This window comes from Dendropsophus ebraccatus, chromosome 14 (genome assembly GCF_027789765.1).
Source record: "Dendropsophus ebraccatus isolate aDenEbr1 chromosome 14, aDenEbr1.pat, whole genome shotgun sequence".
Taxonomy (NCBI): domain Eukaryota; kingdom Metazoa; phylum Chordata; class Amphibia; order Anura; family Hylidae; genus Dendropsophus; species Dendropsophus ebraccatus.
Window position 1 is genome coordinate 40,458,594 of NC_091467.1, and position 134,902 is coordinate 40,593,495.

The 134,902-nt window shown below is 44.5% G+C and overlaps 2 protein-coding genes across 2 annotated transcripts; both read right to left on the reverse strand.

The window, feature by feature from the left end:
• Positions 1–3,068: 3,068 nt before the first annotated feature.
• Positions 3,069–60,562, reverse strand: MYCBPAP (MYCBP associated protein). The gene is made up of 19 exons (XM_069951790.1): positions 60,404–60,562; positions 56,808–56,938; positions 50,308–50,467; positions 47,175–47,281; positions 46,657–46,831; positions 46,383–46,498; positions 46,157–46,307; positions 45,966–46,075; positions 44,954–45,072; positions 44,760–44,868; positions 35,990–36,182; positions 34,706–34,893; positions 29,519–29,662; positions 20,252–20,431; positions 16,665–16,786; positions 14,892–15,007; positions 12,565–12,704; positions 8,072–8,260; positions 3,069–3,356 (listed from the first exon to the last, which is right to left on the reverse strand). The coding sequence occupies exons 1-19, from the start codon at positions 60,447–60,449 to the stop codon at positions 3,225–3,227; spliced, it is 2,628 nt and encodes an 875-aa protein (XP_069807891.1). The 5' UTR covers positions 60,450–60,562; the 3' UTR covers positions 3,069–3,224.
• A 12,779-nt stretch (positions 60,563–73,341) lies between these two features.
• Positions 73,342–99,756, reverse strand: RSAD1 (radical S-adenosyl methionine domain containing 1). The gene is made up of 9 exons (XM_069951788.1): positions 99,564–99,756; positions 97,063–97,196; positions 96,486–96,690; positions 95,247–95,612; positions 84,315–84,378; positions 77,808–77,955; positions 76,479–76,533; positions 74,834–74,937; positions 73,342–73,556 (listed from the first exon to the last, which is right to left on the reverse strand). The coding sequence occupies exons 1-9, from the start codon at positions 99,717–99,719 to the stop codon at positions 73,427–73,429; spliced, it is 1,362 nt and encodes a 453-aa protein (XP_069807889.1). The 5' UTR covers positions 99,720–99,756; the 3' UTR covers positions 73,342–73,426.
• Between the last annotated feature and the right edge of the window lie 35,146 nt (positions 99,757–134,902).

Here is a 134,902-nt window from a genome sequence, read left to right on the forward strand (position 1 = left end):
GAGCACTGTGTCAGACTGAGAAGAAAACAACATTTCCTGCAGGACATACAGCAGCTGATAAGTATGAGAAGTCTTGAGATGTTTAAATAGAAGTAAATTACAAATCTAGAGAACTTTCTGAAACCAGTCGATTTGAAGTAGCTCGTCTCTCTCCCCTTATTGGCCAAGAATGGGTAAGTCCAACTAGATCCAGAACAAATGTCAGGCCAGTAAATGGACATAACTATGGGGCGCTATTCAGATGCCCATGCTGACGTATCAGTACATGTGTCTGGTCACTGATATGGTTGTGAAGTTAGCATTTTCTGTACATCATATTGTGATATAGTAAAAGCATGTCATTTCTGTTTTGAGAGTGAATGAGCCATCCTGTGCTTAGAAAGTCAGTTATTAAACTATAGAATAGACTAATATAAATGCCACAGTATGATGCAGCAGGAATTCACTGCCAACAATGTCATATGATTGTATATTGTGCCAAAACTTACAATGTCAAACAGATATTTCATTCAGGTATATTTCTTCTGTGGGCTTACATGCAAGATCAAAAACAAATTGAACGTGCTGTACTTGACTCTCTCCAGCGACTCCATAGAGAATAAATGGAGCTGCCAGAGGGAGCACTCAGCTCTTTCCCACGGCTCCATACGAATAAATAGTGCCGTACCTGCTGCATTTATAACAAAGGAGCCGTAGGCAGATCTGGAGATCATCGGGAGGTACAGAGGTCGGACCCCCTTGTGATCTCTAACTTGTCCCCTATCCTGTGGTTAGTGGATGTTAGCAGTGGCGTAGCTATAGGGGTCGCCATGGCGACCGGGCCCCTACGCTAGGGGGGCCCGCACGGCCCCCCTTGCCACTTCCTCCTGTGGTCCCCCATTCCGGGGGGCCCCGGCAGGGGCAGGCTGGGCCAGGGGGGCATATGCCCCCCGGTCCGGTCCCCCCCGTGCAGTTAAATGGCCGCGGCCGCCGGACCTCTTTAGGTTCAATGAGCTTCCAGGATGCCGGCCCTGGCCGGAAGCTCACTGATGCAGGACCGCGGCGCCCGGACTTCTCCTTGCTCCTCCTCGGCAGCTGACATGTGACGTCATCCCGGAAGCTCACTGGACTTGAGAAGCTGCCAGGCCTGAGGGAGATCAAGGATCCAGGTGAGGTGAGTTTATTTTATTTTTTTCATTTTTTACATAAATGTTGCGATGTGGGGGGCTGCACAAGGGGTCTATACTGGGGGGGGCTGCACAAGGGGTTTTTACTATGAGGGGGGCTGCACAGGGGGTCTATACAATGGGGGGGCTGCACAGGGGGTCTATACAATGGGGAGGGGGGGTCTGCAGAGGGGGTCTATACAATGGGGAGGGGGGGTCTGCACAGGGGGTCTATACTATGAGGGGGGTCTGCAGAGGGGGTCTCTACTATGAGGGGGGCTGCACAGGGGGTCTATACTATGAGGGGGCTGCACAGGGGGTCTATACTATGAGGGGGGACTGAACAGGGGGTCTATACTATGAGGAGGGGCTGCATAAGTGGTCTATACTATGGGAGGGGTTACACAGGGGGTCTGTACTGTGGGGGGGGGGGTTACACAGGGGGTCTGTACTGTGGGGGATCTCCACAGGGGGTCTATACTGTTGGGGGCTACACAGGGGGTCTATACTGTGGGGGGGCTACACAGGGGTTCTATACTGTGGGGGGCTACACAGGGGATCTATACTGTGGGGGGGCTACACAGGGGATCTATACTGTGGGGGGCTACACAGGGGATCTATACTGTGGGGGGCTACACAGGTGGTCTATACTGTGGGGGGGGGCTACACAGGGGGTCTATACTATGGGGGGCCTACACAGGGGTCTATATCTACATTATCTGTACTCAGAGATATCACTGTGTTATCTGTGGTGTTACAAAGGACTGCAGGTGACATCTACATTATCTGTACTCAGAGATATCACTGTTAACTGTGGTGTTACATAGGACTGCAGGTGACATCTACATTATCTGTACTCAGAGATATCACTGTTATCTGTGGTGTTACATAGGACTGCAGGTGACATCTACATTATCTGTACTCAGAGATATCACTGTGTTATCTGTGCTGTTACATAGGACTGCAGGTGACATATACTACATTATCTGTACTCAGAGATATTACTGTGTTATCTGTGCTGTTACATAGGACTGCAGGTTACTACTACATTATCTGTACTCAGAGGGATATCACTGTGTTATCTGTGGTGTTACATAGGACTGCAGGTGACATCAGTTGACTTCTCCAGGTTGCAGAAGTTCAAACTTCATCATGCCTGTTTATTATAGGAGTTTTGCAGCATGTGGCTCTTCAGGTTGCAGCACTACAACCCCCATCATATCCAACTGGCAGTTCATGATGAGAGTTGTAGTTTTTCAGCTGGACAGTCAAAGATTGGAATACAATGATTAGACAATGACACAGTACAGTCCATTAATTATAGGGGGCAGTAGTGCAGTACATGAGGTGGAGGCAGTGACAGGGCATTAGAACATGGTGGCACATTAGAGTAATTGGATATAACGTTAGATATGACTTTGCCTGATCGGGGGAGGGGGGGGGGCCCAAGCTAAAAATTTTGCACCAGGGCCCATCAGCGTTTAGCTACGCCCCTGGATGTTAGTTTAAAGTGGACTGCTGGACAACCTCTTTAAAGTATACCTGTCGTTTGTAAAAACTTTTGACATGTCATAGAGACATCTAAAAAGTTTTGATACGGGAGTGAGTATTCAGACCTGTACCAATCGGGAGAACGAGTGGGGAGTGTTCTCTTCCCTCTCTGTGTCGAGCTCCACAGACTTACATTGTGAGCCAGACACGATGCAGACACGATGCAGTGTGTCCTCTCCTGCTTGTTCTCCGAATCTGTATGGGTCTGAACACTCAGACCAAGGACCAATCAAAACTTTTGACGTGTCTCTATGACATATCAAATGTTTTTAGAAATGACAGGTACATTTTAGGCATTACATGTGCCCAATCAAGTCAATAGATTGTCTATATAAAGAAAAGTGGTGCAGGGAAAGCAGGTGGTGCGCTAACTTCTTTAATTGCAAAACAACTGAAAATGCTTGTGCGACTGGCCCGCACTTATATACACATGGTACATACAGCACAAAACTGCTATTTAATCTGATTCATTTATTATTAAGTACATATTAGTTCTTTATGTTAAGCATTGGCTGCAGAAATGAAAGGCTATGGATTCAGAATATACTCAAAGCCTTCTGAGGTGTCTTGGTTGATGGCTTCAGACACATATTTCCCCAACTTTAATTCTTCTGCAATAAGCACCATTTGTTCTACCATCTCTTCAAGTATTTCATTCATCTGGAACACAGAAAATGAATTATAAGGACAAACATTCTTAAAACATAAAGAAAATGGTGGTGTGATCCATGAGATTGCATGCTTTAGGCAGCACAGGAAAAAATACTTGTTTAGTGGTTTGTCATTATTTATTCATTATCAATGGAGCGGACGGGCCGGATGACACTGTGGGGGCGAGGCAGTGCTCCTTACAGTGCTCCTAGCCGAAGATTACCCCGAATAACAGTGCAGGACCGGTGCCGAGGAGTAAGATAAGACACATACCTTCCTCCTCAGCGTCCTGGGTGCTATCAGCAGATTAGATTCGTCTAACCTGCTGATTGTTATTAAAGGGGAGCTATGTGTAAAGGGCTAAACCTAATGATCCCCCTTTTTGCAAACTATTTGCTGCAGACATAGGGGGAGATTTATCAAGCTGTCCTATAGCAAATTGTGGTCGATAGCAACCAAGCACAGCTCAGCTTTCATTTCTCATACTGCTCTAGTTAAATAAAAGCAGAATGGTTGCTATAGGTTTGACAAATCTACCCCATAGCCGTATTATTGACTGCCTGTTACTGTTATATTAGTTAGCCGCACTAATGGTTCTTGCATCATATATACATAAGGTATATATGTGATTGTATATAGCTTGCCAAGAAGACAGGCCTCTGTGCTTTACAGTGTTGTTAGGATGTGCTGATGTGGCAGAAAATTTTCTTGGATGTCCGCTACAGCATGAAGTAAAGATAGTGATGCAGGCCTGAGCCACCATGCAGTGACAAGTAGTCACTGGGAAGAGCAGTTTAGAGGAAATAAATTGGGTCTGGAGGAGAAGGGTGCTGCCAAGAGAGAAGAGTATAGATGGTCCAGGTGTGGGCTCAAACATTGGTAGTGCTGGTGGACTGGAGGCTTGTAGAAGATTTGCTCATTGGAGAGTTGGAAAGATTGGTAGTAGGCAAGCAAGGTCCCCTGTGTTTTGGAGCGAGCAGGACCCGGGGAAGAAGAGGTTTGGCTGCTTTGCTGAATGGTGCCTTGTTGTCAGTGAACTGACAAGTAAATACTTGTGAGACAAGGCTAGGGAAGGTGGTCCTAGAGCAGTGTACCATTAGCCAAGGAGGGGGAGCTCTGTGTAAGTTCGCTGTGACAATATTATCAGCATGTTTAAAAACCTGATAAGTTACTTTATTTAGCTTCTTTGCAGCTGATAAAAAAATCTAATTATATATAAAAGAACCAATCTTATATTTGCTCCCATGTGTGGTAAAAAAAACATACTGCATGCTTTATGTATATTCATCCTCCATTCAGTCCTTCTGTTAAATCATATGACCCCTGATCCCGACCGTCCAAATCGTACAGTGGAAAGTGAGATAGAAAGGTCCTCATAGAAGATGCTGTGGATCTAATAAGAGTCAGTTGATATAAAACAAGGAGGTCAAAGAGGTTAATCAGCGCTACAAAAACATGGCCACTTTTGCATTACTCTTGTCTCCAGGTCAGGTGTGGTTTGCAAATAAGCTTCATTTACTTCAATGGAACTGAGTTTCAAGCCCTACCCAATCTGGAGACAAGAGTGGTGCAAAAGTGTCCATGTTTTTGTAGCGCTGGATCCCAAGTACAAATGGGGGAGGGGCAAAAATAGCTGCCCAGGGTGTGGTTTACTAATTTAGCGAAAGTGACTGCAGTTGGAAAACCAGAACAAAGGCAGGAAATTATTCCTAGGAAAATAGATAATCAGAAATTTTATTAATGTGAGAAATGGAGAAAGTCCTAAGGGTTTTTATGTGCACGTGAAAAGATCCAGAATAAGTTGATGATGTTATATTTGAATTAAAATTTCACTATTAAACTATGCAGTATAACTCCTGCAATTTTCACACTGGCCCTAGAGCATACACAAGAAGGTGACATTTCCTGTTTTCTGCAGTTACTTGTCATGTATGCTGCACAGACTGGAGCAGAGAGGACAGGGAAGTTAATAATAGCTCATTTGCATGGCTGGATATACTATGCATTACATATACACTCCCCCGCACTCTAAAGAAAAGGCTTTCAGAGGCTACTTTTGGGAATTGTACCTCTTGGTGAGAGAAATCAGTGAGTGACGGCTAGACATAACTCTGACATTTTTTTGTAGATGGGGCACGTCATTGGACAGAGACAAGCAGGCTGACATAAAGGCTATTCTGAACAAAATTTGTAGGAGGCATTGGGAGCAGTAGTTACCTGAGGGTGCACATACAGGGCAAACAGGCTCTGCATGGCCCAGAAAGAGAATTATTTGGCCTGCCAACAAGCAGGAGCAGCACCTACAGTTTCTTGTTCAGAAACAGAAGGCACCTTCATCACATGCCCCCATCTGTGACAATTTTCAGACACAGATATTTGGTGTTGCTGTGCCTATTAGGTGTCTTGCCATTGACACCATTGTCTTCATCTGCTAAGATGTCATAAACAAGAAGCCTGAACTTCTACTGACTGGAACTATTTTGTGTTAAACCCTTAAAGCAAATGTACCACTTTTTTTACTGAAAAAACATTTTTATACTACCTAGTCAGAACTGACAGCAGCACTTAAACAGTTAAAATAGCTTGAGAGGGCTTGAGCCCTCTCTATACCTCCTTAGCGACACCATGACAGGTATACTCGTCACGTGTTGTTAATAGATTAAGCAGCATATCCAGGTTTTGATGACAATTCGGTTTGAGTATGGAAGTGTGCAGTGAGCACTTCAATCCTGCCATTGCTGTGGCGTGACATACTGCCCCAGCCGATGACCTGAGAGGCAATTGTATATGAAAGTCATCACTGCTAGCAGGACTATAAGGGACACTAACAGTTCAAAGATGTGAGCAACGACTTCCTGTGGGCACATGTGTTTCTCTTGGCAGGGCTTCCAAGTGGAATTTTTCAATGGAATACCATGGGAATGCCATTGCCAGATTGCAACACTTTCTTGGCCTGCTCGGTTGACATATTTTTTGGGGGAATCTATCATTCATGTGACCAGATGGGATGCTAGCTTTGGCAACTTACGAGTGCACAGGATCTACAGGCCCAGGCCCTGCTGTAACAATTGTGAGCAAATGTGCTGGAAGTGCCATACAGAACCTTTATGCATTCACACAAAAAAGTTTCACTCGATTTTTAACAACTTCTTGCGTTGTGTTATTACATATCGGGGAAGATATACCAAAGGGTTTAAAATTTAAACTGGTGCAACTGCCCACAGCAACCAATCACAGCTCAGCTTTAAAGCGTAACTGTCATTTCAGGGCCATTTTTCTGAAAACATTAAATATCAACAGTACAAGCGATTTTAAGAAACTCTGTAATAGGTTTTATGTACTAAAAGAGTTTCCTTCTGTGCTGAAAAAGCAATCTCCCAGCCTCCCCCCTCACATCAGATGAAGCAGGATTTCTGTCTCCATTATATGGCTATGGAGAGGGGAGGGGCTGTTAGGAGTGACTGAGCATGGAGGATTTCTGCAAAGCACAACACCCTGCAATCTTCTCTCAGTAAGTTCATAGATAAGCACTGACCTTTCTGACACCTGAATTTAGCGTTTTAGGTGCCCAGAGAGTCTACAAACAGCTGACCTTCATGTCACCTCTTCCTGCTCCCTCATCTCCCTCAGCCCCTCCCCCCTTCATAGGCTTACAATGGAGAGAGCAGAAGCCGTCTTCACTGGCTTCTCTGTAATGAAGACGTATTTGCCTGATAATGCACAGATAAGAAGTCGGGGGGGAGGCTGGGAGATTGCTTCTTGAGTACAGAAGGAGGCTTTTTTGGCTGATTAAACCTATTACAGAGTTTCTTAAAATCGCTTATACTACTGATTTCTGCAATAAAAAAAAACATGACGGTTACGCTTTAAGTTCTGGTGAAAGGAAAGAGGAGCTGTGATTGGTTGCTGTGGCCAGTTTGCACCAGTCTAAATTTTACACCCTTTGATAAATCTCCTCCATCATGTTTATATGTTCTAGATCATGTTCTAGAGTAGATCAGGTTCTATATGCTCTTCCTTGTCACTCTCTGGTCCATAAAGATTGTAAAAATATATAATATAAGGCTGGGTTCACACTATGTATATTTCAGGCAGTATTTGGTCCTCATGTCAGGTCCTCATAGCAACCAAAACCAGGAGTGGATTGAAAACACAGAAAGGATCTGTTCACACAATGTTGAAATTGAGTGGATGGCCGCCATATAACAGTAAATAACGGCCATTATTTCAATACCACAGCCGTTGTTTTAAAATAACAGCAAATATTTGCCATTAAATGGCGGCCATCCACTCAATTACAACATTATGTGAACAGAGCCTTTCTGTGTTTTCAATCCACTCCTGGTTTTGGTTGCTATACAGCCTCACAAATACAGCCTCAAATATACATAGTGTGAACCCAGCCTAAGGCTGGGTTCACACTGCAGTTTTGCAGTCCATGGTTGACCACATTTTTGTGCATGTTAAAAGTAAATATTTTAAAAGGGACTGTTAAATGTTAAATGGACTGCAAAAACACAGTGTGAACCCAACCTTATTCTATGAACTCCCACTCTGAAGCCCACACACCATGCTGTACTTAAACTGGAAAGATGTCCATGCATCCAATATAGCCACCTGGAAGTTAAGAATTCTAAATTGAATAGCTTCAACCACATTCCAACAAGATTCAATCATAAACAGAATGACATTGATTGAGCAATTGTAATCTAATGAATACTCACCACAGTACACAGATTTTCCTTATATTTCTCTTGGATTATTGGATCCACCTGGCAGAGACGGGATTCTGGAGGTGTACAATCCAAACTTTCCCCAGAAGATACCAGCTCCTTGTTCTCTTTGGACATGATTGATGACTTCAATAGTTTTTTGTCATCCTTGCCTTTTAATTTCCTACTGTTTGGCCGTTCCTATAAAGGGAAAAAAGTAATTTCTGAGCAGATTACCATATTTATCGCTTTATAAGATTGGGGGGAAAACCCAGTGCGTCTTATTAAGTGAATGCGCTCCTGCAAAAAAGGCACTCACCCCACCATCGTCCCACCGTCACTGCCCTGGCCGCCAGCGCTCCTCCTGGTCTCCTAACTGTGCACAGCGTCCCTATCCTCTCACCAACAGGAAGCGCACCTACTAATTTCTTTACTACAAACATGTGCCCCTGGTGGCACAGCACTGTAAAGTTACTCCTCCCCTCCCACTTCCTCCTTCCAGCAAGCCAGTGGTCCTGTGTGTCAGGTTGTTCTGGGAGCAGTGGTGCCAGAAGGTCAACCGTCAATGATCTGTAGCCTCTGAAAGCTTATTGAGGGTTAACTCCCTGGCACCACTGCCCCCCAGAAAAACCTGATACATTTTCCCCATAGCAGAAGGGGGTGACTGTATTGTTTAAAGAGGCTTTCCAAGCAAAACTGACCAATGAGCTATTCACAAGCTATCTTCTATTTACCAAAAATAACTGCCTACATCTACAACAAAAAGTGCAAAAATTTCGAGCACTAGAGGTCTCACTTCCCCTCAATCTGTTGTTCACTACTGTTAGGGCCCTATTACACAGAGCGATAATTGGCCGAATTGCTCCGTGTAATAGAGAAAAAGATCAGCCGATGACAACGATCATTGGTTGATTGTGTCTTTTGTTCCTGACCTAAAATCATCGGCTGCTGACCGTGCATCACAATGTGTAATAGTGATGCGCGGCCAACGGCTGACGATTGTGATTGTGTAAGATAATAAACTGTATACATACCTCTCCATGATCCTGGAGTTCTGCTGCCCTCTGCTTGCTTCCCAGAGCCGCCACTGTAGCTTCAGAGTGGGTCTCTGAACTGACAGGCCACTCAGCCAATTACTGGCTGCAGCAGTCCTGGCCAGTGATTGGCTGAGCGGCCTGTCAGTTCAGGGACTACAGCCATGACTCCAGGAAGCGAGCAGAGGTCAGAAGACCGGGGACCGTGGAGAGGTATATATAAAGTTTAAGGCAAGGGCTGCATGGGCATCCCTAATGATGTCCGTACAGCCCTTGCTAAATGATTATTGAGCCATGTAATAGACCTTTAGGCTCAATACTTCTCTGCAAGACTAGGGTGAGAAAAGGGTGAGAATGCCTGGGCAGTGTACTTGTGCTCTGTGATTTAGTCTCTGTTCTCTAGAGAATCTACACTGTTCCTGAAAGGTAAATCAATGCTTTCTTATCTCTGACAACTTGAAGCGAATGTACCATCAGTACATTCGTGCATATGGATAGAACAGGCTTTAGTCATCTTCTGCTCCCCGGAAAACTTCTTTAACCCTTTCTCCCTTAGCATGCCATCCATAGTAGTGCACTGTGTAATTTATTCCTCTGCACAATGTCAGCCTGTTCAGTCTAATGCACTTTCACCAGCACTATGCTAAGGCATAGCATTAAAGATGCTAGGTGCCCTGCTTTGATTGGCCAGACAAGTAAGGGAAAGAAGTTATCTAGGTGTGTATTAGTTTTGAAAAGCCCAGCTCTTGTTCCACCCCCTGAAGTAGAGAGAATGAGAAATGAGCTGGGCACCATGGCAAGGACTCTTAGGGCCCTATTCCACCAGATGATTATCGTTCAGATTATCGTTAAATCGTTCGAATCTAAACGATAATCGTTCTGTTGAAATGCAGTTAACGATTAACGACCGAACGAGAAATTGTTGCTCGCTTTATAAGACCTGGACCTATTTTTTCGTTGCTCGTAAGCAAAACGTTCGCAAATCGTTCGCATTGAATAAGATGTCTTTCGGTCGTTCGCAGTAGATACGAATGCAATAGCAAAGAAATAGCGAAGAAAAAACGATCGCAAATACGATCATAAGTAACGATTATCATTCTATGAAAATGAGTGAACATTTTGAGGTCTTTCGCAATAGCAGTTATTTGAGATCGTTAATCGTTAACGATTATGCAAACGATAATCGTCCGGTGGAGTAGGGCCCTTAGGCTTTATTCACACGTTCAGTGATTTTCAAGGTCCATGGATGAAGTCCACTATGTACCTCAGTGTTCAGTGAAAAACCATCCGTGATGGCATCAGTTTTGTATCAGTGTCCGTGTTTTTCATGGATCTGTTTAAAGCTTCTTAAATTACATTTATTACATCACATCCATGTTTTTCATGGATTGCAGGGTTGTCAGAGCCATGCAATTCCTAAAAAACACAGATCTCATAGACTTCTATAGGGGAACATGGACAACTTCACGCAACATATGAATAAGGCCTTACAGTCTTAAAAAAAACAGCAGAACAGTTTTGCAGATTAAGAAAATAGAGGCAATTACTTATGCAAATATACCCTTAGAGATCCCTGTTTCTGATTCACTGAGGAACCCCCAGTGTCTGTTGTGCCATTAGGTCAGCTGTCACAGTCTGAATAAAAAGCCTCATAGTCGGAATAATAAGACCTCCACATATTATGCCACTAAACTCTATTTTAATCCTCTGTGTAATTCTGTCAATTATACGCTTGCAAATAGCACCTGAAGTGGGGACTTCTTAAATTAAAATTACACGCTGTCGAAAAGATTATACTCTGTAATTAAACAAAACCTAGAATGATGTAAAGATGATGTCAGGGAAGGGATTGATGTCTGTAATGTGCCTAGCAATTTATGTCAGTGAAGAACATACTGTTACACTTCATGACTTACTGATTTATTTATAAGGCACCTGATGAATTTTACAGACTCAATTTTCATATTAACCCCCTAAAAGAGTTTTATGGGCAAATGTCCTTCTGTCATTACATTATTCATTGGCCACAAAATAATAAAATAAAATATATGCATCTGTTAGGCCATTTCTAGTGGCCCTATGGGAAATGGCTGGGAGCCAAGCCCAGTGATATGAGCTATTTTACCTAAAAAAAAAAACTGTAATTCTATAAATTATTAATGTGTTATGCATCCTAATTTAACAACTTTGCTTAGTAGGAAAATGCCTTTAAGTTTTCCAGTAAGACCAAAGACAGACTAGCTTTTATGGATGATATGATGATACATCAAAGAAGAATAAATAGGTTACAGCCACTGTATCCATTCATTCACCCAGATGTGGAAAAATCCTACAAGAAGTATGTATAGGCAACCATAATTTTCTGTTTTCTGTTAGATATTGGCCATGTCAGGAATGCAGGACTTGAATTCATAGCAATTTCTGTGATATAGTCACCATAAGGAAAGGGGTTAGCATGTAGATTCTGTGGAAAAGTCACAGGTCAACCTTATGCTTATTAAATTGAAACCCATTATATAAAAGATTCTCATTCTTTAGTGTCAGGAAAAAAAGAATATGTATGTTTAGCATGAAATCTACAACACCATTTCAGGGGAATCCGTCAGCTGTATTTACTGCTAAGAGCTACAGACACCACAGGATAGCTGTTAGGTAAATGGTACCTTTCCTGAAGCTGTGTGTTTGAGCGTGTGTATAGAAATCGAAAAAAAAAGTGTGTAAAAATTAGGAAGTGTAAAAAAAATAGGTAGAAGAGAGTATGTGAGCTCTTTGCAGCATACTGTATAAATGACGCTAACAGAATCCTTTAAATAGTAGATCAGATTATATCTAATCCTCGGAAACATCTCCTTTATCTAATTGAGATGTACATGGGAAAGGAGTTTACAGAGCAGCTAAAGCTGGTGATACAAATGGGATACCATTCCTCTGAACCACAGCTGTTATTCCCAACTTGTCCATAAACATGGATGCTTGGCCAAATGTACATGCCTATTTAAAGGGACTCTGTCAGCAGGTTTATGCATTCCTATTTCAGGGTAGCTTAAACTAGTGACAGAGAAGCTGAAGAGAATGATGTATCACTAACAATGTTCTTTGCAGCAGGTTCAGAGATATCCTCCTGAATAACATGGACAATAAGGAATTCTTTCAATTTGTGCATGTGTTCAGTAGTCCGGGATATTCATGAGCACCAACAAACTCCAACCACCAGCTGCTGATTGGCAGCTGGAGGGCGGGGGAGGGCTGCAGCACAAATATTCTCCTGCATATTAGGAGAACATAATTATGTAAGGTTGAACATAATTATGTAAGTAATACATTGTTCTGTTAAGCATTTCTGACACTAGTTTATGTTGCTTAAATCTAGATTACCTTTAAACAAAAAGAATGAAAGAAATAAAGAGGTAACTAGATTACTGGACATGGGTCCTTGATTTATTGAATAGATATGTTTACCTAACAGCGTACCTCTTTCTCCGATTTGTCCCTTGCTGGCTTTCCAGCCTTTTTCTCATCTTTCTCCTTTCCACCAGGTGTCCTTTTATCCTCCTTCATGCCGCCTCCTCTCTTTTCTTCTTTGCCTCCTTTTACACGTTTTTGATCCAACGCTAGAAACAAGATGACCAGAAATGTTAGGTTTCTAAAACATATCTTGTTAATCATATCTAATAACATTGCAATGCTCTCTTTACTTTTTATAAGTGACCACCTTAAAAAAACAAAGCATCTACAATCACAGGACATATAACTCTTAAAAAAAAAAGAAAAAAAAAAGTTTTCAAAAGTCTAAAAACAAACAATAAAGATTTATATTACCTCCTTTCCCATTATACAAATATAAATATTTTAAAAATAAACATATTATATATTGTAGCGTGCGGAATTGTCAGATCTTTTACAATATAACAAAATTGTTCCTGCACAGTGAACAGCGTAAACAAAAGAGGGAAAAAAAACACCAGGATTGCTGATTTTTTAAAATTTTATATTGGAAAAAAAAAAGATTATAAAAAGCAAACAAATTTTTATTTTACACCAATATGATACCAATAAAAACTAGAGATACTGGCCCAAAAACTGACGCCCCAATCAGCCCTATAGGAGGAAAAATAAAAGCGTTATGGCTCTTAGAAGGCGTCAATGACCTTTGGCATGGAGGGGTTAAACATAAATTTCTTAAAAAAGACAAATCTGGTCAAATCCAAAAGTACATAGCACATAGGGCTTCAAAATGCAGTTTAGGAGAAGAAAAGGGATTACAATAGTGTGCTTTTTCAAGCACTATAATAATTCAGAGACCTTCTAAAAGTTATATGGTGTACTTCTAGAGACGTAAGTTTGCAAAGGAAACCATTTCTCTGAACTAAATGACGCTAATGGTAGGTGTCGATGTTTCCTTAAGCGTTATAGTTAATGATAATATCCACGTTGGCAGACATGACTACCCTGCCCATACCATGAGTCACAATTATCACGCTCAGCTTTAATGCTCACGTGAAGATTCTGGATGTAAATAAAGCGCAGGATTAATATCGCCTGATATAATGACAGGAAACCAGCTGATGTATGAATAATACCAGAATAGATATCTATTACACAGGCCACATGGTGATTGCATCAAGAAATACAGCGGGGACTGAGGGATACTTTTACATCTTCTCATCTATAAGACTTCTACCACTTTTAGTGTAAGAAACTCAAACTATAGCGGAATATAAACAGAAAGCTTTCTAGCACCTATATGTATAAATGTGGTCAGAAGAATAAACCACTGCTATACTAGGAGTAAATAGGAGTAAATAACAGTAAATAGATGCCAAGAGCGGTGCCAGGCTACTGTATACATAAACAGTATATGATAAATAATAAGTCATAAATGTGGAAAGAACGCTACGGACTGCTGGGAATCTATGGACTATGGTTAGGTGCTGTATTTTCCGGCGTATAAGACGACCCCTAAATTTAAAGAAGATTTTCAGGGGTTGACGTTATACGCCTGAAAATGTTAACCCCTGCCTGACCACGGCAGGGTTTACCGGCTGCAGCAAGCTGGAGTCCAGCTGCGGTCAGGCAGAGGTTAATTGAAGCAGGAGGCAGGAACCCACCACCCGATTCCCCCTGGTGCAGGGCCCCCATTGAAAAAAAACAAAAAAACAATCCAACTTACCTGTCACCCATTCCTGGCAACCGCCCGTCTCCTGGCACGTTCCTGGCGCAGGCAGCTTGATGCAGAGACACTGCATGCACCGGAAGTCCACGAAGCCTCTGCCATTCTCCTGAAGCATCTGAGCAACTGAGCATCTCCGAACTATTCCGATGAAATCCTCGGCTGCCGGGAGAGCTTCGGGAGAATGGCAGAGGCTTCAGGGACTTCCGACGTAGGCAGTGTCTCTGCATCACAATGCCTGCGCCAGGAACATGCCAGGAGACAGCAATTGCCCGGAACGGGTGACAGGTGAGTTAAATTGTTTGTTTATTTATAGTTGTCGTTGCATATAGGACTACAAAGTGGCAGTCAGTAAAGATTACCTCACCAGCACTGCCATTAGACCACAAGAGAAGTTTAGTTAACAAAAAAAATTTTTTTTTTCAGTTGCCTAAATCAGGGGTGCGTCCTATAGTGAGGTGTGTGTTATAGTCTGAAAACTATGGTATTTATAAAATAAAGAGGATCAAAAAACAAATGATAAATATAAGTAATAAAGGAATACTACAAATAATCATTATTTAAAGCAATATAAATAAATAACTTATTTAATCCGGACCTCAATAAAGAACCCAAATAAATCTCAAACCTGGATCTTCAATGATAAATTCTGCTGCCATATCCTTATCTGGCATTCCGAGTACAAATCGTAATTCCATGGATCGTTCTACAAGTTCATCTATAGCTGCACGCCAGAGCTGCAAACTAAGGACACATATTTAAATATATCAAGATACAATCCAATGAGATGCAAACAGAGACCTTACATTCTGATTTGTTTTCAAATACCCTTCCAAATCTGTTCTGATGGGGTACAAAGTCTGCGGAGCAGTGCTTGCTGCTTTTTTCTTGACACAAAGGAAATGATGCTTAGTGCTTTCTGCTTGTTATAACAAAAACATCAGACTAAAACGACACAGCTCTGCTGTGAAACAGTAGAAAAATCATTAAAGGGGTTGGCCACTTTATAGTAAAATTACTCTGTGTACAGTATTAGTGTACTCACTGCCCTTACTGACAGCAGCTCCCTAAGTACCCCATATAGAGCTAAAATCAGACTCCCCTCCTCCAGGCTGTGCTGTCCTGCTCTGTGGTGAGTCCGTCCATAAAATGGCCGACATAGAGGAGCATGTGACCATGCTCTGACCCCACTTTTCTCCATTGGCAAATACAGGCTCAGTGGTGGACACTGGGGGGTGGGGCATGGTCACATGCTCCTCCATGTGAGCCATCTTATGGACAGATTTACCACCACATAGCAGGGCAGCCCAGCCTGGAGGAGGGGAGTCTGAATTTAGCTCTATGAGGTAACTGCTGTCAGTATATACAGTGAGTATACTCACTTATACTGTACACTGAACTATTTTACTATAGAGTGGCCAACCCCTTTTAACAAAAAAAAAAAAAAAAGTCAAGCTGAAAAACATTTTTTATTTCAGACTGTTCAAAGCATGTGGTGACCGCAGTCTAGGAGCATAGCCATTCTCCAATAAACATTCTATAAGCCCCACTAGCTCTTATTACCCTTGCCATTTGACTACTCTCCCCTTACCAATCTCACACAGCATAGATTATTGCCTTAGGCTATGATCCCACTTCAGAACATATCATGCAAAGGCGGCCGTCTCATTATATAGACAGGCGATAAAGAACATTATCACTATCACTATTAATGGCCGACTATGTAACGAGACGACAACTATTGCCCGATATGTTCCCGAAGAGGGAACATAACCTAAATCGGTGTCAATGCTGCAGTAATTACAGGACTTTATTAACAAGCAAGTTCCCTTTACTTACACAAAAACAAGTTCTGAGTTCCTTGGGTAAGATATTGATATTATTTTAGCTATTTGTCTTTCACTCTTTCTAAAATCAGTAGTAAAGGGCAGCAGTAATCCATACTTAATCCTTCTCTGCCCCATGCTGTAATGAGGAGAATATGCAACTTGCAAATGTAACTGATAAACAGTATAGGGCACTTGTTTTCCAACTCTAGATTACACACTTGCATTTACACTTAAATGCCTATCCTGGTTGGATCCCTAAAGATACAGTTGAAGGTGATTTTACTCTTTTTTTTTTAATTCACTGGCCAGAGCAGACATGTGTATAGGAGCAGGCAGCACAAATAAAAGTATTGAACACACAATACTAGTGGCCACACTTTCCTTCAGATACATTAGTCCAAAATGGATGACGTGCACATTTTTTCAGGGAGGAAGAAATAGGAAGCTGGCAGATGGCCGATCCAATTTTGTTTCACTGAAAAGAGTCTCTCGCTCATTTCCATATTTATCTTCCCTGAAGTGAAATACATTTCTCAGGAAACCCAAGGAATTTACACACACAGAATACGTACCAAGCGTGATGTAACAGGTCTAGAGGAGCTTCCTGGACTGGCTCATTCAGTTCAGTGATATTTTTGTTCAGCTGCAATAGGAAAGTTTCCCTTGCTTCATCATCAGGTATAGCCATGGCTGCCTGAAACAAAGATGTAACAATCTAGGAAAGACATTCACATCCTTCAACACCTGGGAAGGCCTACAGGCTGAAACTTACAGCATCAGGGAGATTGTGACTGGGACAGACACTTGCAGGCTAAGTTCACACATAGTATTTTGGTCCGTGTTTCAGTCAATATTTTCAAGCAAAAATAAAAAGTGGAAAAACGATAATTTGCACTTTTTCGTTACAACCACACAAAGTCTTTTTTTTGGCCATGTGACAGACGTTTTTTTGGATGGCTGTCATTTTGTGTGAAATAAAAGCCGTTTTTTTAAACCAATGGCTGATGTTCCACAAATAGCAGCTGTTACTTGGAAGTGAGATAACAGCCGTCCGTCAGACAGCCAAAAAAAAGTTTTTGTGTGGGCAGGGCCTTCCTGTGTTTTCAACCTATTTCTGGTTTTGGTCCAAAATACCAAGATATTGACCGAAATACCATATGTGAACATAGCCACAAGCTGTATAAAACAGTCTTGTTCAGCAGGCTACAAGCGTTTTTAAGGCCTGTTCACACTATGGAATTGGCACCAAAATTCCGTGCGGAATCCCCCCACGCAGACTTGATACCAAATCGTGCCTTCTATCAGTCTGAATGGGAGGTCTCGCGGGCCTCCGCACTTCTCTGCTCAAAGAATTGACATGTCCAAGTCCACGCCGACGGGTTCCACACGGAATTTCAGTGCTATTTCCATAGTGTGAACGGGCCCTTACAGTGGCCTAATGCTGCCCTTTTTGGAATAGAAACTGTTCCAGTGATCATTGGCTGTAGAATAATAGCTATTCGCATCAATGGGAGATCAAGTATGGAATGCTCAGAAGAAGTCCGCCAAAACAACACACACAGTTACAAAATATAGGGCACATGGAAAAGGTTGTTGTTTAGAGATAACTTCTTGAAATTTGGATCAACCAGGAACCACAGGTATCTCACAATAATGCCAATGATCCTGGTGGATGCTTTAGACTAGAGCGCATACAACGAGCAGGTTCTTATTTGTACTGTGTGATACCTAAATGATTACAAAGAGAATATACTGCAAGAATCTTCCAAATACACCAAAGTAGTTACCTAACTTTTCTAGCTTTTTAGGTCATCGCCATAGGAAGTGAATGTGGAGACGATGGCTGTGTAAACTGCATGTTTATCAGCTAGATGTTAATAAGAAGTGGTATTAAGAGAGACGAACTAGAGGGACTACACAGTGTGACAGAGCCTGACCTGATAAGCTATGACTGATACTGCTAATGAGAAACTGAATACACTACTTTCTTCATAATGTGAGCAATTCATTGAGGCGCGATATTTAGTTCACATTTCCACATCGACATTTCACAGCTACACAAAGCAATCTTCCTAGACCAAAATAGCAGTCATTAAGATATCGAAGCATATGATTCAAAAGGTCTGAAGACTTGTGTGCCTTATTTACCTTACTACCTGAGAACAGTAGCGTAGCTATTATAGAGGCAGGACAGGCAGCTGCTATGGGACCTGAGCCCCAGGGGGGCCCAGGGATGCACAGGGAAGATAAAAGCCATCCTGTGTCCTTCTCTTAACCCCATATGTACTGCTGTGTGTAAGTAAACCAAAGCTCACTTAAATGCTGCAAAACAAAAAAAGGGTTAAAAAGCGAAGACTAGGAGCTCTATGCTTCACTGCTTTGATAACCCCTGACCTCTGTTCTCTGCAGTTCCTGCAGAGGTCATGGGTTATTAGTGCACAAACAGTGAAACAGAGAGCTCACTGTCTTTTTCTTTTTAACCCTTTTTTGTGTTGCAGCATGTAAGTGAACATTAGGTCACTTACACACTGCAGTACATAATGGGTTAAGCAGGAGGTAGTCTGCTCCTGCACCTATGTGTTTAACCATAATGGCTCCCAGTGGGCACTTATAGTTAAATACAGTAGACTGACAGAACAAGCAGCCATTGGCTCTCTGCTCTGCCAGTCACTCTTGTGGCTGCAGCCACGATTCTTGTGGCCTCTGGCCACAAGAGATGTTTTGGCCACCTCACAAAGCCTATATATACACACATACACACACAGTGCTTTATGTTGTGTGTAGGGGAGGGCATGAATCCTAGCTGAGCCCCTGCCTGAGAACATCCCCTCATCTGAACATGAATGAGGGCATTGTGCCAGGCACCACAGTTTGATATATAAGACAACTATTCTTTCCTCGGACAGACTGTCAGTGCCCTCCCTCTTGGAAAGTAAAAAAATAAATAAAAATTATATAGAGATGGACAAATAAATCAATGCCTAAAGGAATCAGGCAGCTGAACATGCGAGTAATAAGCACTTGCTGCATTAGGACTGGCTAATGGAGCTGGGAGGAATCGATGCGTTATGTACACTGCTTAGGACACAATGGGGTTAAGCATGATTAAGTATAACATGAAAAAAGCTGTAGGTCTTGTGGGCTCTGCTAAAAGTGTTTGCTAGGAATATATTCTTATCCAAACCTGGCATTTGCCATACATGTACATCAAATGTCAGCTGACTGTTTATGGAACAGGACCAGGAGCTGCTATCTGCAGCTGAAGCTCTCTGCCTGCAGCCAAGACTGGCGTTAACCCCCTGGATGCTGTAGTCAGTAGCGACTGCAACATCTAGGCAGTTAGATGCAAAGTGACGTTTCTGCTACGTTACCCCAAAATAATACCAATAAAAACTACAGCCTATAAAAAGCAAAACAACACCTTAAAATATAGCAATGCAAAGCAATGAAACAAAAAAGATCATTAAAATATACTAAAACCTATATATTATCATGCCAATTGAAATGACACAGAGAAAAAAGGTAACATGTGGAAAAAGAAAAGAACCCCCCCTTACATCAGTGCATGGTTGTGTGTGTGTGTGTGTGTGTGTGTGTGTGTGTGTGTGTTGTTTTCTCAATATCTTGCCATTAATAATAATTTGTGTTTCACAATACATTTTTTTAGTAAAATAAAAGCTGTAATTTAAAAATTCAACTTGTCTCACAAGTTGACTGCAGCCCTAGGGAGTCCTGGAAAACATGGATAGAGCCATAGAGCCATAGGCCATAAGCTGTACCCGTGTTTACCTGGCGGCCTTAAGGCTGCATCCAACCTCTTCAGTCGCTGGGAGTCCAATGCCGAGCGACCAGGTTTGGACTAACCCGAATGTTCAGCAAGTTTGCTTATTACTAGTTATGGATCTGGGAGTGTGAAGAGGGCAGGAACTGCTGTGATGGAAAGAAAAAAAGAACAAAATATAGTAGTAGTAATGATAATAAATGCAGTGGGCAAGCAATATTGTGTTGTAAAACTATGGCTCTCATCTCATCCTACAACTGCATAGGAGGCTGGAGGTTTTAGTTTTAACTACAGAAGAGCCACAGGTTGCAATCTCGGAGCCACGGCATCCCTGTCACTATCCCCCTGTACACCACCCTGTTCACACACTGATCTTACCTTTTTCATCTCCACAACTGATAAGTTCCACGTGTGCTCATCACTTTCTCCAATATTTGTGGCCTGCACAAAATGATCCAGAACCCCTTGGTCTAAGCTGATGCTGTTCTGGACATTGGTGGCACTGTAATCCATCCATAACTGATGCAGCTCCTGAACAGTTTCATGCTTGTAATGTAACTGGCAAAGAAATATCACAGAATATACTTTATGAGGGTAACAGTAACAAAAAAGAAAGTTTATCACCGAGTCAGAATCTCGGACACTTCTGTTTTCTTAATATTATATATATATATATATATATATATATATATATATATATATATATATATATATACATACACACAGTTAGGGCCAGAAATATTTGGGACAGTGGCACAAGTTTTGTTATTTTAGCTGTTTACAAAAACATGTTCAGAAATACAATTATATATATAATATGGGCTGAAAGTGCACACTCCTAGCTGCAATATGAAAGTTTCCACATCCAAATCAGAGAAAGGGTTTAGGAATCATAGCTCTGTAATGCATAGCCTCCTCTTTTTCAAGGGACCAAAAGTAATTGGACAATGGACTCTAAGGGCTGCAATGAACTCTGAAGGCGTCTCCCTCGTTAACCTGTAATCAATGAAGTAGTTAAAAGGTCTGGGGTCGATTCCAGGTGTGTGGTTTTGCATTTGGAAGCTGTTGCTGTGACCAGACAACATGCGGTCAAAGGAACTCTCAATTGAGGTGAAGCAGAACATCCTGAGGCTGAAAAAAAAGATAAAATCCATCAGAGAGATAGCAGACATGCTTGGAGTAGCAAAATCAACAGTCGGGTACATTCTGAGAAAAAAGGAATTGACTGGTGAGCTTGGGAACTCAAAAAGGCCTGGGCGTCCACGGAAGACAACAGTGGTGGATGATCGCCGCATACTTTCTTTGGTGAAAAAGAACCCGTTCACAACATCAACTGAAGTCCAGAACACTCTCAGGGAAGTAGGTGTATCTGTCTCTAAGTCAACAGTAAAGAGAAGACTCCATGAAAGTAAATACAAAGGGTTCACATCTAGATGCAGAAACCATTCATCAATTCCAAAAATAGACAGGCCAGAGTTAAATTTGCCGAAAAACACCTCAAGAAGCCAGCTCAGTTCTGGAAAAGTATTCTATGGACAGATGAGACAAAGATCAACCTGTACCAGAATGATGGGAAGAAAAAAGTTTAGAGAAGAAAGGGAACGGCACATGATCCAAGGCACACCACAACCTCTGTAAAACATGGTGGAGGCAACGTGATGGCATGGGCATGCATGGCTTTCAATGGCACTGGGTCACTTGTGTTTATTGATGACATAACAGCAGACAAGAGTAGCCGGATGAATTCTGAAGTGTACCAGGATATACTTTCAGCCCAGATTCAGCCAAATGCTGCAAAGTTGATCAGACGGCGCTTCATAGTACAGATGGACAATGACCGCAAGCATACAGCCAAAGCTACCCAGGAGTTCATGAGTGCAAAAAAGTGGAACATTCTGCAATGGCCAAGTCAATCACCAGATCTTAACCCAATTGAACATGCGTTTCACTTGCTCAAATCCAGACTTAAGACGGAAAGACCCACAAACAAGCAAGACCTGTAGGCTGAGGCTGTAAAGGCCTGGCAAAGCATTAAGAAGGAGGAAACCCAGCGTTTGGTGATGTCCATGGGTTCCAGACTTAAGGCAGTGATTGCCTCCAAAGGATTCGCAACAAAATATTGAAAAAAAATTCTAATTAAACATTACAATCTGCACTTGAATTCTGTTGTAGAGGTTTCATTTCAAATCCAATGCGGTGGCATGCAGAGCCCAACTCGCGAAAATTGTGTCACTGTCCAAATATTTCTGGCCCTAACTGTATATATATATATATATATATATATATATATAAAAACCAACAAAACACAACAAACACTGAACTCAGGGAGAACAGTGAAAAATTCCAATGGAGTACTCATTTACAAGTCTCCATTGATTGTCCCATACAAAATTTGAATATGCAAAAAAGGGGTCCGTGGAGCCTCAGTTACGAGTCTCAAAACACAGGAATAGCCAGATATCCCTCTCTCCAGAGAAGGAAGCCCATTGCCAAGGGGTGCCTCCTAGTGGGGAGTAAATGAGTACTCCATTGGAATTTTTCACTGTTCTCCCTGAGTTCAGTGATTGTTGTGTTTTGTTGGTCTATTTATCATTGCCCCAGTAGCCAGAATCCTGCTCCACACTGACGAGGGGCAAATACCCCGAAACTGCAGTCTGTGGATGGATGCCTAGCCTTGGTAACCCTTGTCTTATGTTGTTATACTCGCCACAGAGTTAGACTTTGACTTACAGGGGCCACCCTGGTGTTTCCCTATTTAGGTCCCAAAGCTCGCAACAGAGTGAGGACCTGGGGGACTACATGTCAGGGTGGTTTGGTGCTCTCCCCACTAGGAGGCACCCCTTGGCAATGGGCTTCCTTCTCTGGAGAGAGGGATATCTGGCTATTCCCGTGTTTTGAGACTCGTAACTGAGGCTCCATGGACCCCTTTTTTGCATGTATATATATATATATATACACACACACACACACACACACACACATATATATATATATATATATATATATATATATATATATACACATATATACACACTATATATATATATATATATATATATATATAGTATTAAGTATTATTATTAAGTAATATTAAGTATTACAGGCGTATTCCCAACTCTATAAGTTATCCCTAATGAAAAAGATAAGCAAAGCAAGGTGATTGGTGGGGGTCTGCTGAGCTCGGCATCATTCAAAAGCCCCATAAGGAATGAATGGAACATTAGAGGGTAACTTTTTAAAGTTAGGAAGGATGCCCCCTTAATAATAGCGAGGGCTGTAGGGTGTCCAAATTACCTGCTACTTACCTGTATGCCCACAAGCAGACTACTTGCTGGCTTTGTCTGCTGACATACAGGGAAGAGACAGAGAATTTCGTCATGCCTGCTTTATTAACAGATCATTCCAGCCGATGAAGTAATGTATTACCACTTTTTATGCAATTGCACTTCCTGACACCAAGACAATGTTACATAATCTATTGGCATCATGTTATAGAGCAGGAAGAACTGAGCAGAATGATATATAAGTTTGTGGGAAAAAAGTCAGTATAACTTGTAACATGTTGATTGAAATCCCTGCTCATTCTGTGATAAGGAGTCCAGTGGGTGGCCCCACTCAATGGACACTTTAGCATGGAAAGATCAGAGATTTTAATTAATAAATTACAAGTTATACTGAATCTTTTCTAATAAAGATATATATCAATCTGTATAGCTCTTTCTACTCTATAACATAGTGCCAATAGCTTAGGTAGAATTTTCATGGTGACAGGTTCCCTTTAGATACAACCTTATGTAGCCCACAAATTTCGTTTGTCATATGTGTGAGACATCTGCATTGTGATCTTGTACATTTTAAAAAGGAAGGTTGAATTTGACTGTTTGCTATGAACAACACTTCTGCTCTATTTACTGCATTGGCTCTATGCCCAAAGGCCATACTGTCATATTTGTTACGAGAGTTCATTACAATTATGTTAAAGCGACTCTGTACCCACAATCTGACCCCCCAAAGCACTTGTACCTTCAGATAGCTGTTTTTAATCCAAGATCTGTCCTGGGGTCCGTTCGGCAGGTGATGCAGTTATTGTCCAAAAAATTAATTTTAAAATTGCAGCTCCGTGCCCTACGGGTATCTGTGCCCTAACTTTGCACCACCCCTCTGTCCCTCCTCCCCACCCTCCTCATCATTAGGAATGCGTTACCATAGCACATGGGCTGGATCATTAAGACACCTGTGCAATGTTTAAACAGAAGTAAATGTTTCAGTGGCATTCCTAATGATGAAGAGGATGGGGAGGAGGGACGGAAGGGTGGTGCAAAGTTAGGGCACAGATACGCCCGTAGGGCAAGGAGCTGCAATTTTAAAATTAATTTTTTATGACAATAACTAGATACCCTGCCAAACGGACCGCAGGACAGATCTTGGATTTAAAGCAGCTATCCGAAGGTACAAGTGGTTTGGGGGGGTCAAATTGTGGGTACAGAGGCGCTTTAAAGTAGGACTGTCATTTATCTAGCCTTTTTACAAGGCTAGACTCATTCGCTCTATTATACATTATGTATTGAACTGCTTAGATCAGGCATGTCCAAACTTTTTTCGAAGAGTGCCAAATTTGATGAAGTGAACATGTGCGAGGGCCGACCATTTTACATGCTACATGCTATATGCTTTATAACACAGGCAGATAATAGCAAGCTGGATACCTGGGAGGCCGTAAAAGTTCGGAAGGCGGGCCGCAAATGGCCCTCCGGCCGGACTTTGGACATGCCTGGCTTAGATCATATAAGGAATGAAGCATGCTACCACATGCTTCAACTACTTATAACTAGAGATTAGGACTAAGACCCAGTGCAATATAAATTTTTGACATCTATACCACTTTAACATACCCCATATTGTTCCAATCCTTTGTTCCACTAAATGTAAGGTCTGGCACAGGGCTATCCCCCCTTGGATTATCGTAACATGGGTGTTTATAGAAGAATTGTGTTGTGGATAGATTCTGTATATTGCTAGCATAAGATTAAATGCAATTAACTATTTACACAAATACCTATATGATTGTCAGGCCTAACCTCTTGGACCCTGACTGATCCTATGAATGAAAGAGCCACAGCAATAATGTATTACTTTGGTCTGTTTAATGTTTTATTCTGCAATGAACTGCAGTCAACTTCATTCACTTAAAGACTGGACACCTTTAAAACCATTTTTGTTAATTTTGCTTTATATGTTTAACTTGCATCTGTCATCATAGAAAAACCTTTGACAAGTCATAGAGACTCTGCTCTCCATTTCCCACTCTGTGTCAGTGGAAAGAGTCAGGTTCCATAGACTTACATTAATGCAGTCCGCTCATTCTCACGATAAGTACAGGTCTGAACACGCCGACCCGGACCAATCAAACCTGTCATCATTTTTTATGATGTGAATCTAAATCTGCCGTGGCAGAAAAAAACCTTTTTTCCCCATAGGGATAAAACTTAACTTTTATTTATTATTGGGATTTAAACAATTGAGTGCAGATTATTATATACAGTGTTATGGTAAAAAATAGTTTCTTGATGACTGCAAGGTACTTATCTCACAAAGTGTTTGTAGACAGGTATGAAGTAATAACAGTAGTTTCAATGTCTCATTTATTAATTCAGATTAAGCTTTCACTGAGGAGTACTATGATGCAGGTGCCGGCAACGCTGCATCTGTCTCTCTCAGGTGTTAGTCTTCTAGGTATCAGTTATTGGCGATATATATTTCGCCTGTTGTTTTATGGCTAGTTTGCGGTGTATACACACGCTTCCTCTAGCCCTAGTTGCGGTAGCGCCAAATGATACGTGATTTATCGCTATTGTGTACTGTGCGTCGGTACACTGACTAATTGCGGTGGCGCCAGAGAGATATGTGATTTATCGCTGTTGTGTACTATACTCCGGTACACTGTATTATATTGCGATATTAACAATAGGTCCGTAGGGTGAATTGATGCGGTAATGAATACCGCTTTCACACCGGACTCAACGCTAATTTTTAGATTCTGTCGGAGCAAGTTGCTCCGTGATACCTTAAAGTGCTTGCTTAATCGCTGTAGGCAGGCTTGTATAATCAGACTTCTACCTGTCTACATATAGTATTTTTCATTGATCATTTCATTTTTATAGGTAAGCTGTCATCTTCGAAATCTATTGCTAAAAGTTGTGCCTTTAAGACCAACTAGTTTCGCCAGTGACCCTGGCTTTTTCAAGGAGGCATCCTTGAAAAAGCCAGGGTCACTGGCCAAACTAGTTGGTCTTAAAGGCACAATTTTTAACAATAGATTTCGAAGATGACAGCTTACCCATAAAAATGAAATGACCAATGAAAAATACTATATGTAGACAGGTAGAAGTTTGATTATACAAGCTGCCTACAGCTATTAGGCAAGCAGTTTAAGGTATCACGGAGCAACTTGCTCCGATAGAATCAAAAAAATAGCGCTGAGTCCGGTGTGAAAGCGGTATTCATTACCGCATCAATTCACCCTACGGACCTATTGTTAATATCGCAATATAATACAGTGTACCGGAGTATAGTACACAACAGCGATAAATCACATATCTCTCTGGCGCCACCGCAATTAGACAGTGTACCGACGCACAGTACACAATAGCGATAAATCACGTATCATTTGGCGCTACCGCAACTAGGGCTAGAGGAAGCGTGTGTATACACCGCAAACTAGCCATAAAACAACAGGCGAAATATATATCGCCAATAACTGATACCTAGAAGACTAACACCTGAGAGAGACAGATGCAGCGTTGCCGGCACCTGCATCATAGTACTCCTCAGTGAAAGCTTAATCTGAATTAATAAATGAGACATTGAAACTACTGTTATTACTTCATACCTGTCTACAAACACTTTGTGAGATAAGTACCTTGCAGTCATCAAGAAACTATTTTTTACCATAACACTGTATATAATAATCTGCACTCAATTGTTTAAATCCCAATAATAAATAAAAGTTAAGTTTTATCCCTATGGGGAAAAAAGGTTTTTTTCTGCCACGGCAGATTTAGATTCACAACTAATTATTACCTCCCAATAGGTGACGGATCAACTATCCTCATCATTTTTTATGATGACAGGTACACTTTAAAGGACAAGTGCCATGAAAAACTTTTTCCCAGTAATTGAAGCACATTACAAAGTTATATAACTCTGTAATGTGCTTCAATCACCTATCTGCCTCCCTTCCCTGTCTTTTCCCCCCTCCACCCCCCACCAGGAAGTGTCCTAACTCACACAGACCTAATTACTGTCGTCACCGTCACCAGGCAGCTCCTTCTTGTGAGGATGAGTCATCAGCAGGAGGGCTGCTCTAGGTCCTGTTACACCTGCCCCCCCCCCCCCCCCCCGTCCAAGTGATGGCTTGCAGTTGTTTAGCCAATGGGAGCTGAGCAAGCCTGTCACCTGACAAGGCAGGGGGGGGGAGGCTAGTGTAACAGGAGAAGGAGCTGAGAGAAGAGCTTGGTGACGGTGACGACAGTAATCAGGTCTGTGTGAGTTAGGACACTTCCTGGTGGGGGGTGGAGGGGGGAAAAGACAGGGAAGGAAGGCAGATAGGTGATTGAAGCATATTACAGAGTTATATAACTTTGTAATGTGCTTCAATTACTGGGAAAAAGCTTTTCATGGCACTTGTCCTTTAATGATACAAAAAAAGCCAAAATTATTTTCCCTTTGGTCATTAATAAATAATTAGCTTAGTTTCTCTTCTACAGCCTTGTTTCCCTAGATGGTGATGACCACTGTTCACAGTGAAATTTGAATGAAAAACTATTTGACAAGCTTAGGGCCGTAATAAACAGAAAGATTATTGTGCGAAAAGTCATTATATCGTTTGAATTTAAGTGATAATCTTTCGGTGTGATCGGCCACAATCGAAACAACTAAAGAAAATTTGTTCATGTGTCGTTGATTGCATCTTTTGAGCTGACCATAAAGTCATCACTAATCGTTCCCAAATCTTTCGGTGTAAGCGCGATCATTCGTAATTACAATAGTTCATATACTAGAGTATATGAACAATTGTAACTGCGGTTGTAATTGAAAACTTTTGTTCCATGTATTATGTTGAATAATTTCAGCTTGTTCTCAAAAGCGCTCGTTTGTAAATGAAAAACAAAACCGCTTAGTCTAATAGGAACCTTAGGGCCCTATTACACGGAACGATTATTGTGTGAAAAATCGTTAAATCGTTCGAATTTAAACGATAATCATTCTGTGTAATTGCAGGCAACGATCAAAAAATCGTTCGTATGTCATTGATCGCTGATATAGATCTGAACCTAAAATTATCGTTAATTGTTCGCCAATCGTTCACTGTAATTCCACATTCGTTCGCTCAAGCTCCGCATTTGTTCACTAATCGTTCAGTGTAATAGCACATTGTTCATTGTTTTTCTGAGATCAGAAGGAATAAACGATCATAGTAACGATCGCAATAACGATCATAGTAACAATCATAACTAACGATTATCGTTCTGTGTAATACGGTGAACGATTTCAGGTACACAATAAACAATCTCGTTTGCGATCGTTTATCGATAGTCGTTAAAAATCGCTCAGTGTAATAGGACCCTTAGCCTCCACCCCTTATCTCCCCTCTCCTGAACAAACAAAAGACATGCCTGTAATTTTAGGTGACTTTAAAGGATAATCAGTACTGTTGGCCTGTCATTCTTTGATTTAGGGAGGTTCTCAAAGGTTGGACCTCCTCTAATTTGTAGGTAATAGCAAATTATAGTGATACACCATCATTCTATAAGATGGGAATACCCCTTTAAAGTGAATGTACCATCAGGTACCTCGCTTTGGGCTTTTTACCTTAACATATCAGCGCCGGCACGGGAATACTGGTGGTGCAGTCCTTTATTTTGAACCACTGACTGCTCAGGAGCCGGCAGGTCTGCCCCCAGTGTGGTGATCTTCTGATGTGGCTTCATTATCATCAATGGAGCCACGTCACAGAGGGGAGAAGAGCTCATTACACTGGGGGCTGGAGGGTCTGCCCTCAGTACTCTGGGCAGGCCGGTGCTCGGGAATAGACCAGCGCCATAAGTGTTAACCAGGCAGCCGTTAAAAAAGGGCTGCGCCACCGGCATCCCCTCCATGGCGCCGAACCGTTAAAGGTAAAAAATCCGAAGCAATGGTACATTCGCTTTAAATAAAATTTGCTGCAATAAAGAAAAATTGGAGGTGCACAAAAACATTTAGAGGGTTTCAAATGCATTCAGATGGAAATAGCATATTCTAAATGCACTGCACAATACATTTTGTAAAAGGACAACTATGCAATCTAATTATTTCTCCTAAGTTCCTAGGGACCATAATGCATGTAATCTTGTTGTAATTATCAGGAAATAAAGAGTGTAGCTATTGTTGTAGGTAAAAGGGTCTTGTAAAATTAATCTCACTAGATTGCCTACCTTACATAGAAGCAGAAGGTAAGAGTGCCCTCTAGTGGCTGACAATGAATACAGCTCTACTCACGTGGCAAGAAATGTGAGCGGGGAGTGAACATGAACAGGTGAATTGAACAGCAAATACACCAATTATGAGCATATTGCAGCATCCTAAAGAACATTGTCACTTAACCACCTTTGGGTTTGCAATACAGAACATCTCTTCTTCGGTCAATTGTGTAACTGGTGATTGGGAGCGCTCAGGACTACGAACTCCAACCAGGATTTCTTCAACCATCTTCTGAGCAATAAACAAAGCCTCCCGTGACTCCAGCTCCCTCTATAACAATAGAACAATGTGCAGTGTAGGTTAGTGTAGTTGCTACTGTAAAAGCTGCAACCATTCAATCTAAAAAATAAAAAAAAACCTTAATGAGAGTCTCGGCTTTAGTGCAAGCAATATGGATTATACTGGGCTCCCAGGACTACTGCTAACATCTAATTCCAGAGATTTCTTTTAGCAGAAAAAGATATGGGATAGTGACTATACTTTCTGTATGGGTCGCTTCACATGGATCCGCAGCAGATTTGACTAAATGAATTAACATAGCATTAAATCCACAAATCTGCTGCAATCCGGTACGTGTGAAACTACCCTATCAATTCCACATTGTTTCCCAATCTCTGCTAGCTGTTATTCAATATAAAACATAGGGGATAAAAATATGTTCACAGGAGGGACCCAAAGGTGCACAGCTGATCACAAGACGTTGCTCTCATAACCACAATGTGTATCCATATTAAGCAGATTTTTATCCACTGTTTTATAGTTTGCATTGAATGACTGCAAGCAGAGGTGGTCTTGAAACCTGTAAAAAAATGAAACACAATGGTAGTTTAACCTGGTTTGGGAAATCATTAAGATGAACGTCCTTCCACACCTACCTTATCTATTCCAGCATACCCCTATTCCTGTCCTATTTCTGGTAACTCTTTTCTCCTCACAAAATTCATATGGGCTCAGAAATCAACCTGTCTAGCCGAAACCATTCTTTACCATCCAAAGACAAGGTCAGTCTTCCCAATAACTTGTAGCGGCCCACCTCTCCAGAGTGCTGGATTGGTATAGACTTTAAACTTTGATCCTCGCTTCTCCTTGGCTGCCCTCCTCAGGTCTCATAGCAAATTCTGATCCCACTATCAGCCATACCTTAAAGAGGACCTGTCACCCCCCGTGCCGGGGTGACAGGCTCCTGACCCCGTTATATCCCCCTATACTCACGTGATCCCGCCGGGTCCCGCTTCATGAGCCGGTCGGGTCACAGAGATAACAGCGCCCGGCGCGCGCGCTGAGAGATGAGTCCGATGCGCATAGAGAATGACGGAGCATCGAACTCCCCATTCATTCTCTATATGCATCTGACTCTGCTGTCAGCACGCGCCGGGCTTCGGGCGCTGAAATCTCCGTGACCCGACCGGCTCAGGAAGCGGGACCCTGCGGGATCACGTGAGTATAGGGGGATCTAACAGGGGGTCGGGAGCCTGTCAAATTTGCAGTAAACACCTCTCTTCCGGTTTCCTAGCACCACACCCCTCTCCTCTATTCCCTGCCCTGATCCCTGTTTCACGTCAGGCCTGGAAGATCTTACATTCCGCAGACGGTCTAAGGTGGGTGTTTTCAGAGCCAAGTCACTCCTCCATGCTAAGTCATGGCTCTCCCTTTCCACTCTTAAAGGGAACCATTCACCCCGTGGCCCCCGGCAGAAACTGACATACAGTGACATAAAGGTCAATATACTTACCACATCGCTCCCGGTCCCGTCCCGAAGCCCGTTGTTGACACGGAGAAATCGACGATTCTTCTTCTCGCGCCCATTATGGTAATGAGCGCCGCCGGGTCCGAAGTCCAGCCTTCTCCCCGCCTCCGACACTTGATTGACGCCAGGTCCTCTTCCTCCTCGTCTTCTTTCTTCTCGCCGGATCCCGCGCAGGCGCCGTGACAGTCGTTTTCAGCGCATGCGCAGTTCACAATTGAAGCCGCTCCGCAGCTTCACTGTTTACTGCGCGTGCGCCGATTTGCTCGAACACCGTATCCTGTTTACCGCGCAGGCGCAGAAGAGGTGACGAGACCATCACAGCGGCGCCTGCGCGGGAATTCGGCAGAAGACTGAAGACTGAAGACGTCAATCAAGTTCCAGGAGGCGTGGATGGGCGGCGACGAGAAGAGGACCTCATGAATAAGTTGGACTCGTCCGTCGTTTCCTATGGACGTTGGACTCATCTCAGCTCATTACCATAATGGGCGGGAGAAGAAGAATCGGCGATTTCTCCGTGTCAACAACGGGATCCGGGACGGGACCGGGAGCGATGTGGTAAGTATATTGACCTTTATGTCACTGTATGTCAGTTTCTGCCGGGGGGCCACGGGGTGAATGGTTCCCTTTAAAGAGCTCTCAGACACTTGCCCACTAGGATTATGGACAGCTCTACAGCTACATCATTTCCTCCTATTTTTACCCTCTCCCTTTGCACGTACTCGCACCCCCTTTGGAATACTTTGCTTGGTCTCTGGCCCCCTCCGTCACTCTCTTTCTCCTCTCTACACCATGTTGGGGTCCCTGCTGGAGCAATTTAGTCCCCCTTTCCTGACTGCATGGGAAGAAGATCTAGGCCTCTCCCTCTGCAGCACAGGACTCTTCGGTACTCCAGTTTACCCATTCCTCTTCGATCTCCTCCTGTACGCAGGAGGCTCGGTATAAGGTGCTATCTCGATGGTACCAGGCCCCTATGAGTCTCCACAGGATTCTCCGAGATGCCTTGCCAATGTGCTGGAGAAACTGTGGTGAAGAAGGCATCCTGCTGCACACATTCTGGAGCTGCCCCAAATCGTCTCACTTCTGGAAAGAGGTGTGGCGTTTTAGCATCCACCTTCACAGACTACCATATCCCATTCACTAAGGCATATTTCCTCCTGCACATCTCCGAGACCCCCTTAAAGTCTTATGGCCAGCTCTTTGGAGAAGTCCATTTCTAGCTGGCTGCGTAGAGTCGAGGACATCAGGCGAAAGGAAGACTTTACGGCTCAGCTTCATGACTGCCCCTCCTGCTTCTTCTGGACATGGTATTACTGGAATCTGCTCAATATAAAAACCCCTTTTCCTGCCTTCTTTCTTTTTCACATTGGCCTCCCATAGGCCAATAAGGCCACCTTATCGTTGGTGGGTTGGTTTACACTGTTTGCAAATGGTAACCAAGAGCCTCATTATTTTTGTAGAGATTTTTTTTTTTTTAGCAGTTGGAGGCTGCTTTTAATAAATTTTACTTCTGTAATGGGTCTGTATCTTGCCATTGCGGTGAGCTGTTGGATTTTTCAGTATTTTTGTAGGTCGGGACTTGGCCCCTGTTGACGAGCCTATGTTTGGTTCTTGGGTTGTTGAGGTTACTATGACCCGTTATTTTTGTCCTTTTGTGTTCTTCACTTTAGATGTTGTTCTTGACAATGTACCCCATTGCTCGCACCTTTTCAGGTGCGTATTGCATTTTGCTTGAAAGAAACAGGAATGCCCTATATACAGTGGGTAAGTATTTAATACACTACATTTTGCAAGTTTTCCCACCTATACAGTGGGAGAGGTCTGTAATTTTTTTCACAAGTACTCTTCAATTATAAGAGACAGATTCTATAAAAAGATATTCCAGTATATCTGTATGAATTTTAAATAATTAATTTGCATTTTATTGCATTAAATAAGTATTTGATCACCTACCAACCAGCAAGAATTCTGGCTCTCACAAACCTGTTAGTTCTCCTATTCTGCACTCATTACCTGTAGTAATTGAACCTGTTTTAACTTGTTACCTGTATGAAAAAAAAAAAAAACACACCTGCCCGCACACTCAATCAATCACACTCTAAGGACACCATTGTAGACAAAATTGTTGACCTGCACAAGGCTGGGAAGGGCTACGGGACAAAAGGCAAACAGCTTTGTGAGAATTGTCGGTAGAATTATTAGAAAATGGAAGAAATATAAGTTGACTGTCAATCTTCTTCGGTCTGGGGCTCCATGCAAGATGTAGGGTAAGGGTGATTATGAAAAATTTCAGGTATCAGCCCAGAACTAGACAGGAGGACCTCAAGAGACCTGGGACAAGTTTTAAAGATTACCATTAGTAACACACTACACAGTCATCAATTGAGATCCCGCAGGACATGCAAGGTCCCCCTGCTTACGCCAACACATATCCAGGCCCATCTGAAGATCGCCAATGACCATCTAGATGATCCAGAGGAGACATGGGAGAGGGTCAAATGGTCAGATGAGACCGAAATAGAACTTTTTGGTATCAACTCCACTCGCCATGTTTGGAGGAAGAAGGAGGATGAGTACAACCCAAGAACACAGTTCCAACCATGAAGCATGGTGGTGGAAACATCATACTTTGGATGGAGCTAAAACTCAATGTTGCCCAGTGACAGCCCTGAAAGCTGAAAGATCTGGAGAAGATCTGCATGGAGGAGTGCCTTGCTGCAGTGTGTAAAAGAACTACAGGAAACAGCTGACCTCTGTAATTGGAAACACATTTTTCTGTAGCAAATATTAAGTTCTGTTTTTCTATTGTATCAAATACTTATTTCATGCAATAGAATGCTAAATAATTCTTTAAAATCAAACAATGTGATTTTTCAGCATTTTTAATAGATTCTGTCTCTGACACTTGAAGTATTCCTAAAATAAAAAGTACAGACCTGCTTATTCTCTGCAGGTGGGAAAACTTGCAAAATTGGCAGTGTATCAAACACTGTCACCCCCTTTTGTGCATTCTGACATCTCTACACAGGTGTAAAGGGTAAATTTAGCGGTTTTCATACTTTATTTTGTATCATACGTCATGGTGCTTGTTCAAGTAAAAAGTGATCTTTTATAAACTGCAGATTATGATAAGTGGGCGGAGCCTCGCGGCATCAGCGCCGCTTAGCCCCGCCCACAACACCACCATTGGCCCCACCCCCTCACCAGCCATTGGAACAGGCTGGCCTAAAGGTCTAGGCCCCACCCCATCTAGGTCGGCCCACCAGTGGCCGCCAAGGGGGCAGGACCATCGGTGCCATTATGGGCGGGGCTAAGTGGTGCTAATCCCGCGAGGCCCCGCCCACTTAACACAATCTGCAGTTCATAAAAGATCACTTTTTACTTGAACAAGCACCATGACGTATGATGTAAAATAAGGTATGAAAACCGCTAAATTTACCCTTAACACCTGTGTAGAGATGTCAGAATGCACAAAAGAGGGTGACAGTGTCAGCACATCTAATATGTATGGGTCAACTGTGGATGGAGTACCCTATATACAACCTTACAGATATATCTATTCCACCAACCTGTAGAGCCTCTCTTTGTAAAGCAGTCTTGTCTTCATATAATGAAATTCCCCACAGGGACACCTGTATCAGTGCACCAGCCAGTAATACAGGGTGAGTACAGAACTCCCAGCTTTCGCTGAATATTCCTGCTGTTGGTGACTTGAAGTGGAAAGGAAATGTCTGTGTTTCCCCTGGCAAGATAACACCTGGAAATGCCACAGGTTAGTATAAAAAACAAAGCCCAAAAGACATGGATACAATGGTTACATGTGAATAAACCAAATGTTTTTTAATACTAGATTACGTAATACTTTAGATTACTAAACAATACTTATTTTAGTCCCCACTATGTGCTATATAAAGTAATTTCCGTTTGGGTATGTTCACACTGAGTAAATTTGGCAGAATTCCTCTAGAGCTCTAGCAGCTCTCCCCGCTGTTATCTAGATACTAGAATCATCAAATCTCAGTCCACTCCTACACGCTCCCTGCTCCTGGACCCCACCCTCCGCGATTCTAACCCGGCCCACTGAAGTGAGGGAGGACACCGAGACAGTGACAGCTGCTGCTGATCACTGTCTCCCTCCCGACACTGTATGGCCCCCCACACTGTGCCCCCCCCACCCGCAACACCAAGCCCCTACCACCCCCCCGGGGCACCCCACCCTATGCTCACTGCTGCTGCCCCCCCAAACACCGCATTCACCCCCGCCAGTGCTCATCCCCGGCAAATGCCTCCCCCCCCCCCCCGCGCTCACCCGAAGCACCACCGCATCCCGTGCTCACCAGCGGCAAAGACAGCGCCCACCCATCCCAGCCATGCTCACCCACGGTAACCCCCAGCTCACCCGCGGCACGTCAGCATCACACTACCTCAACTCTGCTATGCCGCTGCCTCAACTATGCTATGTGACTACCTGCAGTGGCATAGCAGAGTTGATGCAGTGGAATAGCAATGTCGCTGCCTCAACTCTGCTATGTCACTACCTCACCTCAACTCTGCTATATCTGGTGGATATCAGCTCTGCTACATCTTGGACCAATCAGGCATAAGCATTGCTTGATGGGAAATGTAGTTTTCTGGCCAGCGCCATGCTGGATATAGATCAGCTTTTTTTTAAAAAACTTGTAACTATTGAACGGAAGAAGCTAGAAAGACGGGAGACGGCTCAAAATACTCAGGGGGACTTGGTGAGTAAGACCAGCTAGGGAGCATTTTATTTTTTTAGCTCTTGGGGGGGATACCCCTTTAAGTTTCATTTATTATCTTTGCTAACACACTTATATTTAATGTGGTCTCACCAGCACTAGTGTTAAAATAGAAACGTTGTACTCGTGGCTCTTTGTGGCGATCTCCTAAACTGGTAGCATGTGGCAATCGTCTCCATTCATACCACACGGCTGCGCTTCCGTTGTTGACAACCTCTAGGACTGAAGAAGCTTTTTTCCCTGCAAGGGCTTCAAAAGTAATGCGAGTTGAGATGCCAACTTTTTCCTAAGTTAATAAAAAAATAAAAAAATAATGAACATGTTTTCAGTGTAGAAATTGCACTCCTATATTTCTGAGAGATACATATTTCATAGTATCTATTGGCATAACTCTCATAAAAGAAAGAAGCCTTGGGGAGCCCTGAAACACATTGCTGCCCACATGTTGAGCCACAAACATTCCAGGGGGAAGTGTTTTCTATCCAGGTAGAAGTATATTGGGTGGGGGGGGGTCCTACTATTCGCCAATAAAAGCTGTAATATAGGAACAGGTCCTGGTAAGCATCATAGATGGCAGCATAACAGATTACGAATCTGAATTAAAACAGACTATGTGAATAGCCCAATATACATCAATGTGCAGTTGAACTGTGATTCTAGATCCGCAATTACGGACAACTTTACAGAACGTGTAACAAGGCCATAGATGTGGCAAATGTAATATAGTGGTTGTGTCTCAGAGAAAACTATGTTTATACAGATGCAGTATGTTAAATGTAACATATATATTTCAAATGTACAAGCATTTCTTAAAATTTATCATTTGAAAGCTATAGACTTACTAATTCTTTGTTTTCATAACCTGTTGACCTTGGTTAAGAACCGCCAGGCATTCACTAGGTTTGATCACGCACATTCAGTTCAGTTGGAGTCGTCGGATCTGTCCCTATATAGCTTAAGCCCCTATTACACGGGGTGACAGAGAGAAGAAAAAAACCCAACCCCCTAACAGTGATTGCTTTCATTGGCTGGTCAATTTTAACCAACAAATGAGCAGGGGGATTCCAGGCTCTGGTGACAAAGTTGATTTGTGCCGTCTGAGAAGGAACCAATCACTATTGTGTGATGGTATGGGGTGGCGGAAGTGGTGCCACCTTCCCCACTGACCAATTGTGGCTGAAATGGGTAAAATTAATGCTTCGCGGAGCATTACATTACCACCTCATTAGCATAGCGATCCGTGCTGCAAATTGCAGTCCGCGTTACAGCAGGTCCTATTTTTTTGCAGCATGAATCGCGGCCTCGTACACATGAACAGACGCGTGAACGGGGCCATTGAATAACATTGGTCCTATGTTGTGCCCACAACTGCAGACAGAACAACAGACATGTGAATTTAGTCTACAAAGAAGATCTGTGCAGCTGCTAGTGTCAGATTTAGCTCAGACAACATTGACAGTATACAGCGGTTTGGAATGGAAACAACTGTGCTCTCATAGACTAGTATATTTATAATTGTGAGGAAACTGAGATATACGTATGTATATTAGAATGTTTTTACACTCTAATTAAAGGGGTATTCCCCACAAAATTATTTTTGCATTAATACGTTGCCCACCCGTAGCTTTCCATCTTTTCAATAAAAAGTTATTAAGTATTCTGCACAGTTTTGCTGTTATCTAGGTGCCCCCACCCCCACGGATTGCATAGAATCATCAGCTCTCAGTCCACTCCAACACGCTCCCTGCTCCTGGCCCGCACCCTCCGAGATGGCATCACGTGTCCTCCTTCTCTTCAATGGGCCGGGTTAGCGCTTCTATCCCAGCCAATCTGAAGTGAAGAAGGACACTGACGGCGGTGGCTGCTGTTAGAGAGGGAGACAGTGATCAATCAGTGCAGCTGTCACTGACTCCTTCTCTAACAGCAGTCACCGGCACCGTGTGCCCCCCACCCCAGCCCCAGAGCTCACCCCTCCCTCTCCCCCTCCGTCAATTGCTCCGAGCCGCTCGCCTGTGGCGCTTCCCCGCAGCACCCCCCCTCCCCCTGTCCTTCAATTGCTGAGAGCCGCGGGGCTCACTGTCCCCCGTCACTTGCGGCTGCTGGGCTTCCCGGCAGCACCCCAGCCCCCCCCCCCCCCCCCTCCGTCAATTGCTGAGAGCCAAGTAGCGGCAACCCCCCCGGTCCATCAATTGTTCTGCAACCCCACCGCCCCCCCCCCCCCCCCCCGGTCCGTCAATTGTTACTCCCCCCATCTCAGCTCTGCTACACCGTCTCACCATCTCAGCTCTGCTATGCCATCACCATCTCAGCTCTGCTACACTGTCCCCCCATCACACTGTCTCACCATCTCAGCTCTGCTCACTGTCACCCCGTCACATGCGGTCATGTGCAACGTCTCACCATCTCAGCTCTGCTACACTGCCTCACCATCTCAGCTCTGCTATAACATCACCATCTCAGCTCTGCCATGCCATCACCATCTCAGCTCTGCCATGCCATCACCATCTCAGCTCTGCTATGCCATCACCATCTCAGCTCTGCTACACTGTCTCACCATCTCAGCTCTGCTTTGCCATCACCATCTCAGCTCTGCTACACTGTCTCACCATCTCAGCTCTGCTACACTGTCTCACCATCTCAGGTCTGCTATGCCATCACCATCTCAGCTCTGCTACACTGTCTCACCATCTCAGCTCTTCTATGCCATCACCATCTCAGCTCTGCCATCACCATCTCAGCTCTGCTACACTGTCTCACCATCTCAGCTCTGCTATGCCATCACCATCTCAGCTCTGCTACACTGTCTCACCATCTCAGCTCTGCTATGCCATCACCATCTCAGCTCTGCTGCACCATCTTACCATCTCAGCTCTGCTACACCGTCTCACCATCTCAGCTCTGCCATCACCATCTCACCATCTCAGCTCTGCTATGCCATCACAGCTCTGCTACACCGTCTCACCATCTCAGCTCTGCTATGCCATCACAGCTCTGCTACACCGTCTCACCATCTCAGCTCTGCTACACTGTCTCACCATCTCAGCTCTGCTACACTGTCTCACCATCTCAGCTCTGCTATGCCATCACCATTTCAGCTCTGCTACGCAGCCATCATCATCTCAGTTCTGCTACGCCATCACCATCTCAGCTCTGCTACTTCATCATCAGACATAAGCATTGCATGATGGGAAATGTAGTTTCCTATCTTGATTATAGACCATGTTTTAGAAAAACTTGTAACTCAGGAACGGCAGCAGCTAGAAAGATTGGAAACGGCTCAAAATATTAGGGGGGACTTGGTGAGTAAGAATAGCTAGGTTTGGGGGCATTAAATTTTTTTTGCTTTTGGGGGGGAATACCCCTTTAAGCTGTATTAATATAAAACCTCGGGGGCGTGTCTAGCCATGCTGCTGTGAGGACGTGTTCTGCAGAGCTCCTCCAGACCCATTCACTATCCAAAGGCATCCTGCACCTCAATCATGGGGAAAACCTCCAGAAAGCTCAGGGGAGGCTCCTCCACCCGTGCCTGCTCACCCCAGGGGGAAATTGGCCATTATTTCCTCCGGCCAGAGGCATCATCCACACACCAGATGACGGAGCTGTAGGGGAAGGAAGATGGCCGCCGCCATGAGGACCCTGTGCCCGTCACCCCCTCAACGGCCCGCTTACGGTCAGCCACCCCATCCACTGCTGCCCGCGCTCCGGAGGATCCGGCAGCCTTCTCCCGGCCACAACATTGCCACGGGGATCCGGCACAGGCCTCCCGCCCTTCCCCCTCACCATCCCCTCCAGGCTCCGGCGGCCATATTACCCGGACACAAGGCGCGGGAGACGCGACACAGGAGCTACCTACACCGTCATCAGCCGTGGAAGAGCTGCACCCGGGGCCCCATCAGGTACCTCTAGACTGTGCCCAATGTCCGGCGCCCCTCTCCTCCTGCCCCTCTCCTCATAACAGCCCCCGGCAGGTTGAGGCCCAAATCCAAGATGGCGCCCCTCTCACTGCCCCAGAAGCGGCCGTCACTCCACCCCCTGCTGCAGCACTGAACCCAGCGGCGCCCTCATGGGTGCAATCAGCCCAGGACCTGGCATGGTTCTCCCCCCCCCCACTTCTTCCCCCCTCAGCCAGGGAGCCCCCGCACCCCCACTTGCCCTAGCTCCGGTGGGCACACAGGGTGGCCTATCCCCTGCATGGTCCTCAGGATCCTCGTGGGGGGGCTTCCCTGCACGTAACCAGGCCGCACTTGGTTACACAGTGGCCTTAGTACATGCCCCTGCAGGCTCCTCTCCACCCAAGGGACTGTTGCTGGACATTCATCCCTCAATTCCTCCTTCCCTGGTTGGCACCCCACCGATATTCAGACAAGCTACACAGCACCCTCCTCTCTGTACCCAGGAGCTACCATTGCATTTGTCCTCCTCCTGCACTTCTGGCCTTGAGGATAGTAGACCTGCATCTCTGGCGGATCTTAAGATCCTTACTCAATCCTTACCCACTAGGAGTGACATCTCAATTCTAGCTAAACAACTGGTGGACGAGTGCAAGCAAGAGTTTGCGCAGTTTTGTACTGAATTAACAGTGGTCTCCACCAGAGTGGATAACCTGGAGGTCGCTCAGGAGACCACATCCACCTCTCTGTCTGCCTTACAGTCCACTGTGAACTTGCATACTGACCAACTGTTTGCCCTCCAGCAACACATGGACGATATAGAAAACCGCAATCGGAGGAACAACTTGCGGATCCGGGGGCTTCCTGAGATTGCTTCATCGGACCTGTTTGCTGTTCTCTCCGGTATTTTTAACGATCTCCTGGAGCAGCCGCCTAACACACACATTGAACTGGATAGGGCGCATAGGGCGCTACGCCCACCCAGTCGAGATGACCAGAACCCCCCCAGGGATGTTATCTGTCGGGTTCATTTCTACTTCACTAATTCTCCTGAGGGCCCGCAAACGACGTGCTGTGGTGTATAGGGGGGCTCACCTCCTTATTCTGCCTGACCTTTCCCGACACACGCTGGCTCAGAGAGCGGCCCTGCGCCCCCTGTTGGACACTCTCAGAGACCGCAATATACCCTCTCGCTGGGGCTATCCTTTTGCGCTGACTGTCCGCCGGAATGGCCGCACCCTCACTCTACGGGCCCCCGCTGATGTTCCGGATTTCCTCAGGGACCTTGACATCACTGGCCTCACTCTCCCGGAATGGCCCTCCCTCCTCTCTTCGACCCGGGGTGCCAAGAGACCTCTCTCTCCAAGAGACCCAGCATCTATCACTCAAGGACTCCCTCCTAGATCGCCACGTCGCCACGGAGCCCGTAGATCCTCGCCCCCTGCGCCTCGGCCCTCAGAGTCATTGCGCAATTGAGATGGAGCCATCTGAAATGGAACACCGCAGATGCTTCCCGTGGAGGGGCCTTCGATGATCTCTTTTCTAACTCATTGATTGTTGCTGTTTGACACCTTGTTCATATTGCCCCCTACATCTGTCTATATTGCATCCTTTTTCTGTTCTGCCTCCCCTGGGCGGGTTCTGTTCTATATCTGGTACAACCCTCATAGTTCTATCCATGTTTAACCGTTAGTCATAGTTTTGCTTGTTTGCCTTAACATACTTTCCTCAAGGTCTGCGAGGAGCCCCCTGCACCGCGCATACGGTACTTGTCTGCCTCTCTCCCCCCATAGGTGGGACACCGGACCCGAGTTTTCTCTGGTTTGGTAGCCCTTTAGCTGTGCTTTTGTTGAGAATACGCTGCAGTTTTATTCCTTACTGCTTGTATATTTGTACTCGTGTTGTGTTCTCCTACCTTCCTACCCCACCCCCCTGTTTGTCCTTCACTAATTGTTTTTCCTTTTTTCCAGAGTCGGTTGTCCCTGACGGCCCTTCTTTAGGGTCTCCACGGCCCTCTCCGTAACGCCCCTTGCCCACACCCCATGGCGAACCTTCATGTTGCCTCTTTTAATGTGCAGGGACTAAACACACCCGGGAAGCGATCACAGATCCTACATCACTTCCACCGTAGAAAGGTACATGTCCTCTGTCTACAGGAAACACATTTCAAGGTCAACCACGCCCCCGCTATCCGTCATAGACATTACACTCAGTGGTTTTTCTCTAACAACCCCGAGGCTAGAACCAAGGGAGTGGCTATTGCCATACATAAGAATTTGCCCTGCCAGATCCTTCACTGCATTACAGACCCGGCGGCTAGGTACCTTATCCTCTCCTTATCTGTTAGTGGTCACGTTTTCACTATTATCAATGCCTATGCCCCGAATCATGACCAGGTTTCCTTTCTCACACATCTGATTGAGCTGTCACTACCTGTGATCAAGGGGACTGTAATCCTGTGCGGTGACCTTAACTTAACTTTGGACCCGTCTATGGATAACTCCTCGGGTCGATCGTCTATCTCCTACGCGGCCATAAACAGGGTTAAGCGAGCCTTTCTGTCGCTGCAACTTTATGATGCCTGGCGGCTGTCGCACTCAGCTGATCGGGACTATAGTTTCTATTCCAACCCCCATGGGACTTATAGTCGCATTGACCACATTCTCATACAGCATAGTGCCCTGCCATGGCTCTCCTACACCTCTATTGGCAACATTTTATGGTCAGACCATGCCCCTGTCTTCTGCTCCCTCACACTCCCTTTCCTGTCCAAGCCTCACTGGACCTGGCGTTTGAATGAGTCCCTCCTCTTGGACACCGTTTGTGTTGCTGACCTTAAACAATCGGTCACGCACTTTTGTTCCGATCATGCTGTGGATACTACTTCCCCTATTATTCAATGGGAAGCTCACAAGTGTGTCCTCCGAGGAGTCCTCATTAAACACGGTTCCAGACTTAAGAGGGAGAAGGCGGCTTCCCTGACAAAAGCGCTTGCTAAGGTTTCCTCCCTTGAGCTAGCCCACAAACATGCTCTGTCTCTCCCGATTCTGAGGGACTTACAAGCTGCACGCTCGGAGGTTAAACGCCTCTTAGAGGCATCGTGGGGCCGTCTATTGCAGTCCTGTCGTAGTAAATTTTATGAAAATGGCAATAAGTGTGGACGCATGTTGGCGAGGGCTTTAAGGGACAAACTGGCGCAATCGCATATCCCCTGTATCCGGACCACTGCGAATGTAACTACCCATATCACCCCGGAAATAGCATCCACATTCCATTCCTACTGCACTACCCTTTATAATCTTCCTAAACCCTCGGCCTCAGTGCCTGAGCCCTTCTCTCCCCCTCCTATTGCTACTCAGATCTCCAGCGATACGGCAGTAACCCTGGAGGAGCCGTTCGCGTTGCACGAACTCAATTGTGCTATTGCACAACTCCCGGGAGGGAAGAGCCCGGGCCCAGACGGCCTGACAGCCCAATTCTACAAAGTGCTTCAGGAATCCCTAGGCTCCACAATGCTCTCGGCCTTCAACTCCATATCCGACATCGTCCCCTTTCCGCAACACACTACTATGGCCCATGTCGCCCTTATTCCTAAACCGGGGAAGGACCCGCAGACCTGCGGGAGCTACAGGCCCATCTCCCTCCTTAATGTGGACCTGAAACTTTATGCCAAACTAATTGCCAACAGGCTGAACCCACACCTGCCGGCTCTCATCCATGCGGACCAAGTGGGTTTTGTACCTCAACAATGGTCAAAGGCTTTTTATCTATCTCACAAAGCTACTATGGCATGTAAGACACAGGAGACCAGTTATAAGATTTTGTCCCGTTGGTACCGGGTTCCAGCTGCCCTTCATTGCTGGTACCCCTTGGTCCCTGACATTTGTTGGCGTTGTGGGGGAGTGGGAGGCACCATGACACACATTTGGTGGGGATGCCCCAAATTGAGGTCATTTTGGCCCACGGTCTTGCGTCTCATTAAGGAAATTACCGGCATCACTATCCCTAATACCCCTGAAGCGACATTGCTTTTCATGTTCCCCACAGCCCAGTCGCGCTTCAAAAAATCTCTGGCACGCCATCTGCTCCAAGCTGCCAAGTCAGTCCTCTCTCGGAAATGGAAATCCGTCGACCCTCCGACTATTGACGAATGGTTTGCGGAAATAGCCCAGACACATCACATGGAGGACCTCATTGCTGTTACCCCGGCAGCAGTGAAGAGGTACACGGCCACTTGGGGCCAATGGCTCCTATTCCTAGATTCTGATTCTTATAGAACCGCCACAGCCTGAAACCGTCCTTCTGTCCCTAGTCGCCCGAAGGGTGCCCCCCCCTCTTTTGCCGCCAGGGACAGCCTCTCTTTTATGATCCTCTTGTTGTCTTGCCCTCTCCTGTCCGGTGTGTTTTGTTTGTCGTCTTCTTGCTTCTGTCTCTCCTATCTCTGCAGTACAGCTTGCATATGATAGTACATTGTTTTTGTAATGACTTATGCTGAGATCGACCGGAATACTGATCCCGTTTTTTCTGGTCATGTTACGGATGTTGACATTCCTACTGTTCTTTGTTACAGTTCACGATTACGACTGCATTCTGTGCATTTACATCATTCCTTGTATTTACCCCTTCCCCCCAGAGGGACTTGCCGTCCCGAGTTCCCATTTGTATTGTATACTCTCTTTTCTTGTCTTTGAAAATAAAAAACTTTAAATTTAAAACCTCCTTTAGACTATGTTCCCACTTTGGGAACATATTGGGTAAAGGTGACCTTCCTGTTAAACAGACAGTTGTTAATAAAGAACATAATTAGTGGTCGTCTATTTAATGAGATGGCCGGGGTCTCCCAATATGTTCGAAGTGGGAACATAGCCTTAATATAAATATAAGCAGTAATACTATGACTGTGATCTGAACTCATCTGTATTCTTGCCCGTGTTTCCAGCTTATAAAGGTTTCTCTGTTATATTCTACTTTACCCTGAAAGATGAAGGATTTTCAACCCAAACTGCTGGCTGACCACAGAAAAGCAGTGAGGGACCCAGGACAAAATCCGAAACGACATCTGGAAAATCACTGAGTGGATCCCTGTAAAAGACAAGTATGGCACATCTTTGTAATACATCACCAGTCACTGCTTGGCCATCACTCCTTGCTCCTCACTTATACTCACTGGTTTTCTTTATCTTCAGTTGAAGTTTCTTGAAGCTCATCATTAATCACAGCGACATGTTCAGCAGATACAGATGTAAATGGACGTCCCCTTCCAATGACTTCCAAACCATCTATATCCTATTAAAAAAGCGACAGAGCTGTCATAATAGTGTCATAATCCTATTTCCATCCCACGTCAAACTTCATTCCTAAACCTGAAAAGAACTCCCAGATTTGCAGTAGTTACAGACCAATCTCCCACCTCAAATTTGATTTAAAAATGTACTGTAAACTCTTGCAAACAGGCTCAACCCCCACTTACCCTTTCAGATCAAGTGGGTTTTGAGCCATTAGAGTAGCCAAAGACAATACCTTTAAAATTTCTGACAGTTTACATTATGCTTGTTGCACTATAAGCCTTTTAAAGGGGTACTCCACTTAAGAATTAACCCTGTTCAGTGCCTACCCATAATCTAGGCATGTTTGTAATAGGTTTCTGTTACATGAATTGGGCCGTCTGCAGCTCATCCTGACTCACACCCTGAAGCTACAGAAAATCCTTACTTCCTAGTCCACTTTGTCTCCACTCTTCTGTCCTCCCCCTCCCTTCTGAGACCAAAGTCACATGATCTCTGTTTCCTCTGTTGCCAGGCAAGCTCATCTACCACTGATATCACACCACTCAGTGAGTTCCTGGCTAAGGGGCAGGGAAACAACAGAACAGTGACAGCCTTCTGAGCAGTATAGGGGAAAGGAAACACAGTTTCATCTCTCTCTCCCGCTTTTTAATCTATGTAGACGAATAGCTAGATAGACAGATATTCTGTTTACAGTGTAAAGCAGAAGCAGATTGAGCCAGTGATGGGCAGATATAGTAGCAAGTATCCAGTCCATTTAACAAGTGTTCTAAGAACCTCATGCTCGGTTTGATAATTTTTGCTTAGAAGCAATAGATCAATATATAAATATATGGCTGTGCAGTTCATGTCTTTTTAATAAATTTGTGACATGGTGAAAGTATTTTCACTTACTGGTTGAGAGAAGGTTAGTTCCTCCATGACAGCTTTTAGTTTCTCCTTGCGGCACTGGAGATACAAACTTTTATCCCATGTGCAGTGAAATGGGGGCCTTTCTGCGGAACCTGAGGAAAGTAGAAACATGACAAGAATAAGCAATATTTTAGCCAGAACAAAGATAAAAAGACAACTTGGGCCTAATGTACCTGTCTCCTGCTGGATGTTACATGGTTTTCCTATGTGAGTGACAGGTGACGGGTAACCCCGCTCACACTGAGTAAGTGTTAATGTCAAGCCAGTCAGCTCATCTCCAATAAGTTCCGATGTGTTCCAAAATTCACTTCCAATACGCTGCCCCTATATAAAAAAAGGGGGGTTAAGCTACCTGATCTAAACCAAGTCCTTCATGCCTTTAATATGCCCCAAACCCACCTTGCCAGTCTCCAGAGCTGGGATACAGCAGTCTATCAACTGTCTCCCCTCCTGAATTTTGCGGAAATCTTCACACATACTCATTAGAAGCTGTTCCTTCGGTTTGCAAAGCTGACCTGCCTCAAGAAAACATAAAAAATAAGTCAAAGCTTCTTGCCGTACAAAACCACAGGTCTCTGGTATCAGAATTCTCTCTAAAGTAAAACTGTCTTTGCTACTCATGCTGATCAATCAAAATTCATTACGAGACAAAACAAAAAAATAAGAAACTAACGGGATAATGCATCCAGCTGCCTCTTCCTCAGATTCATGTGGTACTGCCAGTTATTCAGTGCATGGTCCTGCTTCTGTAGATGCATGAAAGCTTCCTTCTTCTGCTGGAGTTTCCCCTCTCCATCATATGTACCAAGAATGTCAAACTGAGGCACATCTGGTATAAGCTGTGCAACCTAAAAAGAGTACCCCAAATAATGTTCTATTAATTGTTACATCAAAGATGTTAATAATTGGTATTTGACGTTATCCCCTATGCTCAGAAATTTGAGAACAAGGACCCAAATCTCCCATCATAAAAGAGTGGCAGTGCATGTGCATGACCACCTCTCCACTTATTCTCTACAGGGGCTCAGCAGGGAATGAATAATGAATAGATTGGCAGAGCGCATAAGCAGCCGCCACTCCATTTTGATGGATCCCAGATCTTGAGATTGCACAGAGTCCCAGTAGGCTTTTGCATATAGAGATTAGGTATTGAGTGTAAACAATATGAAGTTACGGCTTCTTGACACTTGCCTGTAAGTCTCCTCTCGCAGTAGCTTCTCGACTCAGCTCCTGTAAAGTCCCTAGAATGTTGTGCGGCAGAAGCTGACCACGTGTGTCACACAAAGGGACTTCAACCCCTGAAAAAATACATGCGTTATTTCTAATAAAGGCATGTATAAAATATCTCTAGATGTTGTACTTCTATTGATGTTTTGGTTATAATGTGATGAATCCCTGCTTAACCCTTTGAGGACCAGGCCCAAAATGACCCAGTGGACCGCGCAAATTTTGATTTTAGTGTTTTCGTTTTTCCCTCCTCCCCTTCTAAAAGCTCTAGCACTCTCAGTTTTCTGTCTACAAGCCATGTAAGTGCTTGTTTTCTACAGGAATAGTTGTACTTTGTAATGGCGTCATTCATTTTACCATAACATGTAAGACGGAATCCCAAATATATTATTTATGAAGATATAAATAGGTGAAATCGTAAAAAAGAATGCAATATGGTAACGTTTGAGGGGTTTCTGTGTCTACGTAATGCACTATATGGTAAAAGCGACATGATACTATTACTCTATAGGTCAGTCTGAACACAACCATATGCAGGTTACACAGATTCTCTAATGTTATTTATTTTTTTTCTTATGAAATCCTTTTTTTTGGCAATTAAATATTAATAAAATGGGCCTATTGTGACACTTATAACAGTTTTATTTTTACACCTACAGGGCTGTATGGGGTGTCAATTTTTTCGCCATGATCTCTAGTTTTTATTAATACCATACTTGTTAAGATCGGACGTTTTGATCACTTTTTATAGATTTTTTTAAATATATGATGTAACATAAAATCGGTAATCCGTGCACTTTTTTCCCTCTTTTCGTGTACGCCGTTCACCAATCACAATGACGCTTGTTATATTTTAATAGATCGGACAATTACGCACGCTATGATATATTATATGTTTATCTATTTATTTATTTTTATATGTTTTATTTATATAATGGGATAGGGGGGTGATTTCAACTTTTATTGGGGGAGGGGTTTTGGGGTAGTGTAATAGTGCTTTGAACTTTTTTTTTTTTTTTTTTTTTTTTTTTACACATTTGAAGTCCCTTTGGGGGACTTTTACATACACTAGTTTGATTTCTACACTGATGAATGCTATGCCATAGGCATAGCATTGATCAGTGTTATCGGCGACCTGCTCATTGAGTCTGCCTGTGCAGGCTTAGTGCAGCAGATCGCCGATCGGACCGCACGGAGGCAGGTGAGAGACCTCCGGCGGTCTGTTTCAACGATCGGGACCCGCGCAGTCACACTGCGGGGGTCCCGATCGATAAGTGACAGGGGACTCCACCTGTCACTTACACTTAAACGCTGCGGTCGTGCCGCGATCGCGGAGTTTAAAGGGGTTAATGACACGCGGCAGCGCGATCGCTGCAGCGTGTCATTACCGGTGAGGTCCCGGCTGCTGATTGCAGCCGGCCCCCACCTGCTATGAAGCGCGCTCCGCTCCGGAGCGTGCTTCATAGCGGGAGAACCACCCAGGACGTACAGTTGTGTCCAGGGTCGTCTGGTGACAGACTTCCATGACAAAACTCTATGTCCTGGGTCATCTAGGGGTTAAATGAGCAGTTGATGCACAAACAAGTCTAACTTAAAGTGACTCTGTACCCACAACCCTCCAAACCGCTTGTACCTTCGGATAGCTGCTTTTAATCCAAGATCTGTCCTGCGGTCAGTTTGGCAGGTGATGCAGTTATTGTTCTAAAAAACAACTTTTAAACTGGCAGCCCGTGCCCTACAGGAGTGGCTTGTATTGTGTATGCATTAGGCTGGGACAACCTCTCTGTCCCTCCTCCCTGCCCTCCTCATCATTAGGAATGCTCCAGGCAGATTGCCCCCTATTCGTCAGCTGTGTCAGCACGGCACATGGGCTGGATCGTTAAGCATCTGTGCAAATGTTCAGCATGGAGAGAATGTTCCAGTGGCATTTCTAATGATGAAGAGAGTGGGAAGGAGGGATGGAGGGGTGGTGCAGAGTTAAGGCACAGACATTCTAAGCCACACCCGTAGGGCACGGGGCTGTAAGTTTAAAAGTTGTTTTTTAAGACAATAACTGCATCACCTGCCAAAAAGACCCCAGGACAGATCTTGGATTAAAAGCAGCTATCTGTATCTGTGGGTACAGAGTCGCTTTAAAGTGTGGCATTATTTATTTATTTATTTTTCTTGCAGAAATCAACAGTGCAAGTGATTAAAAAAAAACTCTGTCATAAGTTTTATTGTCTGCTTTCCATCACCCACCCACACACACCTTATCTGAGCATTATCAGGCGAAGCCATCTACATAACAGAGGAGCAAAATAAAGACGGGTTTGCTGAGTCCATTATAACCTTTGGAGGGACGAGTGAGCAGGGAGAGCAGAGAAGCAATTGTATAGTTAGAAAGTCAGTGCTTATCTGGGAGCTTGATGAGAAGATTGTAGGATGTAGTGTTTTGTACAGCCCTGCTTTTCTCCTCTCCATTCTCACTCACCCATTCGACCCCTCCCCTCTCCATAGAGCATAATGAAGGGAGGGGGGAGGTAGGAAAACATCTTTTTGAGCACAAAAGGAAACTCTCTTGCTTAATAAAAAAAATATTACAGAGCTAGTTGAAATCGCTTGTACTATTGGTATTTATTGATTTAAAAAAAAAATTACAGTTACGCTTTAAATGGGTAGTCCGTAAGCAGGGGATGGTGACAACATGAAATACAAGTTATACTTGTCCATCCTGTTTTCCCTGCAGGTGCAACACGGCAGCTTCCAATGCACCGCCTCAGTCACTGATTGGCTGAGTGGACAGGAATCAGGACATACAGGAGACCCTCCATAGACCAGAGGCATCGTCACTGCAGCTACAAAGACACCGGGATGGTAAGTATAACTTTTATTATGTTCTTACCAACCCCTGCTCATTGTTTTTTTGCCCCAGCTACACCATTAAGTCCTGCAAAGAACATCATAGATTACTGCAATTGCCAACTGCCATGATCGATTTGGATAACATATTCATTAAAAAAATCCAGTTTATTTACTTAGGTTTGTCTGATCTAATAAGAAGTGGGCAAATTTTCTCAGCCCTGTCCGCAGCATGTAGACTCTGACTGTGACATACCAGAAAAAGCCTGGTCTTTGTTTGCAGATCCTGGAGACACTGGACGAGCAACAAGCAGTCGCCTCTTTCTACTCTGCTCTGGATCATGGTGCTTCCGAATTAAGATGTGTTTTCGTACAGATGCCTTTTGTTCTTCTTTAGGCTGTCGTGGAGGGTGAAGCTATAAAATGAAAAAGGTAAAAAGGTCATAATAATACAAACCATATATGTCTTCTCAAGCTTCCTCAGATACATAAGGCTTATAAAAAAAAAAAAAAAAAAAAAAAAAAAGGAAAACACTGGCCAATAATACAATTTATTGCAAATGTATTTTAGAATGTGCTAAGGAAAACTGTAACCAATCTGATCCTTGCTTTAGTCATCCAACCTGCCTGTTATCCAACCATTGTGCAAAACCTAAGCATTAAAGAACCGTGATGGTAAAGTCCCTGCTGGTTTACAGCAGAAAAGGTAGCCATACACATAACAATAACAGGTATGCTCTTTAACCCCTAGACGACCCTGGACGTAGGGTTACGTCATGGAAGTCTGTCCCCAGACGACCCATGACGTAACCTTACGTCCTGGGTGTTTCTCCCGCTATGAAGCGTGCTCCGGAGCGGAGCGTGCTTCATAGCAGGTGGGGGCCGGCTGCAATCAGCAGCCGGGACCTCACCGGTAATGACACGCTGCAGCGATCGCGCTGCCACGTGTCATTAACCCCTTAAACGCCGCGATCACGGCGCGACCGCGGCGTTTAAGTGTAAGTGACAGGGGGAGTCCCCTGTCACTTACCGATCGGGACCCCCGCAGTGTGACTGCGGGGGTCCCAATCGATGAAACGGACTGCTGGAGGTCTCTTACCTGCCTCCGTGCGGTCCGATCGGCGATCTGCTACACTGAGCCTGCACAGGCAGGCTCAATGAGCAGATCGCCGATAACACTGATCAATGCTATGCCTATGGCATAGCAATGATCAGTGTATAAATCAAAGTAGTGAATGTAGAAGTCCCCCAAAGGGACTTCAAAAGTTAAAAAAAAAAAAAGTTTAAATCACTATTACACTACCCCAAAGCCTCTCCCCCAATAAAAGTCTAAATCACACCCTTTTCCCATTATATAAATAAAACATATAAAAATAAATAAATAGATAAACATATAATATACTGTAGCGTGCGTAATTGTCCGATCTATTAAAATATAACAAGCGTCATTGTGATCGGTTAGCGGCGTACACGAAAACAGGGAAAAAAGTGCGCAGATTACCGATTTTATGTTACATTATATATTAAAAAAAACAATAAAAAGTGATCAAAACGTCCGATCTTCACAAATATGGTATTAATAAAAACTAGAGATCATGGCAGAAAAAATGACACCCCATACAGCCCCGTAGGTGAAAAAATAAAACCGTTATAAGCGTCACAATAGGCCCATTTTATTAATATTTAATTGCCAAAAAAAAGGATTTCATTAAAAAATACATATATAACATTAGAGAATCTGTGTAACCTGCATATGGTTGTGTTCGGGCTGACCTATAGAATAATAGTGTCATGTCACTGTTACCATATAGTGCATTACGTAGACACAGGAACCCCCCAAACGTTACCATATTGCATTCTTATTTACGATTTCACCTATTTATATCTTCATAAATAATATATTTGGAATTCCATCATACATGTTATGGTAAAATCAATGACGCCATTACACAGTACAACTATTCCTGTAAAAAACAAGAACTTACATGGCTTGTAGATAGAAAACTGAGAGTGCTAGAGCTCTTAGAAGGGGAGGAGGGGAAAACGAAAACACTAAGATCAAAATTTGCGCGGTCCACTGGGTCATTTTGGGCCTGGTCCTCAAAGGGTTAAAGGGGAATGCCGTGACATTTTTTTCTTTCAAATCAACTGGTTTCTGAAAGTTTAGCAATTAAATTCAATTTATATATATATATATATATATATATATATATATATATATATTTATTTATTTATTTTTTTTTATTGGCTGGCTTTTAAAAAATTCAAACCATTGTTAACAGATATATGTTCCTTAAAATCGCTCTATTCCCATGTTTATAGCGCTTTTATCCTTTGGTCTATGGGGCTGTGTGAGGTGTCCCTTTTTGCGCCATGACATGTCCTTTCAATCGGTACCTTGATTGTGCATATTCGACTTTTTGATCACTTTTTATTACATTTTTTCTGGACTTGATGCAACCAAAAATGCGAAATTTTGCACTTTGGAATTTTTTTGCGCTGATGCTGTTTACCGTGCGAGATCAGGAATGTGATAATTTAATAGTTTGGGTGATTACGCATGCGGCAATACCAAACATGTTTGTTTATTTAATTATTTATAAAATGGGAAAAGGGGGGTGATTTGGACTTTTAATATGGGAGGGGGATTTTTATTAATAAAAACACTTTTTTACTTTTTTTTTACAATAACTATAAGTCCCCCTGGGGGACTTGTATATACACAGCACTGATCTCTCATAGAGATCAATGCTGTGTATATACACAGCAAAGATCCATTTGATCGGTGATAGATTGCTTTGGCCTGCTGCAGGCCATAGCAATCTATTGCCGAGCGTGGATTAGCGTCATTGCGACACTGAGGCCCGGCACGGGCAGAAGAACGGATCTCCCCCCGCGATCGCATCGGGGGGGATATCCGACCCACTAGACACCAGGGACGTGCGATACAAAGCATTTCAATGCAGCTGTCAGGTATGACAGCTGTATTTAAATGCTTAATTAGCCGGCGCGGCAACGGGACCCACGCCGGCTGATAGAGGCGCTCCCCAGCTACAGATACCAGCCGGGAGCGGTGCCCTTCAGAGTGGGTTCCCGACGGGACCCCTCTCTGAACTCCCCCTGCGCCACCATGACGTACCAGGTACGTCATGGGACGCTAAGGGGTTAAAGAGAGCCTATCACCTAAATGTAACTGTCCCTGTCATAAAAGTGCCTCTCTCCCTAAGTCTATTCATGAAGATACAGACTGCATATGCAATCTGTATCTTATACTTTACCTAATCTTTATTCCGATGCAGTAGGTAAAATATAAGATACTTACTGCAAAGGCAGTCTGTATGTTCATAGATAGACTTCATGAAGATACAGACTGCATTTGCAGTCTGTATCTTATACTTTACCTAATCCTCTTCTTCGGTGCATCAAGGCTTGGCACCGCCATCTTGATTACGTTACTTGCGTTCCACCGCTGGAACCTAAATGACGTAATCAAGATGGCGGCGCCCGGCCTTGCTGCACCGAAGAAGAGGATTAGGTAAAGTATAGGATACAGACTGCAGAGGCATGTGCTCTGCATGACAGGAGTTTACTATCTCGTGCCGACTCTTTTAAAAAGAGCCGGCGTGAGACAGGAAAGTAAAAAGTAAATAATTAAAAAACATGGCCATAAAAATAATTGATTATATTTACAAATGTCAATAAAATAATGAAATTAGGGAATTAAAAAATTTAAATTTTCGTCCATAATTGGTTCTCTTTAAGGAATTTACATTTAAAGAGCAAAAATTCCCCCATAGAAAAAAATGGCGGAATGTTCAGAAATTCAGATATCACACAGCGGTTGCCGAATCAGCACCCACTGATATAACAGCAGCTGTGTGATGTCTGAATTTCAGATGGTGGTGCGACCAGTACCAGCCTGGAGAGGAGCCCTACAGTCGTGGGCAGGCTGGTAGGTGTTTTCCCTGCATCAGGGAACAGCAGCCATAGCCTGCACAGCTCTGGGAGTCGGGTCGTGACATCACCATTTTATCCAGGAAGTGAAGCCTTGATGCAATAGTAAGTCCAGGGAAAAAAGCACTTGTGTATATTGGTGTATATTGGTGATTTGTGTAACTTTTGAGGGGCAATACAATGCTTTAATAAAAAGTTTTGCCGGACTTCTCCTTTGACTGTTTAAATGCCACCGTCAAAACTGACAGCAGCATTTAAATGGCCAGGATTATCTTTCATAGGTGGTCTTGTGGCCATATCAGAAAGATCTTGGGAAGCCGATGTGTTCTACAGACAGGCCTATAGGTATATAAACTGATAATTGTTATAACTATACTGACTTGAGTAACATAAATAACATAAACAAATAAATGCACTATTGCCTTAACACAAAGAGCAAAAACTAAAATTGGCTTTGCCACGAAAAGATGGCATGGATTAGGTGTAAGTAAAGGGTGCAGCTTGACACAAAAAGAAAATGCTACAGTTTAGCACATCCTTCTTTCCATTCACTAAAAGTGTGAAGGTATGGCTATGGCAGCGCTCTGACTGGCACTCTTACTGCAGAAATGAGTCATGGCTGGAAGAGCTTATACCAATTCCAACTACAGAAGAGATCAGAAGTAAGTCACTGGATGTTATTTCTATTGGTTTTGCCTGCAACTTGGTACCAAGTAAGTCTCAAGACTCTAACAGTAGATCTCCTCCTATAAAAGGTTGCCTAGCCTGGTTTAGAGGTTTAGATGAATGCAGTATCACATGCGATCAAAAACCATGTCTCCAGTGTGGTCGCCAATAGCCACAGGATTGATCAGCAACACTGCGCAGCTATTACACAAAACATGCCAACTCTGAAAGATTCTTTATTTACCTCGCAATAAAATATCAGCATATTTACAGAAGCGATAATGATACCATGCAGATATGTTATGGACAGTTACCTAAACCCTTTAAGATATCAAGAGAATCTACAGTAGGAGCTGAACCCCAACCAAGGCCAGGCAGGACTAGCTATGTTCAGGCTTCCTGGGCTTTGTACCTCAGAATCTCAGATGACAATACAAGGTACCAGGACACCTTCCCTTGTAGAACCAGGTCTAGGATTCCTCATAGAAGGAAGCTACTGGAATGCTATTTTTAAAAATGCTTATCTGTAATAAAGATTTAGGAAGTATTCTCCAGCTGTGGAGGAAGCAACACAGAGTAGGTTTCTAGTCCTTAAGGGGAACTTGTGGTGACATCTGATGTGCAGAATCTATGCTAAATGCTAAATCACATTTAGAAGAACATTTCTAGGAATTTTGAGAAATAAATTTACTTTCGTCTATTATAAAAATACCATCATACCAGATCATACCAACGTATCAGACTAGGATTTCACAATAAGATACATGCACAGTCAGAAAGTATCCTGTTAGAAGGGTAAATTAGTTGTTAGCCTCTGGGACCTGCTAAGTATGCACTGGCCTGAGCTCTTAAGCTTGCTCTATACTTCTCCACTAGGTACATGACCAATCTATACATTTTAGGTAGGAAAGAAATTAAAGAAGTACTCCATAGAAAAAAAAATATTTTAAATTCCACAGGTTTCAAAAAGTGACAGAGATTTGTAATTTACTTAATTAAAAAATCTCTAGTACTTATCAGCTGCTGTACACTCTGCAGGAAAGGGTGTATTCTTTCCAGTCTGACACAATGTTGCCACCTCTGTCTATGACAGGAACTGTCAAGAGCAATAGTAAATTCCCATAGAAAACCTCTCCTGCTCTACAGACTGGAAAGAATACACCACTTCCTGCAGGACATACAGCAACTGATAAGTACTGGAAGACTTGAGACAGGAAAAATAATGCAGCATAACCCAGAACTCAAACAGGCATCATAAGGCAGTTGGGTCCTTAATATGATGATGTTATGCTGCGTTTACATGAAATGATAATTGGCCCGATTGTACGATTAACGATGTCGGAGTAACAATTTTTTTTTCATAACGATCAGCGCTAAGAAGGTACGATATATTGTACAGAAATTCGTTTTGCGATCGCTTAAGCCTATCTCACACATTGGTTAAATCGGCGAACGACTGTTTACACGGAACGATCTGCGAATTTTTTGCGAACAACGATTTTAGAACATGTTGTAAGATCAAAATGAACGATTTCTCGTTCGTCGTTTGATCATTCGCAGTGTTTACACGTACGATTATCATTCAAATTCAATCGTTATCGTGCGAATTTGCACGATAATCGTTCCGTGTAAACGCATCATTAATGTCTGTCATCTGACAAATCCAGCAACACCATCATGGTAAAACAGGAACAATGATGGCAGCATGAAAAAGGCCTACAATATTGCCATGCTGTTGCCACCAGAAACTGTGGTCAATGATAACAGATGGACGGTCAGGAGGGTCAGAAAAGGGTTAATGGGGACAAATCCCTATAAAACAGTTTTTGAGTTAACTATTTCACTGCTCCTACAAGAAAAATGGAACCAGTGGAAAAAGAGGAACCAGTGAGAAACAACATGTCAGTCAGTGTTTGTGCAGGATCTAAAGCTGGGGGCCCACCGGAAGATCCTCTGTCTGTCACATGCACAAGACCGTGTGAACTGAACCTCAGACCTGAACTTCATATTCTAGATGAAGCTGCACTAATACTTAATCAATACTTAACATACAATACAAACGTATACATTTCATCAGTAAATGCAAACCACTATAAACTAAAAGACTATGTGAATGTGCCCATAAGAGAATGTTACCTTCTCCAGGTCCTCGAGTCTGATAGCCAGAGCCTGGATTTCATCATTTTTCAGCACTGTACTTGCAGCCGCCTCTGTCTGTTCTGGTACAGAGGAGGTCGACTGCTCAAATGGCTTCAACTTCTTCTTCTCTGCAACATAACAAATCTATATAAAACAGACCTTACAGCATGAAGTAGTAAGAATTAGAGACGCATCTACTGGGTTTCCCCCAATACATTTATACTATATTATGTATTTCTTTGATTTAAAAAAAAAAAAAGTATTTTCAGGAAAAATGCGAATATTGTCATATATTATTAAATCAGATGTCAGAGACACATCAATACATGTAACATTCTTGTATGTAATTGAAGAAAATCCAATATAATATCAAGTAAAAAAAAACAAAAAAAAAAACCAGCCATAGTCAAAGATGGATTATTATTATTATTATTATTATTATTATTATTATTATTATTATTATGTTACTGGCACAGGGGGCCATGGGGGCCAGAGGTATATGGTAAGTAAAGAGCCAATGATGTTTTCCCCCCAAGAACACAGCTGGCGGGAACACACAGCAGTGTGCTTCACTCTCCAGCTCCCAGAATTTCTAACTCACTCACTATATATCCAAGGGGAGAGGATTACATTGGTGCGATCATTGACTTTTGACATTTCTGATGACAGTATTTCTTTTAAAATTTGCTGCATTGTGGTGTGTACCACAATAAATGGAAACTGTCAGCTATAAGGGTATGTTCACACTGAGTAAATCAGGCGGAATCCTATGTCAAGTATTTAGGGTGCGTTCACACATACAGGATCTGCAGCAGATTTAATGGTGCAGAATAAAATCTGCAGCAGATCCACAGCAGATTTGATGGCCCACATTTGCTTTGAATATGCAATTTCAAATCTGCTGCAGATCCTGTACATGTGAACGCACCCTTAAGCGGAGAGCGGCGGCAGCGGAGGCGAGCGAGCCCTCCCACAAACAGGCTATGGGACACTTAAGCAGGCGGATTTACACAACGGAGAGTTCCGCCGCGGAATTCCACTTTATTTACTCAGTGTGAACATACCCTAAGGGTACAAACACACACACCATATACGCAGCAGATACGCAGCAGATCTGCAGCAGATTTGATGCTCTGTTCAGTTATATAGATCTAATCTGCTGCGTATCGCAGCAGTAAATACGCAGCGTATACGTTGTGTGTGTTTGTCCCCTAAAAGAACAAGAGGCTACAATCTAAGGTTAGTTGATGGAAAGATTGCGCCGAGCATCTCCTATTGTTTGTAAACTTCCAGCAGATATGATTGGTAAAACATATCTACCCTAAGATTAAAAAAAAGGTAATAATAAAAGCAAACTAGATGAAGAAGAAAAAAAACTCATTATATGGCTACATAGCTATATAAGGAGTAAAACTAGCCTGCGTGTCTGTGGCTGCAATCACCTAACAAAATGCTTTTTATTGCTGCACAGTGTCACTGAAATAAGGTCAGGCATGGCCCCACCTCTCCGACACTTCAGGGTTGCAATAAAGATAATTTTTTTTTACGGTAGGTGACTGCATTTAGTTGTTGACTGCACCCGATCAGCCCAGTATTGACCTGGCCAATGTATGGCGGTAATAACATTTAATAGCATGATGTATAGGTAGAGGTATAATATTTATTTACGATGTGGCTAACGTGGAATACTCATCTATAGGGGAGAAAGTAGGACAGTACTTAAAGGGTTTTTCACAATTTTTTTCTTCTTCAAATCAACTGAAAGTGCAAGAGATTTGTAATTTACTTCTATAATGCTGCGTTTTTTCATAACGGTCAGCGTTTAGACGGTACGATATATCGTACAAAAATTCCTTTGGAGATCGCTTAAGCCTATCTCACACATTGGTTAAATCGGCGAATGATCTGCAAATTTTTTGCGAATGACAAACGATGATTTTAGAACTTGTTGTAAGATTAAAATGAACGATTTCTCGTTTGTCGTTTGCAGCGCTTACACGTACGATTATCGCTCGAATTCGATCGTTATCGTGCGAATTCGAATGATAATCGTTCCGTGTAAACGCAGCATTAAAAAAATATATATAGTTGTCTAGTACTTATCAGCTGCTGTATGTCCTGCAGGAGGTGGTATATTCTTTTCAGTCTGATACAGTGCTCTCTGCTGCCACTTCTGTCCATGTCAGGAAATGTCCAAAACAAATGCCAATAGAAAACTTCTACTTGCAAAAATAATTGCCTGTACTGTTACAAAAAAAAAAAAAAAAAAAGAGAGAGAAAACTTTTCCTACTCTCCAGACTGGAAAGAATACCACTTCCTGCAGAACATCCAGCAGCTGATAAGTACTAGAAACTTTTTTTTTATATAAGTAAATTACAAATCTTTAGCATAACAGTCACTGGTAACACAACTTTTAAGTATTGGGTATTTCCATCAAATGATGATAAGTCACTGGGCTATACCAGAAGAAGCCATACTGCCAGTGATCATGAGTGTCAGCATGAAGGGGTTATAGTTTTGCCTGCAGAGCAGCGCTCCTGGTAACCTAGCTATGCAGAGAGCTGCAGTCCGGTGAATGGGACCATACTGACATTCCCTGCAACAGCAGCGGAGGGGTGCAGTGCAAAACCAGGATGAGTGGTGGTGGTCAATAATCTAGACAACCAGCTGTCAACAGTGCAGGAAAAGAACAGCACATCATGAAGAGGCAGCAAGTTTGCTAAATTAAAGGAGTTATCCAGCACTACAAAAACATGGCCACTTTTGCTCCACTCTTGTCTCCAGTTCAGGTGTGGTTTGCTATTAAAGGGGTTATCGAGCGCAACAAAAACATGGCCACTTTCCCCCCACTCTTGTCTCCAGATTGAGTGGGGTTTCAAACTCAGTTCCATTGTAGTAAATGGAGCTTAAAGGGAACCTGTCACCCCCCGTGCTGGGTCAGAGGCCCTTATACTCACCTCGTTCCTGGAACCAGTCCGGGGACGGAGATATCACTGTGGGAAGTCCGGCGCGCGTGCTGCTGAGATGAGTCTGACGCTCATAGAGAATGAATGGAGTCATCATTCTCTATGGGCATTGAACTCATCTCAGGAGCGTCGGACCTACCTCAGCAGCGCACGCGCCGGACTTCCTACGGTGATATCTCCGTCCCGGAAGCGGGACTTCGGGAACGAGGTGAGTATAAGGGGCTCTAGCGGGGGGGTCGGCCGGGCTCTGACGGGCAGCGGGAGTGACAGGTCCTCTTTAATTGCAAACCACACCTGAACTGGAGACAAACGAGGGGAAAAAGTGGCCATGTTTTTGATGCGCCAGATAACCCCTTTAAAGTGACAGCCCTACAAGATCTATGTTGTTGGGGATACCTATTCCTCTCCTAAGTGTTTGTAGTTTATCAAGCCCCCTGCATCCCCCGAATCACTGGAGGAGCCTCTGCTGTCCTCACAAGGAGATGGAGCCTGTGTAACAGGAGTGACCCCTTCCATAGTTACACATCCATTTATTAAGGCCGTGTATGTGCTGCCATAACTCCCACACATCCTATAGCAGCGTCCCAGACAAGCCGGGCGACCACTGGTCCCTACACATCGATTACCCGGAGTTCTGGTACGAGACTCTCTTTTCCCTGCTTTGTTCGCCATGCTGTCCTGGAAGATGCGTATCTATGGAAACGGTACACAAGCAAGCCATACGTACCCGCCCACCATTTTTTTTTTTAACATAAACTACAAGCCCCATAAGCGCGTGCGAACAGGAGCAGCACGACATACGGCATGCTTACATACGGCATGTACCAGCTCTCCAGCGGCTCTTACCGACGTCATACAGCGTGCGCGCACCCGAGAGGCACCGCCTTAGCAAAGAGCTGAGGCGTGTGCGCTCGTGGGCGGGCTGAGCGCTGGAGTAGACGACTTTCACGGGATTTGCTGTTTGTGGGCGGGGCTAGGTACGGGTATATGGACCATAGCTGTATTATTACATCTATAGCAGTAGTCTTGTATGTTACATACACAAGCGCATAGTTATAGTGGCGCCAGTCCACGGTAATAGCACATCACTAGGAGGCAGACAAGACCAATCCAGGAGGGCACCGGCTCATATGGCACTTGCCCAAAATGCCAGATGGCCAGTTCAGCCCTGTTTATAATGCATGAAAAGAATGTAATGGAATCTCTCAGCTGTAATATATGTTCCAAACTGATGAAACTGTTATATAGCTGTTGGGTCAAAGAGACACGTGTCCCTTTCATATATCCAGCTGTGCTTCCAGGATGTAGAAAAATGTTTTTATTCTCTGGTACAAGGAATCTTTCCCAAGCTGGAATGCTTCTTCCAGGAGGTGTACTTATAACAGCCTGGTGCACTTCAGGAGCTTGGGAAAACCTCTTTGACTCTTCTTACTATGTAATAAAAGATCTTTCTACATTCTGGAATCACAGAACGATATATGAGGGGTTCGTATGGTTAACGATTATGCGAACGATAATCGTCCGCTGGAATAGGGTCCTAAGGGTGTCAGCAGTTAGGAAGATTTACAGCAGTTAACATAAGGCAATATACATAAGCAAACTGTCCTTCCCATGGATGCTGTTGCTATTATGATGGCTACGGTATACCTGGCCCTATTGAGGGAGCTGAAGCCGTTTATAGACCCTGCTAAGTCAGCTGTTCGGCCCTGTTCCCACTGAGGAATGGGAGTCTGTGGGAGGCGCGCGCTCCTGCTCTGTACGCGCTGAAGAATGAACATGTTCATTCTTCAGCGCGGACAGGGCAGGAGCGCGCGCCTCCCATAGACTCCCATTATGAGCGGGAGGCTAACGCATTCCGCGGCGGACAATTCCGTCGCGGAATTCCGCTACCTTTCCTCAGTGGGAAAGGGGCCTTAAAGGGGTTATCCAGCGCTACGAAAACATGGCCACTTTCTTTCAGAGACAACTCAACTCTTGTCACCAGTTCAGGTGCGGTTTGCAATTAAGCTCCATTCGCTTCAATGGAACTGAGCATTAAAACCCCGCCCAGGCTAGAGACAAGAGTGGGGCTAGGGCTGGGCGATATGGCCAAAAAAGAAAATTTCGATATTTTTTTTTTTCTCGATTTAAATCTTAATTTTTTATTAAATTTATTTTATGCAGGGTGTAGTAGTAGACGTATAGTGGATAATGGGTGTAGAAGCATAGAAGATGAGGGGTGTAGTAGTAGATAAGGGGAGTAGCAGTAGTGGGCGTAGTAGTAGCAGTTTTTGGAGTAGTAGTAGAGCAGTATACGGGGTAGTAGTAGTAGCAGCAATGATAGTGCAAGCAGTAGAGCAGTATTGGGAGAAGTATTGTGGGTAGTAGTAGTAAAATCTAATTTATGATTTTCAAAGAAATAGAAATCGATTAAATAAATTTCATTAATCGCCCATCCCTACGTAGGGCTGTCTCTGGAAGAAAGTGGCCATGTTTTTGTAGCACTAGATAACCCCTTTAACCTCTTAAGGACGCATGACGTAGCACTAGATAACCCCTTTAACCTCTTAAGGACGCATGACGTACCCGTACGTCATATGTCCCCAGGAGGTGTTCAGAGCGGGGCCGCGCGGCGACCCCGCTCTGAACCGCCACAGTTCCGGTTGCCCCTTGTAGCGGGCACGGTCCGATCGCCATGCCCGCTAATACAGTAATCAGATGCAGCTGTCAAACATGACAGCTGCATCCGATTACCGGACGCAGCACATCCCTGTTGTCTAGTGGAGGAGATCGTTCCTCCGGAGCGATCTCCGTTATTGCTGCCGGCCGGGGACCGCTCCAAGATGGCGCCGTCCCCAGCTCGGCACTAGTTTGTTTTTGGCTGCAGCAGCCGAAAGCAAACGAGTGACTATCTCATTGATCTTTGCTGTATTACTATACAGCAAAGATCTCAATGAGAGATCAAAGTGTATATACTAGAACTCCCCCAGGGGGGCTTCTAGTATATTTGTAAAAAAAAAAAAAAAAGTATTGTTATAAGTAAAAAGCCCCCTCCCCTAATAAAAGTCTGAACCCCCCTTTTCCCAGGTTTTAAATAAAAGTAAATAAATAAATAAACATGTTTGCTTTTGCCGCATGCGTAATCGCCCGAACTGTTAATTAATCCTGATCTCGTACGGTAAATGGTGTAAGCGCAAAAAAATCACAAAGTGCAAAATTGCGCATTTTTGGTTGCATCAAATCCAGAAAAAATGTAATGAAAAGCGATCAAATAGTCGTATATGCACGATCAAGGTACCGATAGAAAGTAAACATCATGGCGCAAAAAATGACACCCCATACAGCCCCATAGACCAAAGGATAAAAGCGTTATAAGCCTGGGAATAGAGCGATTTTAAGGAACGTATATTTGTTAACAATAGTTTGAAATTTTTACCGGCCATCAGATAAAAGAAAAGTTATACATGTTATATATCATTTTAATCGTAACGACTTGAGGAACATGCATAACAAGTCAGTTCTACCCCAGGGCGAATGGCGTAAAAACACATTCCTCCCAAATAAAAGAAATGCATTTTTTTTTTCAATTTCACCACACTTTGAATTTTTTTCTGGTTTCGCAGTATACTTTATGCAAAAATTCAGGCTGTCATTGCAAAGTACAATTAGTGGCGTAAAAAATAAGGGCTCATGTGGGTTTCTAGGTGGAAAAATGCAAGTGCTATGGAGGAAAAACCAAAAACGCAAAAATGAAAATTGGCCCCGTCTTTAACCCTTTGAGGACCAGGCCCAAAATGACCCAGTGGACCGCGCAAATTTTGATCTTAGTGTTTTCGTTTTTCCCTCCTCCCCTTCTAAGAGCTCTAGCACTCTCAGTTTTCTATCTACAGGCCATGTAAGTGCTTGTTTTTTACAGGAATAGTTGTACTTTGTAATGGCGTCATTCATTTTACCATAACATGTATGACGGAATCCCAAATCTATTATTTATGAAGATATAAATTGGTGAAATCGTAAAAAAGAATGCAATATGGTAACGTTTGGGGGGTTTCTGTGTCTACGTAATGCACTATATGGTAAAAGCGACATGATATTATTACTGTATAGGTCAGTCCGAACACAACCATATGCAGGTTACACAGATTCCCTAATGTTATATATATATTTTTTTTATGAAATCCTTTTTTTTGGCAATTAAATATTAATAAAATGAGCCTATTGTGACACTTATAACAGTTTTATTTTTTCACCTACGGGGCTGTATGGGGTGTCATTTTTTTCCGCCATGATCTCTAGTTTTTATTAATACCATATTTGTGAAGATCGGACGTTTTGACGTTTTTCACTTTTTATTGATTTTTTTAAATATATAATGTAACATAAAATCGGTAATCCGCGCACTTTTTCCCCTCTTTTTGTGTATGCCGTTCACCGCTCACAATGACGCTTGTTATATTTTAATAGATCGGACAATTACACACGCTAGGGTATATTATATGTTTATCTATTTATTTATTTTTATATGTTTTATTTATATAATAGGATAGGGGGGGTTATTTCAACTTTTATTGGGGAGGGATTTTGGGGTAGTGTAATAGTGTTTTGAACTTTTTTCCCTTTGGGGGACTTTTACATTCACTAGTTTGATTTCTACATTGATGATTGCTATGCCATAGGCATAGCATTGATCAGTATTATCGGCGCTCTGCTCATTGAGCCTGCCTGTGCAGGCTCAGTGTAGCAAATCGCCGATCGGACCGCATGGAGGCAGGTGAGAGACCTCCGGCGGTCCGTTTCAACGATCGGGACCCGCACAGTCACACAGTCACAGTCACCCGGACTCCCCCTGTCACTTATACTTAAACGCTGCGGTCGTGCCGCGATCGCGGAGTTTAAAGGGGTTAATGACACGCGGCAGCGCAATCGCTGCAGCATGTCATTACCGGTGAGGTCCCGGCTGCTCACTGCAGCCGGCCCCCACCTCCTATGAAGACACTCTCTTCCCAGTAGCACCAACTTTTAGAACCATTGTTTAGCAAAGAGAATCCCCAGACCAATATAGCAACCATATAGAGGTAGCTCCAGCTTTACACATTGTGCACACCATATAAGTGAATACAGTGCAGTTACATCAGGCACTCTTCGCCTTGCAGCAGAGTTGATTTGTTCATGTAGCCATGTGTGGCCGATACTGATTATTTGATTGGCTGCACAAAAAATGCGATCAGCTGACAAATGGCCATTTTCAAACTACACGGAGGAAGGTAAGAGACCTCTGACAGTCCACCACACTGCGGGGATCTTGATTGGTAGGTGACAGGAGCTTGGGAGCGCGCTTCATAGCGCTGCAGTAGCTTATGACATATGGGTGCGTCATGGGTCATCTGGTGACAGGCGCCCATGCAGTACCCGTACGTCATGGGTCGTCTAGGGGTTAAAGGCACTCTTGCAGTTTTTTTATTTATTTTTTAAAGAAATCAACAAGGGTTGTAAGCAGTTTTGCAATATACACTTTATTTTTTATAACGTTATAGGGATGGCCGAACTGTGGTCCATGCACCCTCCGTGCTGATATTTTCTCTGGTCAAGATAAAACACCTGTTGTATATCACCTGAGGGCAATCAGCTAAGGCTAATTATATTATTAACTTTTCCTTCCTGATATGCCCTATAGACATTAGCTCACTTATATAAGAATAACCTCCTGCGCTTTTAAACAAATGCAAAAAAAATATCACATTCCTTATTCACATTTTTACGAATATTTACACACTCGACATGCCTTTACCACCTCATTTTCTGCCCCATCCAAACAGATTTCATTATTTTCTCTGATTATGAGCTCACCACACTAGCTTACTTACACGAGAATAACATTCTGCTTTCATCTGGACAAATGTAATTTAATGTCTATGCACGTTTTTAGTTTTCTGCCCAATCCAAAGCCATTTGATAATTTCCTCAGATTGGCGTTATTAGATCACAGACGCCTGTGGGGGCTTATTTCAACAATATACTCTGACGGTATCCAATCCAAAGGCTTTGCTCTCTCTGCAGAGATGGAAATCCCATATTTCATCTTTACGCTATGGAACTAACAATGAGTCTTCTCATCTAGATGTCTCCCCCATCTGTTAATAATAAGTTAATCACTACAGAGGAGGATAATATAATATTACAGAGGGATTTAGGAGAGCTAGAGGCTTGGGGAGAGAAATGGCAAATGTATGTGGATAATTGTGACGTTATGCACTTGAAATAAAACGTGCAATTATGTGCTAAATCAGGGGTGTCAAACTCAAATACACAGTGGTCAAAAATTAAAAAATTGGACAAAGTCGCCGGCGAACCTTGATAGTTAATGAAGCGCGAATGCCGTGTTCCTGGTACTGTCAGTGGTGTACAACTCCCAGCACTATGATAAATGACATGATAAATTGCTATGATATGATTAAACCCCAACCCACGTAATAGCCAACTTCCCAATAATACCCCATGTAGTACCAAAGCCAACCGAAATTGCCCACATATTAGCCAGCCCTCCCAATAGATCCCAAATAGTAGCTAGCCCCCCGATAGTCTTATATAGTAGCTAGCCCTTCCCCATAGTCTTATATAGTAACCAGTCATCCCCAATAGTCTCATATAGTAGCCAGCCCTCCCCATAGTCTCTAATAAAGTAGCCAGCCCTCCCTAATAGTCTTATATAGTAGCCAGCCCTCCCCTATAGTCTCTTATACAGTATCCAGCCCTCCCCATAGTCTCATTTGGTAGCCAGCCCTCCTTATAGTCTCTAATAAAGTAGCCAGCCCTCCCCAGTCTCATATAGTAGCCAGCCCTCCCTAATAGTCTTATATAGTAGCCAGCCCTTCCCATAGTCTCTTATATAGTAGCTAGCCCTCCCTAATAGTCTCATACAGTAGCGAGCCTTCCCCCATAGAGTCTCTTATATATGTAGCCAGCCCTCCCCAGTAATCTCATATAGTGGCCAGCCCTCCGCAGTAATCTCATATAGTTGCTAGCCCTCCCCCATAGTCTCTTATATAGTAGCCAAACCTCCTTAGTAATCTCATATAGTAGCCAGCCCTCCCCCATAGTCTCATATAGTAGCCAGCCCTTCTTTATAGTGTCTTATATACAGGGCCGTTTCTAGAGGCGGGCGGGCCGGGCGACCGCACGGGGCACCGACAGCTTGGGGGCGCTGGTGGCTCCACTGAGCTGCGCGTACCCCCAGCCGCCCGCCCGCTCACCCCATCACCTAGCTCTGTGACCCCCTGCCCCTGTGCCCCATCACAGGGCAAGACTGGTGCCCGAACGTTGTTCCTCCCTGCCGCCCGAACGTAGCCCCCCCCTGCCCGAACGTAGCTCCGCCCCCCCATGGACCGGCCGGACCCTGCCGAGCACTCTGCAGGCCGCTGCAGACATCTTCTCCCTGAGCCGGCGCAATGACGTCATATCACTGCGCCTGCTGAAGAGAGAAGAGGAGAGAGGGACCTGCTGTATGCTGGAACAAGGTGAGTATAATGGTTTGTTTTTTTTTGTGTGGACAAAGCATGGGGGGGTTACTACTATGGGTGGGGGAGCACAGGGGGGCTTATTACTATGGGTGCGGGAGCACAGGGGGGCTTATTACTATGGGTGGGGGAGCACAGGGGGGCTTATTACTATGGGTGGGGGAGCACAGGGGGGCTTACTACTATGGGTGGGGGAGCACAGGGGGGGTTACTACTATGGGGGGGAGCACGGGGGGCTTACTACTATGGGGGAAGCACGGGGGGCTTATTACTATGGGTGGGGGAGCACAGGGGGGCTTATTACTATGGGTGGGGGAGCACAGGGGGGCTTATTCCTATGGATGGGGAGGACAGGGGGGTTACTACTATGGGGGAGCACAGGGGGGCTTATTACTATGGGTGGGGGAGCACAGGGGGGCATTTTACTATGGGTGGGGGAGCACAGGGGGGCTTACTACTATGGGTGGGGGAGCACAGGGGGGCTTACTACTATGGGTGGGGGAGCACAGAGGGGCTTATTTCTATGGGTGGGGGAGCACAGGGGGGCTTATTCCTATGGATGGGGAGGACAGGGGGGTTACTACTATGGGGGAGCACAGGGGGGCTTATTACTATGGGTGGGGGAGCACAGGGGGGCATTTTACTATGGGTGGGGGAGCACAGGGGGGCTTACTACTATGGGTGGGGGAGCACAGGGGGGCTTATTTCTATGGGTGGGGGAGCACAGGGGGGCTTATTTCTATGGGTGGGGGAGCACAGGGGGGCTTATTACTATGGGTGGGGGAGCACAGGGGGGCTTATTACTATGGGTGGGGGAGCACAGAGGGCTTATTACTATGGGTGGGGGAGCACAGGGGGGCTTATTACTATGGGTGGGGGAGCACAGGGGGGCTTATTACTATGGGTGGGGGAGCATAAGGGGGCTTATTACTATGGGTGGGGAGCACAGGCGGGCTTAGTACTATGGGTGGGGGAGCACAGGGGGGGCTTATTACTATGGGGGAAGGGCACGAGGGGTATTACTATGGGGACTGCACAGGTGGGTTTATTACTATATGTGAACAAACCATGGGGGATTATTACTATGGGGGGAGCACAGGGAGGATTAATACTATGGGGGGGGCAAAGAGGGATTATTACTATATGGAGGCACAGCAGGGGATCCTACATACAGGGGGCAACTCACATACCTACTGACTTTACTGCACAAGACACAAAAGAAGTGGAAGTTGTAAAAGTGCGGAACCTAAGATGTTTGTCTGGCAGGTTCACAAGAGATGAATTGTTGCTGCAAGAAATCATCATGGTGGACTGGGCCAGATGGAGAGGAAAAGGGAAAGTGATGCCTCAGATCAAAGAAGACATCGCCTGTGAGTCACTGAACTGTTTTTTTTTTTTTTTTTTGGGGGGGGGGGGGGGGGGGGGCGCTTTTAGCAGGATTCGCCCTGTAGTCAAAATTACCTAGAAACTGCCCTGCTTATATAGTAGCCATGGTGGGCCAGATGAAATTCAAACTCTGAATTGCATGGCGGGCCAAAAATAATGGCCCCGTGGGCCAGAGTTTGACATGACTGTGCTAAATAGTAAAACACTGGGTGAAACTGCTTCCGAAAAGGACCTGGGGGGGTATTGGCGGGCAGCAAACGTAACTCCTTCCTAACTACCACATTTTAATTAATAAGGCAGGGGTAGCAGTTTACTAAGCAGGTTTCTGCTACTTTATCCTGTAAACACCTGCTGTTAATGACTGACATCAGCTATCCTGCTTATGCCGGTTATTTAACCATTTAAATGCCGCGGTCAACAGCAACCGCAGCATTTTAAGTTGACACTACCACAACATGATTGCGGCTGCCAATAAGTTACTTCTGCAGCCAAGGGCCTTTACTTATGGTTTGTTTACACAGACAGATTTATCTGACAGATTATTAAAGCCAAAGCCAGGAATGGATTTTAAAAGAGGAGAAATATCAGTCTTTCCTTTATGACCTGTTCTTTGTTTATAGTCCATTCCTGGCTTTGGTTTCAATAACATGTCAGATGAATCTGTTATTTACTTTTTTTTAACCCCTAGACGACCCTGGACGTAGGGTTACGTCATGGAAGTCTGTCCCCAGACGACCCATGACGTAACCTTACGTCATGGGTGGTATTCCCGCTATGAAGCGCGCTCCGGAGCGGAGCGCGCTTCATAGGAGGTGGGGGCCGGCTGCAGTGAGCAGCCGGGACCTCACCGGTAATGACACGCTGCAGCGATCGCGCTGCCGCGTGTCATTAACCCCTTAAACGCCGCGATCGCGGCGCGACCGCAGCGTTTAAGTGTAAGTGACAGGGGGAGTCCCCTGTCACTTACCGATCGGGACCCCCGCAGTGTGACTGCGGGGGTCCCGATCGTTGAAACGGACTGCTGGAGGTCTCTTACCTGCCTCCATGCGGTCCGATCGGCGATCTGCTACACTGAGCCTGCACAGGCAGGCTCAATGAGCAGAGCGCCGATAACACTGATCAATGCTATGCCTATGGCATAGCATTCATCAGTGTATAAATCAAAGTAATGTATGTACAAGTCCCCCAAAGGGACTTCAAAAGTGTAAAAAAAAAAAGTTCAAAACACTAACACACTACCCCAAAACCCCTCCCCCAATAAAAGTCGAAATCACCCCCCTTTCCCATTATATAAATAAAACATATAAAAATAAATAAATAGATAAACATATAATATACCGTAGCATGCGTAATTGTCCGATCTATTAAAATATAACAAGCGTCATTGCGACCGGTAAACGGCGTACACGAAAAGAGGGGAAAAAGTGCGCAGATTACCGATTTTATGTTACATTATATATTTAAAAAAATCAATAAAAAGTGATCAAAACGTCCGATCTTCACAAATATGGTATTAATAAAAACTAGAGATCATGGCGGAAAAAATGACACCCCATACAGCCCCATAGGTGAAAAAATAAAACCGTTATAAGCGTCACAATAGGCCCATTTTATTAATATTTAATTGCCAAAAAAAAGGATTTCATAAAAAAAAATATATATAACATTAGAGAATCTGTGTAACCTGCATATGGTTGTGTTCGGACTGACCTATAGAATAATGGTATCATGTCGCTTTTACCATATAGTGCATTACATAGACACAGGAACCCCCCAAACGTTACCATATTGCATTCTTTCTTACGATTTCACCTATTTATATCTTCATAAATAATATATTTGGAATTCCATCATACATGTTATGGTAAAATGAATGACGCCATTACAAAGTACAACTATTCCTGTAAAAAACAAGCACTTACATGGCTTGTAGATAGAAAACTGAGAGTGCTAGAGCTCTTAGAAGGGGAGGAGGGAAAAACGAAAGCACTAAGATCAAAATTTGCGCGGTCCACTGGGTCATTTTGGGCCTGGTCCTCAAAGGGTTAAAAATCTCGAGGAAATGTTTTCTTTTCAGTCTTACACAGTGCTCTCTGCTGCCACCTCTGTCTGAGATAGGAACTGTCCAGACCAGGAGAGGTTTTCTATGGGGATTTTCTACTGCTCTGGACAGTTCCAGTCTCGGACAGAGGTGGTAGCAGAGAGCACTATGTCAGACTGAAAAAAAGAAACATCTCCTGCAGGACATACAGCAGCTGATAAGTATGGGAAGACTTAAGATTTTTAAACAGAAGTAAATTACAAATCTATATAACTTTCTGACACCAGTTGATTTTAAAGTAAAAGATTTTCGCTGGACAACCCCTTTAAGATCTATAAACCTGACCAAGCCTCTCACATGCATTTATGAACTGTTATACTACAGCACCATTGAAGGGGTTGGAGGTGACAGACTCCTTTCTGCCTACTCTTGTCAAAGCCATAGATGTTCTGAAACAATATAGATTTCTACATCAGGTTTATTGAACCCCAGCTTGCTTAAAAAAAATAAATAAATCGGTATCTCTGAATCGAATACTTGTTTCCTGGGCACTACTGCTGAAGTGACATAGGGGAGTTTATCCTGCTTCACGCTCTTAGGTAGTTTGTATTTTAATATTTTTGTATTTGGGTATTTTTGTATTTTAATAGTTAAGTTAGATTGTTAGGAGCATTGGGGCCAGGGCTACAGCCCCCCGATCAGTCCATCCCTTCTAATGATTATCAATTAAGCGGGCTGGACAGGGGCCAGATTGGTGCTATGGGGGTGGTAGCCTCATCCCCAGTTCTCAAAACAGCCTTACTAGACATGGTATTGAACTACAAACTGCATGGAAGAGACTTACCTTCATTGTCAGTGCCCTGTGCACAATAGGGAGCTATCAGTAGGTTAGAGTTGCCTCGTAAGGTCCCTTTACACAGAGATTTATCTGGAAGATTTTTGAAGCCAAAGGCAAGAATGGATTTGAAAAGAAGAAATCTCAGTCTTTCCGTTATTACCTGTTCTATGTTTATAGTCTGCTCCTGGCTTTGGCTTCAAAAATCTGTCAGATAAATCTGTGTAAAGGCACCCTTAGTAAGGCCGGTGGGACCTGCGCCTATCGCAGGGCTTGCACAGAAATCTACACCTGCTTTGGAGCAGACTTATGGTGCGTTTACACAGAGAGATTTATCTGACTTTTTTAAGCCAAAGCCAGGAATGGATTTGAAAAGAGGAGAAATCTCAGTCTTTCCTGTATGACCTGTTCTCTATTTATAGTCTGTTCCTGGTTTTGGCTTAAAAGATCTGTCAGATATATCTCTCTGTGTAAATGCACCATTAGTTTTCTGCATCATAAACTAGGTGCGGGAGGTGAGCACGCCTCCTTCCCATCTTAATGCATCCCAACACCACCCCCTTTCCCCTAGGGGGATGCCACAGAAAGTGTAAGAGTCTGCACTTTACGTGGTTTATGTCAAGGCTGTAACTTCGATAAATGTGCCCCACAGGGTTTAGTTCATGTAATATCTACAACAAGAAAGGTGAGTGTCACAGTACTTTTCTTGTTGTGGATTATTCACAATTTTAGTGTCTACACTGGTCGGCATTTTCCATCTATTAAGAAGAGAATGCTGATGCACCTCTTGATGGAGACCAGGCTGATAATCCCTAGGTACTGGAAGTCTTTCCACATGTCAACTCCTCTCTGAGTGGGTTGTAGAATTGAACTCCACAAGACATAATAAGGAGCCGATTTCTGTAAATAATGGACATAATAAACAACTCCAGAGAGCCTGTTGTGGATGGCACCTTTTTGTGGACTGACCCACCTTTCCCCCACTTGTGTGCTGGACACACGTACACTTAACACCTCTCCCCCCCCCCCCCCCCCCCCCCCCCCCCCATAAACATATGCACGTAATCTCATTCCTTTTTTTCTTATTCTCTCTTTCCTTATTCTTATTCCTACTTGTTCTTTCTGACTGGTTATATTGCCCTACTGTGACAGTTATAGGCTTACATTATGGCATTAAAGCGGCACTATCAGCAGGTTCGGGCCAGTGAACCTGCTGATATGAGCCAGCCGGTCTTTGCCTCAGGATTCCCGGGCTGTACTTCTTATTGCTGTGGGGTCCGGTATAGTGGCATTTTCTGCTAATTCCCGATATGCTAATTAGCGGGTTCAGAGCATTTCAGAGCTCGTTCCGCCTAGCCTGCCCACTATGCATATTCATATATGCATAGTAAGGCCGCTTGTTATGGGCTGCTTCCTGCACATGCGCACAAGCGGCCTAACTATGCTTGTATGAATATGCATAGTGGGCGGGCCAGGAGGGGGCAGGCTAGGCGGGACAAGCGGGTGCTCAGACGCATGAGGAACGCCCCAAAGGCTCTGAACCCGCTAACAAGCATATAGGGAATTAGCAGAAAACGCCACTATACCGGCCCGGGAGTACAGCCCGGGAATCATGAGGTAAATAGCGGCTGGCTCATATCAGCAGGTTCACTGGCCCCGAACCTGCTAATAGTGCCACTTTAAATCGGTGTGTTTATGTTTGCACTTATCTGGGCTGTAGCCTATTGTTTCTTTTGCTTCCTGTTACTATATAATTAAAAATGAATAAAAATAAAATTACACATAAAATAAAACTAGAGAATGCACAGAATAACTTTATTTGGCATTCACTGACAGTATTTACAGTATATATATTGTAATCTGGATAAAACCGGATCCAGCCGAGTCATTGTTTCTAAACATTTTTCTGTGGCTGATGAGATTTCATGTTCTTAACCTGATTCCAAGAATCTTGAAACTGGGTTAAGATTGGCAGCAATAGACTGTCCGACACAGCAAGTCCTCTCCAAGTGCAGCGCAATCCACTAAACAGATGAGAAAACAAACATTATTTCCTTTTATCCTGTACCGTTCACCTTTTGTACTAAAGGGGTATTCTAAATTAAAGATACTTATTCCCTGTAGCGATGTCACGATACCAGAATTCTGAGTTCGATATCAATACCAGCTTTTTAAATTTCGATACTTATTAAATTTGGAAAAAAATGCTCAAAAATACAAATATAATGCCCCCCACCCAGACTGCAGATATGATGCTGGGAGTTGTAATGCACAAGGGGGTATGCTGGGAGTTGTGTTGGGAGGTTGCTTCTGTAGAACTGCAACTCCCAGCATACCTGTGTACTACAACTCCTAACATACCTCCTTGTGCACAACAACTGCCATCATAACTTCTCTTTTACACTACAACTCCCAGCATAACTCCTTGTGCACTACAACTCCCAGTGTACCCCCTTGTGCACAAGGAGGTATGCTGGGAGCTGTAGTGCAAAAGAAGGTATGTTAGGAGTTGTAGCACACAAGGAGGTATGATGGGAGTTGTAGTGCACAAGGAGGTTTGTTAAGAGTTGTAGTGCACAAGGAGGTATGCTGGGAGTTGTAGTGCACAAGAAGGTATGATGGGAGTTGCAGTTGTACAACAGCCTTCTGATATAACAACAACTCCCAGCATACCTCCTTGTGCACAAGGTATGCTGGGAGTTGTAGTAGGGCATATAGCAGCTGTGAAGTACCAGTAGACTTGAGATTTTTTTTTATAGAAGTAAATTACAAATCTCTAGCACTGTCTGAAACCAGTAGATTTGGAAGAATTTTTTTTTTTAAGCTGAACTACCCCTTTGAGTGCAGCCAGCGCTCTGTTCATTCCCTATAGGTCCTCTGAACCCTTCCGAGCGCTGAATTAGAAATTGTTTAGTAGCCCTTTAGAGGATGAATGGTGCTCCGGCCACGTAGGTGAGCTAAGCACTCTATTCACTGCAGGGCGGTTGTGTCCTTGTTCTAGGGAATAACATGCCCAGATGGGAATACCCCTTTAGGGTAAATTCACACGGGCGTCTCGCATAAAAAAAAACCGCAGCTAATCCGCAATACACGTATTAATAATAATAAGAATAATAAATGTATTGCGGATTAGCTGCGTTTTTTTTTATGCGAGACGCCCGTGTGAATTTACCCTTAGAGAATTTTACCAATTCCAAGTCTTCAATATTGCACTTCTTAAGAACCCCTTTAAAAAATTACTTAACGTGTGCTGTTGCCTAAATTTTTTCTCTATATTCCACCTTTCCTTAGGATTTCTTACTTCTGATCTAATATCAAGAGTCCGTTCTTCTGTAGATCCCTCAGTTCCAGGGATGCTTTAAATAAGTCATGTAAGCTGATTGTAGGGCAAAGCGTGTGCCATTGCTGTAGAGTAGGGAAGTAAACAGTGGAAAACTTATTAGTAAGGATGTCATTTTTAGCTAGCATAAAAAGAACAGCCTACATTAAACATACTAGGGCCAGTTCACACGGAGTAAATGAGGTGGAATCCCACCTGCCTTAGTGTCAATTCTTTGAGTGGAGAAGCGCTGAGAGAATAGGTGCGCAAGCGCTTCCATAGACTGTGTATGACACTGAGGCAGGAGAGCGGCGAGTTCCATGGCAGAATTCCGCCTTTTACACTGGACTCTAATGGTGGGATTGGCCTCCCAAATTCGCGCTTATATTACACAGTGGTCCACACAAGTAGATTGGTCTATTGAATACACCAACCAGTACACAAACACTAAGGGGGGGGGGGGGATTTATCAAACTGGAGTAAGGTAGAATTGTCTTAGTTGCCCCTAGTAACCAATCAGATTCCACCTTTCATTTTTCAAAGAATCTGTGAGAAATAAAAGGTGAAATCTGATTGGTTGCTAGGGGCAACTAAGACAATTCTACTTTACACCAGATTGATTACTCTCCTACTAAATCTTTATTGAAAGTCATCTTTCTCACATTTCCAAGGCACCCTAACCAAAGTGACCTTTGATTTATGGTACTCTACACCTCTCACATCTAACTTATGATCCAAACCCGCAAATCAGAGACATTCTGACGACTACACATGGGGCTATATACTACTGGGAGAGCGCACAGGGGGCTATATACTACTGGGGGAGTGCACAGGAGAGCTATACACTACTCGGGGAGCGCACAGGGGGCTATATACTACTGGGGGAGCGCACAGGGGGAGTGATATACTACTGGGGGAATGCACAGGGGGACTATATACTACTGGGGGAGCGCACAGGGGGACTATATAAGGACTGGTGAGAGAAAAAAAATGCCAGTTTTCCCACTAAGCATCAATTCTGTATGTATATAGCTCAACAACGCTTGTGAAAAGTTAACAAAACAACACGTTAACTACTGATGTTCAGTTCGGACCTTCACCTGACAATAGACCCCAGTAAGTGGACCTTCACTAAAAGTTGTTGAGTACCCCTAAGATAGGCGATATCTAGGGCATCACTTTCATCCAGAACTTTTGTGACATACTCAGAGAAATCAATCAGATTAGTCTGACATGATCTTGCCGCAGTAAAACCTTGCTGATTTGGGTCCATAAAGTTCTTGGTTTTTAGATGGTTGGTTATCCTGTTTTTCAGAAGAGCTACAACAGAGGTCAAGCTAACTGACTTATAGTTACTAGCTAAACCCTGACAAATGGAGGCAATGTTATTTTTAACCATATTTTATTAGAGAGGCTCCTTCCGAAAAAAAAAAAAACCTGAGCAGAAGCTGCTATTCAATTGGTCAGTAACCACCTTATCTCTATGAGGATAGGTTTTCTCCCTATTTCTAATCTTTTTAATGCTTGCTATACCTAGAATTTTGCAACTGGCATCTTTTCAGAATATTTTCCATTGATTTCTAAAGATTTCAGAGTGTTACTATTAACAATATAAACGTATCCTTACCTTATGTGATATTCCAATGTCTGTCCGTAAACCCAATACTAATAGTTCTGATATTCTGGAAGCAAGAAATTGCCAGACAGAATTAAAGGCAACTCAGAAAACCAAAAAGAAAAGCCTGTGAGGAAGTATGTATTCTCTATGCTCTATGTTAAATAATTTTGATCTCTATACACATTAATGCCAATGTGCTAACTGGATGGAGACAACTAACTCGGCTGTTAACTCTATAATAAACCAAAACTATTTCCACTCATACCTGATAATGTTTATGCAAGGTTTGAGTGTGCGCAGATTTTGCAATGGTTTCTAACCTATACATTGAAAAGGGTGAAAGCTTGCTATAAAGTTCATAGTTCTTCTATGTATGGATAGGGTTATAAAATCGCCATCCACATATATTGCACTATAATTTATCATGCGTTTGTGGCGCACAATCTGTACTTCAATTCTGCCTCCTCTGAACATACCCTTATAATTTTTGCATAATTTTTTAACCCCCTTAGTGACCTCCGATAGGCCTTTTACAGCAGTAACTAATGACCAATTGCCACCAATACACCTTTTTCAGTGTGGTTGGAATAAGATCGTGCCAACAAAGTCACAGCACCTTGGCTGTCCATGTGACAGCTGGCAAAACCTCCAATCCTAACAGTGTACCTATCACATGCTGCAGTAAAATCATGCTTGTGTGAACCCCAGTATCCTGAGGGTAACCTGGTCTGTGCACACCACTTGCAAAGGAAAGGGTAAGGGTTTGTGGACAGTATGAGGTAAAAAAAAAAAAAAAAATTATATATATATATATATATATATATGTCACGATCCCCGTGGCTTAGGAAATTGATCACCACAATATACATATATAATTTTTTTAACAGTTATATCACATGAATTGATGGTGGGGGTAGCAAATTTTAAATTTGAGGTGTGTAGTACACAGCGCTACATAGAGCCCCGCTGTGTAATGTTCGGAAGCCCAAGGTTAAATTGAAGTTTTGACACTTTGCGATAATTTAGTGGGTTTTGGGTTGCAGTTTGGGCGCTTGACTAAAAGGTTCGCCTTTACTGCTGCATACTATACTGAAGGTATGGCTGTAGAGATGCCTGTCAGCATTATGCATATATTCCATGATGGGATGGCTGGTCATATTGCACTAGTGAAAAGACCAGCATCGGATCACCACCTATCCAGCTACAGGTACTTATCAGAAGGTTCACATGTTTTCCTTTAAGGTAAGATGTAAGTAGGCAGAGTACTTAAACAACTTGTTCTATTACACAATATACTTGGCTTAAAAGACTAATCGTCAGGGGACATGTAATATTTACATTTCAAAGTCATTCTGCGCAGCCACTTTCCGTGTGCCATGTCCATAACGCATCACTTCCTTCATCCATGGTTCTGGTTCCAGCGTCTGAATGCGAGCTTGCCTCTGTTTACCCTGAGCAGTGTGGACTATAAACCTTCCATGGGCTCCTGCCACCAAAAAAAGGAGTGTGAGGACCACATGTATGTCTCCACACTACTGTTCAACTATATCAGCTGTATTGTCAAAGGGAACCTGTCATCACTTTCATGCTGCCTGAACTACAATTTATCAAAGGAGCCCCCATGGCTTCTTCCTGTCCCACCAGCATGAACTTGTAGGACTCTCCCTATACCCAAACAAGAAAGATCTATCAAGAGTCGTGGAGCAGGGGAAAGCCCCCAGAGACCTCCCCAATGATTCGTTGTTCAGGCAGCATAAAAGTAAAGTAAGACAGGTTCCCTTTATTTTGTGTCCTTCATGAAAAGCTCAGAGGAGTCCATCTTTTAGAGGGACAGTATTTTTGAGCTAAGCCCTGTTGTACCTATGGGTCTCTGTAATGTGGCACCAGATGCCATCAAATTGACAGGAAAAGACTTGTACTGGCTGGCTGCCATTTAACGCATTATAGTCTGGACTATAGTAAAGTCTACGCCACATTATTATAGAGAAAGTACCTGTGTCTTGCTATATTGGAAAGCACGCTTAAGGTGGGTTCACACTACGGTATCCACTTGGAGAAGTTCCGTTGGACTCTGTCGCTCGTACCCGCTCGCGGCAACACGCATCTCCGCCCGTCCCACAGACACCACTCTATGGGCGGGCGAATTCTGCCAAAAGAATTGACATGTCAATTCTTTCAGCGGACGGCGGAATTAGCCAAGCAATAGAATGGGGTCTATGGCACGGGTGGAGATGCACGTCACCGCGAGCGGGTACGAGCGATGGAATCTGATGTCCTTAATAAGCCTTTCTTAGTAACAAATAGATGCTAGGAGTAAGAACAGACATGCTTAAAGTGTAAAAGCGTATGTGATCATGATTAACAGCAGCATGCTTTTAAAACAATGCAAATAAAGTAATTTTATGCATTAAGAGTGGGCTGGACTTAATTTTACATTGAATAATCTAATCCAGAACCTAGGAAGGACACCTACTAAACAGATCCGACGTTAAACTGAGCAGCGGCTAGTGAGAGAGCAGTTATGGGTTATATGGGTTTAATATATACTAGCAGAAGTGCATTCTGTAAATACTTCCTTCGGATATGTAAATGAAGACTGATGTGAATGGTGACAGAACGGACACTCTGTACATTCTTTTTAAATCACATTACAACAACATAAAACAAGAACTGCCATGACATATCACAAGAACTTCTAATAGTGAACTAAAATACACACGTACAAATGCAATCTGTGTACCCCCACAGGAAAACATAATATGGGATATTCAGATGTGATTTATCACTGTAAAGCCCTGGCCTTAATAGTCTTGTACGTCTAACAGGATGTGGGTCAGAAGAAGATCCTGAGTAAGCTGTCATTGCAAGAACTATAGTGTCACAGGCAATGTCACCATGCATGACTCAAACAGTCCATTTTCTAAAAGCCCATTAGTCACACGGACAACTCTGCGTAATAGAAACCAGGTGCAAATTTGTTATTTCATGCTAATTATACTGGGCAGCAACACATTACATTACAAGAGCCTGCTATAGAAAAGCGTGAGAACCATGAAGAACTATGTCTAAAGCAAATACAGAATAACAGCAGTCTACAGCATCAGGTCTGTGAGAGACAGAATTCTTTCTGGTTGGTAGGTGATCAAATACTTACTTCATGCAATAAAATGCTAATTATTATGTAAAAATCATACAATGTAGTTCTGGGATTCTCTGATGCGTGGCAGATGAGCTGCGGCACTCCAAATTCAAGTGAAACAAATTGTATTTATTTAACCCATGAAGTACAGCATAGTTTCACTCCTCTCAATCTGGACTTTTCCAAAGCTAGTAAGCACACTTCCCTGGCGGGGCCATTGAAAGCACAGCAATACAGGCGTATACTGAACAATCAAAATCAAGCATGTGACAAATGTTCTACAAAAACAAGATGACAGTTGCAGAAGATGTGCAAAAACTAGAGATGAGCAAACCGGGTTCGGGTTCGAGTCCATCTGAACCTCAACGTTCAGCATTTGATTAGCGCGGGCTGCTGAACTTAGATAAAGCTCTAAGGTTGTCTGGAAAACATGGATACAGCCAATGACAATATCCATGATTTCCATATAGCCTTAGAACTTTATCCAACTTCAGCAGCCACCGTTAATCAAATGCCGAAAGTTCAGGTTCGGATGGACTTGAGCATGCTCGAGCTTCGCTCATCTCTAGCAAAAACTCTACAAGGGTTAATATACATACATGTATCTGAAAAAAAGGAAAAATTGGCAGCACATCTATGACTCTGTTCACACTGCAGGTTGCACGCTGCTTGTGGGTAAAGTACAGACAAAAAAAAAAAAACAGACGGTGGAACAGCAACCCACAGGTGCAAGGGCTTACCGTATATACTCCTCCCAGTGTACACATGATAAACACCTGCTCTGTAGATATTAAAAAGTGAGGATCTTAGCAAACTATTTGATCAAAAAGAGTGTACCACGTCGCCACGTTAAGGCGTCCTCGAGACATGGTCCCTACTCTAGCATTCTCACTAGCAATGGCCTCTCCTGGGCTGAATAAGCCTACAACTAGGCAGATAGGAGCCAAACGATCTCTTTTATAGCACCCTTGGGACATGGGTGGAGTGCAAGCCAACAGGAGGTAGCCACACACCCCACATTCAACAGAAAAAAAGAAAAAAATTGGCAGCACATCTATGACTGTTCACACTGCAGGTTGAACGCTGCTTGTGGCTAAAGTACAGACAAAAAAACCCTGTGGGAGAGGTGGTTACACGGTGATGAACAGTGTTAAAAAAATTACCAATGTCCGATATATACAAATGTAAGTGATACAGAGATTAGACATAAATTATCAAAAAATAAATCAACATCCAGAGATGAGTATCAGCAGTGTTCACCAAGCAGTGTGATTATAATAATATGCATCCATGGCCAACAACATGCTAAAGTTTAATATACTTCTAGTAAAAAAAATGTTTTTGTCACCACCCGCAGGCTACTTCAATCTGTTCAAACCCTTTATAGCCAGTCACAGTGTTAAAGGGCAAAAATCTGTTTCTTTCAAATCAACCGGTTACAGAAAGTTATATAGATTTGTAATTGACTTCTATTTAAAAATCTCAAGTCTTCCCATACTTATCAGCTGCTGTATGTCCTGCAGGAATTGGTGTTTTCTTCCCAGTCTGAAGGTATGTTCACACTGAGCAAAAGTGGTGGAATTCTGCGGGGAGCCCCCTCCGCAGACTCAGCTTGGAATCCCTCCTGCCTCAGTGTGTCAATGCGCTGCCTTGCGCGATGCCACTCTCTGCTCAAAGAAGGGGGGGCTGGTGTTCGGGTTTAAGTCACTTACCGCTCCCAGTGCTCACGCTGTGCCGCATCACAGAGCTCCTAAATCCCACTGGCTGTCATTTTCTCCCCGGTTCCGTGTCACAGACTGGTGGGTTTAGCCCGCTCAGCCAATCAGTGACTGCAGCAGTGTTCCACCCCAGTCACTGACTGGCAGAGCGGGTTATCCATCAGATGGGTCATGGCATAGCCAGCGAGAAGCTCACAAGACAGCTAGCGAGGTCCAGGAACTGGACGTGGATCTGCGCAGGCACCGGAACAGGTGACTATAACTTTTATTTCCCCCACCATCACCTGCCTGTAATGATTTTTTACTTCCCGGCCGGACTGGCCCAATGGCCTTAATGTAGAATACTCGAACCTTAATGGCCTTGTAGAGACCCCGAGGGAACATCATTGAGAATACCATACGGACCCTTGATGGCCCCCACAGTGACTGGGGTGTTTCTTCTTCTATTGTGCTGGTTAAGAAGACACACGGAGTGGACATTGACACTGGGACTGGCTATAAGGGGTGTTGACAGACTGGAGCAGCCTGCGGGTGGTGACAAATAAATTTTTTACTAGAAGTATATTCACACATGTGCATCTTACATGCACTGTTGTGGGTTGTTGTTGTTTTTTTTTTTTGAGTTTGTGCTACAAAACTTGTTTCAGCTTTAGCATGGTGCTGGCCATGAAAGCATACAGTCCAACTGCTTGGTGAACACTGCTGATAAACTGTTGATCACTGTATCACTTATATTTGTATATATGGGACAATGATTCTTTTTAACACTGTAACCATGTAACATTTATGACCATGTATCCAGCTACATGCATTTATGTAACACTTGTAGTGTTTTTGCACATCTAATGCAACTGTCACATTGTTTTTGTAGAACATTTGTTACATGCTTGATCTGCATTGTACAGTATACACCTGTATTGCTGTGCCTTAAATGGCCCCGCCAGGGGAGTGTGCTACCTAGCTTGAGAAAAGCCCACATTGAGAGGACTGAAATGCTGCTGTACTTCATAGGTTAAATGAATACACTTTGCTTCCCTTGAATTTGGAGTGCTGCAGCTCTTTGAAATAAATATATATATACACACACTACCGTTCAAAAGTTTGGGGTCACATTGAAATGTCCTTATTTTTAAAGGAAAAGCACTGTACTTTTCAATGAAGATAACTTTAAACTAGTCCTAACTTTAAACATTGCTAATGTGGTAAATGACTATTCTAGCTGCAAATGTCTGGTTTTTGGTGCAATATCTACATAGGTGTATAGAGGCCCATTTCCAGAAACTATCACTCCAGTGTTCTAATGGTACAATGTGTTTGCTCATTGGCTCAGAAGGCTAATTGATGATTAGAAAACCCTTGTGCAATCATGTTCACACATCTGAAAACAGTCTAGCTCGTTACAGAAGCTACAAAACTGACCTTCCTTTGACCAGATTGTGTTTCTGGAGCATCACATTTGTGGGGTCAATTAAACGCTCAAAATGGCCAGAAAAAGAACTTTCATCTGAAACTCGACAGTCTATTCTTGTTCTTAGAAATGAAGGCTATACCATGCGAGAAATTGCTAAGAAATTGAAGATTTCCTACAAGGGTGTGTACTACTCCCTTCAGAGGACAGCACAAACAGGCTCTAACCAGAGTAGAAAAAGAAGTGGGAGGCCGCGTTGCACAACTAAGCAAGAAGATAAGCACATTAGAGTCTCTAGCTTGAGAAACAGACGCCTCACAGGTCCCCAACTGGTATCTTCATTAAATAGTACTCGAAAAACACCAGTGTCAACATCTACAGTGAAGAGGCGGCTGCGGGATTTTGGGCTTCAGGGCAGAGTGGCAAAGAAAAAGCCATATCTGAGACTAGCCAATAAAAGAAAAAGATTAAGATGGGCAAAAGAACACAGACATTGGACAGAGGAAGACTGGAAAAAAGTGTTGTGGACGGATGAATCCAAGTTTGAGGTGTTTGGATCACAAAGAAGAACGTTTGTGAGATGCAGAACAATTGAAAAGATGCTGGAAGAATGCCTGACGCCATCTGTTAAGCATGGTGGAGGTAATGTGATGGTCTGGGGTTGCTTTGGTGCTGGTAAGGTGGGAGATTTGTACAGGGTAAAAGGGATTCTGAATAAGGAAGGCTATCACTCAATTTTGCAACGCAATGCCATACCCAGTGGACAGCGCTTGATTGGAGCCAATTTCATCCTACAACAGGACAATGACCCTAAACACACCTCCAAATTGTGCAAGAACTATTTACAGCAGAAGCAGGCAGCTGGTATTCTATCGGTAATGGAGTGGCCAGCGCAGTCACCAGATCTGAACCCCATTGAGCTGTTGTGGGATCAGCTTGACCGTATGGTACGCCAGAAGTGCCCATCCAACCAATCCAACTTGTGGAAGCTGCTTCTAGATGTGTGGGGTGCAATTTCTCCAGCTTACCTCAACAGATTAATAGCTAGAATGCCAAAGGTGTGCAATGCTGTAATTGCTGCAAAAGGAGGATTATGTGACAAAAGCAAAGTTTGATATAAAAACAATGTTATTTCAAATACAAATCATTATTTCTAACCTTGTCAATGTCTTGACTCTATTTCCTATTCATTTCACAACGTATGGTGGTGAATAAGTGTGACTTTTCATGGAAAACACAAAATTGTTTGGGTGACCCCAAACTTTTGAACGGTAGTGTATATATATATATATATATATATATATATATATATATATATATATGCGATGCTGCAGTTTTTTTTTATATATTTAAGCACTTTTGGTCACAGGAGTGTTTATCGCTGGCACCATTTCAAGATGCCATATTCACTGAATTGAAGCAGAAACTGCATGATCAATGGACGCACTAGACATATTAACATTTCTATAGTTTATCCCTGTGGGAAATACACTGTATCTATTAAAAGTGGGAATACCCTTTAGGTACAGGCGTTTTCACCTAGGTCACTTTAGCTAAATGGCTTTTTCCTACAAACATACCTGGTCCGATACCAATGTATTGTTTTCCAAGCCAGTAAGAGAGGTTGTGTTTGCTCACTGCACCCTATGAAGGGGAGAGTAAAACAGGTTAAATACAACATAAACTATGCTCCCATAAATCACTCTAGATAGCTTCTACTATGACCAGAGTGATTCCCAATCTGAATAAGAGTCAAAATCAAAGTTTCCACCAGAGCTAGAAGGCCTTGCCTTATTTCACAACGACAATGAGAGCATTTTTTTAACCAGTAAAAGTTTTGTTGTTGTTTTTTTTTATTGGTGACCTACAGTATGCTCAGGATAAGGTACTAACAAATGATCATGGGGGTTAACCTGAGTGAGCCCCCAAAACCTCAGGTGTGATGCAGCTGCTATGGTTACTACAGCTATTGCTATGCTCATGTGACTGTGTGCATAGGACCTTGATGTTGATGACAAAGTAACCTGTGCACCCTCCGATCAATGTGTCCCATACAGAATTACTACAGGTGAGCCGACATTATCTGCACTTTTTGTCTGGAGTTACATCACTATATGACTTGGTATGACTTTGTCTTACACATATATTGCTCTCTCAAAAAAAATAACTTGTCATAAGTTTTAATTTGAGATGACCCCCCCCCCCAAATGGTGGCACAAAAGTGAGGGTTCAGCAAGGGTCTCAATACCTGAACCCAAAGGCATGTCACTGTAATATTTTTCATTTTACCTTGAGGCTATGTTCACACTATGTATCTGTGCGGCTTTATTTTTTATGCGGCTGTAAATGTGCGGCTGAAACTACGGCCGTGGGAAAAAATAGACATGCGGCTGAAAACATATGGTCATTTACTTGGAAATTTAAAACTAAAAAGAACAAATAAAATCTTTAGAAAGTGATGCAAACACCTCTGGATGCATCTGGGAAAGCAGGGAAACAGTTTACAGGAATCGCTATTACCGGGGTTTGCGATCCTCTGCAGTAATGCCTATGCCTCTCATGGTTATTATATTTAATTAATAAAACATATTTTCGTTGTAATGAAGTCCCTTTCGTTGTTCAATAATTAAATTTAAACGAATCCATCATTTTGCAATTAAATATACTGTTAAAATAAATATATATATATAAATAAATGTATATTTATATTTATATATATATATATATATATATATTTATTTTATTGCACAATGATGGATTCGTTTAAATTAAATTTATTGAACAATGAAACTGATTTTATTACAACAAAAATGTGTTTTATTAATTAAATATTAATTAGTACAGGAAGCTCCATTAAGCCGTTAATTCATATTCCCGGTAATAGAGCATTCTGTACTAATCAAAACTTTACTTTAATGAAAACATCAAATGTTTCTTCTAATTATGTTATCACAATAGCATTATTAGAAAAAACATTTTGAATTATATGTGCGCTCAGCTGATTGGCTGATCGGCTGAGCGCACATATAAAGAGCCGGTCCGCAGTACAGTGACTTCATTGTGCTGCGGACCAGCGAAGAGGACACATCGGGGTGAGTATAAAGCTCTCCCCACCCCCTCCCCAGCACTGCACCCATCCCAGTAAGGAAGGGGGGTCACTTAACCCCTTCCTTGCTGGGATGGGTGCAGTCTGACATCAGTCTGGCCCCCAAGGGGTTAAGGGGGATGCAATGCATCCTCCATTAACCACTTGGGGGCCAGACTGTAAGCAGCGATCTGTAAAGATGCACCATACTGTAAGGAGCACAACACTGTTCACAATGATGGGTGTTGTGCTCCTGTTTGTGTGTTTTTTGTGTGTTTCTGCCTTTTTGTTTTTCAGATATCGGTATCCTGTGGATTACGTCGGATTCGGTGGACTACATCGATGACCAGCGGTTGTTTGGTGTTTTTTTTATAAAATGGTCAATGAGGGGTGTGGGGGTGTTTAAAATGGCTAACACTAACCCCCCATTATTACCCCAGTACCCAATGCCACCAGGGGTACTGGAAAGAGCCGGGTGCCAGTGGTCCCGAAGCGTCAAAATTGGCGCTCCTGGACTGGGCGGCAGCAGGCTGGTAATATTTAGGCTGGGGAGGGCCTAAACCAATGGCTCTTCCCACCCTGGTGCTACCAGGCTGCTGTCGCTTGGTTTTTAACCCGGCTGGTTATAAAAATAGGGGGGACCCTATGCGTTTTTTTTTAATTAAATAAATAATTTAAAAAAAACGCATAGTAACAATAGCTGTATTTTATCAATCCACTTTAGAAAATACGTCATAAAAGAGATCAAAAAGTCATATACATATAAAACTTGGTATCAATAGAAACTACAGATCTTCCCGCAAAAAATAAGCCCAAAACCAGCTCTGTCGTGCAAAAGATGAGAACGCTATGGATCTTGCAATGCGGCGACAGTTTTTGTGGGTTTTTGCTAGGAAGATAGTTTCTATTGCGCCAAAGTGATAATAGTTAAAAAAACCTATACAAATGTGGTATCGCCGTGACCGTAGTGACCCAGAGAATACATGTATTATGTTATTAGTGACCGCCGATACGGATTTTTACGGCAATCACTAATGGGCTCTATTCTGCTGCCATCAGCTCTTTATGGCGATGGTGCAGAATAGTGCAGCGGCGCCGGTAATGCCTGCAGCCCCCTCCTCTCAGCTACCGGAGGTAGCTGAGGGGTTGGGGCAGAGTGTGGGGTCAGTCCCGGCAAGTCCCCTCACCGGCGATCGCCGTTATTACCAGTATAACGGCGGCCACCGGTAACCGACATTGCCAGCGCAGCTGAACACTTTCATCTCTTCTCACCGTGAATCCACAGTGAGAGGAGATGAGAACATGTCCCCCCCTGTCCCCAGAATTAACCCTAGTGACCTGGTCACTGACCCTCCCCTCCCAGGGCGGCCATCTGATCCAAGATGGCCGCCGCCATCTCTGCGAACAGACTCTGTTCACAGTGATGGATTCCTAAAAATGAGGTGGCGGAGAGCATGGGGCAATGATCAGTGACCACCCGGTGTGGTCCCAGTACAAGTGATCAGCGGTATATACTATATACCACTGATCGCTTGTTCGAAATGGTGCCGGCACTTTTTTACGCCTGTCACCAAAGTCAAGTGCCCTGGATTACCCGTAACCACCCTGGATTACTTGTAACCACCCCAGATTACCTGTAACCACCCCAGATTGCCCGTCACCACCCCAGATTGCCTGTAATCTCCCCAGATTGTCCGTAATCTCCCCAGATTGCCCGTATCCATCCCAGATTGCCCGTATCCACCCCAGATAGCCCATAACCATCCCAGACAGCCCATAACCATCCCAGACAGCCCATAACCATCCCAGACAGCCCATAACCACCCCAGATTGCCCGTCACCACCCCAGATTGCCTGTCACTACCCCAGATTGCCTGTCACTACCCCAGATTGCCCGTTATCTCCTCAGATTGCCCGTAATCTTTCCAGATTGCCCGTATCCCCCCCAGATAGCCCATAACCATTCCAGACAGCCCTTAACCACCCCAGATTGCCACAGACTGCCTGTAACTACCCCAAATTGCCTGTAACCACCCCAGATTGCTCGCAACTACCCCAGATTGCTCGCAACCATCCCAGATTGCCCGTCACCACCCCAGATTTCCCGTCACCACCTCTAGATAGCCAGTAAACACCCCAAGATTGCCCATAACTAGGGCTGGGCGATATTGGCCTAAATCAATATCGCGGTTTATCGCACATGTAGCCGTGGTAACGATAATTCAACGATAATTATGACACGCCCCTTTTAGCAAACCACACCCGCTTGCCATGCCAAACTGGCGATATTTTGATTAGAAAAAGTAAAAAAGAACTGAACAGCAACCCATGGTTAGTCTATTATCATTATTACTATTTGTCATTATTAGGGGTCTCAGCAGAGACCTGGATGTGTATATACAGGTATACAGCCTCTACAGGATGTGTATACACAGGGGGTCATATAGGAATACATGTGTATAACTATATGGGGGGGTGGCTAGGTGTATATGACTATATGGGGGGGATGGATTGGGGTGCATTACTATACAGGAGGTACATAGGGAGGTACATAGGGATGGAGGTACAGAACTATACATGGGAGTACATAGGGATAGGGGTGTATGACTATACAGGGGGCACATAGGGATAGGGGTGTATGACTATACAGGGGGCACATAGAGGGAGGGGCAGATAGGGGTGTATGACTATACAGGGGGGCGGACAGGGGTGTATAACTATACAGGGGAGGGTGGACAGGGGTGTATGACTATACGGGGGGACAGGGGTGTATGACTATACAGGGACGGCGGACAGGGGTGTATGACTATACAGGGACGGCGGACAGGGGTGTATGACTATACAGGGACGGCGGACAGGGGTGTATGACTATACTAGGGGGGGGCAAGATAGGGGTGTGTTACTGTACAGGGGTGTATGACTATACGGGGGGGACAGGGGTGTATGACTATACGGGGGGGGACAGGGGTGTATGACTATACGGGGGGGACAGGGGTGTATGACTATACAGGGGGCACATAGGGGTAGGGGCGGATAGGGGTGTGTTACGATACGGGGGGATAGGGGTGTATGACTATACAGGGGGCACATAGGGGTAGGGGCGGATAGGGGTGTATGACTATACAGGGGGGCGGACAGGGGTGTATGACTATACGGGGGGCACATAGGGGTAGGGGCGGATAGGGGTGTATGACTATACGGGGCGGATAGGGGTGTATGACTATACAGGGGGCACATGGGGTAGGGGCGGATAGGGGTGTATGACTATACAGGGGGGCGGACAGGGGTGTATGACTATACGGGGGGACAGGGGTGTATGACTGTACGGGGGGCACATAGGGGTAGGGGCAGATAGGGGTGTATGACTATACGGGGGGCACATAGGGGTAGGGGTGGATAGGGGTGTATGACTATACAGGGGGCACATAGGGGTAGGAGCAGATAGGGGTGTAAGACTATACGGGGGGCACATAGGGGTAGGGGCGGATAGGGGTGTATGACTGTACAGGGGGGGCGGACAGGGGTGTATGACTATATGGGGGGGTAGGGGTGTATGACTGTACAGGGGGGGCGGACAGGGGTGTATGACTATATGGGGGGATAGGGGTGTATGACTATACGGGGGGGGGGGTGGACAGGGGTGTATGACTATATGGGGGGATAGGGGTGTATGACTGTACAAGGGTGGGGGTGGACATGGGTGTATGACTATATGGGGGGATAGGGGTGTATGACTACACGGGGGAGGTGGACAGGGGTGTATGACTATATGGGGGGATAGGGGTGTATGACTATATGGGGGGATAGGGGTGTATGACTATATGGGGGGATAGGGGTGTACAACTGTACAGGGGGGGTGGACAGGGGTGTATGACTATATGGGGGGATAGGGGTGTATGACTGTACAGGGGGCACATAGGGGTAGGGGCGGATAGGGGTGTATGACTATACAGGGGGGCGGACAGGGGTGTATGACTATACGGGGGGCACATAGGGGTAGGGGCAGATAGGGGTGTATGACTAGACGGGGGGCACATAGGGGTAGGGGCGGATAGGGTTGTATGACTATACAGGGGGCACATAGGGGTAGGGGCAGATAGGGGTGTATGACTATACAGGGGGCACATAGAGGTAGGGGCAGGTAGGGGTGTATGACTATACAGGGGGCACATAGGAGTAGGAGCAGATAGGGGTGTAAAACTATACGGGGGGCACATAGGAGTAGGGGCGGAAAGGGGTGTATGACTGTACAGGGGGGGATCGAATATGCAAAAGAACACTGCAGAGACACCATCACATGTCTCGACGTCAGTGAACTAGCCAGACCTTCCCTCCGGGAAGGAACGACCAAGCCAAAGCGTTCTCCAGTCAAGGAAACCACCTCAGCAAGGTATCCATCCACAGACAGCTGTATCGGGGTTTTTGCCCCTCATCAGTGTGGAGTAGGTTTCTGGCTAGTGGGAGCAATGACTAGTAAGTGCATGCAAAAGGACGCTGGTTGACCTCAGGGAGATCAACCAAAACACCGCAGAGACACCATCACGTGTCTCAACGTCAGTGTATTCTAGAACATTGCCCCCTGGGAAATCGAATATGCAAAAGAACACTGCAGAGACACCATCACATGTCTCGACGTCAGTGAACTAGCCAGACCTTCCCTCCGGGAAGGAACAACCAAGCCAAAGCGTTCTCCAGTCAAGGAAACCACCTCAGCAAGGTATCCATCCACAGACAGCTGTTTCGGGGGTTTTGCCCCTCATCAGTGTGGAGTAGGTTTCTGGCTAGTGGGAGCAATGACTAGTAAGTGCATGCAAAAGGACGCTGGTTGACCTCAGGGAGATCAACCAAAACACCGCAGAGACACCATCACGTGTCTCAACGTCAGTGTATTCTAGAACATTGCCCCCTGGGAAATCGAATATGCAAAAGAACACTGCAGAGACACCATCACATGTCTCGACGTCAGTGAACTAGCCAGACCTTCCCTCAGGGAAGGAACAACCAAGCCAAAGCGTTCTCCAGTCAAGGAAACCACCTCAGCAAGGTATCCATCCACAGACAGCTGTTTCGGGGTTTTTGCCCCTCATCAGTGTGGAGTAGGTTTCTGGCTAGTGGGAGCAATGACTAGTAAGTGCATGCAAAAGGACGCTGGTTGACCTCAGGGAGATCAACCAAAACACCGCAGAGACACCATCACGTGTCAACGTCAGTGTATTCTAGAACATTGCCCCCTGGGAAATCGAATATGCAAAAGAACACTGCAGAGACACCATCACATGTCTCGACGTCAGTGAACTAGCCAGACCTTCCCTCCGGGAAGGAACAACCAAGCCAAAGCGTTCTCCAGTCAAGGAAACCACCTCAGCAAGGTTTCCATCCACAGACAGCTGTTTCAGGGGGGGCGGACAGGGGTGTATGACTATATGGGGGGGTAGGGGTGTATGACTGTACAGGGGGGGCGGACAGGGGTGTATGACTGTGTACAGGGGGGGGCGGACAGGGGTGTATGACTATATGGTGGGATAGGGATGTATGACTGTACAAGGGTGGGGGTGGACATGGGTGTATGACTATATGGGGGGATAGGGGTGTATGACTATACGGGGAAGGTGGACAGGGGTGTATGACTATATGGGGGGATAGGGGTGTACAACTGTACAGGGGGGGTGGACAGGGGTGTATGACTATATGGGGGGATAGGGGTGTATGACTGTACAGGGGGCACATAGGGGTAGGGGCGGATAGGGGTGTATGACTATACAGGGGGGCGGACAGGGGTGTATGACTATACGGGGGGCACATAGGGGTAGGGGCAGATAGGGGTGTATGACTAGACGGGGGGCACATAGGGGTAGGGGCGGATAGGGGTGTATGACTATACAGGGGGCACATAGGGGTAGGGGCAGATAGGGGTGTATGACTATACAGGGGGCACATAGAGGTAGGGGCAGGTAGGGGTGTATGACTATACAGGGGGCACATAGGAGTAGGAGCAGATAGGGGTGTAAGACTATACGGGGGGCACATAGGAGTAGGGGCGGATAGGGGTGTATGACTGTACAGGGGGGGCGGACAGGGGTGTATGACTATATGGGGGGGTAGGGGTGTATGACTGTACAGGGGGGGCGGACAGGGGTGTATGACTGTGTACAGGGGGGGCGGACAGGGGTGTATGACTGTGTACAGGGGGGGCGGACAGGGGTGTATGACTATATGGTGGGATAGGGATGTATGACTGTACAAGGGTGGGGGTGGACATGGGTGTATGACTATATGGGGGGATAGGGGTGTATGACTATACGGGGAAGGTGGACAGGGGTGTATGACTATATGGGGGGATAGGGGTGTATGACTATATGGGGGATAGAGGTGTATGACTATATGGGGGGATAGGTGTGTACGACTGTACAGGGGGGGTGGACAGGGGTGTATGACTATATGGGGGGATAGGGGTGTATGACTTACAGGGGGCACATAGGGGTAGGGGCAGATAGGGGTGTATGACTATACAGGGGGGCGGACAGGGGTGTATGACTATACGGGGGGACAGGGGTGTATGACTGTACGGGGGGCACATAGGGGTAGGGGCAGATAGGGGTGTATGACTATACAGGGGGCACATAGGGGTAGGGGCGGATAGGGGTGTATGACTGTACAGGGGGGGCGGACAGGGGTGTATGACTATATGGGGGGGTAGGGGTGTATGACTGTACAGGGGGGGCGGACAGGGGTGTATGACTGTGTACAGGGGGGGGCGGACAGGGGTGTATGACTATATGGGGGGATAGGGGTGTATGACTATACGGGGGGGGTGGACAGGGGTGTATGACTATACGGGGGGATAGGGGTGTATGACTGTACAAGGGTGGGGGTGGACATGGGTGTATGACTATATGGGGGGATAGGGGTGTATGACTATACGGGGGGTGGACAGGGGTGTATGACTATATGGGGGGGATAGGGGTGTATGACTATACAGGGGGCACATGGGGTAGGGGCAGACAGGGGTGTATGACTATACAGGGGGGCGGACAGGGGTGTATGACTATACGGGGGGACAGGGGTGTATGACTGTACGGGGGGCACATAGGGGTAGGGGCAGATAGGGGTGTATGACTATACAGGGGGCACATAGGGGTAGGGGCGGATAGGGGTGTATGACTGTACAGGGGGGGCGGACAGGGGTGTATGACTATATGGGGGGGTAGGGGTGTATGACTGTACAGGGGGGGGGACAGGGGTGTATGACTGTGTACAGGGGGGGGCGGACAGGGGTGTATGACTATATGGGGGGATAGGGGTGTATGACTGTACAAGGGTGGGGGTGGACATGGGTGTATGACTATATGGGGGGATAGGGGTGTATGACTATACGGGGGGTGGACAGGGGTGTATGACTATATGGGGGGATAGGGGTGTATGACTATATGGGGGATAGGGGTGTATGACTATATGGGGGGATAGGGGTGTATGACTATATGGGGGGATAGGGGTGTATGACTGTACGGGGGGGGTGGACAGGGGTGTATGACTATATGGGGGATAGGGGTGTATGACTGTACAGGGGGGGGCGGACAGGGGTGTATGACTGTACAGGGGGGTGGCGGACAGGGGTGTATGACTATACAGGGGTGGGGAAACGGGTGTTTGACTGTATGGGGAGGAGGACAGGGGTGTATGACTGTATGGGGGGTGGCGGACAGGGGTGTATGACTATCCAGGGGTGGGGAAACGGGTGTATGACTGTATGGGGAGGAGGACAGGGGTGTATGACTGTATGGGGAGGAGGACAGGGCTGTAGGACTGTATGGGGAGGAGGACAGGGGTGTATGACTGTACAGGGGGGTGGCGGACAGGGGTGTATGACTGTATAGGGGGGGAGACAGGGGTGTATGACTATATGGGGGGGGGGGCGGATAGGGGTGTATGACTATACAGAGGGGGCGGACAGGGGTGTATGACTATACAGAGGGGGCGGACAGAGGTGCATGACTGTATAGGGGGGCGGACAGGGGTGTATAACTGTATGGGGAGGAGGACAGGGGTGTAGGACTGTAGGATACGCTCGGACAGGACTGGACAGGGAGGGGGGACAAGCACAGTCCCGTCCGAGCACCCCCCCCGTTGTCCTGTGTGTGCAGGGACGCTGCCATGTCAGAGCTGGAGGAGCAGCAGCACGTGAGAAACTTCTTCAGAAAAATCATGCACTGAAAATGCTAATTGGAGCTCCCTTCCTTCTGAGGCCTGCTGTGTGCCCATACAGTGGTTTATGCCCACATATGGGGTACAGCTCTACTCAGGAGTACCTGCGTTACATATATTGGGGTGAGTTTTCTCCCCTGTTCCTCGTGAAATTGAGAAATTTCAAACTAAACAAACATGTTATTGGAAAAATTCAATTTTTTCATTTTTACTGTCTTTTTTGAATACTTTCCTCTAATACCTGTGGGGTCAAAATGGTCACCACACCCCAAGATGTATTCTTTGAGGGTGTACTTTCCAAAATAGGGTGACTTTTAGGGGGGGGGTTCTATTCTGCTGACACTACAGGGGCTCTGCAAACGCACCTGGCGCTCAGAAACTTCTTCAGCAAAATCTGAACTGGAAATGCTAATAGGCGCTCCTTCCCTTCTGAGCCCCGCTGTGTGCCCATACAGTGGTTTACGCCCACATATGGGGTACCATTGTACTCAGGAGAACCTGCGTTACAAAATTTGGGGTGCATTTTCTCTCATGTTTATTATGAAAATGAGATACTTTAATCTTAACAAATATATTATGGAAAATTTCTATTTTCCATTTTTTTCCAGCCTAATTGTGAATACTTTCCTCCAGCCCCTGTAGGGTTAAAATGCTCATTATACCCCTAGATTAATTCTTTAAGGTGTCTAGTTTCCAAAATGGGGTCACTTATGGGGGTTTCCAGTATACAAGCCTCCTAAATCAACTTAAAAAAAGAACTGGTCCCTAAAAAAATCAGTTTTGGAAATTTCATGAAAATCTGATAATTTGCTGATACATTTCTAAGCCCCGTAACACCCTAAAAAAGTGAAATATGTTTACGAAATGAAGCCAGAATAAAGAGGACATATTGATAATGTGACTTACTAACTAATTTTTGTCATGTGCCTTTTTTTTTTTAGAAGCAAAGAATTTCAAAGTTCGTAAAGTGCAAATTTTCAAATTTTTCATTCAATTTTGATGTTTTTCCCAAAAAAACACACAAGACAGTGACCAAATTTTGCCAGTAACATAAAGTACCATATGTTACGAAAAAAACAATCTCAGAATCGCTAGCATACGTTAAAGCATCACTGAGCTATAAACGCATAAAGTGAGACAGGTCAGATTTTGAAAAATGAGCCTGGTCATTAAGGCCCAAACAGGCTTGGTCCCTAAGGGGTTAAAGCGTGTCAAAAATACTCACGTTCCGTGCAAAATTGGATACTTCATACTGATGGAAACCAGCTTGCTGTAGGATCTCCCTGGCATCTTCATACATCTGGGCAGTGAGTTCCTGATCAGGAAAAGTAAGCTGTGCTTTCTCCTTCCACTTAAACATCATAGTTCCCCTCTCCACGGTGAGCTGATATAGAGACACATGGTCGTCACAGTGTCCCAAGAGCCTGTGCAATGTGCTGTGCCATGATGCCAGGGTTTGACCTGGAAGACCAAACATTACATCCACTGATGTTCGACCAGGAAAGATTTTGCGAGCTTCCTCTACTGTGCACTGTGCATCTGAGGCTGTATGTGTCCTTCCCAGAAGGAGAAGGTCACGATCATCCAGGGACTGGAACCAAAAGACAAGTATGAAAATATGGAAGACAGATAAAAGGAGCGAAGAAGGCCCTCGATACATGTAGACAGAGAGAAAGTAAAAGCATAAGGAAAAAATATCTTTGTCATTGTACTCATCATAAGATTTGTTCTTGTCCTTTACAAACAGTGTAAAAAATCTGCCATGGATTCTGTGATATGTATATACAGTCTGAAGACATCCTTACACGAGCCTAACAGGAAGACTACTCATACAAATGGCTGGACAACCGACGCCCGCCCTCAGCACTGTATTGTTGTCATCAGACGATGTTGATACAAAGTAAAGCAATTGGAAATTATTCATAACTAGGAAAAAATGGAGAAGTTATCTAGAGCAACCTGATACAGGCTCCTGCCATCTGTTACACATAGCTTGAAGGAGGTTAGAATAGTGTTAGTTTGGCTGCCATAAGTAGGGTTCATTGTGATGCTTCCTGCACCCCGGGGCCTCCTCGCCAAGTGACAGCGACCATCTAGCAGCCATTGTGGTCCCCACGACTGAGAAGAATCATCTGCTCTATATTAGAGTTGGTCTCAAAGACATGGGGGGAGATTTATGAAAGGGTATAAATATACACCTGGTGTAAACTGCCCACCGCAACCAATCACAACTCCTCTTATATTTTACCAGAGCTAAAAGCTGAGCTGTGATTGGTTGCTGTGGGCAGTTCACACCAGGTGTATATTTACACTCTTTCATAAATCTCCCCCATGGTCTTCTGAAGAGAGATTTAACTCTAGTAATATCTCAATTTCTGAGATACTGTTCCAGCAGATAAATACTATGTTTTCCCACATTTATGAAACAGCCATGTTCAAGTGGATAGTAGTATAGTGTACTTACCTGTACACCAATAGAGATGCGATTCAGCCCAACTTCCCGGAATTGCTGCAGCTTGCTCTTTCTAAATGATGTGGGATTGGCCTCTAAGCTGATTTCTGCATCTTGTGGTAAATACGCATTCTTAGATATTGTCTTTAAAACAGCATCTATGGTGGATGGGCTAGCAAGGCTTGGGGTGCCCCCACCAAAAAATACTGAGGTCACCCTGTATGAAACAAGTCATAGAAATATTGTAATTTGATTTCTAAACTGATCATGTAATTAAGTCAAGCTGCTTATAACCCTCCAAGCACCATATTATTTAACCTGTTACAGACAGCCAATATTCACTAAGTATACTGAAGATATTTCAATCTCTTATGGTTACATTTCCATTACTTGTCATGCAAGACAACATACAGTACTCACCTAACAGATACATAGTCATGATATTTTAAAAATGCTTTGTAAATCTACCGCAGTGTACTGTAAGGTGCCATCTTCTCAAGCCGATACTGGATAGGCATGCTTTTCTAACTCCACACCCGGCAGCATGAAACTGTCCCCCAGATGTCTACGATTAGCTTCTCCTTCTCACCTGCGCACCTGACTGAGCTGGATCAAAGTCTCGGCTTCTTGCACCAGACAGGAGCGGATGGCTTCCTCATTGTCAGAGCGAGTGATGTATTTGTTGAAATTGCAATAAGTGCAGCGCTTTTCACAGTACGGCCACTGCAGAAAGAGGAGAGGGTCCAATAGACTTTAACACCGCTAATATTTAGGGTGATAAAATACTGTAAAACGATTTAGAACATTCTGTTATTGTAGATTTATCTCCCACATCTGCTAGAAATTTGTTCCAAGCATCTACTACTCTTTCAGTGAATTAATATTTTCCCATGTTGCTTCTGATTTTGGCCCCAACTAACCTCTCACTATGTCCCTTTCTCTTCTTTCCTCCAGACTATACAGATTTAGTAGTTTCCCGGTATGTTTTATGCCTCACACCCTCCACTATTTTTGTAGCATGTCTTTGGACCTGTTCTATTTTTATTAATATCCTTTCTTAGCCCATATTCACACAACCTATGTTTAGCATAAATCATGGTCGTTGAGCCATGATTTATGCTTAACATATGTTGTATTGGAATGAATGGAATCCTAGCCAGAGCGTATACACACAGTATACGCTCTGGTCGGGATCCCATTTGGTCGCATGAAAAGCTGACGTCAGTTTTCTGCGACCGCTATTCATTGAATAGCGGCCGCACAGAACATGTCAGTTCACACAACAGAGCGGAGAATTGGGATCCAAATTCACCACAAATGAAAATCCGGCCGGGATGATCTTCAGTAACATCGCCCGTTCTGTAACCCGGGTCACAGAATGGTCAGTGTTATATGCCATGTGAACATAGCCTTAGGTGAGGTTTTCAGAACTGGACACAGTATTCCAGATGTGGCCTCACCAGAGCTCTATGCAGCAGGATTACAATCTCCCTCTTCCTACTTGTTATACCTCTACCTATACAGCCCAGCAAACGATTTGCTTTCCCTACCGCCTGGTTGCACTGGTGACTCATTTTAACGCCTTCATGAACCAGCCCAAAATGTTGTTATTTTATTACCTGTGAGGCTGTATGCAGGGGCGGATTAACTTTACCATAGGCCCTGGGCTGTTCACCACTTTAACTATGGCAGCACTAGCGTGGTGCTCATAGTACAGGATAGATAATGTCATGATGTCCTGATTTCTGCAAAATTGCCATTAAAAAAACCTGTGATTTTTGCAAATCATGGCAGAAGTGTAGCCAGGAGACAGTACACCACTGAAAGTATAAGTCTTTTTGGGTGGTCATGGGCCCCCCAGGAGCTCAGGGCCCCGGGCTACCGCCCGAAACACAGAGATCATGGCGTTTAAGGGGTTAATGACAGGCTGCAGGGCGATCGATTAATAACAACCCTCTGATATCTATTCTTCAGCCAACATCAAATCCACTGAACTCTCCACTGACTATCAGCTCTTTATGGGGATCTGTATCAAGGAATTTGCTTAAGTCCAAATATTCACGGCACCATGGCATCCATGCTCTTCATTCTGCTCTTTTGCGACATAATTAGAGATAAGCGAACCTCGAGCATGCTCGAGTCCATCCGAAGACGATCGTACGGTATTTGATTAGCTGTGGCTGCTGAAGTTGGATAAAGCTCTAAGGTTGTCTGAAAAACATGAACACAGCCAATGACTATATCCATGTTTTCCACATAGCCTTAGTGCTTTATCCAACTTCAGCAGCCACCGCTAATCAAATGCCGAATGCTCTGGTTCGGATGGACTCCAGCATGCTCGAGATTCACTCATCTCTAGACATAATCAAAGAAATGGATGAGATTAGTCTGACATGATCGGCCTGCAGTAAAGCTATTCTGGTTTGGATCCATCAAATTGGGGTTATAGACCAATACTGTTAACTACCATACACATAATTCTTTCTTGAACCCCTTAATGGGGTTGACCTGTTTACTATGGTAAGATTTATCAGCCTTCTGTATTAGAAAGGGTGTGCCTTGTACTCATTCACAATACAGACTGGGGTCGGTACTACCACCTTCACCGATGTTGCTGGCTTCTCCCCTACTATTCATCCGGCATCGCCTCAATATTCATGAGAAGGGACGGATGGGGGCATTATGGGTAGTAGTCCCACCCCCAGTGCTCCCTTTGCATATGGAATAAAGTCAAAGATTTCCCAAAAACAGCTGAGGATGAAGGTAAGAAAATTACCTTCATCCTCAGCTTCTTGTCAGCTATGGAGACATAACAGCAGATTAGAGACTTCTAGTCCTATAACATCTGCAGAATTTCTGTGAGGAATCTTGCTCGTCTAGACCAGGGATGGGGCGCCCTCCAGCTGTTGTAAAACTACAATTCCTATCATGCCTGGGGGCCGAATGTTCCCCATCCCTGCTCTAGCCTAGACATGCTGGGAAATGAACTTCATGACAGCTGTAATGCGCCAGTTCTACCAGTAGGAGGGGCGCGCAGCTCACTCCATCCCGAGCCGACGGCCCTGTGTGCTGAGAGAGAAGGTTACTCACGTGCACGTACACGGCCGCGGCTCCCTCCGTACACAGCTCTCCTGCACCACACACATAGTGACTGTGAGCCCTGCTGCCGCCGCACACCTTCCTTATTACAGCCGCACAGGAGCGCACACTGATCGGCAGCACTGTGATTCTCACATAGGGAAGCATTGCTGCCTATCAGTGCAGTGTCAGCGAGCACAGTGACTTCCGGCTCGCCCCCTACTGGAGGCTGAAGGTAACAGCGACCTGCAGCTAGGGGTCTTCCCGGTAAAATACTGATCTCCCGGGTGAAGACGCTGCACAGTGATCGGGGTGGAATTATGTGGCTGTGCTTACTGTGCATTACTGGCAATGTGTAACTACAGCACAACTCCCGCCATATATATATTATATGTATATATATTATATGTAAATATAAACTGGCTCTCGGTCTCTGCTAGGAAGAAACTGTGACCTGCAGGGACAGACAGCCATCCAGTCTGCAGCTACAGGGAATCCAAGAAGACTAATTTCTTTATCTCTGTTATCCCCCCCAGTCATATATATACGTGTGATCACAGTGTACCAGACACAGACATTGCCTATCTTGTGCCGTCCACAGATGACATACATTACTAGTTCACAGATGTCCCCATTTTAGTATGTTATATATATGTAGCTAGTGGGCACCACTAATAATCATGGAGTGCTAAACCAATGCATAGAAGTAGTACATCATCCTCTCAAAAGAAAAAAAGCATATGCACAAAAAATGGTAGCACATCACAAAAAACTTTATTAGAACACTGACATAGATACAAAGTACCACATAAATAAGTGAATGTACAGGAGTAGTAAAATGAGGGAGACAACACCCCAAATACTGCTCTACATTAAAAACACTAAAATGTCCCCATAAGTCCTGCTGGTGTTCCAGCCAGGACTAATCTACCACTCTGACTCTGGACCGTATGTACAATAACAAAAATCCAACATCTCTACCTAGACAGAGACCCAGTAAAGCAAAATATAACCACAAATAATGGAGCATAGGAAAAAAAAGAAAATTGGAAAAGATCACCATATACAGTCCAACAGAATGAGAGTCAGATGGGATAAGGAATCACCCCACGCGTTTCTCAGGGATCCCTGAGGAAGCCGTCAGACGACGGAATGCGATGGGTGATTCCTTATCCCATCTGACTCTCATTCTGTTGGACTGCATATGGTGATCTTTTCCAATTTTCTTTTTTTTCCTATGCTCCATTATTTGTGGTTATATTTTGCTTTACTGGGTCTCTGTCTAGGTAGAGATGTTGGATTTCTGTTATTGTACATACGGTCCAGAGTCAGAGTGGTAGATTAGTCCCAGCTGGAACACCAGCAGGACTTATGGTGACATTTTAGTGTTTTTAATGTAGAGCAGTATTTGGGGTGTTGTCTCCCTCATTTTACTACTCCTGTACATTCACTTATTTATGTGGTACTTTGTATCTATGTCAGTGTTCTAATAAAGATTTTTGTGATTTGCTACCATTTTTTGTGCATATGCTTTTTTTCTTTTGAGAGGATGACCCATTTTAGTATGCTCATACCTCCCAGCCATTCTGAATCCAGTAGGACAGTCCCAGATTCCAGGTGCTGTCCCAGAAGGACTGTGATTGTCCAACTCCCTCCCTAGTCCAAACCTTGTCTCCTCCCTATTGCCGCAGCAACTCTATTTTTTCTCTATCAATGCTCAGACCCTCTGTCAGTGGCAGATTAAATGTACCCTGGACCTGGTTTCCTGCTGTTGATCCCCCCCCCAAGGTCACAGCTGTACAGAGGTTGTCAGGAGAGGAGGATGCTAATCCTATAGGAGAGGTCCGAGCAGCACAGAGGAAGTCAGGAGAGGAGGGTGCTGATCTATAGGAGAGGTCCGAGCAGCACAGAGGATGTCAGAAGAGGAGGGCGCTGATCTTATAGCTGAGGTCGCAGGGTCCCAGCAGCACAGAGGATGTCAGGAGAGGAGATGGTCCCCCTCATAGATGGTCCCCCTCTGCCCCCCCTTATAGATGGTCCCCCTCTTCCCTCTGCACCCCTTATAGATGGTCCCCCTCATAGATGGTCCCCCTCTGCCCCCCCCCTTATAGTTGGTCCCCCTCTTCCCTCCCCTTATAGATGTTCCCCCTCTGCCCCCCCTTATAGATGGCCCCCCTCTTCCCTCCCCTTATAGATGTTCCCCCTCTGCCCCCCTTATAGATGGTCCCCCTCTTCCCTCTGCCCCCCCTTATAGATGGTCCCCCTCTTCCCCCCATTATAGATGGTCCCCCTCTGCCCCCCTTATAGATTGTCCCCCTCTTCCCTCTGCCCCCCCTTATAGATGGTCCCCCTCTGCCCCCTTATAGTTGGTCCCCCTCTTCCCTCTGCCCCCTTATAGATGGTCCCCCTCTGCCCCCCCTTATAGATGGTCCCCCTCTGCCCCCGCTTATAGATGGTCCCCCTCTGCCCCCCCTTATAGATGGTCCCCCTCTCCCCCCTTATAGATGGTCCCCCTCTGCCCCCCTTTATAGATAGTCCCCCTCTTCCCTCTTCCCCCCCTTATAGATGGTCCCCCTCTGCGCCCCCTTATAGATGATCCCCCTCTGCCCCCTTATAGATGTTCCCCTTCTGCCCCCCTTATATATTGTCCCCCTCTTCCCTCTGCCCCCCATTATAGATGGTCCCGCTCTGCCCCCCCTTATAGATGGTCCCCTTCTGCCCCCCCCTTATAGATGGTCCCCCTCTTCCCTCCCTTATAGATGGTCCCCCTCTGCCCCCCCTTATAGATGGTCCCCCTCTGCCCCCCCTTATAGATGGTCACCTTTTGCCCCCCCTTATAAATGGTCCCCCCTCCCGTGCAGATAACACACTAAAAAACAAAAACACAAAACAACTCACCTGCCATCTGTTCCCCCGTCGAGCCTCACACCTCCTGGTCCCCTCGCTGTCCACGGCTGATGTGCGGCTGCCGGGAGTGTCCCGTCCTATCCCCGGCAGCGCGCGCATCAGAGAACTTCCCGCCGGAAGTCACAGCCACAGGCGCACGGGGAGCTCTCTGATGCGCATGCTGCCGGGGATAGGACGGGACACCCCCGGCAGCCGTGCATCAGCCGGGCAGTGGCGGATTCTAATGTGGGCGGCGTGGCATGGGCCCCCCTGGAGCCTTGGGCCCCGGGCGGCCGCCCAAACCGCCCATATTATAATCCGCCATTGCCCTCTGTCTCCTCCTATTGCCCCTCTTACCCTCTGTCTCCTCCCTATTGCCTCTCTTACCCTCTGTCTCCTCCCTATTGCCTCTCTTACTCTCTGTCTCCTCCCTATTGTCTCTCTTACCCTCTGTCTCATCCCCATTGCCTAACTTACCCTCTCTCTCCTCCTTATTGCCTCTCTGACCCTCTGACTCATCCCTATTACCTCTCTTACCCCCTGTCTCCTCCCTATTGCCTCTCTTACCCTGTCTCCTCCCTATTGCCTCTCTTACCCTCTGTCTCCTCCCTATTGCCTCTCTTACCCTCTGTCTCCTCCCTATTGCCTCTCTTACCCTCTGTCTCCTCCCTATTGCCTCTCTTACCCTCTGTCTCCTCCCTATTGCCTCTCTTACCCTCTGTCTCCTCTTTATCGCCTCTATTACCCTCTCCTCTCTATTGCCTCTCTTACCCTCTGTCTCCTCCCTATTGCCTCTATTACCTCTCTCTCCTCTCTATTGCCTCTCTTACACTCTGTCTCCTCCCTATCGCCTCTATTACCCTCTCTCTCCTCTCTATTGCCTCTCTTACCCAATGTCTCCTCCCTATTGCCTCTCTTACCCTCTGTCTCATCCCTATTGCCTCTCTTACCCTCTGTCTCCTCCCTATTGCCTCTATTACCCTCTCTCTCCTCCCTATTGCCTCTCTTACCCTCTGTCTCCTCCCTATTGCCTCTCTTACCCTCTGTCTCATCCCTATTGCCTCTCTTACCCTCTGTCTCCTCCCTATTGCCTCTATTACCCTCTCTCTCCTCTCTATTGCCTCTCTTACCCTCTGTCTCCTCCCTATTGCCTCTCTTACCCTCTGTCTCATCCCAATTGCCTCTCTTACCCTCTGTCTCCTCCCTATTGCCTCTATTACCCTCTCTCTCCTCTCTATTGCCTCTCTTGCCCTCTATCTCCTCCCTATTGCCTCTTTTACCCTCTGTCTCCTCCCTATTGCCTCTCTTACCCTCTGACTCCTCCCTATTGCCTCTCTTACCCTCTGTCTCATCCCCATTGCCTCTCTTACCCTCTGACACCTCTCTATTGCCTCTCTTACCCTCTGTCTCCTCCCTATTGCCTCTCTTACCCTCTGTCTCCTCCCTATTGCCTCTCTTACCCTCTGTCTCATCCCCATTGCCTCTCTTACCCTCTGACACCTCTCTATTGCCTCTCTTACCCTCTGTCTCATCCCCATTGCCTCTCTTACCCTCTGACACCTCTCTATTGCCTCTCTTACCCTCTGTCTCCTCCCTATTGCCTCTCTTACCCTCTGTCTCCTCCCTATTGCCTCTCTTACCCTCTGTCTCATCCCCATTGCCTCTCTTACCCTCTGATACCTCTCTATTGCCTCTCTTACCCTCTGTCTCCTCCCTATTGCCTCTCTTACCCTCTGTCTCCTCCCTATTGCCTCTCTTACCCTCTGTCTCATCCCCATTGCCTCTCTTACCCTCTGACACCTCTCTATTGCCTCTCTTACCCTCTGTCTCATCCCCATTGCCTCTCTTACCCTCTGACACCTCTCTATTGCCTCTCTTACCCTCTGTCTTTTCCCTATTGCCTCTCTTACCCTCTGTCTCCTCCCTATTGCCTCTCTTACCCTCTGTCTCATCCCCATTGCCTCTCTTACCCTCTGACACCTCTCTATTGCCTCTCTTACCCTCTGTCTCCTCCCTTTTGCCTCTCTGATGCTCTGTCTTCTCCCTATCAATGCTCCATACTTTTGTCTTCTTCCTATTGACACTGTGACTTTTTGTCTCCTATTACTGTGCCAATTTGTGGCTCTTTTCATGGAGTTATTGGGGGAATATATTGGGAAAAATATATAACAACAAATATTCTGGGTCCAGAAACCCCAACGTGACATTTTATATTAAAACGTTTGTTGTAATTGTTTTGTGTATTTGCCATTGAATGAGTTACACTGCCATCTAGAGGTGGAAATATACAGTGCAGGCTATGGGATCATAAGGCATTCTGGATATTTTAGCTCAACTCTTGCTTCCCCTGTGGATTGAACTTGTAAAAGGGGAGGTTACTGTATAACTGAGGAAAGGGGTTATGTGCATCCTTTAGGGATTTAGGTCATGTGATATATTTTTATACATATATGCGTTATTGAATACAATTTGTTTAATAAAATGTTTTATATTTAATTTTACTAATCCAATTTGTATTGTTATTGTGATATTGTCCATTTCATTGTCATTTAAAAATGCCTTTGTCCATCCTTTAGGCGTCATGGAGGTGTCTGTGGCTTCTCTCTACTAGTGCTGTGTACTGGTGTGTTAGAGCCATCTTCAATCATCTTCTGCATCTTGTCATGGTCGGATCCTGGGTCTGAATGCTGCCTCCATGCCCTCTCCAACTTCCCTCACGATGTGCTGCAGTCAAAACTGGTAAGCAAGAGTGCAGGAAAATGGCAGCGGGAATACTCGGACTAGCACCCACTTACATGTCGCGTCAGGACACGCCCGACCCTCTTTCTAGTAATAGTGCCCCCTGTAGCCGTACATATTGCCCCCTGTGACCAGATACAATACCCATGTAGCCAGAAATGTCCCTTGTAGCAAGATATAATGCCTGCTGTATCCAGATACAATGCCCTTGGTAGCTAGATATGCCCCCTGCAGACAGATATGACCGCTGTAGAATTGTAATTTACTTCTATTTTTCTTTAAATATATTTTTATATCAAACTTTCCAGTACTTATCAGTTGCTGTATGTCCTGCAGGAATTGGTATATTATTTCCAGTCTGACTCAGTTCTCTCTGCTGACATCTCTCTCCGTGTCAGGGACTGTCTATAGTAGTAGAAAATCCCTCCTGTCATGGACATAGATGGCAGCAGAAAGCAGTGTGTCACACTGGATAGAAAACACTATTTCCTGCAGGACATACAGCAGCTGATAAGTACTGGAAGACTTAAAACATTTAAATAGAAGTACATTACAAATCTATATAACTTTCTGACACCAGTAGATTTAAAAGGAAAAAAAAACATTTTACTTTACTTTTAACCCTTAGGGGACATAGTCAGTTTTCATTTTTGCGCTTTCGTTTTTTCCTCCTCGTGTATATAAGGCCATAGCGCCTGCATTTTTCTACCTAGAGACCCAAATGAGCCCTTTTTTTTTGCGCAACTAATTGTACTTTGCTATGGCAGATGTAATTTTTGCCTAAAATGTACCGGGAAACCAGAAAAAAATTATATGTGTGGTGAAATTGAAAAATAAATGATTTTTTTTTTTTATTTGGGGGGGGGGTTGTTTTTACTCTGTTCGCCCCGGGGTAAAACTGACTTGTTATGTATGTTCCTTAAGTTACAAAAAGGAGAAGTCCAGCACCAAAATGGCAAATCCCATAAAGCTTAGTCTTTATTGTAATTCTTCACATCAGGTACAGTGAATAAAAAAGTTTACGCGTTTCAACGCTTCTCGCGCCTTGTTCACAACTTAAACACACTGGATGCAAACCCCATATCTCTATTTAAGGGGTGGTATCATACATCTCATGTTGCACAATCAATTAAAAAAACTTGATATCACATGTTTAAAAGCCTTTGTAACTTCAAGGTAGAGCAGTTAACTCTTACAGGAAAAGTCACAGAATGGAGCAGTTAACTCTTACAGGAAAAGTCACTCTGTGACTTTTCCTGTAAGAGTTAACTGCTCCACTCTGTGACTTTTCCTGTTTTTTTATTTGATTTGATGGCTTGTAAAAAATTTAAACCTTTTAGGGTGCCTTCACACCTACCGGATCCACAGCGGATCTCACTTCTGCGGATTCGAAGCGAAAACCGCTGCGGATCCGGTATCAATTCACCCCTATGATAGCACATATTCGCAGCGGGATTGACATCCCGCTGTGAATATGTGCTTTAACTCCCTGGTGCCCACAGCCCAGCCGTCGCATCCCCGACCACATCCCCCCCATCCCGACCACATCCCCCCATCAGCCCACCCCCAGCCCGCCGCCGGGATGTCAATCCCGCTGCGAATATGTGCTATCATAGGGGTGAATTGATACCGGATCCGCAGCGGTTCTCGCTTCGAATCCGCAGAAGTGATATCCGCTGTGGATCCAGTAGGTGTGAAGGCACCCTTAAAGAAAATATATGTTCCTTAAAATCACTCCATTCCCAGGCTTATAGCGCTTTTATCCTTTGGTCTATGGGGCTGTGTAGGGTGTCATTTTTTGCGCCATGATGTGTTCTTTCTATCGGTGTCTTGATTGCGCATATACGACTTTTTGATCGCTTTTTATTACAATTATTCTGGATTTGATGCGACCAAAAATGTGCAATTTTGCACTTTGGAATTTTTTTTTACGCTTACGCCGTTTACCGTGCGAGATCAGTAATGTGATTACTTAATAGTTCGGGCGATTACGCACGGGGTGATAGCAAACATGTTTATTTATTTATTTCCCCCCTGGGGACTTCTAGTATATGCACTCTGATCTCTTATAGAGATCCATGCAGTATAGTTATACTGCATAAATCCATGAGATCAGTGATCTATTGCTTTCGGCTACTGCAGCCTTCCCCCCAAATCGCGCCGCGGGGGGGCCATCCCCCCACTAGACCACCAGGTATGGAGATGAGCAAGTATTTAGAAGCAGCTGTCAACTTTGACAGCAGCTTCTAAGTACTTAATTAGCGGGCACGGTGATCGGACCATGCCCGCTAATAGCCGCGATCCCGGGCTACATGCGGCACCCGGGATCGCGGCAGTTCAGAGGGGGGTCGCCGCGCGACCCCCCCTCTGAACTCCCATAGCGGCACCAGGACGTTCAGTAACGTCCTGGTGCAGCTATGGGTTAATGTAAGTAGTTTTCCCCTTTTCTTATTGTCAATAAATAAATGTATTCAGAAAAAATCCTAAAAATCGTCATTTTAGTTAGTATATGGGAGACACTATCCTTATGGGAAGGGGCTCTGACTCTTTTGCTAAATGTATTTTTTATTGTTTATGCACCATTAGCATATAACAGTATAAACCATATAAAATACTGACAGCACAGACCTAGATTTTATTCATCCTATCAAAAATACTAATTGCATGGCAACTGTCAACTGTTTAGTATGTAATAAAATAGTACTTAAAGATTACAATACAGTTTTATTTTGTCTATTTCCAATATCTATAAAGTTTATTTAAAGCGACATTGCCTTATATGGTTAGTACACCTTTAGGCTGGGTTCACACTACGTATATTTCGGTCAGTATTGTGGTCCTCATATTGCAACCAATCCACAGGAGTGGATTAAAAACACAGAAAGGATCTGTTCACACAATGTTGAAATTGAGTGGATGGCCGCCATATAACAGTAAATAACTGCCATTATTTCAATATAACAGCCGTTGTTTTAAAATAGCAGCAAATATTTGCCATTACATGGCGGCCATCCACTCAATTTCAACATTGTGTGAACAGATCCTTTCTGTGTTTTCAATCCACTCCTGGTTTTGGTTGCAATATGAGGACCACAATACTGACTGAAATATATGTAGTGTGAACCCAGCCTTAAGAGGACATATACACAAAGGGGGAGATTTATCAAAGGGTGTAAAATTTAGACTGGTGCAAACTGCCCACAGCAACGAATCACAGCTCAGCTTCCAGCTCTGGTGAAAGGAAAGAGGAGCTGTGATTGGTTGCTGTGGGCAGTTTGCACCAGTCTAAATTTTACACCCTTTGATAAATCTCCCCCAAAGCCTTCAGTAGAAGTTGGAGATTTGGATTGTAAGGATGCTCCTTCATTGGCTCCTGCATATTTTGGTACTTTTCATTAATTTTCCTTATTAATTTCATTAACTTTTCCCATTCTCTTGTTTTTAGGAGCTTTTGTGAGAGATTGCGACGTTTTGGAGAGAGGACGACTAGTGGACCATCGAGGAGAAGACCATCGGCAAGGAGTCGGACCAGCCCCACCCAGCGGACATGGACGACAAGCCGTTTTTCCCCGATGATGTGAGTTACAATTCACCATTCAACACGGTTAGGAGAGGATAGGGGTTAGATGTAATTCTACTAATGTAATAATTTGTTATTTAGTGTAGGGAGTGATGCTACATGGGTGACCCCCCACCCTCCCCATAGGAGACAGTGGTGATGGGGAGGAGATGTGTAGAATAGGGATATATACATACCTTACACCTTACATTGTGTCACTCAGTCCCCATGTTCAGCCATTGCCCAACTGCCATTCTGCCATCCTCCCTGTATGGGGCGTGGTAACTGCTGTGTGGTCTATGGCCGAGCTCATGCACTGTGTGTGCTATGTGATCTGCACTGCCTCTGATATATATATATATATATATATATATATATATATATATATATACACACACATATACACTACTGTTCAAAAATTTGGGGTCACATTGAAATGTCCAAATTTTTAAAGGAAAAGCACTGTACTTTTCAATGAAGATAACTTTAAACTAGTCCTAACTTTAAACCAATACACTCTATACATTGCTAATGTGGTAAATGACTATTCTAGCTGCAAATGTCTGGTTTTTGGTGCAATATCTACATAGGTGTATAGAGGCCCATTTCTAGCAACTATCACTCCAGTGTTCTAATGGTACAATGTGTTTGCTCATTGGCTCAGAAGGCTAATTGATGATTAGAAAACCCTTGTGCAATCATGTTCACACATCTGAAAACAGTCTAGCTCGTTACAGAAGCTACAAAACTGACCTTCCTTTGAGCAGATTGTGTTTCAGGAGCTTCACATTTGTGGGGTCAATTAAACACTCAAAATGGCCAGAAAAAGAAAACTTTCATCTGAAACTTGACAGTCTATTCTTGTTCTTAGAAATGAAGGCTATTCCATGCGAGAAATTGCTAAGAAATTGAAGATTTCCTACAACGGTGTGTACTACTCCCTTCAGAGGACAGCACAAACAGGCTCTAACCAGAGTAGAAAAAGAAGTGGGAGGCCACGTTGCACAACTAAGCAAGAAGATAAGCACATTAGAGTCTCTAGTTTGAGAAAAAGACGCCTCACAGGTCCCCAACTGGTATCTTCATTAAATAGTACCCGCAAAACACCAGTGTCAACTTCTACAGTGAAGAGGCGGCTGCGGGATTTTGGGCTTTAGGGCAGAGTGGCAAAGAAAAAGCCACATCTGAGATTGGCCAATAAAAGAAAAAGATTAAGATGGGCAAAAGAACACAGACATTGGACAGAGGAAGACTGGAAAAAAGTGTTGTGGACAGATGAATCCAAGTTTGAGGTGTTTGGATCACAAAGAAGAACGTTTGTGAGACGCAGAACAAATGAAAAGATGCTGGAAGAATGCCTGACGTCATATGTTAAGCATGGTGGAGGTAATGTGATGGTCTGGGGTTGCTTTGGTGCTGGTAAGGTGGGAGATTTGTACAGGGTAAAAGGGATTCTGAATAAGGAAGGCTATCACTCAATTTTGCAACGCCATGCCATACCCAGTGGACAGCACTTGATTGGAGCCAATTTCATCCTACAACAGGACAATGACCCTAAACACACCTCCAAATTGTGCAAGAACTATTTACAGCAGAAGCAGCAGCTGGTATTCTATCGGTAATGGAGTGGCCAGCGCAGTCACCAGATCTGAACCCTATTGAGCTGTTATGGGAGCAGCTTGACCGTATGGTACGCCAGAAGTGCCCATCCAACCAATCCAACTTGTGGGAGCTGCTTCTAGAAGCGTGGGGTGCAATTTCTCCAGCTTACCTCAACAGATTAATAGCTAGAATGCCAAAGGTGTGCAATGCTGTAATTGCTGCAAAAGGAGGATTCTTTGACTAAAGCAAAGTTTGATGTAAAAACAATGTTATTTCAAATACAAATCATTATTTCTAACCTTGTCAATGTCTTGACTCTATTTTCTATTCATTTCACAACGTATGGTGGTGAATAAGTGTGACTTTTCATGGAAAACACAAAATTGTTTGGGTGACCCCAAACTTTTGAACGGTAGTGTATATATATATATATATATATATACAAACAGAAGAAGCCGTGGCATGCTTGAGAAAGGCTTCAGGCGGAGCAGAAACGTTGCATCTGTAATTTTGTATATGGAATACACACTGTTGGAATATTTTCACCGAATTGGAGTGCCGCAGCTTCTTCTGTTAGCCTTTTTAAAGGAGGGCTTGATCAAGTCCCACCATGTGTTGCAGTACCCTGTGCTTGTTAACATATATATATATATATTTATATAAATACATACACACACACACACAGAGTATATACAGTATATATACAGTAGTGCCTTGTATTAAGAGCATAATTTGTTCTGGGACCTTGCTTGTAATCCAAATCCACTCTCAAACCAAAGCAAATTTTCCCTTAAGAAATCACTGAAATGCAGACAATTGGTTCCACACCCCAAAAATAATGATTTTTTATTCTGAATAACATGTAAAACAGATGAAGCAAACAATGACAAACAGCTGAATATGTGATATTATAAGTTACTGATTAAACCTGATAACACAGCAGTAGATGGAGATGAAGAATGGAACTGCAGATCCCCATAATGCAGTAGTGTAATAGAACGAGAATAGAGAAGCAGGGCTACTGTCAGGGGTCTGTGTTGTCACATGACAGCAATGGGGAAGGGGTGTGTGCTTAGCCAGGGCCGTATTTACCACTAGGCACCCGTGGTCCGGTGCCTAGGGCAGCACCTTGCAGGGGGGCAGCACCAGGGAGCAGGGGGAAAGAAAAAACACTTTTTTTGTTTTTATTTTTTTAGTCTCTCACCTCCTGTTTAGACTTGCCAGTAAATCTGGTGTCTTTTCCAGGGGGTGGGGGGTATGGTGGTATTGGTCAGGCCTGGTATGGCCAATCGGTGCATGAAGATGGGCGTCTTTAGGTTTAGTGCCTAGGGCAGCAGCAAGTGTTAATACGGCTCTGTGCTTAGCATGGACCAATCAGGAAGTGAGAATCACAGAGCTGTGCAGGAGGACAGTGGCAGGAACTTTTCTATACAGCAGTGTGTATAGCTGAGTGTGAGTTCAGGCATATTATAGCAGCAGTGTGTATAGCTGAGTGTGAGTACAGGCACATTATATCAGCAGTGTGTATAACTGAGTGTACAGTAAGTGCAGGCACATTATATCAGGAATGAAGAGGATAGCAAACACAAGGGCTGACAGAGACTGCAGGGAGTATGAAGGAATGAGCCGGGTATATGAGGAATGAGCAGGGCAGATGTGGGCACATAAATGCAGCACTTTCTGTCCGGGGAGAGACAGGTTACAGCTATAAACAGATTACCTGCACAGTCCTGTCCCCTGATGTAAGCCCCAGCCTGAAGTGGATCTGCTATGATTTGGAAGGTGAGGGAGACTTCCTGGGTCAGAGTACAGTGCTGTAGACCCCGCTATGCAGACCATACCCCTTCCCCACTCGCCCTCCCATCCAGTACAGGGAGCTCTTAAACCAAAGCAATGCTCTTAAACCAAGTTTGAAAGACTGGGGGCAGCTGGGCACAGCATCCAGTGGCTGGATGGACCAAGCCCCATGGTGCAGACTCGGGCAATTCCTTAGGCAAAAGATTTGAGGCAGTGACCTTCCTAAACGAGGCACTGGCTAATCTTAATGCCTAGCAGTGCCACTGGTGCCAACCCTTTGTCTCCTCCCTATTGCACCTCCAACCTTCAGTCTTCTCCCGGTTGACTTTAAGTTTGTCCCCTACTGCCTGTCCAATATTTTTGTCTCCTTCCTATTGCCACTGTAACCCTTTGTCTACTCCCTATTGCCACTGTTACCCTTTGTCTCCTTCCTATCTCGGCTCCATCCTTATGTCTCCTCCCTATTGTCTTTCTGACTCTGTCACCTTCCTACCACCATGCTGGATCTGATGCGTTACCATTCATTTTAGGACTGTCTCTTCCCTAAAGCTGCCTAAAGCTTGGTTGATTTTATGGGTTGTGAATCCTGCTAATAACACAGGTGCCATATCTATTAGCTACGTCATCAGTCTGATGTCTGATTGGTGTCTGCTGGGACCTTCTGTAATTCTAAAAAATATAACTATTTCTCCAAAGGGTTCTATTTCCCAGGGCTGTGGAGTCAGAGTCGGAGCTAGTTTTGTCAGGAGTCCCTGGGGGGGGGAAGGATTCGTTTTAAATCCCATTGAATCAAGGGGACAGGCAAAATTTCAAGCAGGGATTCCACCTAAAATTCCTCATCTATTCTGTAGTGTGCACATACCCTGAGGGCCTGCTAGCATCACGCCTGTAACACTCGTCTGCTGCTAGCATAACGCCTGGAAAACTAATTCGCTGCTAGCATCACGCCTGGAACACTGGTTCGTTGCTATATTCTCTTTCATCAAACAGATCTGTTACTATATCCATTATTTTACACAATAAACCAGACACATTTTTTTTTTCTGTTTCCTTGTACAGGACACGGAAAAGTAGGCAACAAGACTTTACAATAGAGACATCATATTGCATTGACAGACTATATATCTTTTTTCTTGTATGCGTAGTGTTTCTATTGTGATGGCTGACTCATTAACCCCTTCAGGACCGGGCTAATTTTAATTTTTGTGATTTCGTTTTTTCCTCTCCATGCTCACAAGGCCATAGCGCTTGTATTTTTTCAACCACAGACCCACATGAGCCTTTATTTTTTGCGATAACAATTGTACTTCAGCAGACTTACTTTTCCCATAAAGTATGATGTGAAACTAGATAAAAAATATTTGTGCAGTGAAATTGAAAAAAAAGGGATTTTTTTTCAATTTGAGGGGTTTAGTGTTTACACCATTTATCCTATAGTAAAACTGACATGTTATGTATGTTCCTCAAGTCAGTACGATTACAACGATATGTAATTAATATACCTTTTATTTCATCTGACTGCATTTAAAAAAAATATATATGTGTTTAAAATTGCTTTATTCCCATCCTTATAACACTTTTAATCCTTTTGTCTATGGGTCTGTGTGAGGTGTAATTTTTTGCGCCATGATCTGTACTTTCTATCATTACCTTGTTTGCATATATGCGACTTTTTGATCACTTTTTATTACAATTTCTCAGGATTAGAGGGGACAAAAAAAATTCACAATTTTGCTTTTTGGCGGGTTTTTGTGCTTACACCATTTATCGTGCGTGATCAGTAATGTGATAATTTAATACTTCAAGTTATTTTGCATGCGGCGATACCAAATATGTTCATTTGTTTGTTTATTTTTATCTACAAAATGGGAAAAGGGGGTCATTTAAACTTTTATTAGGGGAGAAGATTTTTTTATTTATTTTTTATACTTTTTTATTTTAGTTCCCCTGGGGGACTTTTATTGTTACTGCAGTGCTCTCCCATAGAGATCAGAGCAGTAAACTTAATACAGCACTGATTACTCTGGTCTGCTGCACACCAGATCTACAGATTGCCAAGCTGGGATCAGCGTCAGTGCGACGCAGAGCCCTGGCCTGGTAAGTAGAAGGAATCTCCCCTTACATCATGGGGTCCATCACAGTGTATTTTACCAAACATAAAAACGCTGCATTCTGAAAAATGTATCCTGTGTGATTTCCCTCCACCTTTTTCCCTGTTTTTTTTTTCTGTTTCTTAAAAATTATAAATAAAATTTAATGAGGAAACAAAAAAAATGCATTATGAACTGTTTTTTTTTAACCTGTAATTTCACAGAATCTAGTTAGGTTCACGGCCACTTTGGCATTTTGTCTTTTGACTTTTTGTCTGTTACATGAATGTAAAAATAAAAACAGCGGCAGTGCTGGATCCATCACAGGATGGCATGACGAACTCCAGCTTGATAGATTCCATTGACTCTAACTGGGTCTGTCAGGTTTCAGTAATTTTAACAGAAAATAATATTGCAACAAGATATTTTTTTCCAACCAAAATCTTCAATGCAGATACCAACAACTCTGTAAATTAAAATAAAAAAACTTTCATTCTTCTAGGGTCCAGTCACATGTGCAGGGTTTTTTCAGCTTCCACATTGAACCATATTGCTATTCTCTTGTACTTTACTTCTGTAAAAGAAATTTTCTGTATACGTCATTTCATTTCACAAGACTTTTCTGTGGTTTATGAAGCTGTTGCTGGGTTTTCCAGAAGGAACTGTCTGGGTATATATCAGAGGAACCAAGAGCTACAATCCCACTGAGCTACACGATGGATCCCAAGAACCATGACGGTGAGTGAGGGCCATTTTATTTTAGCAGCAGAACTACACTATGGATGCATACTATGTGAAATATGTGACCGGAATTGTACAGAGCAGGAAAGGTTTTCTATGGGGATTTGCTGATGCTCTGAACAGTTCCTGACATGGACAGAGATGGCAGCAGAGAGCACTGTGTCCAACTGGAAAGAATACACCACTTCCTGCAGGACAGTCTACAAGGAAACTGGGCTCTCTAGTGGTAGTCGTTTAAAAAAACAAAAAAAAAAAAAACTTTTGGCTTGTCATACAGATGTGTTATTGTTTTTGCTCGCTCAGGGTCTGGGTGTTCCAACCAGGGCCGCCGATAGGGCAGTACAAGTGGTACTGCCGTATGGGGCCCGGACCCTAAGAGACACGGGGGGGGGGGCCCGGCGGGCCCGCCGGCCGCCGCCCCCCGACCGCTACGCTAGGGGGGCCCGCACGGCCCCCCTTGCCAACTGTTTTTGAGCATCCCGAAAAGCTGCGGCCACGCAGCTTCTCGGGATGCACTGATCGCTTTAATGTTCCGCCCGCACAGCGGGCGGAACATTAAAGCGATCAGAATACAGGAGAGGGACCTGTCAGTGTCTTCCTCCTGTATTCTCTCCCATAGGCTGCCGGCACTTCATACCAGCAGCCTATGGGAGGCCGGGCCGTGATCATGTGCCCCTCCAGCAGGCGTGATGATGTGACGTCATCACGTCTGCCGGAAGTCCCGTCCCTGCAGCTCGCAAGATGGAGCCCGAAGAGGAGGAGGAAGAGCTGCTGCCTGCACAGCGCGGATTAGGTGAGTAGGATGTTTGTTTTTTTTAGGGGCACCTCTGGGGGCATTATTAGTGTATGGGGGCACCTCTGGGGGCATTATTAGTGTATGGGGGCACCTTTGGGGGCAATATTAGTGTATGGGGGCACCTCTGGGGGCATTATTAGTATATGGGGGCACCTCTGGGGGCGTTATTAGTGTATGGGGGCACCTTTGGGGGCAATATTAGTGTATGGGGGCACCTCTGGGGGCATTATTAGTGTATGGGGGCACCTCTGGGGGCATTATTAGCTCATGGGGGCACCTCTGGGGGCATTATTAGTGTATGGGGGCACCTCTGGGGGGATTATTGGTGTATGGGGGCACTATTAGTGTATGGGGGCACCTCTGGGGGCATTATTGGTGTATGGGGGCACCTCTGGGGGCATTATTGGTGTATGGGGGCACCTCTGGGGGCATTATTAGTGTATGGGGGCACCTCTGGGGGCATTATTAGTTCATGGGGGCACCTCTGGGGGCATTATTAGTTCATGGGGGCACCTCTGGGGGCATTATTAGTATATGGGGGCATTATTAGTTCATGGGGGCACGTCTGGGGGCATTATTAGTGTATGGGGGCACCTCTGGGGGCATTATTAGTATATGGGGGCACCTCTGGGGGCATTATTAGTATATGGGGGCACCTCTGGGGGCATTATTAGCTCATGGGGGCACCTCTGGGGGCATTATTAGTATATGGGGGCACCTCTGGGGGCATTATTAGTATATGGGGGCACCTCTGGGGGCATTATTAGTTCATGGGGGCACCTCTGGGGGCATTATTAACTCATGGGGGCATCTCTGGGGGCATTATTAGTGCATGGGGGTACCTCTGGGGGCATTATTAGTTCATGGGGGCCACCTCTAGGGGCATTATTAGCTCATGGGGGCACAGCTGGGAATCCTACATACAGGGGGCACAGCAGGGGATCCTACATACAGGGGGCATCCCAAACAGCGCAGTTACTATGGGAGCCGACAGGAGGGAGAAAGGGAAGGAAGTTGCTAGAAATGTGCGGAGCCTAAATTGTTTGTCTCGCAGGTTCTGAAAAGATGAAACATATCTGGAAGGAATCATCATGGAGGTCTGGGCCGGATGGAGAGGAAAAGGGAAAGTGACGCCTCAGATCAAAGAAGACGTCACCTGTGAGTCCCTGTATGACACTTTTCTTATTTTGTAGAACATCATTTAGTAGGGGTGCCCCGAGGTGACAGCTACTACATTATCTGTACTCAGAGATATCACTGTGTTATCTGTTGTGTTACATAGGACTGCAGGTGACTACTACATTATCTGTACTCAGAGATATCACTGTGTTATCTGTGGTGTTACATAGGACTGCAGGTGACAGCTACTACATTATCTGTACTCAGAGATATCACTGTGTTATCTGTGGTGTTACATAGGACTGCAGGTGACTACTACATTATCTGTACTCAGAGATATCACTGTGTTATCTGTGGTGTTACATAGGACTGCAGGTGACATCTACATTATCTGTACTCAGAGGGATATCACTGTGTTATCTGTGCTGTTACATAGGACTGCAGATGACATCTACTACATGATCTATACTCAGAGATATCACTGTGTTAATCTGTGCTGTTACATAGGACTGCAGGTGAAATCTACTACATTATCTGTACTCAGAGATACCACTGTGTTATGTGGTGTTACATAGGACTGCAGGTGATATCAGGTGATTTCTCCAGGTTGCAGAAGTTCAAACTTCATTGTGCCCTGGTGTGCTGGTGTCTGTATACATGTGTGCTGGTGTCTGTATACATGTGTGCTGGTGTCTGTGTGTGAGATCAATTCTAGAGAACTGGCTCATATATCCCATTTTCCCCAGTGGCTTAAAATGTAACCTCTGTTATACAGTTATAAAATTGTAGAACTTAAATGTGAACAAGGTGCAATTCAAATAGACACTTACTTGTATAGCTGTCTCTTGGGCTCTGTATGCAGTGCATTATATTCACCCTTGCAACGTACAATTTATAGCGTGTCTACAAGCCCAGCGGGGCTCATTATGATGGAGACTAAAACTTATACAAGAGTGGGGTAGGGGTTCCCCTGTATTCAGAATGCTGTTGAGTGCTAGGCAATGCCCCGTCTGGGATTATTGAATTTCGAGGGTCCATGCAGCAGGATAAAGACACCTCTGCTGCACAAACAGAATCTCCTAGAAAGCGTTCTCACCGCCATGTATTCGCTATCACTGGCTTGGGTGAGCTAAACTAGTCTGCCTGGGGGGGGGATGATTTGTATATGCTCACTAACATGGAACAGCCACATTATATTAGCCTTATCAACATATTCTATGTTAGTGAGCATACCGGGGGGGGGGGGATATTGGTGAACATATACAAATCAAACAGCCCCCCAGACCCTCGAAACTCAATAACCCCAAACGGGGCATTGCCTAGTACTCAACAGCATTCTGAATACAGGGGAACCCCTACCCCACTCTTGTATAAGTTTTAGTCTCCATCATAATGAGCCCCGCTGGGCTTGTAGACACGCTATAAATTGTACGTTGCAAGGGTGAGTATAACGCACTGCATACAGAGCACAAGAGGCAGCTATACAAGTAAGTGTCTATTTGAATTGCACCTTGTTCACATTTAGTTTCTACGATTTTATAACTGTATAACAGAGGTTACATTTTAAGCCACTGGGGAAAATGGAGTATATGAGCCAGTTCTCTAGAATTGATCTGAACCAAATTATACCTCCCAGCAAGGCGTGGGTCGAACACAGAATTTTTTTTTTTTTTATTAATGTGGGGGGCCCAGACACTTTGGTTGTATGGGGCCCCGAAATTCCTGATGGCGGCCCTGGTTCCAACCCCACTGATTGTTAAATGGCAACAGGAGAAGCACATAGCATTTTGTCTGACTGCAGGAGATAGGCTCCATTGTAAGTCTGTGGAGCTCATTTACAGTAATGAGACAGATCACAGCTGGGAAGTGAACTGCTTAGCTATGTATGATCAGTGGGGTCCTGAACACTCACAACCCTGTGTGACACGTCAAAATTTAGTTTTTACGTGACAGGGACACTAACTTTCTTTATATTTTTCTATAGTGTAATGCAGGGCTGCATGCTAGAAGCCACACTGTATCCCTTAGGATGGGGAAGCTTTGGCTGACCGGGCATGATGGGAATTGTAGTTTTGCAACAGCTGGAGGGCCAAAGGTTCCCCATCCCTGCCTTAGGGTGAAACCATATCCTCATGTTGTGGTGTTTTGCCAAGTTTTCTCACATAAGTCTGGATACTTATTTAAAGAAGACCACAAATTAAGATAACAGTATAATCGATTATAGAAAATAATGTGAGATTAGTAAAACCGGTTGTTTATAGGTGACCCATCAGCTGTTGTAGCATTTGGCGAAATGCAAAGAACCCCCGAGAAACAACACCACGTGGGCTCCCTTATTACAGGTACACAAATCCGTCTTCCTCTGCACTGCCCCTGCTTTTTAGGTCCATTAAACCAGTGATTTTCAACCTTTTTTGAGCTTAAAAAAATACCGGGGCACACCACCAACCAAAATGGCACAAAATTACACTAAAACAGTACATATTATACATATAGTTAATAATATAGATTCTAAATGTATTTATACTGACTCAGTGTGAAACCTGGGCCTGTTTTCTTCTCCCCCCTGTGCTTCTCTCCTGTGCTTCTCTCCACCATACTTCTCCCCCCTGCTTCTCTTCTATGCTTCTCTCCACCATACTTCTCCCCCCTGCTTCTCTCCTGTGCTTCTCTCCTCCATACTTCTCCCCCCTGCTTCTCTCATGTGCTTCTCTCCACCATACTTCTCCCCCCTGCTTCTCTCCTGTGCTTCTCTCCCCCATGCTTCTCTCCACCAAACTTCTCTCCCCCCTGCTTCTCTCCGCTGTTTCTCTCCCCCATCCCCATGTTTCTCTCCCCCCTGCTTCTCTCCGCTGTTTCTCTCCCCCATCCCCATGTTTCTCTCCCCCATTGTTTTCTCCTGTTTCACAGGGGAACCATAGTTTGGGGAACTTTCCCCGCGGCACACCCGACCATGTGTCGCGGCACACTAGTGTGCCACGGCACACTGGTTGAAAATCACTGCATTAAACAATGGCTTACACAACCTAGTGTTAGGGTGGGTTCATACATAACAGATCCACAGCCGATTTTATTCTGCGAATTTGCTGCGGAATCCGCTATGGATCCTTAGTTGTCATTTTCAATGAGTTTCCGCACTGTAAAAGGCAACCCCCTTAACCCCTCGCGGCCCAATGCATACATTACATTAGTGCCGCCGCAGGGCACCGATTGGTTGAGCAGGATGTCCAGACGCCGGGAGCCCCCGAAGGAAGCTGGAGCACAGACCAGGTAATATATGCATCGGGCCGTGGGGGTTAAGGGGGCCGCAGCTTTCATACTAGCAGTGGGATGTGGACCACGAAGAAGCTGTGGCTAAGTCATGGGGACAAAGGGGTAAATGCATGTGTTCCCTAATAGTATTAGACCCCTCTGTCCAACCACTATATAGTAATAGGCTCCTCTGTGCAGCCCCCATGAAAATAAAATAAAAAACAGACAACTCACACTGCTCTAACAAGGTCCCTTCAAAGCGACTCTGTACCCACAACCTGACACCCCCAAACAGCTTGTACCTTCAGATAGCTGCTTTTAATCCAAGATCTGGGGTCCGTTCGGCAGGTGATGCAGTTATTGTCCTAAAAAACAACCTTTAAACGTGCAGCCTCGTGCCCAACGGCCAGGGCTTAGATTGTGTATGCATTAGGCTGGCACACCCAATCTGTCCCTCTTCCCCACCCTCTTCATCATTAGGAATGGCACTGGAACATTTTCTCCTGTCTGAACACTGCACAGGTGCCTTAACGATCCAGCCCATGTTCAGTATTCACACAGCTGATGAATAAGAGGGGGGGGGGGGGGTGTCACTTTTAGAATTCTAGCTCTGTTTGACTTTTGCATTTCTAAATTTCAGGAGAATGTAGGTGGTAAAACTTGCCATCTACTTCCATGGGTAGACCTGCTTCATGTGGACACTGGGTTTTTATGAAGACTGAAGACAAGGAACCATAATTTTCAGTGATCTTTTGGAGCCCAAGTGTGGGCCGCGAAGCTAGGACTGTGGTTTAGTGTGTGGTGCCCACCTCATGCATAGCCGTCATGGTTGGGAATGTGTCATCCTTACACCCCCGTGAAAACAAAAAGGATGTTTTATCAGACATTGTTGCACAAGTTTATACTGTGGTTCTACTGATCAAATTATAATAATTTACTTTGCATTTTGTGCCTTATTTTGCCATAGGGATAAAATGTTGCCATGATAGCTTCCAAAAAACAAATCAAGTAAAGGCTCATTCAAATAATAGAAAGTGATGACATATTATAACAAGTGCTGGGTGTTCAACTGCTACATCATCAGCTAGTATGGAATACATACTGGGCTGATGTGATGCAAAATCAGTGAAAAAAGAACAGTCCTGTGTTTACTGTGCAATAGTAATGACAGCATTAATTAATGGCCTTAAGTGCCATTGCATTACGGTAAATATGTTATTTTTTTGCTTTTGAGGCGCTATAGCAATTTTTACCAACTGTCACACACCGGCTTTTTTCAAAAGAGCCCGCGCATAAAGTCACATATCCTACCATACTGGGGGTTGTGTGGTTTGTGGCTTTATTTATTTTACTGTCATGGGCCTCCTGGCCTGTCAATCACCGCTGCAGAGTGCGCTGACAGGCAGAGAGCCGTGACTAGAACACCACCCAGATGACTAGTCACGGCTCTCTTCCAGGACCGCACGCCTGATTAATGATCATTTTGCAAAGAAATAAAGCCATGGAACATTCAAAGCAAAACTGATCTGCGCTCATGTCCCTCAGGCTGCTGGCTCCATGCAGAGGAAGGATACTGCCTGGGAATTACCTGGAAAACATGGATAACTGCCATAGCTAGGCACTTTCTAGCCTGATCTTGAAGGGGTTAAATCATATTTCCAAAAAATTTATGACAAAACCTTCCCATAGAGTGGGGCCTCAAAACCATACAATTGAATCAACTAAATTAAATAAACACATTTAATGAAGTTCAAACTAATAAAAAACAAATAAAATAACCCCCATAGAAAAACTAGGGAAAAGCCATCCAGTCCAAACTCTGGTATGGAACCTGGACTCCCGCCCACTGTAAACTTCTTTTAAATCACTTTGACCACTTCTGGAGGGTGAGACATCCAGCATAACCGTATTTTAGCTAGGCTAAGCAGTTTTGGGGCCCATAGCATGGTCTGCTTCATGCTACTAGGACACAGTCCCACTGAGGAACATCACCACTAAGAAGCATCACTACTATCCAGGGCAGTTTCTAGGGCCGGGCGATCCCTGTTGCCAAAATGACCTAGAAATGGCCCTGCTACTATCTGTAGAAAGCCGCTCCTGAGTTGACTGCAAACTAAACACCAGAACTCTCTACTATCTCCAACTGTCACCGTCCTAGAATATTTACGCCCACTGCCAGCTTTACTTCACCAGCTCCTGTGCACATAGCTGGGGGGAGGGGGCAGGACTGGTGACCCATATATCTAATGTCTCTATTCATCTACAGTACAATGGGTAGACTTTCTCTTCCCACCAATGGAGGGCGCTGTTGCATCACACACTCAGCACCCATTGGATATTTTTGCTACAATTACACCTCTGCTCTTCAACCATTAGAGATTACTGTTGCTTTTAACTGATTTAGTAATAAAGTACTAGTTACCACTATATTTTTTTCTGGATGCCTAGTACAACCACAACAGAGACTCTCTCACATATGATTATATTGGTCATCTATCTAGGGGCATAAAAGTACACCACCTGATGTTCACCGCTATAACCATACCTCCCAAGTGTCCAACTTTTGAAGGAACAGTCCGTACTTTTGAGCCAAGTCCCACTGTCCCTCTTTGCCCTTACATGTCCTTTTTTGACTTAGAGATTAGATTTGCATTAATAAACTTAATAAAGTGCCTGGTTTATTACTGTATAATAGATTTACCTATATGAGAACCCCAAAATTACCAATCCAACACATTGAGATTATATTAACAACTTATATACCGACAAATAACCTCAAATAAATCAAATAAAGTCAATTGTAATTAATTAATACATTTTATGAAGTTCCCAGGCGTGAGATCTGTTATAGGCTGGAATGAATCCTTATGTAAGCCACCAATATTAATGTATCCTCCCTTTCAGTATACACCTGTATTGCATAATGCCCTAGCAGACCTGTGAGCACCAATCTAGCTACCCAGTATGTCACTGCTATTGCATCCCCGGATAATGTAAACAGTCCTATTCAAGTAGTTACACCGACCCAGTGCCATGATGTCTCCTGACTCCACCACCTCCACCTTTCGCCTACCACTTTGTCGAGGAGCGATGGAGTGGGGAGTGGGGGCCTCCCTTTATGCCAAAAGCTCTCTCCTGGTGGCCAACAATAACATCCCTGGTGTTGTTAGTGGCGCGCTGACTCCCGCCATGTGCGCGGTCTCCGCCATGTCCCCGGCATACCCGCCCCCCGGTTCCGGCGTGTGCACGCCATCACAGGAAGACGGAGTGAAGCGGTCAACGAGGGACATCGGCGCGTGCGCCGACCAGCACGCAACACCCAGGTGCCATGTTGGTGTTGGCAAAATATAAGGGAAAGATTATGCCGATATGTGAGCACAATACTTGACCATTCCTGTAAGAAAACCAGTTAGGTTATGGATGTATGAATCTGCATATCCTACTATGATGATTATGGATTATACTTTTATACACAATTACAAGTACAATTACAATTACACAATTTATCTATAAATAAACAATTAAATAAACACCAATAAAATGAAAAAAGTGCTATTGTGTGATTAGGATGAGTGATGTGAAAAACATACAATGCAAAATAAAGTGCCTGTGCTAAACAAGAGTGCCCATGCAAGTGTAAAGTGCTAAAACCATAAAAGTGCTGTTATGCCCAAATTAACAAAAATATAAATATCAATTGCAAAATGAAAATTGTTCATCACAGTCCCCCACCCTGCCTATTCCCCGCCCAAATCAGTTGCAGAACATCTAGACTGTTTTCACAGATTGCAGTTTCAGTGTGTTACTGAATTAATTGCAAAACTTTATCATTTCATTGTGGTCCCACCCACACAGCACACTGTTACTACTTGCTGATATTGGAATAAAGAACTTTTTTAATTAAATTTTTTTTTCCATTTCATCTCCATACACATATTATGATCAACCATCTTTTATCATTGAGGTTAAGCCCCACGATAAGGACTTAATTTGATATTATCTTACATGGGATATACTGTTTATGCCTTGTTTTTTGTGCAGGTGAAATTGGCAGTGCCGGCCCTGATCCTCTCTGCCGTTTACCATCATTTAATCGTGTTACTGCATCAGCTCTAATTTCACTGCAGAGTTTCGCAAATATATTGGATTTGCAGCAGCTGCTTCTGGCCGTTCATAGATGGTGAATCACTTAGGGCATTGGGGGATCCAGCCAAGCCTCCTGTGACATCACGCCCTGCCCCCTGTCTGCATCATCAGCCTGATCTCAGCAAACACACACAATGTGAGACAGAGGCATGGAATCTCTGTCTCCAAAGGTGGGAACAGGAGACAATGTGGATTTGCACAGTTTTCTTCACTTCCTGGATGTCAATCAGCTACCAGTGTGGCAGAACCGCACAGATATGGTAATACATTATATAGACACATCTATATAACATTTAATGTACTTTTAATAGAAAAAGTTCTTATGTAGAGTTCCCCTTTAAACACAGTGGCACCTAATACAACTTGGCATAGGCCACTTCCACCTCTAACTCAGTCTTCGGACCGCTAGCTGCCAAAATGGATGCCAAGTCGACCACTAAGGTGACAAAGACACCGCAACACCCAAGGTTCAGCCCTTACAGCAAAGTGGAGATCTGTTCTTCTCCAGATAGAAATGACATCACTCCACCTAACCTGTCTCCCAGCTGGTTAATCTTGAAGATTGGGACCTCTGTGACTCAGGAGGTCTCAGATCCTTTAACGCTCATGCTTGACAAATGGCTGGATGCAGTACATGTCTCTCTATCACCTCTACTCTCATTCAGATTACCGACCTCTTGTGAAATGTGAACCACTATTCTTAAACAGGCTTTCGCTCAACATGTAAAGGCAGAGAATGTATTGAGAGAAAAGTTGGACAACTTAGGGTGCCTTTACACGTACAGATTTATCTGACAGATTTTTGAAGCCAAAGCCAGGAACAGACTATAAACAGGCAACAGGTCGTAAAGGAAAGATTGCGATTTCTCCTCTTTTCAAATCCATTCCTGGCTTTGGCTTTAAAAATGTGTCAGATAAATCTGTCCGTGTAAAGGCACCCTAAGTTATCCAACTTTTCTCTCAATACATGTGATAAATCTCTCTGTGTAAAGGCACCCTCAGAAAGTTGAGAGGAACAATCTTTCCTTCATGGACATTCTGAAATCTTATGTGGACCCTGCCCTTCTTTAGTTCCTGACTCCTGTCCTGGGAATAGAAGGCAATCAAAATGTGCTTTCTATTTAACAGGCCCACTAAATCATGCCCCCAAGATCACCAGGAGGTGTAAACTCTCGTCCACAGCCTCTCATAGCGTGCTACTAAAATTGGTCTAATTCGTTTTAAAAATAGAGAAAAAACAATGCACAAGGACGTTGTCCAGGAACAGTGTCAATGAATGAATGGTAGCTCAGACCCTAAGCCAATATGGTTTTTATTGCAAGAACATTACAGTCATTTATAGTCACATATAACATGTACAACAGTTATAACAAGGTAAATTCTGTACATTCCAGGTAGGTATTAAATTGAGGATATATAAGTGCAGCGTGCCGGGGTGTGGAAGAGAGTGAGAGGAGGATGGTGGTTGTAGTAGTTTTCTAGCTTGTAGGTGGCTATGCCTTTCCTGTGTGTAGCGCTGAGCTCCTGAGTGAAGGGATACACTGAGGGCTGCAGAGTGAGAGTGTGCTGTACCTGCAGGATGGCTGGGTCTTGTGGTGCACCGCAGCATTACGCACTAACTTGTCACAGTCTTACGTGGCTAAGTTAAAGGACAAGTGCCATGAAAAACTTTTTCCCAGTAATTGAAGCACAAAGTTATATAACTGTAATATGCTTCAATCACCAGCAAGTGGCCTAACTCACACAGACCTAATTACTGTCGTCACTAAGCTCTTCTCTCAGCTCCTTCTCCTGTTATAGCAGCCCCCCCCCCTCCCCTGCCTTGTCAGGTGACTCAGCTTGCTCAGCTCCCATTGGCTGAACAACTGCAAGCCATCACTTGGACTGGGGAGGGAAGGCTGCTGTAACAGGACCTAGAGCAGCCCTCCTGCTGATGACAAGAGGGAGCTGCCTGGTGACGACAGTAATTAGGTCTGTGTGAGTTAGGACACTTCCTGGTGGGGGGTGGAGGGGGGAAAAGACAGGAAAGGGAGGCAGATACGTGATTGAAGCATATAATGCTGCGTTTACACACAGATTTATCTGACAGATTTTGGAAGCCAAAGCCAGGAATGGATTTGAAAATAGGATAGATCCCAGTCTTTCCTTTATTAGCTGATCCCTGTTTATAGTCTGTTCCTGGTTTGGGCTTCAAAGATCTGTCAGATAAATCTGTCTGTGTAAACGCACCATTACACAGTTATATAACTTTGTAATGTGCTTCAATTACTGGGAAAAAATTTTTCATGGCACTTGTCCTTTAACTCTGATACCTTAAACACTCAAGTCCATCCTATTGGGTCCCTGATCTGAGGATTCCCACTGTCTGTGCAGGCCCTTTCCTGACTATGGAAAGTGCACCTGACAAACTTTCTCTCAAGTCTCTTTTAGCCTCACCTTCAGCTGTTCTCTTGCTGCTCAGCTTATAATCTCACTTTCTCCTTGTTCCCCTCTTTCAGCAGCTCTCCTCTGTTTACCTTGCTCTGTGTGATCTTATCTCCTTGACAGCTACTCAACTTGTCTCAGCTATATACTGCATCTGCAAATCTTTTATAGGGAGCATATTAACATACCCCGCCCACTTTCTAGCAAGTTCTGGGGACTTCTTACACTACCTAAACAGTTCCCACTAAAGACAGTAGGTGTCACTGTTGGCTAACAATGGGTGTAGTGTAAAGATGGTCCGAACCTGGTTCGGACGGGGTTCGTACAAACCCAAACCCTCCGCAATAATTACCGCTGTCTGCCCGCTCCGTGCAGCGGGCGGATCCAGCGGGAGGAACGCCTGGAAAACCATAGCCATAGGCTGTATTCCAGTTTTCCAGGCGGTCCACCCGCTGCACGGAGCGGGCAGACAGCGGGAATCCGATGCCGAGCGTTCGGGTTCAGCCGAACCCGAACCTCGGCGGGTTCGGACCATCCCTAGTGTAGTGTGTTCTTTGTAAGGCATGTAACCCATTCTCTGCCTGCCAGTTACACCAGTCAACCTGCCAGTACAGAGAAATACATATAACAGTTCACATAAGGACATGTAACCTTATAGAACATATAATAAACCACTTGTGGACAGGTGCCATCCTAAACCCGGCCACGGGAATTACGCTCTGATATACTACATAAGGATACCTTACAGCAGTTGGGGGTGTAATAGAGGTGGTTGATAAGGAGGGGTATTTGTGGCATCTGTGATAAACGGGTTATCCAGCGTTAGAAAAACATGGCCACTTTCAGAGACAACATGACTAATGTCTTCAGTTCAGGTGTGGTTTGCAGTTAAATGGGGTATTCCTCCCAAGAGCTAAAAAAAAAAAATGCCCCTTACCAAGTCCCCCTGAGTATTTTGACCCATCCTTCTAGCTGACACAGTTCCTAAGTTATATGTTTTTCTAAAACATGGTTTATATCTAAGATAGGAAACTACATTTCCCATGCAATGCTTCTGCCTGATTGGTCCATGATGTAGAAGAGCTGATAGCCACATGATTCAACAAAGTTGAGGTAGTAGAGGCGAGATAGCAGAGTTGAGATGGTGAAGTAGCAGAGCTGAGGTAGTGATATGGCAGAGTTGAGGTAGTGAGATAGCAGTGCTGAGGTACTGAGATAGTAGAATTGAGATACTAAAGTAGCAGAGTTGAGGTAGTGAGATAGCAGAGTTAAGATATTGATGTAGGAGAGTTGAGGTAGTGAGATAGCAGTGCTGAGGTAGTGAGATGGCAGAGTTGAGAAAGTGAGGTAGCAGAGTTGTCCGGGGGCTATTCAGAGGAGATCTGCTGGTGGCCACTGGTGAGCTGGAGGGAGAGCTGAGGGTGAGCTGGGGGGGGCAACAATCAAAGGAGTGCCGTGGTTGAGCTGGATGGGGTTGGGGGGGGTAGCCTATGAGTCAAAGGAGCGCCGCAGGTGGGCTACAGGGGGGCTGGTGGCTGCAGTGGCCAGGGTTAGAAGCCCTAACCCAGCCCATTGAAGAGATGGAGGACACGTGATCTTGAAACAGAGGGTGGGGGCCAGGAGAAGGGAGCAGTGTCAGATTGGACTTAGTTTTGATGATTTTATGTGATCAGAGGTGGTGGGTGCACCTAGAAAACAGCAAAACTATGCAGAATCCAAAATAGATTGATATTGGAAAGTTGGAAATCTCTGGGTGGGCAATTTATTAATGTAAAAATTATTTTGGAGGAAATACCCCTTTAAGCTACAGTATATTCACTTCAATAGAACGAAGTTGCAATGCAAATTGTAGACAAGAGAGAGACATGCTGTCTCTAGAAGAAAGTGGCAATGGCTGGATAACCCCTTTAATCTTTCATGATTCTTGTCACAGTCTCCCTAAAGCTTCACACGTATATGCCGATATCTTCATGACCATGATATTCATTCTCACTTATCCAACTAAAATAGCCATAGAAGCTGTATTACACAGCATGATCTATAGGAGGAAGGGAGCGCTGACCTGACACTTCCTCCTCAAGGAGTGGGGGCTTGGGGAAGGTGACTGCAGGGAGCTGCGGGAGGGTGGGGGGTGTCCAGACAACATTTAGGTGGCCCATTGAAGCCCTTTTACATGGCGCAACGTGCAGCAATCCTTTGCTATCGTGATTTTTCAACCTGTTAAATGACCAGGGTAGATAGCGCCCTATGCAAAACTTTATTTCAGCGCCAAAACAACCCAAACCCCTGAGACCCTGTAATAGACTAAATTCTACAGCCTCCCACCCCTCCAGATGACATCCAACCCCTAACACCAACCCCCCCCCCCCTACACAGACACACACATACAAGCACCCAATTGTCCCCCCAACCCCCTCAGACATTCAAACAACTACCTAACCTTCCTTTATCCCCCCTACTAAGACTACTTACCACAGTGCATGAGGACACAAGAGGCGCCACCGTGGCACGGGTCAAGGGAATAAGGAAAGCAATGTGCAGTGCGGGTGCTGGGTGACATCATGCTATGGTTCAGGAGAGGGTAAGGTAACAAACCACTATGGGAGGAGGGTGACCAGGGGCGCTCCAGCAGACAGACAGCAAAATTAACTTAGAAATAGAAATGTTTAAAGCGACTCTGTACCCACAATCTATATATACATACACACACCAAGATATTACCAATAACACCAGCATATAGGAAGAGAAATTATTATCACCATACATATTACCGCCATACTGTTACTGACCAAATCCTGAGACCAATATTACCAGTATATAGGAAGGAAATATTACCACACCACAACCATCACCATTATATTGTTACTGACCAAATCCTGTATACTAAAACCAATAAAACAGTACCAGATAGCAAGTAACAAATAATTTCACCACATACTGACTAACACCGCTGCTGCTACTGACTAACACCACTGCTGCTACTGACTAATACCACCACATACTGACTAACACTTCCACTGCTACTGAATAAAACCAACACATACTGACTAACACCGCCACATACTGACTAACACCACCGCTGCTACTGACTTATACCACCACATACTAACACCACCGCTGCTACTGACTTATACCACCACATACTAACACCACTGCTGCTACTGAGTAATACCACCACATACTGACTAATACCACCGCTGCTACTGACTAACACCACTGCTGCTACTGAATAACATCGACTGTACACGTATCACTGCATCCAGTCATATAGAGGTGGACGCAGCTCCACGCAGGTTCTGTACACCATATACATTACAGTGCAGTTACATCAGGTGACTCACAGAGGGCGTCTTCTCTGATCGGAGTTCTTCCCTTTTCATCTTCTTCTCCATCCATCCTGGGCCATCATAAGAACTTCTCCGAGCCACGAATCCACAGAATCTGCCAGACAGACATATCAGGCTCCCCATTCTGGCACCATCCTCATCTTTCTACACACTGCACATTTGTATTGGCCCCTTTATGCCCTCATTTAGAAGGTAGGCTGACTCTATGTGACCCCCTTATAGTGTATGCCCCCCTATATGTAGCCTCCTTATAGATGGTCCTCCTCTGTGTATCCCCCCTTATAGTATATGCCCCCTACTATGTAGCCTCCTTATAGACGCCCCCTCTGTGTATCCCCCCTTATAGATGGCCCCCTCTCCCCCTATGTTGCCCCCCTTATAGATGCCCCCCCTTATAGATGGCCCCTATCCCCTTATAGATTGCCCCCTATAGATAGCCCCCTCTCCCACCCTCCTATAGATGGCCCCCTCTGCTATAGATGGCCCCTCCCCCCTTATAGATGGCCCCCTCTGCTATAGATGGCCCCTCCCCCTTATATAGATGGTCTCCTCTCTGCCCCCCCCTTTATAAATGGCCCCCTCTCCCCTATAGATGTTCCCCTCTCACCCCCCCCTTATAGATGGTCCCCTCTCCACTTTATAGATGGCCACCTCTCTCCCCCTTTATAAATGGCCCCCTTCCCCCCTCCGTCCTATAGATGGTCCTCTCCCCCCCCCCCCCCCTTTATAAATGGCCCCCTCTCCCTCCTATAGATGGTCCCCTCCCCCCCCCCCTCCTTATAGATGGTCCCCTCTCAGCCCCCTTATAGCACAGGGAACTCTATGATGCGCGCTGCCGGGGATATGACGCGACACCCCCAGCAGCAGCGCATGATCCGGGGGCAAACGAAGTCGGCCTCTTGTGACCGCAAGCAAAACAATGCTTGCGGTCACAAGAGTGATTGATGAGGGGGGCCTCAGGCGGGCCAGGTCGCAGCGGCGACCGCTGCGACCCTGGTAGTTACGCCACTGGTTAAAAAGGTATATATATATCGAAACGTGCGTTGGGGTGTCTTTGTGGGTAAGGGAGCTGCAAGGCTCTATAGCATGTGATCTTTATATTACTTTGAAGATTTATTTTATTGCACATTAGTTGCACTTTGCATCTTTTTCTCCTATGTTTCCTATGTTGTTTTGTGCTGTCCTCCTTTACAATCTTGTTTTTGGATAATTGTATTTAAATCATATTTTAAATTGCTTCAATAAATTTTGTTTATATTTTTCATAATACTGGTGTTGTGGCTTGGATGTTCTGTTTCTTTTGTGGGGAAACTTTTTGGAGGGGCAGTATAAACAGTGAGTACACTGTATAATACTGTTCACTAAATTATTTTACTATAAAGTGGTCAACCCCTTTACAAAGAAGTGAGGTTGCAGGGGAGGATTATCTTTACAGTAGGCCCCAGGCTGTTCACCAAGCTTGGGCCCCCTACCCCAGTTTAACTATAGCAGCACTGAAGTGGTTTTCACAGTATGGGATAAATGATGTCATATCCCTCGTATACCTGTAAAGTTTTATTTAAAAAACAAAACAAAAACCTTAACGTAGGCACCACTGTCTCCACCTGTGAATTAGGAGGCGGAGCTTCCTGATCAATCTTCATAGCAACCATCTCCAAATTGAGCCTCAGTGTAATGTGATTCTATGGTGCAAAGTTGGTGCCGAGGGTTATGGAGATGGAGCACAAAGTGCAATTTTTCTAATGCACAGTTACAAACAGCAGGGAGCAAAGATAATGGCGCCTTCATTAAAGTATGGAGGGCCCAATTTAAAACCTAGTGATGCCAATTGTGATTGTTCATAGAGCTGCAGGTACACTCTAGATATTTTTCCATTTCTACATTCAGAGACACCTTTCTTCTTTTATTTTTGTGTAGGTAAGGGTTTTTATTTGGAAAATATTTTTTTTTAATATTTCACAATTCATGACATTATTCCAGACGTCATCCAGACCCCTTAGGACTGGTTACTCTGTGCCTTCCACCCCAGACTAGTCTCCCTGTCCCCCTCCCCACCCCAACCCAGACTGGTCACCCTGTATTTCCCTGCCCACCTCCACACCCCAGACTGGTCACCCTGTACTTCCCACCCCAAACTAGTGACCCTGTACCCCCCTTTCCTCTTCCACACCCCAGACTGGTCACCCTGTATCCCCACTTGCTCCCCTTCCCACCTCAGACTGGTAACTCTCTATCCCCCTGCCTTCCTCCTCACTCCAGACTGGTCACCCTGTGTCCCCCTGCCTTCCTCCTCACCCCAGACTGGTCACCATGTATCCCCTTGCCCCCCCCCCTTCCCACCTCAGACTGATAACCCTGTATCCCCTTGCCTCCCTCCTACCCCAGACTGGTCACCCTGAATCTGCCTGCCCCCCTCCCCAACCCCAGACTGGTCACCCTGTATCTGCCTGCCCCCCTCCCCAACCCCAGACTGGTCACCCTGTATCTGCCTGCCCCCCTCCCCAACGCCATACCAGTCACTCTGTACCTGCCTTCCCCCCCTCCCCACCCTAGACTGGTCACTCTGTATCCCCTCGCCTCCTCCCCACCCCTGAATGGTTAACCTTGTATCCCCTGCCTCCCTCACCACCCCAGGCTGATCACTCTGTATTCCCTTGCCACTCATCCCAGACTGGTCACCCTGTTCCCCCCTTACCACTGATTGCCCCCTTTCCACATACAGACACACAAGGATATGGACTCCAAACAAAGACCTATGAACTTTATGAACATCTTTTGTAAGGTACCGTTGCAGTTCTATTCTATGCTATAATTATTCTATGCTATCAGTGGCTTACCCTTTTTTTTTTTACATTTGACCTCATCCACCCGGAAGTGGTTGAGACCTATTAGAGTTACTATCTGTATATAAGAGTGTTTGCTGTGTATATCTACATGCCTGAGGAAGGCTCTGCCTTTATTATAGAGCTGAAACGCGTTGCTTGTAATAAATCTTCACTGTGATATACCGCCTATGGTTATATACTAAGCGGCATTTGCTACCACTGTGCATGTCACCTGCACCGGACTCATCCAAGGTCTTCCTGTCCCAGACGGCTACTGCTGGGAGACCTCTACATTATCCTGCATCTTCTGGTTTTACCTCGAGACACCTAAAGCTGGCAGCGGTGAGCTTCTCTAAGCCTACAATAGAGTTGTGCCTATGCTTAGCACAACTCGCCCAGGTGAGCATATTGCTGTTCACCTTTTGTAGCCTCTACTAACCTGTGCTTGGATACTACACTAGAAAGCGCCTCGATCTCTCCTTTTGTTTTGTCTTTCCACATACCTGTCCCCTTTATCTTTCTCCTTCATCATGCAGCCTCTAAAGGCCTAATTTACAAGCTGAATTTTAAATTTGCCAACTGCTGCAGGGACCCTTTGGTCTGTCATGTAATAAGAGGGTAACAGGTCGCACCACACCATGAAAACACCTATGGCAGGGTTAACAGCATAGTAACAGCTATAGTATTTTGGTCAGTTTTTTAGCAAATACTAGATGTAGAACCACTTGTAGAAAAAACCATAATGGAAAGACTTAGACCTCTATGCTAAATGCTATGTGTGAACCCAGCATCAGTCAACTGTTTAATAAATGTTTGAATCTGAAAAAAAAAATGTCTGTCATTCCTAAATGGGTAATAGATTCAAAATAATAAAATTATCTATCTATCTATCTATCTATCTATCTATCTATTTATCTATCTATCTATCTATCTATCGATATATCCCTTTAAATAAAGCTAAAGGTCTATGCGTCAATCACAATTTGTGCTCTAAACTCTACTTCTTATCAGTTCTGGTGATGTACAAAGACTACATTATGTGTCACTGTTTAAATACTTGTGAGCCTAACTGTATAGACAGGGAGGCCTATGGAGACTTATGAGGCCCTTTCAAGAGTTCCATAGTCATATTTATTGGCACAATCTAAAATACAGCAAAGAAAGATTCTGTAAAAAAGGAAGACTGTATAAACAAATCATTAATATTGGAAATGCTCCATAAACACATTTGTTCACAATCATGGAGTAACCAAACAACATTATTCCAAGGTTTCACATTTTAGCAGAACATTTATTAAAGACTATACAAATCATTCAAATGTTCTAAAAATACAGTTAGTTTCACTGATTGATGCCAGGTGCAGATATTTTCATGGCTGTTGCCATCTCGCTGGTATTTTACTTCCAGTCCAATAAAAATTTGACCTAATTCCAATAATAAGTCTATGGCAGGAAAAGGTATGCCTTTTTCCAGAGTAGGCAGCAAGGGAATTTTCCTCTCTTTGTGCATTTTGGAAAGAGAAGTGTTAAATAGCTTTCAGATGTCATAGTTGTGCAGAAGAGATTGTCATCAATAAGATACTTCAACCATAGACCTGACTTGCACTTCCACAAAAAACATTGCAGAACATTTCTAAGGCACTTGGGCAAAGGTGCTGTCCCCCTAAAAACAATCCCTTTGTAAATAGAAGCTAGCTCATGATCAGCCGATGGCCTTGTCTTCTCTACCTCCACCTTTGATCAGCAGTTATTGTCAGGGGGAGCCATGCCTACCCATTTATTAATGACTAAAAAAGTAACAGGAAAACAGTAATAAATGGACGGGATATATCAGCTGGCAGCTGTGTTTAATAATTAAAATTAATGGTGAGGAGAAACAGCTATTTTGTAATGTATGCCTATTAATTCACTTTCTTTACCAGCAAGACTGTAGAGTTCAAACTCTTTTCAGTTGCCTTGTATTCTGTATATGGAGGGGAAGGTTGAACTTGAGTCCATTAACATTCGTTGGTGGACAGTGTCAAAGAG

Coding starts and splice junctions, on each gene's coding strand:
- RSAD1 (XM_069951788.1), bottom strand. CDS start 99,719: ATGCTTCCCTATGTGAGAATCACAGTGCTGCCGATCAGTGTGCGCTCC. Junction 97,197..99,563: donor CCGCGGCCGTGTACGTGCAC/GTGAGTAACCTT, acceptor CTCTTTCTGCAG/TGGCCGTACTGTGAAAAGCG. Junction 95,613..96,485: donor GCATCTCTATTGGTGTACAG/GTAAGTACACTA, acceptor TTTTGGTTCCAG/TCCCTGGATGATCGTGACCT.
- MYCBPAP (XM_069951790.1), bottom strand. CDS start 60,449: ATGGCGAACAAAGCAGGGAAAAGAGAGTCTCGTACCAGAACTCCGG. Junction 46,832..47,174: donor CTGCGAGAGGAGACTTACAG/GCAAGTGTCAAG, acceptor TACTCTTTTTAG/GTTGCACAGCTTATACCAGA. Junction 8,261..12,564: donor GGGACAAATCGGAGAAAGAG/GTACGCTGTTAG, acceptor TTCCCTTTATAG/GAACGGCCAAACAGTAGGAA.